The sequence below is a fragment of the Somniosus microcephalus genome, chromosome 3, assembly GCF_052327205.1.
Source record: "Somniosus microcephalus isolate GS21.2 chromosome 3, FLI_Smic_1.0, whole genome shotgun sequence".
NCBI classification, from domain to species: domain Eukaryota; kingdom Metazoa; phylum Chordata; class Chondrichthyes; order Squaliformes; family Somniosidae; genus Somniosus; species Somniosus microcephalus.
In genome coordinates this window covers 237,811,598-237,955,776 of record NC_140989.1, presented here as the reverse complement: position 1 = coordinate 237,955,776, position 144,179 = coordinate 237,811,598, and positions in this window count along the sequence as shown.

The window sequence follows — 144,179 nt, the reverse complement described above, 5'->3', positions numbered from 1 at the left end:
GGCCCAAGGGGGAGTGACTGTGTGCTGGGACAAGTGGTAGGAGCCGGATCAGGGGATTTATGTTTAGAAACATAGAAACATAGAAGATAGGAGCAGGAGTAGGCCATTCGGCCCCTCGAGCCTGCTCCGCTATTCAATGAGATCATGGCTGATCATCCAAATTCAGTATCCTGTCCCTGCCTTCTCTCCATATCCTTTGATCCCTTTAGCCTTAAGAAATATATCTAACTCCTTCTTGAATATATTGGCCCAGAAATTCAGGTCAGGGGTTTCCCGCTGGTGCAAGCCCCCAACCTGCACTTACCTTGCGCGCCGGCAGTTGAGCTGTAGGGCCCCGTGGAATTCCGATCCGGGGCCTGGCGCAGCTGCCGGCGCGCAGTGCTTGCGTGTCCCAGGGGCGCAGTTAGTTCAATGTGTCTCCTGGGATCATGTGGGCCATGGGCAGCCAATCGGAGGAGGGAAAAGCCCATTCATAAGCCTTGACAGGAAGAGCTGTCAAGACTTATAAATACTACAGCCCCAAAATAGCAGTAAACTTTCAAATAATTTTTTTTAAAATCACATTTTTTAATTAAACGATAAATTACATTAAATAACTATTTTAAACAATAATTTAAATTTTTGAAAAAAATAATTTTATTTCCTAACAGAGCTAAAAATAAACTTACCTTGCTTTAAATTATTTAAAAATAATAAACCTGTGGAAAAAATGTTTTAATTTTAATTAATTGACCACTTACCTTGTAAAAAGCAGGCCTTACGCCTGCATTTTAAATTTCTAAATCCTGCAGACTTACCCTCATGGAAATACCTGTAAAAATAACGCAGGTTCAAAGCGCACGCGCAGCCTCCCCTGTGCACGCGTTCGACCTCTGAACCCCTTCGTTCAGAGGAACGGAAGTGCCGGTTTCCCGCGCATCCGCAGTGCATGCACGAAACCGGCACTTCCATCGGGCTTACGGGTGAGTACCCAACACGTACTCACCCGTGGAGTCCCGAATTTCTGGGCCATTTAATGAATTGGCCTCAACTGCTTTCTGTGGTAGAGAATTCCATAGGTTCACCACTCTCTAGGTGAAGAAATTCCTCCTCATCTCTGTCCTAAATGGCTTACCCCTTATCTTTAGACTGTGACCCCTGGTTCTGGACTCCCCGGCCATTGGGAACATCATTCCTGCATCTAGTCTGTCTAGTCCTGTTAGAATTTTATAAGTTTCAATGAGATCCCCTCTCATTCTTCTAAACTCCAGCGAGTATAAGCCCAATCGACCCAATCTCTCCTCATACGTCATTCCTGCCACCCCAGGTATCAGCCTGGTGAATCTTCGCTGCACTCCCTCCATGGCAAGAACATCCTTCCTCAGATAAGGCAACCAAAACTGCACACAATTCTCAAGATGTGGTCTCACCAAGGCCCTGTACAACTGCAGCAAGACATCCTTGTTCCTGTACTCGAACCCTCTCGCTACAAAGGCCAACATACTATTTGCCTTCTGAAACGCCTGCTGCACCTGCATGCTTACCTTCAGCGACTGGTGCACAAGGACCAGGTCTCGTTGCACTTCCCCTTCTTCAAATCTATTGCCATTCAGATAATAATCTGCCTTCCTGTTTTTGACACCAAAGTGGATAACCTCGCATTTGTCCACGTTATATTTCATCTGCCATGCTTCTGCTCAATCTCCCAACCTGTCCAAATCATACTGGAGTTTCTCGGCATCCTCCTCACAGCACACACGCCCAGCCAGTTTTGTGTAATCTGCAAACTTGGAGATATTACATCTAGTTCCCTCGTCTAGATCATTTATATATATTGTGAATAGCTGGAGTCCTAGGACCGATCCCTGCGGTACCCCACTAGTCACTGCCTGCCACTCGGAAAAAGACCCGTTTTTTCCAACTCTTTGCTTTCTGTCTGCCAACCAGTTCTCTATCCAAGTCAATGCCTTGCCCCTAATCCCATGTGCCTTAACTTTACGTATGTGGGGGTCAGAGAAAGCCTGCCCCGCAGACATATCCATCATCTTCCACAGGCAATGTCAAGATGCTGGGGAGGGGATGGAGTGGGTTTCTAGCCTGCATGCGTGCGCGATCCCACACTCCCCGATTCCAGTCAACACCACCGAACTCATAACCCGCCCCCGGAAGCCCCTGCCCACGACCACGACATCCCGGACTATAGTACAGAGATGTCCTACCACCACCAAGGGACCAGGGAATGGGTTAGTCCTAGTGCCAACCGATAAATTACTGTACCAGGGGGTACACTATGCAGTGGCCTCAGTGATCCTGAACCTGATCGAGGTGCACTTACCTGAGTGGTGCCCTAACAGACAGAACAGTTGTACCAAGCCCTGCTGAAGGATATGTTTAGAAAATTTTATGAATTTTACTTTGCCAGTGTAGACAAAGCAAAACTGTACAGTTTAAACCCTGAGCATAAAATGGGCGCAGGGAGACAAAGAAGGGGGACCTGGAATGATATATTCACTGCCTATAGTACAGGGTCCTCAGTAATAAATAGCCTAGACGATATAGAGTTACAAACTCAGATAAATGGTTTGAAGACCCAATTAAGAAAAATCCTAACAGAGGAGAACACAGTGGTATGCTCAGAGCTACACAAGGACCAGGCTATAACGGTCCATTTAAAAGAGATAATTGCTGAGCTGGAGAGACACGCCAAAACAGTAAATGCACTCATATGGGAGGACAGGAATGTTTGGGTCAAGCTGCACAGAATGAGGTGTGCGTGCTATACGGGGCATGGTTGCTGGGCGAGGGCCGCAGAAACCTGGAGGATTTAAAACAAGGTTTAGTCCCCTCCTGGATTAGCAACAAGCAACTCACAGCCCTCCACCTGTTTAGTAATTCGCTGAGCCCGTGTCAGCTTCGCCTAGCCTCTGAAGCCTACCCTGTCCCGGTGGATTGTGGACGTTCCAATCACACTATCATGGGGATAGTAGTGAGGATGCTGGCCATGAATGGGACAGCCTGACCCTCACCGGTATACAGGGTGGAGGACATTGGGATCATTGAAGGGGGTGCACACGTCCGTTTCGCAGAGGTCCCACCTTATGTCATAAAGTGGGAGCACGCTATGACAGGTACAGACCTCTCTGGGTGCCGGAGCTGGGGAGCACACATAATACTGTGTCCCCAGCACTTGAATGCCGATTCAAGACCACAGTGCGGGTTTAAAGCTGCTGGCGCACAACCTGTGAACTGTACCATGGAGGTAATGGCACAAGGCCATGTTGCCTCACAGGTAGCATTCATAGGGAGTGGGACATTTTGTGTCACCACAAGTGCACCCCCCTACCAGCATGGACAGCACATCTGGTGTCCGGTGAGTGACAGCAGTTTCTGTTTAAAACCCAAGGCAGAAGTTCAAGTGGCCCAGGAACAGATTGCACCCATCCCTGAACCCTCAACTGTTCACCTCACTGTCAGGGAAACATTACCAACCTGCAAAATTACGTAACACATTTCGGCTATGAAATTCCCCCTCTACCTGAACATCTTACCGCCCTATTAAAAGCAGTGGTCTTCTCACAGAAACATTTCTGTACATTAGAACAGAAGACAGTCAAGATAGGGGCCAAGATCTTGGATATTGTAGTTCCACCCTGGTGGGACAGTTTTGAAAATATAGAGGTCCCTTCTTGGATCAGACTGGCTTCACATCTTTTAGTAGTCTGCCAGCTCGGTATAGTTATCTACTTATTGTGCACAAAGTGCAAGGGGAGGGACCGGATGCTCCTCTCTCAACATGAGAGAGCAGGGGACAAACCTTGACCATTACTTAAAAAATAAAGTTTACAACCAGGTATAAAACAAACCTTAACCGTTATTAAAAATAAAGTTTAATGAGTGTGTGTGTTGTTATTTTTCCTATGTGTGTGTAATTTTCCATGTGATGCAGGGGTGTTGGACCCCCTCCATGCTTAGATGTGAATGTAATCGAATTTTTCAGACCATGTATATCTGTTAAACATTGCACCTTAAGGGGAACGGGAGAGTGTTTTGTTTTTGGGCTTTAGTTTAGATAATACAGGGGAAGGTTGGCTCCCAGGGATCAGAAATTTTGCTCACCCAGGATGATACTATAGTGGATAAAGTATCACAGGGGGGTGTGTAAGGTTTGCAAAATTCTACAGATTCCCCAAAGCCAAGAAGAGAAGAGACTTTTGGACTGTTTAAAAGAATATTGGGCCAAAAGGGGCTTAAATTTAAAACCCCAGGATTTTGGCTATTTTAAAAAGGCATGTCCAGGCCTGTGGAAGGCTGTGACAAAGGAGTTGGGATGGGGCACTGTAACACAAGCAGTTTGAGTATTTGGCATAGGCCAGATTGTCTGGGAATGTTCTGGACCATCTCAGTCATTCCACATGAAGACAATAGGCCTACGGAAGGACAGCCCCCGCCAAAACTACAGAGCCATCAAGAATATGAATAATACAGTACATGCCACTAATCAACAAAAGGGAACCTGACCCCAACAGGAGAAGTCAATCGAACAACAGTTTAACCACTCAGAGAAACATCCAAAACCACTTCACACACTTAAACCAATTTCGAAGCAATCCTGAAACTAGTTAAAAATCAATGAAAAATAGATGGGACCAATTCGAAACTCGATAAAGAATTTAAAGCTATTAAAGTTAACGAGCCCACCAAAATTAACAATGGGCCAGAGAAGAATTGGTGGGCAGATAAGCAAGGCCTCAAACGGTATAATTGAGGCCTGCTTTGTCAGTTCAACAGTCATTCGGAAGAGATCATCGTTACAGTCATTGGGAACAACAACACAGTCGGAGAATCTGAGGCTTGAGGAAAGGAGAAAGAAATCGCGGCAACCAAGGGCCCCAAGAAACAAACAACCAACAATATTACCAACAACTAGGTAATATTGGGCCACCGCGACCAACAAGAAACCAACCTGGAGGAAACCGAAGATTCGCAAGTCTGTTTCCACTCTACAAGCTATCCTGACTCACCCCTGGGTAAGATTTGATGAAAAAGACTCTAAACCCTATACCTAACCAAAGGAAATTGGGTACTTACCCGATAGATCCAATACACACCTGACCGCATCAGCGGACATGCGAAGACTGAAAAACCAACGCAGTTGAAGTCTTCCACCACGTCTGGGGTACGGCAGGCCCCAACCACCACACCTAAAGAGAACCCCAAAATCGCAAACCTCTACAACTGTCAAGAAAGTCGTTTGGTGAGCATTTCGCTGGTCCTCTGGAATCCAACCTAGTTAGTGTAGTGGGATTGGGAGGGGTGAAGTATTTTGTCTATTGTCATTCTCCCTCGTATATTCCGAAGTGTTCCCCCTTTTAGAGTGATAAGATTATTGTGTTGTGTGTATTTTCCTGTCTCAAATAAAAATCCAAGTTTTTTTCACCAACTGAATTGTCTGTTGCAATTTCATTACAACCCCCAAATAAGTCCAAAGTCTAGAACCAAGGGAGTGGGAGTGATTTGAACCGCTCAGGGAGTCAGAGGCAAAGCTGACCACACACACCACCCCTTACATGCCAACGACATAAAGTAGTTGCACATGCGCAGTTCCGGTAGATTTTTGTTTGTTCTTGCCGGACTTCCCTCAGATTAGACAGAGAAAAGTGAGGGGTGGAAATTTCAGGTATTGTGAGGTCTATAATGTGACTTGAAGGTGATATTAGGATGTTTTTAGCATGTGAGGGTTTTATTGTAATCTCGCCGAGTGTGTCTTTATCACTATCAGCTCCTCTGTCGGTTGTGGTTTGAACACACAGCTGGTGAACAAAATGCAGGCGCGGGATGTGAGGATTTTATCGGGTGGGAAAAGGATCATTGCGAATGAGAGTCGAGACAGTGCTCAGAGATAGAGAGATAGAGAGCAGCGCTAGACAAAGAGACTGGGGAGGAAAGCGAGAGGGAGGACGGAAAAGGAACGCGAGAAGAGAGAGAGAGAGAAAGTGGCAGCGGTTTGATTAATTCACCAGAATGAACCACTAAAACTTCTAGTACAAGTTAACGAGAAAATGTGACCTGTGTAATGTTATCTTAATAACGTAATTACGAGTCTCCCAAGCAGTTGTAGTGGAGTGCCATTTATTCAGTCCTGACTCTGTGTCTCCTAGTACAGTACCACAAGCATGGCCAAGATGGCGTCAGATCCCGCCCCCGGATATGACGTCAGCCGTCAACCAGCTGTCAATCAAACCCCGCTGTCTTTACGACAGCAACGGTTATCTGTACATCTTCCCCCTTCAATGAAGACATAACACAGTAACAACATAACATAACTTAACACATAGAACAGTTGTTAACATCATATAGAAACAGTCAGTGTAACTACACCGTTGAACTAATTGCAAGTAGGTATAAACCTTACCCACACCCAGGAGTCCATTAACTGTTTACAGTCTTATCAATCCCTGTCTACAGGTCAAGTTAAACTACAGGCTTTCTGGTGTGCTGTGACCTGCGTGGCTGAATGGGTGTTTGCTGAACCACCCCAGTTGTGTCCCTTAAGTTCATGTCTGTACCACACAGGACCCTTGTCACATTATCACTACTGTGTCCTTCGTCACTTTGTGGCATTTCCCTCATCTCGTCTCTTTGTGGCATTTCCCTCATCTCGTCATCCTCTCTGCCCTCCTGAGGCTGAAAGGTCTCTGTGCTTTTCAGTAGGTGCCTCCTGTTTCTGCGAAACACATTGCCGTTCTCTGTCATGACACTGTATGACCTGGGGGTGACCTGTTGTAGAACGGTGGCTCTTTTAGGCCATGACTCAGGCCCTTCAATGCGAACTATATCCTTCTCCTGTAGAGGCACTAGTGTAGAGGCTGTGCGGTCATGAAGTGTTTTTTGTTTCTGTTGCAGTTTCCGAGCCTTGTCTGCCCACACCTCATCTCTGTGGTCTGATGTGACATAACTGGGAAGTCGTGTATGGATTTTCTGACCCAGTAAGAGCTCAGCTGGAGACTTGCCACTTGCTAGCGGGCCCGCCCTGTACGACATCAGGGCCAGATATGGGTCAGTGTTGCTGTGTGCTGCTTTCTTTACTAGTCTTTTCACAATCTGTACCCCCTTCTCTGCTTTTCCATTAGCCTGAGGATAGAGCGGACTGGAGGTTACATGATTAAACTCATACTCTGAAACTCATGACTGGCATAGGGAGGGCCATTATCAGAGACCAGGGTTAGAGGGATGCCCTGCCTGGCAAATATTGACTTCAGGTTAGCTATCACAGCTCTTGCTGTGGTACTGGACAAGAGAGCCATCTCCGGATAATTGGAATAGTAATCAATAACTAACAAATAGGCCTAGAAATTCAGTTGGGCGCGCCAGCCGTTAGCGCCTTAGGAGGAGTAGATCTCGAGCGCTAGGCGCTTAGCGCCCGGGCGCAGCGCGATCTGCGCCTCGCCCCAACTTCAGTACACATTTAGCGCCGGCGCAAAGTCTTAGCACGCGCCCTGCTGCGCGCGCAGATCATGACGTCATTTCGTCGTGCAACGCCCTTTGTGCGCCCCGAACCGGAACTTCACTCGCGCCGGCCCATTGTGCGCCGGGCGGCCCTAACGACTGTGAAGTGGAACGGTACACAGCCGAGGCGGGCCGCGGGGAGCGCTAATTAAAGGGCACTTACCCTGCACTATAAAGGCCAGCCATTTTGCAGCATTCACTCTTGTGCAACGGTTTTTTGGAGAGAGACCAAGGAGGAGAGCTTACTGGTTTGGACCAACACTAGGACAGGTATTTTTGGCTCAGGCCAGAGCTTAGCAATTATCTTTGCCTTCATTGAGAGCTCAGTGTTTGCCAGCATATAATGGGGGCTGCATTGGGTGCCAACGCTGACTTTCAGCCTTATGCCAGAAGGGCTTACAGACGCCGTGAGAGAGTGGCAGCCCTGGCTAGACGCAGAGGGGGCAACAGGCATCGCCAACTGAGGCCTTACCCACCCAGGGTATACCGCCAGCAGTCCTCCTATCTGACCATGTCTGCCGCGAAGTGTGTTAGGAGGCTGCGATTCAGAAGGGAGGTGGTTGCAGACATCTGCCAGCTGCTTCACAGAGATCTGCAGCCACAGCTGATGCGCAGGACGTCTCTGTCGGTGGCAGTGAAGGTGACGGTGGCTCTCAACTTCTATGCCACCGGCTCCTTCCAATCCGCTGCTGGGGACATCGCTAACATCTCCCAGTTCGCCGTGCATTGCTGCATCCGCCAGGTGACCGATGCTCTATTCAGAAGGAGACATCAATTCATCTCCTTCCCCATGACCCTGGACAAGCAGCAGCAGCGTGCAGTGGGATTTGCAAGAATAGCGGGCTTCCCCATGGTGCAGGGCGCCATTGACTGCACGCATGTGGCTTTGCGGGCACCTCTGGAGCATGCCGAGGATTACCGCAACCGGAAGGGCTACCATTCCCTCAACGTACAGCTGGTGTGTGACCACAGGCAGCGCATCCTAGCTGTCAATGCCCGCTTTCCAGGCAGCAGCCACGATGCCTTTATCCTGCGACAGACAACTGTGGCTGACATGTTCCAGGCACAGCCTCACCCAAGAGGATGGCTTATCGGAGACAAAGGCTATCCTTTGTGTACCTGGCTCATGACCCCGCTCCGCGCGCCCACGACCCCTGCTGAAGAGGCATACAACGAGAGCCATCAAGCGACTAGGAACATCATAGAACAAACAATCGGCGTCCTCAAGCAACGGTTCCGCTGTCTCGATCGCTCCGGGGGAGCCCTCCAGTATTCGCAGGAGCGAGTCTCCCAATTCGTCGTTGTTTGCTGCATGCTGCACAACCTGGCTATCCGCAGGACTCAGGCACTGCCACCTCACGTTGGACCACCACCTCAGGAGGAGGAGCAGGAGGAGCATGAGGAGGAGGAGGACGAGGAGTACCAGCCCAGGAGGGAGGCAGAAGGTCCAAGGGCCGCCCGTCGGCGGCTTATTGAACGTCACTTCCAGGCCCCCTGTCAGGGAATGGCTTGTGCCAATGAAAGAACATGATTGCAGCCGCTCCGCAAGCCCTCAGCCGGTTAAGGCAACAAACACTTCAAAGATCAAACATGGACAATGTTAATAAATAAAATGCTTTATTGTACAAACTCAGGGCCCTTCCCACATGAAAACCAAAAACAGACGAAACCCCCAAAAAACACTCCATCACATTACTCGCTCCCACAACCTGGAGAGGATTAACAAAACAGTGCAACTAAAATGGCCGTCATCCTCGGCCTTCGTAAAAAACAAACATCACATCCTCAGCCTTCAAAAAACAAACATCCAATTCTCGGCCTTCTAAAAACAAACACAACTGGCCACACATTCGACTTTTTGGCCCGCTAGGGCGATGCCTTGGCCATCTTTGTGTGGCCCCTGCCCGCCCTGCTGCTCCTCCTCAAAGTAAGGCCATTGGCTGCTGCAAGGCTGGGGGCAGGCTCCTGAGGGGCACATGTCGTGACGGCAGATGCCCTTGGGGGTCGGCCTAGTCGAGGTCTGGCCGTCGAGCGGGCGGCTGTTGAATGCTGCAGCTGTGGCTAGCCAGCATCAGTCGCTGCAGCAGCTCCTGGCAGCTCCACTGGGGGAGTGGCAGTGGCAGCTGGAGGAATGGGGGCAAGCTGGCGGATGGCAGGCGCTCGCTGGTCGCCTGAGACACTGGCACTCGCCCGGGCCAGCACTGCAGCATGCGCACCAATCTGCCGAGGGACAGACCGCTGTGCTGCTGCAGCGCGCCGGGTGCCCTGGCGATGCCTGGCTGACACAGCGAGTGTGGCAGCAGTGAGCGCCCGTGTTGCCCTGTTCAGTGACCTCATCAGAGCACCCAGTGACTGCATGGCACCACTGATCAGCTGCCCACTCGCTGCCTGAGCTGCCCCGAATGCCGCCCGACTCGCTGCCTGATCTGCCCCGAATGCCGCCCGACTCGCTGCCTGCTCTGCCTCGAATTCCGCCAAACTGATGGCCTGTGAGGCCCCGACATCGGTCACACTCCGAGAGAGGGACTCGATGGCCTCAGGCAACCGTGCCACTACCCCCATGAGCTCCGTGTGCCGGCGCTCCGAGTCCGCGGACAAGTCCTCGAGGCGTCCCATCTCCTCGGCGAAGACCATCTCCGGACTGGAGGCCGGACTCTCCCTCTGGGGAGAAGGCCGCCGAGCTGGCCGACCCTTCCTGCGTTGCTGGACGCCGCTGGGCCCAGCAATTGGACTCCCCTCCGACCCTTCCCCCCTCTGGGGAGAAGGCCGCTGAGCTTCCACCCCCCTCACGCGTTTCTGCAGGCCGCAGGTCCCATGAGCTCCCCTCCCCTCCGACACTTCCGCCACGCTCCCCTCCAGGGAAGACGTGTCCCCTACATTCGCATGGGTTGCCGCGGCTGAGGGTTCCCCTGATGGGCTGCCTTCCTCTTGCTCCTCCTCCTCCTCCTCTTCTGAGGGGCTGTCACTGGCAAGTTCAGGGACCTCCTCCTCACCATCTGAAAGCAGGAAGGCACAAGAGTAGCTTTAGAGTGAGGAGAGGGCGTCAGCGAGGGATGCATGAGTGGTGGCATTCAGCGCATTGGTCGGACAGTGGCAAAGGATGTAGACCTGATGCGCAAGTGGGATGAGAGAGGTCCAAAAGGTGATGTCCTTACCATTGGTGCCCAGAACAGGGTCGGCATCTCCACATGCAACGGGGCCAATCACCCGGCCACCCATGATGCGCTCCACGCGATGTTGCAGCTCAGTGAGCGGCTGGATCTGGGGTCGGCCTCCCCCGGTCGCAGTCCGGCTCTTCTTATTATTGGCCAGCTTGGCCTGCAAGAGAAAGGACGGCCTCTAAGTACAGTGTGTAGCCCTGATCTTGTGTGCACTGCCTCCCATGGTGGAATAGCCTGGCCAGTGTGTCGCCCTGATCTTGTGTGCACTGCCTCCCATGGTGGAATAGCCTGGCCAGTGTGTCGCCCTGATCTTGTGTGCACTGCCTCCCATGGTGGAATAGCCTGGCCAGTGTGTAGCCCTGATCTTGTGTGCACTGCCTCCCATGGTGGAATAGCTTGGCCAGTGTGTTAAGTGCAGAATGTGCAATTGATGTTCATGCCTGTCCCATAGCTGCTGCATGAGGGCTGGCCATTAGGGCTTTCAGGTCCCTTTGCCCATAATGTGAGGTGCACATGCAAGGGTGAGGAGGACACTGGAAAGGGTACTCACCCTGACAATCCGAGTGAGGTCATTAAACTTTTTGCGGCATTGGACACCGCTCCTGGGGACCTCGCTTTTGGCTGACACCTTGCTGGCGACATGCCTCCAGGCTCTCCGGTAGACGCGGCCCGGCGCCTTCCTGCCATTGTCCGGGTACAAAATATGGTGCCTCTTCTCCACAGCACCAACCAGCACACTCAGATCAAGCTCTGAGAAGCGCTGCGCTCGTTCACGGGCCTTCTGCATGGCTTCAGGCGCTATTTGGGTCCAGCAGCAGTGTTCAGGCCTAGCTGGAGGGCTCCACTATCCAGGGCGTGGCAGCAGACCAAGTCGACCCTTCCCCCTTAAGAGCTGGCCGGCGCCAGGGTGTCTGCTGTCAATCACGAGATAGCCGCACCTGCGCTGCGCCCGGCCTCGGCGCTCTCGCTCAGCACCTCCGGCTTAGCGCCTAAAGAGAGGCGTGCAGCGCCAGTTTTAGTGCTCGAGCAAACTCTTAGGGTGAAGCTAATAAATATCGGAGAAGTGGCCTCGATTTTGCGCCGGGCGCAAACGTTAGCGGCTGCCCAACTTTACCGCCCCAAAAGTGGCTACAATGAATTTCTAGGCCATAGTCTTTTCCTTCATAGTGAAATATATCAGTTCCGACCTTTTCCCAAGTTTGTGATGGGAGCTCTGTGGTAATGAGGGGCTCTTTTGTTTGCTTTAGTGATACTCCTGACATGTAGCACACTCGCCGATCAACTGGTCAATATCAGAGTTCATGTTTGGACAGTAGAGTGCCTCATGTGCTCTCCTTTTTGACTTTTCTGCACCCAGGTGCCCTTCATGTATCCTGTTGAGCATTTCTCGTCGCATAGAGGTGGGCACTACTATCCTGTCACACTTAAGCAGTAGTCCATTGAACACAGAGAGCTCAGACTTAATGTGATAATATTGTTTACATGACCCTTTCTTCCAGTCCTCTTGAAGATTTCTCATTACTTTACTCAGAACTGGGTCCTTTGACGTCTCTGTGACTATCACTGATAGTTGTTCCTGTGTGGCGGGCAATGCTGCGTAGACCATATCCACATGAAGAGCCACATCCTCTTCTGATTCACTGTTTTGTGTGGCGTAAGGCACAGCCCTGGATAGTGTGTCTGCAATGAACATTTGTGTCTCTGGCACATATGTTAGCTCAAAATCGTAATGTTGAAGTCTCATCATTAGGCATTGTATCCGTGGTGACATGTCACACAGATTCTTCTTTGCGATCCCTAGCAGTGGCTTATGGTCCGTTTCTAGGATAACCTTGGGAAGACCATAGATGTAGGTATGACATTTTTCACACCCAAGTGCCAAGCCAAGGCACTCCTTCTCGATTTGCGCGTATCGGCACTCTGTAGCCGTCATAGAGCATGATGCATACCCCACTGGTCGCCATTCTCCTTCATCTTCCTGTAGAAGGACAGCCCCTAATCCATTCTTAGAGGCATCTGTGGACACTTTTGTCCTCTTTTTAGGGCAGAAGAATTTCAGTAGGGGTTCACTTGCTAGAATGTGTAGCAGCCCCTTCCATTCTCTCTCATGTTCATGTCCCCATTGGAACTCTGTCACTTGGTGCAGCAGTTTTCTCAGATGAACAGTTTTCACTGCTAGATTTGGAATGAATTTTCCTAAGTAGTTAACCATGCCAAGGGCCCGCTGAAACCCTTTCTTGTCCTTTGGTTTCTCCATGTCATGTATAGCCTTTACCTTTGACTTGTCTGGCTGAATCCCCTCTGTAGAGATCTTGGCCTAGAAATTCGGTGGAGCCCCAAACGGGGCGCCAAGCTCACCTGGGCGCCGGAATTAACGCTGCGAACAGAGCCGTTGCGCCCGCCAGAAATTCAGTTTCAGCACCCCAAGGGGGACGCAGGGCGCTGTTCGAGGTGCCCCGCGTCCCTCTTGGGGCGCTGAAACTGAATATCGCAGCGCAACGTGCCGCAGTGCCACATGCTGCGGTACGGTGCGCTGCGGTACTGCAGACCTTCCCCCCTTCTTAAGGGGGAGGGGCCTGCACCAGCGTGATGACCGATCGCGAGTGCCGGCAAAAGAGCCCGGCACCGAGGAGAAGTGCCGGGCACTCGGGACACAGCCAGCACTGCCCGGGGTGGGGGGGGGGGATCAGGAGGCCGGGGACGGAGGTGCTGGCAGGCGGCCACCAAAAAAATCGCCGCCCCGCACCTCCACCTTCATTTGCACCACTACTGCCACATGTAGGCCCAGTGTGAACCGGGCGCAATTTGCGATCGGCGTTACAGAGGCGGGCGTGACCAAATATCGCGATCGGGGTGGTAGCAGGGCGCTGCGCACACCGATTAAGTCATCGGTGGCGGTGCAGTGCTACAGGCTAACGCCGCCATTAGCGCCCCGCTCAATATCGCGGGAGGCACGGCCAGTGGCGCTAAAACCACTGAGCGCCCTCTTTAGGCGCTAACTGGTGGCGCAGCCCACCGAATTTCTAGGCCCTTGTCTCCGAGGAATGTGATTTCATTGACACTGAACTGACATTTGTCTTTATTTAGTTTGAGTGCATACTGCTGTGTTCTCTTCAGTGTTTTCTCCAGTCTGGTGTCGTGCTCCCCCTGAGTGGAGCCCCATACTACCAGATCATCCACGTACACCCACACTCCCTCCAGTCCCTCGATTATTTGCTCCATTGCTCTGTGAAAGATTTCTGTGGCAGAGCGAAAACCAAAGGGCAGACGCTGGTAGGAGTATCGACCAAACGGGGTGTTAAAAGAGCACAGCTTAGCACTTTCTTCTTCAAGTTTCAACTGCCAGTAACCATGCGAGGCGTCCATCCTGGAGAAGACTTTTGCTTCTGTCATTTTGCTGACTATTTCCTCTCTCTTTGGAATTTGGTAGTTGTTAAGTCCGTGAATGATTGAGACACGGAATGGCAGGAGAGAAAACAAACAGAACTTTACTGGTGAAAGGCATAAACGAAACTAAACAACAGAGGCTCTCTAGCACCTTTTATACAGGGGTGGTCACTGCCGGTACTGCAGTCTGAGACCAGTTATTCTCTTAAAGGTACATACACAACAATTCCTCCCCTTTTAGATAAACAGTACATAACATTCATTTAACAACTAATGATAACGAATTACAATCACAATTACTGTTGCTAGATACATTGGTTAAGTTTAAGCAATTATAAGTTCAGTCTTTGAGGAGGCTTCCTAATTCTGCCTGGATAACGCCTCTTTGGAGTATCAGGTTCTTCTGGCAATGTTGAGTCGGAATCAATGTCGTTGTTTGGTTCATCTGCTTCCAATATTACCGGTTCTGCGGTAGCTGCAATTGGAACATCGATTTCATTACCAGGTGTATCAGATCGTGGTGTGGAGTTGACGTTTTCCAGTGACTCTAGAATCTGGTCAGCATGGCATCTTACAATGCTCGCCCCAACGTCCATGGTATACATGAGAGGTCCTTGTCGTGTACAAATCGTTCCTGGCTGCCATTTCTCAGTGCGGTAGTCCCGGGCCAAAACTGGTTGACCTATCTTAAAACTCCTGGTCGGCCTTTCATTCATATTCTGAAACTGCCTGTTCTCCACATCTCTTCGGACGTTTGGCTTAATCAAATCCAAGCGGCATCGTAGTCTTCGATTGAAGAACATCATGGCTGGAGTTTGGTTGGTAACCGCATGTGTCGCATTCCGGTAGGCAAACAAGAAGTTGTCCACCTTGTGTTGTAGGGGTATATCTTCATTACACATTGCCTTGATAGCCTTCTTGAATGTTTGGACAAACCTCTCGGCCAATCCATTAGTGGCTGGATGATATGGGGCAGATGTGTAATGCTTAACACCATTGTTCTTTAAGAACCTCCGGAACTCTTCAGACACAAACTGTGGTCCATTGTCAGAGCAAATCTGTTCAGGCAGCCCATTCCTGGCGAATATGGTTCGTAAAACTGCGATAGTTTTTTCCGTGGTGGTTGAGGACATTTTTATTACCTCTGGCCACTTTGAATGTGCATCCACCGCAATTAAAAACATCGAGTCCATGAAGGGACCAGCAAAATCAATGTGCACCCTTTGCCATGGAGATGAGGGCCACTCCCATGGATGCAGAGGAGCTTGTGGTGGGGTGTTTTGGACCTTCTGGCATCCTGCACAGCTCTTGGTCATCTCTTCGATTTCTCTATTGATTCCCGGCCGCCACACAAACGCTCTGGCTAAGCTCTTCATTTTTACCCCACCCAGATGACCCTCATGAAGCTCATTGAGCACTCTATCCGTCAACTTAGGTGGAATTACTACTCTGGATCCACACATCAAGGTTCCTCTGCTCACTGACAGCTGTTCTCTTCTTGACGAAAATGCTGGCAGCAGTGGTTCGCCATGTGCTGGCCATCCCTTCACCGTTAAATCATAGACCCGTGATAGTGTCGGGTCATTCCGTGTTTCCTTTTCTATGTTTGCATTTGTCACAGGGAGACATTCGACTATGGTCGAGTGGAATAACTCCATTGGATCCACTGCAAGGTCTTCTTCTTCCACCGTCGGCAACGGTAGACGTGACAATCCATCAGCATTTCCATGCTGTTTAGTTCCCCTGTACTCGATGTCATATTGGTGTGCCCCTAGGAAAAGGGACCATCTCTGCAGCCGTTGTGCTGTCATTATCGGTACGCCCTTCTGAGGGTTGAAAAAGGAGACAAGAGATTGATGATCGGTTAGTAGAGTAAATTTTTGACCGTGCAGCTAGTGATTGAACTTCTTCACCCCTCACACTAGGCTGAGGGCCTCTCTGTCAATCTGGGCATAGTTACGCTCGGCAGAAGTTAACGAGCGTGACGCAAAAGCTATCGGCCTCTCCAAACCATCAAGGAATTTATGTGACAGGAGCGCCCCAATGCCGTAGGGAGACGCATCACACGCCAGCCTGATTGGCAGTGCTGGGTTGTAGTGAGCCAATACTTCCTTCGAAGTGATTAAGTCCTTACTCTTCTGAAAAGCACGTTTACAATCATCGCTCCATTTCCATGCTACCCCCGTTCGTAGCAGGGCGTTCAGTGGATGCAGAATTGTCGACAAATTCGGCAAAAACTTATGATAGTAATTCACCAACCCGAGGAATGACCTCAGTTGCGACACATTTTCAGGCGCTGGGGCCTTAACAACCGCTTCAATTTTGTATGGGGACTTATGTAACCCCTCTTCATCAATCACGTGGCCACAATACGATATCTGTTTCTTAAACAATTCGCACTTGGGGCGGTTGGCTTGCAGCCCATGTTCCCGTAGTCTAGTGAGCACCTGTTCTAGGTTGCTAAGGTGTTCACTGTCATCTTCACCTGTTACAAGGATGTCGTCCAAGTAACACTAAGTCCCCGGAATCCCTTGCAGGACTTGTTCCATCGCTCTTTGCCATATCGCCGGAGCCGATGCTACTCCGAATACCAATCGATGATACTGGTAAAGACCTTTGTGAGTGTTTATCGTGAGATACTTCCTAGAGGACTCTTCAACCTCCATCTGCAAATATGCTTGTGCTAGGTCAATTTTTGTAAAACGCTTCCCTCCAGACAGTGAGGCGAAGATGTCTTCTATCCTTGGAAGAGGATATTGTACTGTGTGAAGGGCAGGGTTCACCGTCACCTTGAAATCCCCACAGATGCGAATCTTCCTTGGCTCTCCGGACTTATTGCTTAACGTTTTCTTCATGACAGGAACGATGGGTGTCGCCCACTCGCTCCAGTCGACCTTAGACAACACGCCCGCCTTCTCCAGATTCTCCAGCTCTGCCTCGACAGCTGGAGGAATTGCATATGGTACCAGTCTCGCTTTGAAAAACTTGGGAACTGCATTCTCTTCTATTTTTAACGAGGCGGTTACACCTTTAAGCGTGCCCAGTTCATGTTGAAATACCTCTTTGGCGTTAGCTAAGATTGTTGACAATCGTCCAGGAGTGACGTCTTCATCTTTTTTACCGTCCACCGTCATTGCATGAATGGAATGCCAATCTAAGTTTATCTTCCTGATCCATTCCCGTCCCAATAACGGTGGTCCACCATTTGGCAGTATGTAGAGATACAATTTCCGTATTTTCTTGCCATTGTATTCGACAGGCACCCTTATTTTTCCTCTGGGGTATACTTTTTGCCCCGTATACGTCGTCAAGACGATGGATGTCTCTCTCAAGGGTATGTGTGAAAATAGCCGCTCATAGTCTCGTCGATTCATGACGGTTAGCGCTGATCCTGTATCCAATTCCATTTTAACTTGGGACCCTGCTATCGTGAGGGTGACCCAAATGGTTCGGTGATCCTCTTTTTCGATTACATTGTGAAGTTTGAGACAGCTTAATCTCCTGTTCTTGGATTCACTATCGCTCATCTGGTCTTCGGAACTACTGTCAGTCATCTTTTGTACTTTCTTGTACGGTTCCTTAGTAGCCTTTTTGTTGTCACTGGTCTTCTTCCCAGACCTACAAACTCGTGCAATGTGTCCAATCTTCCCACATTGTCTGCATATTTGTCTTTGGACCAGCAGTCCTTCTGGTCATGGTTAGTTCTGCTGCAGCGATAACATTTTGCAAATCCCCGTGTCATTTCGTGGGTGCCGTATTCCTGTGGTTTTTGTTGAATTTCTGCAGCTCCCCTGGCTGCTGCTTCATATGATACTGCCACGCTGAAAGCCTTATCTAGCGTCAGCTCTTTTTCTGCGAGTAACTTCTTCTGTGTTCCTTCACTCAGGAGTCCACAGACAAATTTGTCCCGTAGGGTATCTGCCAGTCCTGCTCTGAACTGGCAGTTCTTTGATAGCTTGCGTAGTTCCGTAAGATACTCAGCATTGCTCTCATCTTTGTGCTGAGTTCTCCTGTGGAATTTAAATCTTTCTGCTATCAACAGCGGTGCAGGGTTTAAGTGCTCCTGTAGAACAGTAACAATTTCATTAAAACTCTTCGCCTTCAGTTTGGCTGGAGTAATCAGATCCCGCAATAGGCCGTACGTTCTAGCACCCATTACTTTTAGCAATATTGATGCCTTTTTCCCCTCCGCTATTTTGTTTGCCTCAAAATATACCTCGACTCTTTCCACATACGTGGTCCAGTCCTCTAATGTATTATCAAAAGCAGTGATACAGCCAGTCTTCGGCATGTTGCAAATCTAAAATGGCGTCTCCCGCGCTTTGCCTTCTTCCCCGATTTAACAAAATGTCTTCTTCCCCGCTGTTGTTATCGCTGCTTTCCACGGTTTCCTGCGCGTTAAATATTAATTTGTTTTCTTTTATTATCTTCCCGTCGTGGAGTGGACCCTCTGGGACACTTCCCTCCCTCTTCTGAGGTCCGAACGCTGCCCAGCTTGGAAACACCGGCCGCGCCCTGTGTGCTCCACCCTCTCTCTCTCTCCTTGCTTCCCGACTCGCTGCCCGGCCCCGTTGAAAGGCCACCCAATCGAGCTTCAGCCTGCCGCAGCCCAGGAAGGATCAGAGCACTACCTGCCACCAGCCCGATTAGGTGGGAAACCACGGACCGAGGATCCCAGCCTGGCTCTAGACAGTCTCTCCTGCAAGTTTTGAACTCGATGATTGACGGTCGATGCCCGTTTCTCGAGTTTCAATGGCCTATTTTATTTTTTTTTTCTTTCTTCTGGCTCCGACCTTCAACAACGTCGTCGGAGCTGCTGCTGAGTTGCAGCTAAGTTCGTTTCGAACTCGTCGCCAGTGTTAAGTCCGTGAATGATTGAGACACGGACTAGCAGGAGAGAAAACAAATAGAACTTTGCTGGTGAAAGGCATAAACGAAACTAAACAACAGAGGCTCTCTAGCGCCTTTTATACAGGGGTGGTCACTGCCGGTACTGCAGTCTGAGACCAGTTATTCTCTTAAAGGTACATACACAACAGTAGTGCTCTCTTTTGATATTGGCGTTAAGGTCCTTGGGATCCATGCAGACACGCAATTTATCAGTTTTCTTTGAATTGACACAGACCATGGAATTTACCCAGTCAGTCGGTTCCTCAATCTTCTTTATGACAGCTAGTCCCTCCATGCGGTCTAGCTCTTTCCTCAGTTTTTCACGGAGAGCCACTGGAACTCTTCTGGGTGAAAAATGAGGTGTCAACCTGGTGAGGCTACAACACAGGACTACTTGCATGCCAAACAACGGAAGCAACGTGCGATAGACAGAGCCAAGCAATCTCACAACCATCGGATCAAATCAAAGCTCTGCAGTCCTGCCACATCCAGTCGTGAGTGGTGGTGGACAATTAAACAGTTAACAGGAGGAGGAGGCTCCAAAAGTATCCCCATCCTCAATGATGGTGGAGCCCAGCAGGTGAGTGCAATGCAAAAAACAAGGCTGAAGCATTTGCAACTATCTTCAGCCAGAAGTGCCGAGTGGATCATCCATCTCGGCCTCCTCCTGATGTCCCCAGCATCACAGATGCCAGTCTTCAGCCCATTCAATTCACTTCACGTGATGTCAAGAAACGGCTGAAGACACAGGATACTGCAAAGGCTATGGGCCCTGACAACATTCCGGCAATAGTACTGAAGACTTGTGCTCCAGAACTAGCTGCGCCCCTAGCCAAGCTGTTCCAGTACAGCTACAACACTGGCATCTACCCGGCAATGTAGAAAATTGCCCAAGTATGTCCTGTCTACAAAAAGCAGGACAAATCCGACCCGGCCAATTACCGTCCCATCAGTCTACTCTCAATCATCAGCAATGTGATGGAAGGTGTCGTCGACATTGCTATCAAGCGGCACTTACTCAGCAATAACTTGCTAACTGATGCCCTGTTTGGGTTCCGCCAGGGCCACTCAACTCTTGACCTCATTACAGCCTTGGTCCAAACATGGACAAATAGCTGAACTCAAGAGGTGAGGTGAGAGTGACTGCCCTTGACATCAAGGCAGCATTTGATCGAGTGTGGCATCAAGGAGCCCTAGCAAAACTGAAGTCAGTGGGAATCAAGGGGAAAACTCTCCATTGGTTGGAATCATACCTAGCACAAAGGGAGTTGGCTGTGGTTGTTGGAGGTCATTCATCTCAATCACATGACATCACTGCAGGAGTTCCTCAGGGCAGTGTCCTAGGCCCAACCATCTTCAGCTGTTTCATCAATGACCTTCCCTCCATCATAAGTTCAGAAGTGGGGATGTTCGCTGATGATTGCACACTGTTCAGCACCATTCGAGACTCGTCAGATACTGACGCAGTCCGTGTCCATATGCAGCAAGACCTGGACAACATTCAGACTTGGGCTGACAAGTGGCAAGTAACATTCGCACCACACCAGTGCCAGGCAATGACCATCTCCAACAAGCGAGACTCTAACCATCTCCCCTTGACATTCAATGGCATTACCATCGCTGAATCCCCCACTATCAACATCCTGGGGGTTACCATTGATCAGAAACTGAACTGGACCAGCCATATAAATACTGTGGCTGCAAGAGCAGGCCAGAGGCTGGGAATTCTGCGGCGAGTGTCTCACCTCCTGACTCCCCAAAGCCTTTCCACCATCTACAAGACACAAGTCAGGAGTGTGATGGAATACTCTCCACTTGCCTGGATGAGTGCAGCTCCAACAACACTCAAGAAGCTCGACACCACTGAGGATAAAGCAGCCCGCTTGATTGGCACTCCATCCACCACCTTCAACATTCACTCCCTCCACCACCGGCGCACTGTGGCTGCAGTGTGTACCATCTACAAGATGCACTGCAGCAACTCGCCAAAGCTCCTTCAACAGCACCTTCCAAACCCGCGACCTCTACCACTTAGAAGGACAAGGGCAGCAGACGCATGGGAACATCACCACCTACAAGGTCCCCTCCAAGCCACACACCATCCTGACTTGGACAGTATCGCTGTTCCTTCACTGTCGCTGGGCCAAAATCCTGGTACTCCCTTCCTAACAGCATTGTGGGTGTACCTACACCATATGGACTGCAGCGGTTCAAGAAGGCGGCTCACCACCATCTTCTCAAGGTCAATTAGGAATGGGCACTAAATGCAGGCCTAGCCAGCGACGCCCACATCCCATCAATGAATAAAATTTTTTTTTTTTTAATCACAGGTTGTGCATCCTCTCTCAGTATGATGGAGTATGTAAAGGGCAGTGCTCCGAAACCCTGAAATACATCTGCATATTTGTGTACTATAGTCTCATGAGTCAGATTTGTACTATCTTGGGGGGCACTCTGCACACAGTTCAGTTCATTGATAGTATAGACTCGATTTACCAAGCCCAAATCCACACAGGCCTTATCCCCCAACAGTGACTCATGTCCTTCAGGCACTATAACAAAGGTCAAAGGGTGAATGTGATTTTTTACCTTAACTTTCAGCCTACACGTTCTTTTTGTTTCAATGCTTTGGCCATTGTATGCCTTCAAAGACACTGTCTTGTTCAGTATTTTAGGTCGCACTTTGAGATTCCGTGCATCACTCCAACTTATGAGGTTTGCCTTCGCACCTGTATCTAGCTTAAAGGGAACAATGGTGTAATTTACCAGCAAGGGAGCTATCCAAACTTCAGTCTTTGGTCCTACAGAGTGCACTTCATTAGCATTTTTGCCCTGTTTTGACTCATTTTGTACCATTCCAACAAACAAAGTCTCTGCTCCTGTCTCTTCAGTCTCAATTGCATGCACTGTCTTTTTACCTTCAGTTTTCTCTTCCCAAAAACACATCTTGGCAAAGTGATTCCTGCCTTTACATTTTGCACAGTTCTTCCCATAAGCAGGACACTGTCTGGCTACGTGTTTATTACCGCACCGTCTGCATTCATAAGGCGTCATTGTCTTGTACTCCATGGGCCCTCTTGTGTCCCTTTTGTGTACCACATCCACCGGCAGATTTTTCAGCCCCAGGTCGCTCCTGCCCGCTGCTGTGCTGCTCCCTTTCAAAGTTTTTGGGTGCATGGCTGAGAGTTCACCAGCATGAAATATTTTCACTGCTGCATCCAAATTTAGGTCATTGTCTCTAAGCATTCTCTCCCTCACCTTCTTGTCGAGTATTCCAAAAACGACTTGATCTTGTATCATCGATTTCTTCAGGTCCCTAAAGTTGCATGTTTGTGCTTTTATTTTCAAGTCCGTCAAAAAAAATCAAAGGATTCTCCTTGCTTTTGCACGCGGGAGCGAAACACGAATCTCTCATACGTTTCATTCTTTTTTGGAGTGCAGTATTCGTCGAACCGTTCTATCACCTTGTCCAGATCATTTTTGTCATCTTTGGCTGCAAACGTAAATGTATTAAACAGCTCGATTGCCTGCGAGCCAGCCACTGTTAGCAACAAAGCTACTTTACGTGTTCCAGAGCTAGTCGAAGCGTCAATCGCTGTGAGATAGAGAAGAAAGCGTTGCTTGAAGACACGCCAATTTTCATCCACATTTCCTTCTAGTTGCAGGCTAGCTGGAGGTTTTATTCCTTCCATTGTTGTAATATGTCCTTATTGTGAGTTCTATAAATCCTGGCACCATGTAATTTTATCTTAATAACGTAATTACGAGTCTCCCAAGCAGTTGTAGTGGAGTGCCATTTATTCAGTCCTGACTCTGTGTCTCCTAGTACAGTGCCTCAAGCATGGCCAAGATTGCATCAGACCCCGCCCCCGGATATGACGTCAGCCGTCAACCAGCTGTCAATCAAACCCCGCTGTCTTTATGACAGCTACGGTTATCCGTACAACCTGAAGGTGATATTAAGCTGTTGTCAGCTTGTGCGAGTTTTATTGTACTCTCAGCGAGTGTGCTTATCGCTAACGGCTCCTCTGTCTGCTCTGGTGAATGTTACTTTTCCATATTTAGAACCTGACATTTATGCGCAGAATGCTTCTGCGCAGCATCCGGTAGCTTCCGGTACGTAGGCAGCAGTCACTCCTTTTAAAAAAACAAAGCAGGCCAATTACAGAAAAAAAATGGAAACTTCCTCTCTAACCCCCTTAGGTGATCATAACTGGTTCAGGAAATCACATTGGCCCTGTTTATAGTGCAGGATTCCTACTTCTAACATGAGGTGATCTTCACCCCAGCCAGAAACAGGTACAACTCTCACTTGAGGGAATACAGATAATTAGTGCTCACTGCACGAGCCGGCAGCCTGCTCCACAGGTCCACTATTCTCTGAGAAAAGAAGATCCGCCTAATAGCCAACCAGTTTTTTGCTCTAACATAACCTATAAGTGTGAGCTCTGGTCCTCCCTAACCTATGTACAGGAAACTCTCATTTAAATTCTCTAATAACCGACAAAATTCATACTCCGAATACAACACCTCAATAACCAGAAATGTTGCAGAGTCTGAGTCCGAGTCCGAGTCTCCCACGGTGGCCAAGTTAGTCAGTGGGGGTAGTTCTCCAAACTACCACTACTCAGCTTCTTGGCGCTGTCGGAAGACTCTTCCGATCCGAACACCTCAATAACTGGAAATATTGCCGAGTCCGAGTCCATTTAACACAACATTCTGTAGGTGAGTACCCAATTACACTGCACATTCCTTGATTTTTTTATTTTTGTTTGTTAAAAATAGCCTCGGTAGATATACCTCTCTGTTATCCAGAATTTTTAATCAACCGGCACCATCCCGGTCCCGTCAGTGCCGGATACGAAAGAGTTTCCTGTAGTTGAAGTAATTGGTCCACATAAACATAATTCAGTTCCTTCATTATTTTATAAACTTCAATCAATTTATCCCTAAGCCTACCCTTCTCTAAAGTATGGAGACCCAGCTCATTGAGCCTTTCTGAGTAACTTCAGATGTTTGAAACTGTGGTCTTGTGGCCCTCCTCTGCACTCTTTCCACAGCCTCAATATCCTTCACCATGTAAGGAAACCAAAACAGTATTCCAACTGAGGACTAACCAAGGTTTTGCACAAGGACAAAATTCTGTTTTATAGTGAATTGTCCAGTGAATACACCCTCGAACCCTGTTCGCTTTAGGTAGAGCTTCACTGCATTGGTCATGGACCTTTGGAGACTGATGCACTAAAATATCCAGATATTTTTCATTCACCACTGGTTTAAGTATTTCTCCTGTAGGGTGTATGTATTTTAGCATTTGACCTACCCATGTGCATGACACAACATTTTTCAAAGTTAAACATCAATTTGCCAAACAAACTTCCAATCCCTATGATTGAAGATGCAACAATGGGAACTGAAGTGCAATACAGGGTGATAGGAAAAACCGGGAACAATTTCATTCTGAAACCTAGGTACTGAACTGAGTGAAAGCTGTGCATAGCGCTGGACTGATAACCTGTGAAGGGAGAGAGTGCAGTTCAAGGGCCAATCGTTACAGTTAGCCGGCACAACTGTTGGTTTAAGTTGTAGGAGTCAGAAATGCTGACGCTAACCAGACAACTGTATAATTGCAAGGAGTTTGATTAATACTGAGAAGAAATTGCATTGGAGAGGGCAGCTGAAGTAGAGTGTAGGTAACCAAGAATTACAAAGCCAATCTGCTGTATAATTAAATTGCCTGAATTGAAGAAGCAAAGGAGTCTGCAAGAAGTCTGACAATGACTGTAAAAGCTATTGTGCTGACAGAGAGCTGGCTGTGTGAACATAGTAGAGAGATTGTTAAATTCAGTTTCAACAGATCCCTATTGAATCTGACAGTGGAATAATATAACTCCTGCTAATGATCTCTCTGCACCTGCACACAAATCCTGCCTGCCACCTGCATTGAACTCCCCGGAGGGGCAGCTCAATCACAGGAGAACATAAGAACATAAGAAATAGGAGCAGGAGTAGGCCATTCGTCCCTTCACGCCTGCTCCGCCATTCAACGAGATCATGGCTGATCTCTGCCTCAACTCTATTCACCGGCCCTATCGCCATATCCCTTGATGCCTTTACTAGTCAGAAATCTATCGACTTCTGTTTTGAATATACCCAATGACCGAGCCTCCACAGCCCTCTGGGGTAGAGAATTCCAAAGATTCACCACCCTCTGTGTGAAGAAACTTCTTCTCATCTCAGTCCTGAATGGCTTACCCTTTATCCTGAGGCTGTGGCCCCTGGTTTTAGACTCCCCAGCCAAGGGAAACATTCTCCCAGCATCCATCCTATGAAGCCCTGAATTATGAGATCACCTCTCATTCTTCTGAATTCAAGAGAATACAGGCCTAGTTTACTCAATCTCTTCTCATACGACAGTCCCGCCATCCCAGGAATCAATCTTGTGAACTTTCGCTGCACTCCCTCTATGGCAAGTATATCCTTCCTTAGGTAAGGAGACCAAAATTGTACACAGTACTCCAGGTGTGGTCTCACCAAGGCCCTGTATAATTGGAGTAAGACTTCTTTACTCCTGTACTCAAATCCTCTTGTAATGAAGGTCAGCATACCATTTGCCTTCCTAATGGCTTGCTGCACCTGCACATTCACTTTCAGTGACTCATGTACAAGGACATCCGCATTCCCCAATCTTTCACCATTTAGGAAATACTCTGCCTTTCTGTTTTTTCTACCAAAGTGGATAACTTCATATTTATCCACATTATTTTCCATCTGCCAAATTCTCGTCCACTCACTGAGCCTGTCGAGATCCCTTTGATCCTCTTCGCAACTGACACTGCCGCCTAGTTTTGTATCATCAGCAAATTTGGAAATGTTAGATTTAGTCCCCTCATCCAAATCATTGATATAGACTGTGAATAGCTGGGGCCCAAGCACCAATCCTTGCGGTACCCGACTAGTCACAGCCTGCCATCCTGAAAAAGACCCGTTTATCCCTACTCTTTGTTTTCTGTCTGTTAACCAATTCTCAATCCATGCTAGTATATTACCCCCAATTCCATGTGCCCTAATTTTGTTCACCAACCTCTTGTGTGGGACCTTATTGAAGACCTTCTGAAAATCCAAATACACCACCTCTACTGGTTCCCCTTTGTCTACTCCACTAGTTACATCCTCAAAGAACTCCAATAGGTTTGTCAAACAGGATTTCCCTTTCAAAAATCCATGTTGACTCTGCCCAATCTTATTATTAGAAATATGTGCTGGCCTACAACTGCCTCAGAAGAGCTTTCAAATGACTCAAGGGAGCTCTGAATTGACACATCTCAAAGCGACATGGAGGAGGTTACTGCTTTTGCAGTGTGGTGAGAAGGTTGATTAGCTAGCCCATCTGCTCTGCCAATTATGCCCAGTCTAATTGTATAATATTATGCACTCTGATTGCATTGGTGTACATCTGAGTGTTCCCAGCTTCCACAGCGACATGAACATTGTCAGTGGCTTCCATAAGCAGAAGCATAGCTTCTTTGATAGAAGCACAGCTCTGTCTTATATTAAGCTATGATATTTCTTCATTATATCTTTTTGGAATGACATTGTTAGCTTGGACAATTAACTGTGAGTTCTAAATGGACATCAGCCAGTAGTATCTCCGAGGGAAGCTTATCTGTAGCTTGGGAAGTAGAGTCTGGGTTAAAATCCCAGTTCCCTTTGAACTCCAGCTAATCGAATCATGAACCTTTGAGGGGAAATGGTTATTTTATTTGTAAATTCCAAACATAGAGGTGTCAAAGAATGCAAGCGTACAGATGATTGGACTATCAAAATAGGCTTTGTTCTGTAGGGTGCAGGCCAGATGCTTTGATCCAGAAATTAATCAGGATGCAGAGGGTACGATAGCAAAATACTGCAGATGCTGGAAATCCAAAATAACAACAGAAAATGCTGGAAAAACTCAGCAGGCCAGGCAATATCCGTGGAGAGAAAATAGAGTCAACGTTTCGGGTGAAAACCCTTTGTGAAGACTAAACAAGCACAGGAACTGAAATAGATTAAGAGGCCAGGCTGGGCGAGAACAAAAAAGAAGAGACATTAAGAGGTATTCAAAACGAGACGAGATGGTGATAGGACTAGTGGAGACAAAAGACGGCTCTAGATTAGGTGTGAAATGCGCTGGCAGAATGGGAGACAGCTGCCATGTGGGAGAGAGGAGAAAATAAAGAAAGGAGGGTGGGGGAAAGGCCAAAACAAAGGTGTGGATAAAAAATATAAGTAAAAATGTAATAGGGGCCGAGGTTATGATCTGAAATTGTTGAACTCGATATTGAGTCCGGAGGGCTGTAAAGTGCCTAATCGGAAGATGAGGTGCTGTTCCTCGAGTTTACGGTGAGCTTCCGTGGAACAATGCAAGAGGCCGAGGATGGTGAGGTCCGAGTGGGAATGGGGCAGTGAATTAAAATGACAGGCGACCGGAAGCTCGGGGTCACCCTTACGGACTGAACGGAGGTGTTCTGGAACGTTGACTCTATTTTCTCTCCACGGATGTTGCCTGGCCTGCTGAGTTTTTCCATCATTTTCTGTTGTTATTTAGGATGCAGAGGGTGTTCACTTAGGGCTAATCCAATTATGCCTCATTGATGTATTATTTGGGTATGTCAGACCTGGAGATGGGAACCATTGTTTGTCAAGTGGTTCTACGTTTTAGATACTCCTTTGTGACTTTGATCTGGCTAGACTGACAGCTTCGTGCTGAAAGACCTCTTAGACTGAGATATATAGAACAACAACTTGCATTTGTACAGCTCCTTTAACGTAGTAAAACATCCCAAGGCGCTTCACAGGAGTGTTATCAAAACAAAATTTGACACCGAGCCACATAAGGAGATATTAGGACAGGGTCACGTAGGAAGGTTTTATAGAGCATCTTAAAAGGAGGAGAGGGAGTTAGAGATTTGGAGAGGTTTAGGGAGGGAATTCCAGCGCCTAGGGTCGAGGCAGCTTAAAGCATGGTAGCCAATGTAGGTTGGTCACCCATGGTTCAATTTAATTTGCATCCAAGATCAGTGGTTGGAAGGGAAAGCAGAACATTTGCCTTGGCCATTTACAAATATCACAGCAGGAGGTCGTACAGTTAATTAAATTGTGAAAGAAATATGTTCTGAAGAAATTATTTTTAAATGCTTGTGAACTGATGTAGGTCTTAGTGGGGGGGGGGGTTCTGTAGGTATGTGTGCTATGAGTTTCTTAGAATTTTTTTTGTATAATCCTAATTAACACATAAATTTGTCTTGTACTTTTAGGCAGAATAATATGGTCTGACAGCACGGTGTTTTCCTGCCTATCAGGTCAGGCGTGCACATTGGGCAACCTCTGTAATTTCTGGTGCAACGTGTCTCAGTCGTAGAGCAATTGTTTATGCTGTGGCACCCTACGCTTTTCGTGGCAAGTTAAAGTTTAATTTCCGATCATGAGGGCACAGGTCTGCTTGTGGAAGCTGCAATCAGCAGCGACCATGAAAAAAAGAAACAGGTTAAAAGGGCCAAGTTGTAACACTCTGCAAGGTGTTGGGGGTTGTTAAAGAGCAAGATTCCACCTGTTGCAGCAGATCTAGCCCTTAACCTGCGTCGGTAGACTCTCCTTCATATCTGTGGAATCACAGAGAAAGTTACCAGGAGGAGGATCTGGCACAAGGTGACAGTTTTCGGTGCCACGCAGCACTCTATTTATGGACTCTTCCCTCCCTTCAGTAGCACGGTTGTGGACGAATCCCTTCAGCAGTGGGTTCCAAGTACTCTGGCCTTTCATTACAGTCCACCATCATGATTTTGTTTTTCGTTCGTGCGATGTGGGCGTTGCTGGCAAAGTCAGCATTTATTGCCCATCCCTAATTGCCCTCGAGGAGGTGGTGGTGAGCCGCCTTCTTGAACCGCTGCAGTCCGTGTGGTGAAGGTACTCCCACAGTGCTGTTCGGGAGGGAGTTCCAGGATTTTGACCCAGCAACGATGAAGGATCGGCGATATACTTCCAAGTCAGGTTGGTGTGCGACTTGGAGGGGAAATTGGAAGTGATGGTGTTCCCATGCGCCTGCTGCCCTTGTCCTTCTAGGTGGTAGAGGGCATGGGTTTGTGAGGTGCTGTCAAAGAAGCCTTGTAAATTCCTGCAGTGCCTCTTGTAGATGGTACACACTGCAGCCACGGTACGCCAGTGGTGGAGGGAGTAAATGTTTAAAATGGTCGATGGGGTGCCAATCAAGCGGGCTGCTTTGTCTTGAATGGTGTCGAGCTTCTTAAGTGCTGTTGGAGCTGCACTCATCCAGGCAAGTGGAGAGTATTCCATCACAGTCCTGACTTGTGCTTTGTCGATGGTGGAAAGGCTGTGGGGAGTCAGGAGGTGAGACACTCGCCACAGCATTGTAGCCTGCTCTTGTAGCCACAGTATTTATGTGGCTGGTCCAGATAAGTTTCTGGTCAATGGTGACCCCCCAGGATCTGGATGGTGGGGGATTCGGCGATGGTAATGCCGTTGAATGTCAAGGGGTGGTGGTTAGATTCTCGCCTGTTGGAGATAGTCTTTGCCTGGCACTTGTGTAGCGCGAATGTTACTTGCAGCCCATGCCTGAATGCTGTCCAAGTCTTACTGCTTACGGCCATGGACTGCAAGGTGTGACTGCTAGCCACAGTTAGTACAGTAGCACATGGATGCAGTAGAGCTGAGTAAAGAGAGACAAAAAGGACATGGTGCAATTCATTGTGTGCATTGGGAATGGAGAAAGATTTCTGCAGATGCCATACAGGTCAAGTGGACCTAAGGACTATTTATACAAACCTTCTGCATTAGGTATAGAGACAAATTAATACTAGCATGCTATTTTGGGTAAATTTCATGCTGTTTTTCTAGCTACTTTTACTGCACTAGGAGGTTATTTACCAGACCCCTAGTGAATCATGTTTCACCCCTGGGGACTGGCTTTGATTTCATTTTTTCCACCCCTGTGACTGCGCTTTACTGTGGGACTTAACCTTGGTGATGCATTTTGAACCTTTCAGCGAAAAGGCCAGTCTTCCTTCTGGCTTATCCCTTTGAGCTCAATAATACATTTTCTCCAGTCCTGTGGCAATCCCCAAATTGTAAATATTTTACCGCCTTCTCTTTTGAAATACTATTGATTGCAACTGGAATAAAAAATATTTCTATTCGCAGTTAACAGCAAACCAACGATTTTATGATGCTACTTAACCCCATCATCCAAAAACGGAGTAATTCCTTTGACATGCAGTGTGAAATCAGAGGACAGCCCTCAACGGTAGGTCCTTTGTTAAGGTATGACAGCTCGGACTCAGAGACCATTCCTGGTGATCTGTTAACTGCATACGTACTTCAGGAGGCTTAAACTCAAGGGCAACACACAATGGGTAAGGACTAAGTGAACTTGTCATCAATGTATGTCTGATATGAGAGGTAAAATTCAAAGTTAATTTGCCTACCTTGGTCGAGCTATATGGCTGCCAATCAAAATGGTGGTGCTCGTGATTTTATTTCAGCTGCTTGCCTCCAACTCGAATTTAGAAACTGGCGCAACAGAAAGCTGGTGATAATGCTCGTGTTACACTTCTCAAGTAGCCAAATTGATATGCAAGCAAAATTAATGGCAATTGTTTTGTTTCTCCAACTGTGGAGCACGCAATGCGATGTGATAATGGCTCAATGGGGTTCTGTTGCATTGCTTGACCAATGCTTGGGACCTCAGCCTAACTCCCACTTGCAGATTCAATCAGATCCAACTCCTGCTCACAGCCCACAAACTCAATGAATAAACTGACAGCTGACAGCGGTGGGATATACATGGGTAATGAACTTACGAGTGTTAGATTTTTTTAATGATTATGAATGAACTAAATAAAATATTCCCACACTGAAGTGAATGAGTTTAAGGCTGACTTACTAGTTGTGTGTGCTGTTCACAATTTGATTAGAAAAAACAGTGGAGGAACTCTTTGCAAACACATTCACAATGTCACCGCATGCTGGCTGGGGTCTTTTGCTGTGCACTTACCTACCCGTGATCTTTCTCTCTATAGGATTGAATGGGGGAGAATCACAGGCTGACAAGCACATAAGCAGAAAACTCCAGTGATAGCGTCTACAGCAGATGTTAATATTTTTAAATAGCCTCAAAGAGAATGTTTTTCTTTATGTCTTTGGCGAGGTTTGGCTGTGTACGTGTAGATCTCAGGTGGGGGTTGGAGGAGCTAGGGCAGGTGGTGTCATACCTGGAGATGTTTGGAAGGATGGTATGGAGACAGATCTCTGATGAGGATTGGTGGAGTTTGGAAGATGGTACCATATCTGGAGGTTTTGGAACGGTGGTAAGGTGACAGATCTCTGATGAGGTAAGAAGTGGTTCATTTAATATCCACATGAACAAAAAGAACCATAGTACTTTATTGAGAGCTTAGCACATGACTGTTTACTTCATACTGTTTCTTGGGAGTGAACATAATGCTTGTACATTATGTCAAGCAATTTGGCACACTGTCACAGCATGGTGAAATCATCTCTTAAACAATCAGGGATTGCATTTTTTGACTGTGATGTACTCAGAGCACTCAAAAGCTTATAAATGAAGAAGGAACGTAAGCCCATCACAGCACTTTTTTTTATCTTTAACACAACATAGTGCATTTTATTTATTCCAAAGCAGGTCTGATGTCAAAGGGTGCTCAGGGCTGCTGCTTGAGTTTTTTATAATTTACTTCAGTAAAATGCTGTATTTGAGGCAGGTGTCAAAGGGGACAGAAGTTACCTCATCAGACGCTGTGGCAGCGAGTGCTGACAGCTTGCTCACAGTCAGCGTTTAACAGAACTTCTCAAGACGTCGATTGCTTTGTGATTCAGCCCACGTTCTGAGAAGGCGATGTTACAGAACACATTGAAACTGCAGAATTGCAGACACATTGGGCAATGCCAGCTCTTGGCAGCAGGCTAGTTTGATTGTACCGCTGGTGTAGGCTGGTATTTATGTGCAATGTTCCTTGTCTGCCTTTGCAATTTGTACAGTACTCCTTTCAAAAAAACAATCATTCCCTATTAAGTTTTTGTTTGTTGCAGTTTCTGGTTTTGTTTTTGATGTAGTGCTGCTTGTTCAAAATTCAAGTACCTGTGTCATATGCGCCAAGCAAGCTCATTTAAATCATTTGGGTCACAGCTCGTGAGAGATAACCATAAGTGCAGCACAGAGTGTCAGCTCTGTCATTGAGGCTTTGTCAGGATTTCCAGTGAGGTGACCAGAGGTGATTAGGGAGGATTGTAATTATAAATACTTTAAGGAATGAAAGAAAGAACTTGCATTTATATAGCGCCTTTCACAACCTCAGGGTGTCCCAAAGCACTTTACAGCCAAACATATGCTGTGATTGGGGTGTTCTCTGAAGAACCAACATGCAACTTGAATTTATATAGCAACTTTAACATAGTGAAACATCCCAAGGTGCTTCACAGGAGAGTAATCAGACAAAAATTGGCACTGAGCCAAAGACAAAGACATTAGGACAGGTGACCAAAAGCTTAGTCAAAGAGGTAGGTTTTAGGAAACATCTTAAAGGAAAAGAGATAGGTGGAGGGGAATTGCCACAGTTTAAACAAAGTGCCCAGCTTAAATTTAGACTTGATGAAATAGCTGTATTCTTTTACAGCCATTTCTCCTGTACAAACCAACAAATTCTCAGACAAATAATGGAATAATTCTTAGCTTTTATCCACTGATCCTTTTCTCGAGCTTCATGCCAACAATGCAACAATATCCTCGATGTACCAAGTGCTATTCTATTTGCTGCTATATTAGTCCAGAAACCAGATAATATTAAGTTAGCTGCTTTATCGAATAAAACCCTTGGGGGAGGGTCTAAAAGGAATCTTAACCAAATGGGTCGTGAGTCTGAATCCCAGACCTAATTGATATTAAAACTTTAGACCCCTTGAGGTCTGGCAAGTTTTGTGTCAGTTTGTCAAATGGTCTAAGGGTGAATTTACACTGCAGTTATCAATCTCAGGACAGCGGCTATGGTTGCCTTTTACCATCTATGTAACTGTTAGTCAGGCCTCCATTCCTCACTGTGCCATCAGGCCTGCTGTCACGACCTACATTCAGAGTAGGACTCTCTCGAATGCACCCATCATATGGAGTAAGGTTGCCTACAGTAACGCATGCGGGTGTAGGGGGGGTGGGGCTGACGGGCGGGCAGGCAGGTACAGAGAACCACTCGCGCAGCCTGACTTGCCTAGCATGGCCTTCCTTGGTCCTCTTCAATCCAAGCACATCAGCTGGGGGTGCAATTCCCAGTGCGAAACACTATAGCGGGGAATTTTGCCAGCCCTGGGGAGGCGGGTTTGGAGGTGGGACTGCCAGGAAAATGGCAGAATCTGAGGGTGGGTGCCCATCTCGCCCCCAACCCGCCTCCGTGCCATCTTCCCAGGAGGCGGGTACCCGACACGCGCTGGGAGCCGCCTCCCCAAGGCGGGAAGGGGGTTACAGCCACTTAACTGCCTGTTAACAGGTAGTTAACAGGCAGTTAAGAGAATTATCCCCATTTTACCCTTGCAAGTGTGGGCTTCCCAACATCGGGAAACCCCGCCAGGGTCAGCGAGGTGAGCAGTGGGTCTGCGGGGGTCGGAGGAGTCGAAAAGTGCGCTGTGGAGGTGAGTGATGGGTGCAAGTGTGGAGAGGTAAGTTTGTGAGGTGAGTGTAAATTGTTAGAAAAAGTTTACTTACCTTTGTTTCTTCCTGCAGGCTTCAATCAATAGGGATCCAGAGGCTCCGGCATCTCACCGGCAGAGGTGACAGATGGCTGCTGCATTCTCCGATGCAACAGCCATCTGATTTCTGCTCAGCAGATAGGTTTGATGAGTCTTGAATACAAGGACTCATCAAACAACAGAAATTGTCAGTGTTTGACAGCTTCACAGAGTTGTCAAATGATGACAATTCATCTGTCAAAAATTTTTGACAGATGAAACGTCATACGCTGACGTTTTCTGTCACCGGCTTCCCCTTAATTGGCCTGCTAAACCCACTGGGCAATCAAGGGAAAATAGCGTGGGTTAGCCAGAAGTCGATGGAGGCGGGACTGAAACCTGACAAGTGAGAGTCCCGCCTCCAAAAGCACCCCATTGGCAAAATCCAGCCCATTGATGCCATTATTGACATTGGAGGCATTAAAAAAACAGAAAGGTTCATGAGAGAAATAGGCCAGAAATGGCCCCCAAAGACTAGAGAACGAGTCTTTAACAGGCCTGTTAAACTTACCAATCAGCATTTAGGAATCGGGAAGAAGCTCCCTGCTCCCAGCCCTTTGTCCGACGGAATTGCCGCCCTGTGCAACAAAGGTTGTTAAACCCCATGAGCTGGCAAGTGGGCAGTAATGGCAGGCAAATTGGTAGCACTGTGCCTGAGAGAGCAAGCGAATGGAATTAAAATGCCTAGTTAAAATTAGAAGATTGCCGAAGATCTTGGGGATCAATCCAGCTCTCTCCACAGTGTTCAGCTCAACCCCTGAGACTACTTCCTCCCTTCTGCACACAATTTATTCCATTGTGCAGATCGTCTAATCCTCGGCAGTTTCTATGTGCTTTGTACGGTACCATATTTTAATTGGATTTTCATTGCTGTGCTGCGGATTGATAGCAGGTGACTCAAATACCTATTTGATATATTTTGCCCAAGCTTCCAGTCCAAAGCCTCAGGAAGCGGGGAGGTGGGTAAAAGTCCAGTGTGTTGGAGGTAGGTGTGCACGAGCAGTAATAAGAGCATTTGCACATTTTTTTGAGTGCTTTTTAAATTTCTTTGGGGTGTAATCACTTTAAGAAAAGTTAACAGACACTGAGCCAGGGTTCATCTATTTTTTGGGGGCTTGTTCAGAGGCTTAAACACCAATTTAAAGGTGAATGGGCAACTTCAGTTATGCTTGGCTCCCAGCCCACATCACAAATGAACCCAGTATAAACAGTGGCATTAAGGCAGCAGAGAGAGATGACAAACTCCATCTTGTAGACTACATAGGATTACATAGAATATGCAGCACAGAAACAGGCCCAACGAGTCCATGCCAGCATTTATGCTTCACACGAGCCTCCTCTCGTCTTTCCTCATCTAAATCTGTCAGCATAACCCTCTTTTCCCTTCTCCCTCATATGCTTGTCCAGCCTCCCCTGAAATGCATCTATACTATTTGTCTCAACTACTCCCTGTGGTGGCAAGTTCCACATTTTTACCACTCTCTGGGTAAAGAAGTTTCTTCTGAATTCCCTATTGGATTTCTTGGTTTCTATCTTATCTTGATAGCCTCTAGTTATGCTCATCCCCACAAGTGGAAACATTCTCTCTGTATCCACTCTATCAAAACCTTTCATAATTTTAAAGACCTCAATTAGGTCACTCCTCAGCCTTTTTTCAAGCGAAAAGAGGCCCAGCCTGTTCATCTTTTCCTGATAGGTATGCCCTCACATTTCTGGTATCATCCTTGTAAATTGTCTCTGCACCCTCTCCAGTGTCTCTATATCCTTTTTATAATATGGCGACCAGAATTGTACGCAGTACTCCAAGTGTGGTCTAACCAAGGTTCGATACAAATTTAGCAGAACTTGACTACTTTTAAATTATATCTCTCTAGAAATAAACCTTAGTGCCTGGTTAGCTGTTTTTATGGTCTTGTTAACCTGTGTCACTACATTTAGTGATTTGTGTATTCGTACTCCGAGATCCATTTGCTCCTGTACACCATCCAGACTCACATCCTCCAAGTAACAAGTGACCTCCCTATTCTTCCTACCAAAATATAATACCTCACATTTATCTGTGTTAAATTTCATTTGCCAATTATGTCACATCAAAGCCAGTGTTCCCACCTCTCTTGACCAACACCAGTTTGCCTATCGTGCAAACAGATCAACGGAGGATGCAATCACAACTGCTCTACACTCGGCACTAAATCACTTGGATGGTAAGGAGACCTACATCAGAATGCTGTTCATAGACTACAGCTCAGCATTCAACACTATCATCCCCAACAAGCTGGCCACCAAGCTCCAAACTCTTGGCCTGAATACTTCCCTCTGCAACTGGACCCTGGACTTCCAGTCTGTCAAATTAGGTAACCACACCTCCACTCCCCTGACCCTGAACACAGGGGCCCCACAAGGATGTGTGCTGAGCCCCCTCCTCTACTCCCTCTTCACCCACGATTGTGTGGCTGTTCATGGTTCCAACACCATCATCAAGTTTGCGGATGATACCACGGTAGTAGGCCAGATCACCAACAATGATGAGTCAGCCTACAGGGAAGAGGTCCAGCATCTCATGAAGTGGTGCGCTGATAACAACCTGGCCCTTAACATCAAGAAAACCAAAGAAATCATTGTGGACTTCAGGAAGTCTAAAGGCGGAAGTCACACCCTCATCCACATCAATGGGGCTGTGGTGGAAAGGGTGGACAGCTTTAAGTTCCTTGGAGTCCACATCACGGAAGACCTCGCCTGGTCCCTCAAGACCTCCTCTCTGGTGAAGAAGGCCCAGCAGCGCCTATATTTCCTAAGGAGGCTGAAGGGATGTAACCTGTCACCCCTGATCCTCTCTAACTTTTACCGCTGCACAATAGAGAGCATCCTGACAAACTGTATCATAGTATGGTATGGCAGCTGTAGCTACTATGACCGGAAAGCCCTGCGGCGGGTAGTCAAAACTGCCCAACGCATTACCGGCACTCGGCTACCGACCATAGAGCATATATACCAGAAACGCTGTTTACGGAAGTCACGGTCCATCATCAAAGACCCTACCCACCCCAGCCACAGTCTGTTCACCCTCCTGCCATCTGGGAGATGCTACAGATGCATTCGCACCCGTACGACCAGATTTAGGAACAGCTTCTTTCCCAGGGCTGTCATCCTACTGAACTCCACAAATAAACTCTAAAGCCTGCACATCTGCCAATGCACTTTTTATGGTTATGTTTATGTTAATGTATTACAAGCCAAATGTATGTTGAATGTTTAAATGTCTTAATCTAAATGTACACTCTCGGGAGCCGCAAGCCTACATTGCGTTGTACTGCACTTGTGCACTAACAATGACAATAAAAGTTGATTTGATTTGATTGATTTTGATTTGATGTGCCCATTCTGCAAGTTTATCAATGTCATTCTGTAAATTGTCCTCAGTATTAACTATCCCCCCAAATTTGGGGGGAGAAATGTGGTATCGGCCCGTTTGGGGCGCAATTATCGGCCGGGCGCAAAGTTTAGCGCCTGGCGTTAATTATCACCTCTGACTGCAAACTTGGCTTCTATCGCCCCTGGAGGTGATTGGATCGCTAAATCAGGCACTACACACCTCTCTTAAGGCACTAACACCGAGGAGCGAGGCGCTACCTCAGAGCGCTGGTGAAGCTCAGGTGACGACAGTTAGCAATGGAAGACAGACACACTGGCGCTGGCCAGTTCTTAAAGGGGAGGGTCGATCTTGCTCTCCATCCACATGCTGCTCATTGCAACCTTGAATCTTGGCCTGGACGGACCTGAACTTGAATTTTGCTGCAAAGAAGAATGGAGAGGCCCAGGGAACGAGCTGAGTGCTTCAGCAACCTGGCCTTGGTGGCTCTGGTAGGCGCTGTGGAGCGCCGAAGGTCAGTACTCTATGCACAGAGTGGCAGGAGTTCATTTCCACATGATTATAGAAGAGTGTGGAGGGAGGTAGCTCAGCACGTCTTCTCCAGGAGCATGGTGCTCAGGACCCAAACCCAAGGTCGGAAGAAGTTCAATGACCTCACTCGGGTGGTCAGGGTTGTGGCTGCTTTTCAATACCTCTACATCCCTCCAACTCAAATTCACTCTGTGCTCAGAGGGTTTAAAAGCCCCAAATGCCCAACACTCATCCAAGACCTATGGCCATCTCATAAAACGCACACGCACAGTCCACACCTTGTATACATTAAGGGTGATTGAACTATGGGAGGCACATCAGGCAAGCACATTGCTGCACATTCACTCAGATGCTGTCCTTTTTGGAGTGTATGTACCCTTAGGGGAGAACTACTTTTTACAGCACCTGTATACTGTAGTACTGGCAGTGACCACACCTGTATATAACCCTGAGTAGGGATCTGTACTGCTTAGTTTTTAGAGCAACCCTCATCCAGTAAACACCTGTTGATTGTTCTCTGCAGCCTCTGTCGATTATTTGAAGGACACACTACCTAAAGATATCCAGATTTAATATTGGCGACGAGTCGTTTCGAACCTACCTGCAACTCTGAAGAAGAAGGCCGATTCCACCAGTGTGGGCGTCGACCATCCAGGGAGAACTTGAGCATCGCAGAGGAGGCTGCAGAGAGCTGGGCTTGGTTCTCCAGCCGCGATGATCCAGCACAGTGGGCTGGCAGCAGGTACGGCGCAGACCCTTCCCGGAGAGCGGCGGCGGGAGCCGACCGACAGCACAGAAAAAGGCCGAGCAGCGTCGACGGGTAAGAGAGAGGGTAAAGCGCACAGGGCGCAGCTGGGGTTTGAAGACTGAGCGGCGTCAACGAGAGAGGGTAAAGCGCACAGGGCGCAGCCGGGGTTGAGGACCGAGTGGCGTAAAATGAGAGAGGCGCGCAGGAAAACGCGCAGAGCGCGGCCGGTGTTCAAGGGCTGAGCAGCGTCCGCGGGGGAAGAAAAGAAGGGGAGAGCGCGGGAAGACGCCATTTTTGAGCCGCAGTGGAGAAGAAGGGAGAGCGTGGGAAGAAAGGAAAGTGCAGGAGACGCCATTTTTAGCCAGTCTAACCACACCCAGGGATGCCGAAGAGTGGCAGTGTCACAGCGTTCGACAATGAAGTCGAAGATTAGACGACATATATAGAATGCATAGAAGTGTACTGCAAGGCGAATGAAGTGCCAGATGCCAGGAAAGCACTGGTATTGTTGAATTCCATGGGTGCAAAAACGTACGGCTTACTGCGAAACCTAGTAACCCCAGAGAAGCCAGTGGAAAAGGATTTTGAAAGCATAGTGGCAATCCTACAGGACCACTTAAATCCCACACCACTGCTGATAACAGAAAGATTTAAGTTCCACAAAAGGAACCAGCATAAAGACAAAAGTAATGCTGAGTATTTAATGGAACTGCGCAAGCTATCGAAACACTGCCAGTTTGGAACGGGACTAGCAGATATTTTAAGGGACAAGTTTGTGTGTGGGCTTCAAAGTGAAGGAACCCAGAAACGGCTTCTATCAGAAAAGGATCTTACGCTGGACAAGGCTTTCAGCATGGCAGTATCACACGAAGCAGCCGCACGGGGCGCTGCAGAGATACAACAGAGACCGCAAGAATATGGCACAAATGAAATGTCATATGGAGCAGGGAAGTGTTATCGCTGCGGCAGAACAACACACGACCATAAGGATTGTTGGTTTAAGGACCAAGTGTGCAGACAGTGTGGAGAAGTAGGACACATAGCAAGAGTCTGCAGGTCGGGAAAGAAAACCAGCAGCAAGAAATCTCCACAGGAGAACTACAAAAAGGTACATAAGGTGACGGAGAGTAGTTCAGACGAACAGAAAAGTGATACAGACGCCGGAAGCAAGGTGCTGGGTTGTCCGAAACTACATAATGTAATCAGAATGGAGGATCACCAAACTATCTGGGTCACGCTCAAGATAGACGGAGTCCAAGTGAAAATGGAATTGGACACAGGATCAGCCCTAACAGTCATAAACCGAAGGGACTACAAGCGGTGATTCTCACATATACCCTTGAGAGATACAGAGATTGTCTTGAAGATGTACAGGGGGCAAAAAGTCTACCCCAAAGGAAAAATAAGGGTGAACGTGATATACAACGGCAAGGAAACACCAAAAATGGACCTATATGTATTGCCAGATGGAGGACCACCACTACTAGGACGTGAATGGATCCGGAAGATACAGTTAGATTGGCATGTCATACAAGCACTGACGGTAGATGCCAAAAAGGATGACGATGTAACACCTGGACGACTGTCAAAAATGCTAACTGACGCACAAGAAGTGTTCCAGGAGGGACTCGGAACACTAAAAGGCATAACAGCGATGATCAAAATAGAGGAAAATGCAAGCCCAAAGTTTTTTAAGGCCAGACCGGTGCCTTATGCGATCCGCCCAGCCGTCGAAGCAGAGCTGGAAGCTTTGGAACGTTCTGGAGTACTGTCCAAAGTGGACTGGAGCGAGTGGGCTACACCCATCATTCCTGTAATGAAGAGGTCGTTGAGTAATACGCCTGGGGAACCAAAGAAGATTCGCATCTGTGGGGACTTTAAGGTGACAGTGAACCCAGTCCTTCACACGGTACAATATCCGCTTCCGCGGAGTGAAGATATTTTCGCCTCGCTATCTGGAGGAAAACGCTTCACTAAGATTGATCTGGCCCAGGCGTACCTGCAAATGGAGGTAGAAGAAGCCTTGAAACAGTACCTCACGATCAACACTCATAAAGGTCTCTACCCGGCTGGTGTTCGGGGTAGCATCAGCTCCGGCTATTGGCAAAGGGCAATGGATCAAGTCCTGCAAGGGATTCCAGGGACCCAGTGTTATTAGGACGACATCCTGGTCACGGGCGAAAATGACAGTGATCATCTCGCCAACCTGGAGCAGGTGCTCACTAGATTGAAGGAATATGGGCTCCGAGCTAATCGCCACAAATGCGAGTTTTTCCAGAAGCAGATCTCGTATTGTGGCCACGTTATTGATGAAGACGGGTTACAAAAGTCCCCTGAAAAGATTGAGGCAGTAGTCAAGGCTCCAGCACCGGAAAATGTGTCACAACTGAGGTCGTTCCTCGGGCTGTTGAACTATTACCATAAGTTCTTGCCGAATTTGTCTACAGTACTACACCCACTGAACACCCTACTGCAAACGGGGGTACCATGGAAGTGGAATGACGAATGTAAACGAGCTTTCCAGAAGTGCAAAGAATTGATCACATCAAAAGAGGTGTTGGCTCATTTCAACCCAGCACTACCAATTCGGTTGATGTGTGATGCATCACCCTATGGTATTGGAGCGGTGCTGTCGCACAAATTCCCGGACGGCTCGGAGAGGCCAGTAGCCTTTGCGTCTCGGTCACTAACCTCAGCCGAGCGTAACTACGCCCAGATTGACAGGGAGGCCCTCAGCCTAGTGTGGGGAGTGAAAAAGTTCAACCACTATCTGCACGGGCAGAAGTTCACCTTGCTGACCGACCACCAACGACTTGTCTCCATCTTTAATCCAAAGAAGGGCGTTCCGGTGATGACTGCGCAACGGCTACAAAGATGGTCCCTTTTTCTAGGGGCGAACCATTATGAAATAGAGTATAAGGGCACGAAACAGCATGGAAATGCTGATGGGCTATCACGCCTGCCACTGCCTACTGCGGAGGAAGCACCAGCAGTGGACCCTGTCAAAATATTTTATTCGACTATAATTGAATGCTTGCCAGTAACTAACGCGGATATAGAGAAGGAGACCCGAAATGACACGACACTGTCTCGGGTATATGACTTGACGGTGAAGGGATGGCCAACACATGGCGACTCACTGTTGCCAGCATTCTCATCCAGAAGAGAGCAGCTGTCAGTATGCCAGGGGACCTTGATGTGTGGATCCCGAGTGGTAATTCCACCCAAGTTAAGGGAGAGAGTGCTCAATGAGCTTCACGAAGGCCATCTGGGAGGGGTGAAAATGAAAAGCCTTGCTAGGGCTTATGTGTGGTGGCCGGGGATCGATCAGCAAATCGAGGACCTGACAAAGAGCTGCTCAGGATGCCAGAAGGTCCAAAATGCACCACCACATGCCCCTCTACACCCATGGGAGTGGCCCTCCTCTCCATGGCAACGGGTGCATATTGATTTTGCTGGTCCATTCATGGACTCAATGTTTTTAATAGCCATGGATGCGCACTCGAAATGGCCTGAGGTGATCAAAATGTCCTCCACCACCACGGAGAAAACGGTTGCAGTCCTACGGACCATATTTGCCAGGAACGGCTTGCCAGAGCAGATTTGCTCTGATAACGGACCACAGTTTGTGTCCGAAGAGTTTCGGAAATTTATGAAAAGGAATGGGGTAAGGCATTGCACATCCGCCCTGTATCATCCAGCCACAAATGGATTGGCTGAGAGGTTCATACAAACCTTTTAAAAGGCAGTAAGGGCCATGTGCGATGACGACATTCCACTGCAGCATAAGGTGGACAATTTCCTGTTCGCCTACAGTAATGCGACACATGCAGTTCCCAACCAGACCCCGGCCATGATGTTCTTTAACCGAAGGTTGAGATCTCGTCTGGATTTGCTCAGACCAAATGTACGAAGAAATGTTGAGAATAAGCAATTCCAGCACATCAATGAGAAGCCGACAAGGAGCTTCAATGTAGGGCAACCAGTCTTGGCCCGCGACTACTGAACAGAGAAATGGCAACCAGGAACTATATGCACACGGCAGGGGCCACTAATGTACACAGTGGATGTTGGGGAGAACATTGTGAGACGCCATGTCGACCAGAACCTAGCATCACAGGAACGAGTCAACCCCATGTCTCGCGTACCTGGTAATGAACCCGACATACAGGTAGCATCTACCCCAGAAACAGTAGTATCAGAAGCTGATGAACCAACCGATGACAGGGAGCCAGAATCGCCTCCACACCAAGAGCAAGACACTCAGGAAAGGCGCTATCCAGAAAGGATCAGGAAGCTGCCCCAAAGACTGAATTTATGAATGGACTATTTTCAGTTAATGTTGCATGTTAAAAGTGTTACTTGTTAAATGAATGTTATGGTACTGTTAATCTAAAAGGGGAGCAATTGTATTGTATGTACCTTTAAGGGGAGAACTACTTTTTACAGCTCCTGTATACTGTAGTACCGGCAGTGACCACACCTGTATATAACCCTGAGTAGGGATCTGTACTGCTTAGTTTTTAGAGCAACCCTCATCCAGTAAACACCTGTTGATTGTTCTCTGCAGCCTCTGTCGATTGTTTGAAGGACACACTACCTAAAGATATCCAGATTTAACACTTTTTCTTGCAGGCCAAGCTATCTCACAGCAGGCGCCAGTAGCAACAGATGGGTGGAGGGCCGGCTGAGCTGCAGACCCTCAGCGATTTGGAGGCACACGATCGTTGCCATCCAGGTGATAGGTGCCGTGGCCGCTGGAGAGGTCGGCCCCCTTGGGGACTACAATGTTAACTTCATCAGCTTTCTCTCCTCTCTCAATCCACTTGCCCCTTACAACACCAGCCTTTTACGCTTTCAATCCAACTTGCCAAATGTCTCCAGTATTATGTTCATTAATAACTAGACATTCTTATTATGAACACAGCTAGCTTCTAGCTAGTCATTTATTCAGTACACGTTCTCTAGGTACAGTATCTGCAGAGATGCTGCATGTGTGCTCCTGTGTGCAGGCTGCCATCTTGACTGTTGCCTTGTGGGTAGCCTAGTGCCTCATGGGTAATGTAGTCTTAATATATATACAGCTGGGTAGTGTAGTCTTATACATACAGCTATATACAGCTCTATGGCTCCACCTAGTCTCCACTATAGAATGACATGTTATTGATCGTTACATCCAGTTCTTGCTCCCTTACTGCTCCCCCTGTCCTGACGCTAAAGCCACTCTTGTACATCCCTGCTTTCAGATAGTGAACCACCAGCTGACCAGACTGACCCTCAACCAACCAGTGGGAGCGACGGCCCAGGCGAGGAGGATGAAGAAGCCGGAGCCTCAGCACCTGCATCTCCAGAGGGAGCCCATGGCCACGCAGGGACCAGGCCTTCCCTGGAAGGGAGCAGGGGGGTAGGGTCTGATGAGGGCGAAGCTCCGGGACCCAGCGGGCTGCAGCAACGCCATGGGGGTAGGGAAGCTCGGGGGCCAGCTCCCCGGTGGGAGAGTAAGCAAGCAAGTCCTGCTGCACAGGACTCAGATGAGGACCGCGCCATCGCGGAAATGAATAGCCAGGCCTTGAACATGCACACTGAGCTCATGGGTGCAATGGGAAAGGTGCCCGAAAGCATTGATGAACTGGCAAGGAGTGTGGAGCACTCCGCTGCAGCACAGGCCGATGCAACGCAATGGCTTAGTGCTGCAATTTAGTCTCTGGCTGTTGCGATCCAATCTCAGACTGCTCTCATGCCATCTCAGATTGATGTAACGCAAGCACTAACTGCTGCCATCGTCGCTGGTTCAGCCACATTGCCCTGGGGCTCTCACGGTGCCACAGCAGGCCAGCAATCTGTGCTCAAGCATTGCTCCAGATGCTGAGGTGCTGCCCCGTGGGAGTGCCAGTGTGTTGATCAAGCAGGAAGGGTCTGTCCACTCTCAGGATGACAGCATTCCTGCTCCCACCACTGGCACTTCCCCATTGCACTTGCCACCGCCTGCAACACAGCCAGCCCAGACTGCTGCCGCCCATGCAGAGTTGGTGCAGTCTGCAGCCGGGGCCTCCAGGCCCAGAGTTGGTCGAGGGCCTCCTTCAAGAGCATCTGTCGTCTCAGCACCTGACATTCAGCAGCCTTCCACCAGCCTTACTGCAGCTACTGGGGCCCCATTACGGAGGAGCAGTAGGGTGGGAAGGGGGGAAGTGCACAGGGGATGGAGATCACCCTCGAAGGTCTAAATAAATGGTTGGAATGTTTGTAGTAAAGGTCGCGGTTCGTCTTATAACATTTGTTACTGTTTTGCCGTTTTTCTCCAGCTTGTGAGAACCAGTTATGTAAATTCATGAATTGTTGTGTTTTTTGCTATTTGTTTGTCCTGAATAAATATCACACACAGAGTTTGTTAAATAAAAAAGTTGTTGTTCTCAAAATTTACATGTTTGGCCTTTGGAATCATTGCAGCTTTGGCCGGCTATAGGGGTTGTGGGTTGCTTTCCGTGATTTTGTTCTCCATGCCAGAAGCAATCTTCTGAGTAGAGGCCTAGAAGCGGCTCGTTATCGGCCGTTGATGGACGGCCCTTTCAGTGGCAACATTGTGGGCCTCCCTCCCACCTTGGTGCTGCTGCTGATCATCCTCCTCATTCTCTTCCTCTTCCTCTTCCTCTTCCTTTTCCTCCTCCTCCTCCTCCGGTGGCGCACCAATCCCTGGAGGCATTGGTTGGGTCCTAAGGATTGCCAGGTTGTGAAGCCTGCAGCATACAACTATGAAGAGGGAGACTCGCTCAGGAGAGTACTGCAGGGCTCCTCCTGAGTGGTCCAGGCAGTGGAACCGTTGCTTGAGCACGCCGATCGTCTGCCAATTATGTTCCTGGTGGCGATATGGCTCTCATTATACCGCAGCTCGGCAGGGGTGTTGGGGTTACGAAGCGATGTCATCAGCCAGGTGCAGAGTGGATAACCCTTGTCCCCGAGGAGCCAACCACTTGGCTGATGCGGTGCCTGGAAAAGGTCTGGCACACCAGTCTGGCGCAGGATGAAAGCATTGTGGCTGCTGCCAGGATAGCAGGGATTGACAGCGAGTATCAGCTGTCTGTGGTCACAGACCAGCTAAACATTTAAGGAGTGGAACCCCTTGCGGTTTCGCAAAACCTCTGCATTCTCATGCGGTGCCCGCAATGCCACATACGTGCAGTCAATGGTGCCCTGCACCATGGGGAAGCCCGCTATCCTTGTAAAGCCCAAGGTGCATTCATGCTGTTTGGCCCGGGTCATCGGGAAAGAGATGTACTGGCGTCTCCTTTTATAGAGGGCATTTGTCACCTCCTGGACACAGCAATGGACAGCGAACTGGGAGATATTGGCGATGTCCCCAGTCGATGCTTTAAAGGAGCCGGTGGCATACAAATTCAGAGCCACTGCCACCTTCACTGCCACAGGCAGAGGTGTCCTGGTCCTCAGTTGAGGCTGCAGATCTGGTTGCAGCAGGTGGCAGAGCTCAATGACCACCTCCTTGCTGAAGTGCACCCTGCGCAAACATTGCTCCTCAGACAAATGAGTGTAGGAGAATTGTTCCCGGAATACCCTGGGAGGGTAAGGTCTCCTGTGCAGAGGCCTGTTTGGCCCTCCTTCCTCTGGCCATGTTTGCCATCTGTGTCTCTGATGCCTCTGATTCTGCAGGTGCAGGACGACGTGCGAATCAGTGCTGACCCCATAGTCTCTTCTAAATCGATGCAAGGAAGGTCAAGTCAAAAAGAACCTGCAAAGTGCTGCTCAGTACCCAAAACTCCTTCACACAGCGTAGAATCTCTCCAGAAGTCTCTCTCTCTCTCTCAGAATCTCTCTCTCTCTCTCAGAATGCGTGGTGCAAAAATGTCTCCGACAAAAAAAGGCAGGAGGAGGCCGCCTTTAAATAGTGCTCCCCCAGCCCCTTCCCGACTGCAAAACTTTCCCCTCCATCTGTCGTTGTTAGCGGCAGGCGGAAAGGAAGGGGGCGCCACTCAATATCCGGTCCGGGGCACTACCGGGGCGTTGCACGCTCAACTGACGTCACGATCTGCGGGCGCAGGAGATTGTGGTGGTAGTGTTTAGTGCCGCTGCAAAATGGCTGGTCAATTTTGTGAGCAGCGCAAACATCACCGTGACGGGGTGCTAGTTGCTTTGCTCCCTGTTAGCGCCCTCTTAGGGCGCAAACAGGAGGTGCTAATCAACCGAATTTTTCCCCCTTGGTGTCATCTGCAAATTTAGAAATTGTGTTTTTGATTCCAACGTCTAAATCGTTAATATAAATTGTGAACAACAGTGGTCTCAGCACTGATCCTTGTGGAACACCACTAACCGCCTTCTGCCACTGTGAATAGCTACCCTTTATCACTACTCTCTGCTTTCTGTCTGGAAGCCAGCTAGTAATCCATTCTGCTACTTGTCCCCTGACTCTGCATTCTCTGACCTTATTCATTAGTCTATTATCTGGCACCTTATGGAAGGCCTTTCGAAAATGTAGATGAATTACATCTACTGCATTAACCTTGTCCATTCTCTCTGTTACGTCTTCAAAAATTTCAATGAGGCTGGTCAAGCAAGACATTCCCTTTTGAAATCCATGCTGACTATTCATTACTATGTTTTTGGCTTCTAGATGTACTTCTATTTACTCCTTTAGTAGGGATTGCATTATTTTTCCTACCACCGATGTTAAGCTGACTGGTATATAGTTCCCTGGACTTGTTCTGTCTCCCTTCTTAAATATAGATATTACGTTAGCTACTTGCCAATCCTCTGGCACTACAGCTTTTTCTAATTAATTATTAAATACGTGTATCAATACCTCTGCTATCTGTTCCCTAGGATCTTTTAATGACTGACTGACTGTCCTGGGTCTGGACCTAACAGGTTGCCTAATTTCAACATAAACATAGGGCTTACAGGTGTAAAGGTGACATTTCTAAATTTTTACATTCAAATTAATATTTCATTCCAAGGAAGAGGGTTTTAGGCAGCTAAACCTAACCACAAGAAACAATGATGGTTAATGAAAGCTAAAGATGACAGCAACTGCAAAGAAAGGGATCGACGAGAGCTTACACCTGCTGACCAGAGAGCATTACAACTGTTTCCCTTTTATATCAGGAAAATTAGCATGAGCAGTGAGCCATAGAGAGTGATAGATAGTTGGCAGTGCGTTAGACACACAGTTATAGATAGCTCAGACTGAGTTACACAGAGTGATATCAAGCTCAGAGTGAGTTGCACACAGAGTAATAGATAGATCACAGTGAGTTACACAGAGAAATAGATAGCTCACAGTGAGCTACACACAAAGTAATAGTTAGCTCACACTGAGTTACACAGAGTGATAGATAGCTCACACTGAGCTACACACAAAGTAATAGATAGCTCAGAGTGAGTTACACACAGAGTAATAGATAGCTCACAGTGAGTTACACAGAGTAATAGATAGCTCACAGTGAGCTACACACAAAGTATTAGATAGCTCACTGTGAATTGCACACAGAGTAATAGATAGATCACAGTGAGTTACACAGAGTAATAGATAGCTCAGAGTGAGTTACACACAGAGTAATAGATAGCTCAGAGTGAGTTACACAGAGTAATAGATAGCTCACAGTGAGTTACACACAGAGTAATCGATAGCTCACAGTGAGTTACACACAGAGTAATAGATAGCTCACAGTGAGTCACACAGAGTAATAGATAACTCACAGTGAGTTACACAGAGTAATAGGTAGCTCACTGAGTTACACACACGGTAATAGATAGCTCACAGTTTTATACAGAGTAATAGATAGCTCACAATGAGCTACACAGAGTAATAGATAGCTCACAGTGAGTTACACACAGAGTAATAGATGGCTCACCGTGAGTTACACAGAGTAATAGATAGCTCACAGTGAGTTACACAAAGTACTAGATAGCTCACAGTGAGTTACACAGAGTAATAGATAGCTCACAGTGAGCTATACACAAGGTAATAGATAGCTCACAGTGAGTTACACAGAGTAATAGATAGCTCACAGTGAGTTACACAGAGAAATAGATAGCTCACAGTGAGCTACACACAAAGTAATAGTTAGCTCACACTGAGTTACACAGAGTGATAGATAGCTCACACTGAGCTACACACAAAGTAATAGATAGCTCAGAGTGAGTTACACACAGAGTAATAGATAGCTCACAGTGAGTTACACAGAGTAATATATAGCTCACAGTGAGCTACACACAAAGTATTAGATAGCTCACTGTGAATTACACACAGAGTAATAGATAGATCACAGTGAGTTACACAGAGTAATAGATAGCTCAGAGTGAGTTACACACAGAGTAATAGATAGCTCAGAGTGAGTTACACAGAGTAATAGATAGCTCACAGTGAGTTACACACAGAGTAATCGATAGCTCACAGTGCGTTACACACAGAGTAATAGATAGCTCACAGTGAGTCACACAGAGTAATAGATAGCTCACAGTGAGTTACACAGAGTAATAGGTAGCTCACTGAGTTACACACACGGTAATAGATAGCTCACAGTTTTTATACAGAGTAATAGATAGCTCACAATGAGCTACACAGAGTAATAGATAGCTCACAGTGAGTTACACACAGAGTAATAGATGGCTCACCGTGAGTTACACAGAGTAATAGATAGCTCACAGTGAGTTACACAAAGTACTAGATAGCTCACAGTGAGTTACACAGAGTAATAGATAGCTGACAGTGAGCTATACACAAGGTAATAGATAGCTCACAGTGAGTTACACAGAGTAATAGATAGCTCACAGTGAGTTACACAGAGTAATAGATAGCTCACATTGAGTTACACAGAGTAATAGATAGCTCACAGTGAGCTACACACAGAGTAATAGATAGCTCACAGTGAGTTAAACAGAGTAATAAATAACACAAAGTGAGTTACACAGAGTAACAGATAGCTCAGTCAGTTACAGAGAGTAATAGATAGCTCACAGTGAGCTACACACAGAGTAATAGAAAGCACAAAGTGAGTTACACAGAGTAAAAGATAGCTCACAGCGAGTTACACAGAGTAATAGATAGCTCACAGTGAGCTACACACAAAGTAATAGATAGCTCACAGTGATTTACACAGCGTAATAGATAGCTCACAGTGAGCTACACAAAGAGTAATAGATAGCTCACAGTGAGCTGCACACAGCATAATAGATAGCGCACAGTGAGTTACACAGAGTAATAGATAGCTCACAGTGATTTATCAGAATAAAAGATAGCTTACAGGGAGTTACAGGTTAATAGATAGCTCCCAGTGAGTTACACAGGGTAATTGAGAGCTCACAGAGAGTTACACACAGAGTAAGAGATTGCTCACAGTGAGTTACACAGAGTAACAGATATCGCACAGTGAGTTACACAGAGTAATAGATTGCTCACAGTGAGATACACACAGAATAATAAATAGCACACAGTGAGTTACACAGAGTAATAGATAGCTCACATTGAGTTACACAGAGTAATAGATATCTCACAGTGAGTTTAACACATTGTAATAAATAGCTCACAATGAGTTACACAGACCAATAGATATCTCAGAGTGAGTTACACGCAGAATAATAGATAACTCACAGTGAGTTACACAAAGAGTAGTAGATAGCTCACCGTGAGTTACATAGAATAATAGATAGCTCACAGTGAGTTACACAGAGTAATAGATAACTCAAAGTGAGTTACAGAGTGTATTAGATAGCTCACAATGAGTTACAGAGAATAATAATTAGCACACAGCGAGCTAGACAGAGTAATAGATAGTTCACAGTGAGCTACAGATTAATAGCTAGCTCACAGTGAGTTACACAGAGTAATAGAAAGCACACAGTGAGTTACACAAAGTAATAGATAGCTCACAGTGAGTTACACAGAGAGTAATCGATATCTCACTGTGAGCACCACAGCGTAATAGATAGCTCACAGTGAGTTGCACAGAGTAATAGATAGCTCACAGTGAGCTACACGCAGAGTAATAGATAGCTTACAGTGAGTTACACAGAGTAATTGATAGCACAGTGAGTTACACAGAGTAATATATAGGTCACAGTGAATTACACAGAGTAATAGATAGCTCACAGTGAGCTACACACAGCATAATAGATAGCTGACAGTGAGTTACACAGAGTAATAAATAGCTCACAGTGAGCTACACACTGAGTAAGAGATAGCTCACACTGAGTTACACATAGGAATAGATAGCTCATCGTGGCTTACACAGAGTAATAGATAGCTCTCAGTGAGTTACACAGAGTAATAGATAGCTCACAGTGAGTTACACAGAGTAATAGATAACTCAAAGTGAGTTACAGAGAGTAATAGATAGCTCAGTCAGTTACACAGAGTAATAGATAGCTCACAGTCAGTTAAACACAGATTCAGCGAGGCCTGACCACAGTGGCTGGACCTGGGAGAGAGCAGCATCGAGCGTGGCGGCAGTTAAAACCGGCGGATTCAGCGAGGCCCGAACACAGCGGCTGGACCTGGGAGAGAGCAACATCGAGCGCGGCGGCAGTTAAAACCGGTGGATTCAGCGAGGCCCGACTACAGCGGGTGGACCTGGGAGAAAGCAGCATCAAGCGTGGCGGCAGTTAAAACCGGCGGGTTCAGCGAGGCCCGACCACAGCGGCTGGACCTGGGAGAGAGCAGCATCGAGCGTGGCGGCAGTTAAAACCAGTGGATTCAGCGAGGCCCGACCAATTCAGCAGCAGGGGACAGAGGTAAAAAGTATTCAAAGTGTGACGTCAGCAGGAAGCAGATAAGTGATTGGTTGGTGAGTATTTCTCTCTTTTTTAAACTTTAACTCTTGTTTATAGTTTCTAAGGTCTCTCTGCTGTAGCGTGGACTGTTGGTAAACTATTTAACTGTAGTGTAATTAGTGGGATTGGTTGATTTAATTTCAGCTCAATTAATTAAAGGGTAAGTCATAGCAGGACAGCCCGGCCCTGTGATAGGCTCCTCCTACAATATGTGGGAACTCAGGGACACTTCCTGTGTCCCTGACAACTACGTGTGCAGGAAGTGCACCCAGCTGCAGCTACTGACAGACCGCATTGCGGCGCTGGAGCTGCGATTGGATGCATACTGGAGCGTTCACGATGCTCGGGACATCGTGAATAGCACGTTTAGGGAGTTGGACACACCACAGGTAGAGTTTGGACAGGAAGAAAGGGTACGGGTGACCAACAGGTAGAGTACTAGGTGCAGGCAGGTAGTGCAGGGGTCCCTTGTGGCCATCCCCCTCTCCAACAGATGAACCACTTTGAGTACTGTTGCGGAGGATGGCTTATCAGAGGAAGGCAGCAGCAGCCAACTTCCTGGCACCAGGGGTGGCTCTGCTGCACAGAATGGGAGGAAAAAGAGTCGTAGAGCTATAGTAATAGGGGATTCTATTGTAAGGGGAATAGATAGGTGTTTTTGTGGCCGCAAACGAGACTCCAGGATGGTGTGTTGCCTCTCTGGAGCAAGGGTCAAGGATGTATCCGAGCGGCTGCAGAACATCTTGGAAGGGGAGGGTGAACAGCCAGCATATAGGCACCAATGATATAGGTAAAAAGTGGGATGAGGTCCTAAAAGCAGAATATAGGGAGTTAGGAGGTAGATTAAAAAACAGTACCTCAAAGGTAGTAATCTCAGGATTGCTACCAGTGCCACGTGCTAGTCAGAGTAGAAATAGAAGGATACTTCAGATGAATACGTGGCTAGAGGAATGGTGCCAGGGGGAGGGATTCAAGTTCCTAGGACATTGGAACTGGTTCTGTGGGAGGTGGGACCAGTTCAAACCGGACGGTCTGCACCTGGGCAGGGCTGGAACCGATGTCCTAGGGGGCGTGTTTGCTAGTGCTGTGGGGGAGGGTTTAAACTAAAATGGCAGGGGGTTGGGAACCTGAGCAGGGATACAGAGGAAAGGGAAACAAGGATAAAAGCAAAAGATAGGAAGGAGAAAAACAAAAGTGGCAGTCAGAGAAATCAAAGGTTTAAATCAAACGTGGCCACAGCAAATATTAATTCTAATAGGTCTAAATGCATTAAAAAAACAAGCCTGAAGGCTTTGGGGGGAAAATTGGGTGAGTAGCGCCACCTGTTAGCGCCTAAAGAGGCAGTCATTGGCTGTAGCGCCACTGGCTGCGCCTCTTGCGATATTCAGCAGGGGTGCTAATGGTGGCGTTAGCCATTTGCGCTGCGCCGCCACCGATGACGTCATCGGCGTGCGCAGCGCCCCAATCGCGATATTTGGTAGCGAACGCCGCAGATCGCGTTGTTGCAGGCCCCTTCCCCTTAACAATGGAGGAAGGCCTGCAGTACCACAGCGTGCCGTGCCGCAGCGTGTGGCGCTGCAGCACATTGCGCTGCGATATTCAGTTTCAGCGCCCTAAGAGGAACGCGGAGCGCCTCGAGCCTCGCCCCGTCTCCCTCGAGGGGCAATGAAACTGATTATCTGATGATCGCTAAAGCCTCGAACGCTGCGCTAAATCCTGTGCTCAGGCGACTTTGGCGCCCCAACCCAATTTCTAGGCCTTTGTGTCTTAATGTGAGGAGCATTTGTAATAAGGTGGATGAATTGGCTACACAAATAGAGGTAAACGAATATGATTTGGTTGGGATTACGGAAACGTGGCTCAAGGATGGCCAAGACTGGGAACTCAACATCCAGGGGTATTTTATATTCAGGAAAGATAGGCAAAAAGAAAAGGGAGGTGGGGTAGCATTACTGGTTAAAGAAGGGATTTACACAATTTTAATGAAGGATATTAGCTCTGATGATGTGGAATCTGCATGGGTAGAATTGAGAAATACTAAGGGGAAGAAAACATTAGCGAGAGTGGTATATAGACCTCCAAACAGTAAGGCTGAGGTTGGGAATGGCATTAAAAGGGAAATTAAAGAAGCGTGCAATAAGGGCACAGCAGTCATCATGGGTGACTTTAATCTACATATAGATTGGGCCAACCAAATTAGTAACAATAACGTGGAGGAGGAATTCCTGGAGTGTTTTGGGGTTGGTTTCCTGGACCAATATGTTGAGGAACCAACCCGAGATCAGGCCATCTTAGACTGGGTATTATGTAACGAGAAAGGATTAATCAGCAATCTTGTTGTACGAGGCCCCTTGGGTCGGAGCGATCATAATATGATCGAATTCTTCATTAAGATGGAAAATTAAGTAGTTGACTCAGAAACTAGGGTCCTCAATGTAAATAAAGGAAACTACGATGGTCTGAGGAGTGAGTTGGGTAGGATTGATTCGGGAATGGCACTCAAAGGGTTGACGGTGGTTAGGCAATGGCAAACATTCAAAGACCGAATGGACGAACTACAGAAGTTGTTCATCCCAGTTTGGCATAAAAATAAAACAAAAAAGGTGACTCAACCGTGGCTAACAAGGGAAATTAGGTATAGCATAAGATACAAGGAGAGGACATACAAATTGGCCAGAAAAAGCAGTAAACCTGAGGATTGGGAGCAGTTTAGGATTCAACAAAGGAGGACAAAGGGATTAATTATGAAAGGGAAAATAGAATATGAGAGTAAGCTTGCAAGGAACATAAAAACTGACTGTAAAAGCTTTTATAGATATGTGAAGAGAAAAAGATTGGTGAAGTCAAGCGTAGTTCCCTTGCAGTCAGAATCGGGGGAATTTATAATGGGGAACAAAGAAATGGCTGACCAACTAAATACATATTTTGGTTCTGTCTTCACAAAGGAGGACACAAATAAACTCCCAGAAATGCCGGGGAACATAGGGTCTGATGAAAGGGTGGAACTGAAAAAAATCAGAATTTGTAGGGAAATGGTGTTAGGAAAATTGATGGGACTGAAGGCAGATAAATCCCCAGGGCCTGATAATCTACATCCCAGGGTACTTAAGGAAGTGGCCCTAGAAATACTAGATGCATTGCTGGTCATCTTCCAGAACTCGATAGACTCTGGAAAAGTACCCATGGATTGGAGGGTAGCTAAAGCTAACCCACTATTCAAAAAAGGTTGCAGAGAAAAAACGGGGAATTATAAACCGGTAAGCCTGACATCGGTAGTGGGGAAAATGCTAGAGTACATTATAAAAGATGTAATAGCAGAGCACTTGGAAAGCAGTGACAGGATTGGACAAAGTCAACATGAATTTACAAAAGGTAAATCATGCTTGACTAATCTACTGGAATTTTTTGAGGATGTAACTGGTAAAATAGATAAGGGAGAACCAGTGGATGTGGTGTATTTGGACTTTCAGAAGGCTTTCGATAAGGTCCCGCATAAGAGATTAGCGTGCAAAATTAAGGCACATGGGATTTGGGGCAAGGTATTGACTTGGATAGAGAACTGGTTGGCAGACAGAAAGCAAAGAGTTGGAATAAACGGGTCATTTTCCGAGTGGCAGGCACTGACTAGTGGGGTACCGCAAGGATCGGTCCTAGGACCCCAGCTGTTCACAATATATATTAATGATCTGGACGAGGGAATTGGATGTAATATCTCCAAATTTGCAGACGACACAAAGCTGGGTGGGAGGGTATGCTGTGAGGGGGAGGTCATGAAACTACAGTATGATTTGGACAGGTTATGGGATTCGGCAGAAACATGGCAAATGCACTATTATGTGGATAAATGTGAGGTTATCCACTTTGGTGGCACAAACAGGAAAGCAGATTATTATTTGAATGGCAATATTTTGGGAGAAGGGGAAGTGCAAAGAGACCTGGGTGTTATTGTGCACCAGTCGCTGAAGGTAAGCATGCAGGTGCAGCAGGCGGTTAAGAAGGCAAATGGAATGTTGGCCTTCGTAGCAAGAGGGTTCGAGTACAGGAACAAGGATGTCTTGCTACAGTTGTACAGGGCCTTGGTGAGACCGCACCTTGAGTATTGTGTGCAGTTTTGGTCACCTTATCTGAGGAAGGACATTCTTGCCATGGAAGGAGTGCAGCGAAGATTCACCAGGCTGATACCTAGGATGGCAGGAATGACGTATGAGGAGAGATTGTGTCGATTGGGCTTATACTCACTGGAGTTTAGAAGATTGAGAGGGGATCTCATCGAAACCTCTAAAATTTTGTCAGGCCTGGACAGACTAGATGCTGGAAGGATGTTCCTGATGGTCGGGGAGTCCAGAACCAGGGGTCATCGTCTAAGGATAAGGGGTAGGCCATTTAGGACTGAAATTGTAGTGTATGTACCTTTAAGAGGAACTATGTTTTTGAAGCCCCTGTGTACTGTAGTACCAGTAGTGACCACTCGGGTATATAAGCCTGTATAGCGTCTTGTGTAGTTAGTTCACCTCCCGACTTTGTTCAGTAAACACTTGTTAAATCAACTCCTGCATTCCGTGTCTCCATTAACACACGGATCTAACAGTGGCGACGAGTTAGAAACAAACTTACCTGCAATTCGGCAGCACCTCAAGGAGATCGATTCCTCAGACGAAGGTCGAAGCCAAAAGCAAGTAAAAAAAAACAAAACTGTGGTTTCACCAGCTAAACGGGCTGGTGGCAGGTAGTGCACTGATCCTTCCTGGGCTGCGGCGGGCTGGGGCTCAATCGGGTGGCTCTGCAGTGGGGCCGGGCAGCGAGTCAGAAAGCAGAAGCAAAGAGAGTCAGAGGGTGGAACACTCAGGAGGCGGCCGGTGCTGCAAAGCAGGTCGGCGTTGGGACTGAGCAGAGGGAGGGGAAAGTCCCAGAGGGTCCGCTCCATGACGGGAATGGTTCTCCAAGTAACGGAGAAACTTTTAAAAGATATATATAAAAAAAAAGAAGAAAAATATAAATACCGCGAAAAGCTGCAGGTCGCAACGGGAACCATGCAGGACAGTGTTGGTAGCAGCGGCAGCGGCGGGAAAGTGTGGGAGGCGCCATCTTGACTTGGCGGGGAAGGAGGAAAAGCGCGGGAGGCGCCATTTTTGATTTTCAGCATGCCGAAGACTGGCAATATTATTGCTTTCGATAGTGATATAGAGGATTGGACCACATATGTGGAAAGAGTGGAGGTATATTGCAAGGCGAATGAAGTAGCGGATGATAAAAAGGCATCGGTACTTCTAAATCTGATGGGCGCAAGGACATACGGGCTGTTACGAAACTTGATCACTCCAGCCAAACCGATGGACAAGAATTTTAAGGAGATTGTTGATACCTTACAGGAGCACTTAAACCCAACAGCGCTGCTGATAGCGGAATGATTCAAATTCTTCAGGAGGAATCAGCACAAGAATGAAAGTAACGCTGATTACCTCACTGAATTATGAAAACTGTCAAAGCACTGCCAATTCGGGGCAGGACTGGCAGATTCTCTACGAGACAAATTCGTCTGCGGTCTCCTAAGCGAAGGAACACAGAAAAGACTACTTTCTGAGAAAGATTTGACACTGGACAAGGCTTTCAGTGTGGCTGTATCATACGAAGCAGCAGCAAGAGGAGCTGCAGAGATACAGCAAAAGCCACAGGACTTCGGCACCCATGAAATGACACGGGGTTTTGAGAGATGTTATCTCTGCGGCAGATCCACCCATGACCAGAAGGACTGCTGGTTCAAGGACAAATCATGCAGGCAATGCGGTAAGATGGGACACATTGCAAGTGTATGCAGATCTGGAAAACAATCCACTGACAGTAAAAAGGTCAATAAGAAAAAGTACAGAAAGGTACAAATGATGACGGACAGTAGCTCCGAAGACCAAAATAGCGATCGCGACTCCGGAAACAAGAGACTAAGCTGTCTCAAATTACATAATGTAATTGCGAAAGAAGATTACCAGACCATTTGGGTTACCCTCACGATAGCGGGGTCCCCAGTCAAAATGGAGCTAGATACAGGATCAGCTCTGACCGGCATGAGTCGACAGGATTACGAGCGGCTATTTCTGCATATACCTTTGAAAGACACATCCATTATCTTGAAGACATATACGGAGCAGAAAGTATACCCCAGAGGGAAAATAAGGGTGCCTGTTGTATACAACGGCAAGGAAATACAGAAGTTGCATTTATACGTTCTGCAAGATGCTGGTCCATCGTTGTTGGGACGTGAATGGATCAGAAAGATACGTTTAGACTGGCACTCCATTCAGGCACTGACGGTGACCAGTAAGAAAAACAATGATGATGACGTCATACCTGGACGATTAAAAGAAATCTTGGCTAACGCCAAAGAAGTGTTTCAACAGGAACTAGGAACCTTGAAAGGCGCCACCGCCTCAATAAAAGTGGAAGATGCGGCAATTCCCAAGTTTTTTAAGGCAAGGCCGGTGCCATACGCAATTTGTCCAGCCATCGAGGCAGAGCTGGAGAATTTGGAAAAAGTGTTATCCAAGGTAGATTGGAGCGAGTGGGCAACACCTATCATCCCGGTCATGAAGAAAATGTTGAATAATGATAAAACTGAAGAACAGAGAAAAATTAGCATCTGTGGGGACTTCAAGGTGACTGTAAACCCGGTTCTTCACACGGTACAGTATCCTCTTCCGAGGATAGAAGATATTTTCACCTCACTATCCGGAGGGAAACGTTTCACCAAAATTGACTTAGCACAGGCATATCTACAGATGGAGGTTGAGGAGGCCTCTAAAAAGTATCTCACGATAAACACACACAAAGGCCTGTACCAGTGCAATCGACTGGTTTTCGGAGTGGCATCAGCTCTGGCTATCTGGCAAAGAGCTATGGAGCAAGTCCTGCAAGGGATTCCGGGGACTCAATGCTACCTAGACGACATTCTTGTAACAGGAGAAAACGACAATGAGCACCTTGCCAACTTGGAGCAGGTGCTCACGAGGCTGAGAGAACGGGGCCTACGAGCAAATCGCCCCAAGTGTGAATTTTTCCAGAGAGAAATATCATATTGTGGCCATGTCATTAGCGAAGAAGGGTTGCATAATTCACCTGAAAAAATTGAAGCGGTCGTAAAAGCCCCCGCGCCTGAAAATGTCTCACAATTATGGTCGTTCCTGGGATTAATAAATTACTATCATAAATTTTTACCGAACTTGTCAACGGTTCTGCACCCTCTTAACGCACTGCTACAATCGGGAGTAGTTTGGAAATGGAGCGAAGACTAAACGTGTCTTCCATAAATGCAAAGGCTTGATCAAGTCCAGGCAAGTGTTGGCTCATTACAACCCATCACTGCCAATCAGACTGGCGTGCGATGCATCCCCTTACGGCGTGGGAGCGGTATTATCCCATAGATTCCCTGATGGCTCGGAGCGGCCGATAGCTTTTGCGTCACGCTCATTGAACTCAGCTGAGCGTAACTATGCCCAGATCGACAGGGAGGCACTCAGCCTAGTGTGGGGGGTGAAGAAATTCAACCATTACCTACACGGACAAAAATTTGCCTTGTTGACTGACCATCAACCCCTCGTCTCCATATTCAACCCTAAAAAGGGCGTTCCCATTATGACAGCGCAAAGGCTACAGAGGTGGTCCCTTTTCCTAGGGGTACACCAAAATGACATAGAATACAAAGGAACAAAACAGCATGGGAATGCTGACGGGTTATCGTGCCTACTGTTGCCTATGGTAGAAGAGGCGCCTACAGTGGACCCAGTGGAGATGTTCCACTCGACCATAGTGGAATGTCTACCGGTGACAAATTCTACCATTGAAAAGGAAACGAGAAATGACCCGACTCTCTCACGAGTCTACGATTTAACGGTGAAGGGATGGCCAGCACATGGCGAACCACTGTTGCCAGCATTCTTGCAAAGAAGAGAACAGCTGTCAGTGTGCCGAGGAACCTTGATGTGTGGATCCAGAGTGGTGATTCCACCCAAACTCAAGGATAAAGTGCTAAAGGAGCTTCACGAGGGGCATCTGGGTGGAGTGAAAATGAAGAACTTAGCCAGAGCGTTTGTGTGGTGGCCAGGTATCAATGGAGACATCGAAGAAATGACCAAGAGCTGTCTAGGATGCAAGAAGGTCCAAAACGCCCCACCACAAGCCCCTCTACATCCATGGGAGTGGCCCTCATCTCCATGGCAAAGGGGACATATCGACTTTGCTGGTCCATTTATGGACTCAATGTTCTTAATCGCAGTGGATGCACACTCCAAGTGGCCAGAGGTAATAAAGTTGTCCTCCACCACATGGAAAAAAAATCACAGTATTAAGGAACATATTCGCCAGGAATGGACTGCCTGAACAGATCTGTTCTGACAATGGACCACAATTTGTATCCGAAGAATTCACGAAGTTCTTAAAAAACAATAGGGTTAAGCACTACACGTCCGCCCCATACCATCCCGCCACCAATGGATTAGCTGAAAGGTTTGTCCAGACCTTCAAGAAGGCCATAAAGGCCATGGGTAATGAAGACATAAATCTACAACATAAGGTAGATAACTTCTTGTTTGCGTACAGGAATGCAACACATGTGGTTACAAACTAAATCCCGCCATGATGTTTTTCAATAGAATACTAAGATGCCGGCTGGATTTGGTCAAGTCAAACATCAGAAGGGACGTAGAGAACCGGCAATTTCAAAGCATGAATGAAAGGCCAACTAGAACCTTCCAGATAGGTCAACCAGTTTTGGCCCGGGACTACCGTACCGAGAAATGGCAGCCTGGAACTATTTGCACATGACTAGGACCGCTGATGTATACCGTGGACATTGGAGAAAGCATAATAAGGCGCCATGCTGACCAGATCATAGAGTCATCAAAAAAAGGACAACCTACACCACAACTCTATACGCCTAGTGATGAAGCAGAGATACCCATAGTATCTACCTCCGATCCAGTGATACTGGAACCAGATGAACCCGACACTGGCATTGAAGCCGAATCGACCTTGCCAAAAGAATCTACTACACCACCGAAACCTACTACACCACCGAGGCGTTATCCGGACCGAGTCAGGAAGCCTCCAGAGAGACTGAATTTGTAATTGATTAATTTCAGCAAATGTGTAGGTTATTGTTCTTGTAAAAATGTTATTTAGTGATTACTTAAAATGTTATGTACTATTTATCTAAAAAGGGAGGAATTTTAGTGTATGTGCCTTTAAGAGGAACTATGTTTTTGAAGCCCCTGTGTACTGTAGTACCAGTAGTGACCACTCGGGTATATAAGCCTGTATAGCGTCTTGTGTAGTTAGTTAACCTCCAGACTTTGTTCAGTAAACACTTGTTAAATCAACCCCTACATTCCGTGTCTCCATTAACACACGGATCTAACAGAAATGAGGAGGAATTTCTTCACCCAGAAAGTGGTGAACCTGTGGAATTCTCTGCCACAGAGGGCGGTGGAGGCCAGTTCATTAAATATATTCAAGAAAGAGTTGGATATATTTCTTAAGGCTAAAGGGATCAAGGGATATGGGGAGAAGGCAGGGACAAGGCACTGAATTTTGATGATCAGCCATGATCTCACTGAATGGCGGAGCAGGCTCGAAGGGCAGAATGGCCTACTCCTGCTCCTATCTTCTATGTTTCTATGTTTCTATGTAATAGATAACTCACAATGAGTTATACAGAGTAATAAGTAGCTCACAGTGAGTTAGACAAAGTAATAGATAGTTCACAGTGAGTTATAAACAGAGTAATAGATAGCTCACAGTGTGTTTAACACAGTGTAATAGATAGCTCACAATGAGTTACACAGAGTAATAGATAGCACACGGTGAGTTACACACAAAGTAAAAGATAGCTCACCGTGAGTTACACACAGAGTAATAGATAGCTCAAAGTGAGTTACACAAAGAGTAATAGATAGCTCACAGTGAGTTGCACAGAGTAATAGATAGGTCACAGTGAGTTACACAGAGTAATAGATAACTCAAAGTGAGTTACAGAGAGTAATAGAGAGCTCACAGTGAGTTAGACAAAGTAATCGATAGCTCACAGTGAGTTACACAGAGTAATAGATAACTCAAAGTGAGTTACAGAGAGTAATTGATAGCTCAGTCAGTTACACAGAGTAATAGATAGCTCACAGTCAGTTAAACACAGTGTAATAGATAGCTCACAATGACTTACTCAGAGTAATAATTAGCTCAAAGTGAGTTAGACAGAGTAATAGATAGTTCACAGTGAGCTACAAACAGAGTAATAGATAGCTCACAGTGAGTTACACAGAGTAATAGAAAGCACACAGTGAGTTACACAGAGTAATAGCTCACAGTGAGTTACACAGAGTAATATATAGTTCACAGTGAGCTATGCACAAAGTAATAGATAGCTCACAGTGAGTTACACACAGAGTAATAGATAGCTCACAGTGAGTTACACAGAGTAATAGATAGCGCACTGTGAGTTACACAGAGTAATATATAGCTCACAGTGTGTTACACAGAGAGTAATAGTTAGCTCACAGTGAGTTACACAGAGTAATAGATAGCTCACAGTGAGTTACACAGAGTAATAGATAGCTCACAGTGAGTTACACAGTGTAATAGATAGCTGTGATAAATCCATGAATTGGAACAAGAACTCAAGTGGCGATATCTTAGAATTAACACGAGTACTTTATTAACAACTGGGAAACACATACATCAGGCCTGCATCCTGGCATTCCACCTTTGCTCAAATGACAGGAAGCAAACCTCTGCCCTTAACGGGAAGCAAACCTCTGACCTTAGCAGCAGCATGGGCTACAGCACCACCTGGTGGATAACCTTAATCATAACATCCCAGATTACTATATCCCTCCTCCCTTAAGATTTCAGTATGAATTTCTTAACAAACAACCATTCCTGAGGGTCACATAAGGAGTCTCCATTCATTATGTTCCATACTTGACGAATCTAACAGTTCAGTATCAATCTCTCTGGTGGCTTGCGAGTCCTTTGTGAACGTCAACAGTAAAGTCCCTGCTTGTTTGTGGTGAAGCCACCAGCTGCTCCTGAGCCGTGCTCAGAGCATCTGACTCTGCAACGATGGTTTCCTCTTGACGGATAGGTTCCAGTGGAATTATCTCTGTCCCTGGTGGTGGCACCACAGATGCACTTGGATAACTGGGGGCAACCCTGTCTTCAGTCATTGCATCGGGAACCTTCATTTCAATTTCCCCTTGTCTGGGAAGTATCTGATCTACATGTCTGCGCACTACCCTACCATCTCCCAACATGACCTTGTATGATACTGGACCTGTCATTGAGTCTATGAAGCCAGGAATCCACTTTGGTCCATAACTGAAATTCCTGGTAAGGACCGCATCGCCTTCTCCAAAACTTCGGCTCTTTGTTCTTTTGTCATGGTTCTCTTTTTGTTTGTTTTGTCTGTTTTCCATTTTCCTTTTTAGGTCTGGGTGGACAAGGTCAAGAGTGGAGCGTAGTCTACGACCTAATAACATCTCAGCAGGAGAGAGTCCTGTGGTGGATTGAGGTGTTATTCTGTAGCTGAACAGAACCCGTGACACTTTCACTGCTAAACTCCCTTCTGCACTTTTTTTCATCATCTCCTTAAATGTTTGTATGGCTCTCTATGCAAGTCCATTAGAGGACGGATGATATGGAGCCGAGGTCACCTGCACTATGCCATTTTTTCTCAAGAACTCTTTTGTCTCTGTACTCACAAAACATTGTCACTCACCACCATCTCATGTAGCCCTTGATTACTGAAGCTCCGACGCAGGCAGTCTATAGTAGTAGTGGCGGAAGCAGAATTTACAGGATAAACATCTATCCATTTGGAATGTGCATCAATGATTATGAGGAACATCTTCCCCATGAATGGACCCGCATAATCTAAGTGCAATCTTCTCCATGGTTTATCCGGCCACTCCCAGGGGTGGAGAGGAGCCATTGCTGGTGCCTTCCGGTGTTCCTGACAAGTGCTGCATGTCTTGACTGGATTTTCTATCTTCTCATCTAGCTTTGGCCACCACAAGTAACTCCTAGCCAAGGCTTTCATACGCGAGACCCCAGGATGACACTGATGTAGTTGCTCTAGGATAGACTGTTGTGCTGGTTGTGGAATAATCACTCGTGCTCCCCACAACATGCAACCATCCTACACAGTCAGCTCTGTTTTCCTGACACTGTAGGGTGTGAAATCCGCCCCTTCCAGATGCTGTGGCCATCCCCTCACCATATATTCTCGAACTCTAGACAGTACTGGATTTTTACCTGTCCATGTTCTTACTTGCTCTGCAGTCACAAGTGCCGTGTCAGTGTCCTCCAACATCAAAACTCTGTCCTCTGGAGCTGCACGGATAGGTGTGCCTGGCAGTGGAAGATGGCTCAAGGCATCTGCGTTCCCATGGTACTTGCCCGCCTTGTAGACGATGACATACTCATATGCCCTCAACGTCACTGCCCACCTCTGGATCCGGGGTGACACCATCTGTGGAACTGCTTTCATTTCATTGAAAAGAGAGAAGGAGCTTATGATCGGTGTATATGGTGAACTTCCTGCCATATATGTACTTGTGGAACCTCTGTAACCCAAACATTACTGCTAACCCCTCTTTGTCTAACTGGGAATAGTTTTATCCGCTGGTGTTAGAGTTCAGGACATAAACCCTATTGGTCTTTCAGTTCCATCTTCCATGCAGTGTGAAAGAACTGCCCCCACCCCATAAGGTGAAGCATCACAAGAGAGAATGATGACTTTCTCTGCATTGTAGTGAACCAGCACATCCAATGACAGCATCAGTTTCTTGGACTGTTCAAATGAAACCCCCTGCTCCTCTCCCCACTGCCACTGTGTCTCCTTGCACAGTAGTTTGTGAAGAGGTGCTAACACAGTTGACAAGTTTGGTAAAAACCTGTTATAATAGTTCAGCAGTCCCAGGTAAGCTTTTAACTCTGCCACATTTGTAGGAGCAGGGGCGTCCTGCAGTGCTTGTACCTTCTCCTTGAGTGGATGGAGCCCGGTGGCATCCACTCTGTGTCCCAGGAACACTGCCTCATTCCCCAGGAAAGTGCACTTACTCCTCTTGAGCCGGAACCCTGCCCTCTCCAATCTCTGTAGTACCTCTCTCAGAGTGCTCAGATGCCCCTGTTCGGTTCTTCCCATCACCAAAATGTCATCCAGATAGATGGAAACATGTGAAATCCCTTGCAGTACACCTTCGATGTCCTCTGGAAGATAGCTGGACTAGATGAGACACCAAACGGTAAGCAGTTATATGTAAACAAGCCCTTGTGTGTATTTATGGTGACATACTTCTTTGATTCGTCATCAAGTAGGCATGACTCATATCCAACTTTGTGAATTTCTTTCCTCCAGCCAGGTTTGCAAAGAGATCCTCTGTTTTGGGAATCGGATACTGCTCTAGTTTGGACACCCGATTGACTGTCAATTTATAGTCTCCACAGTCTTACCGAATTGTCCGGTTTTAAAACGGGTACTATGGGAGCTGCCCATTCCGAACATTTCACTGGCTCCAGTATGTTCTCGCTCAGTAGACGGTCAAGCTCAGCCTCCACCTTTGGCTTCATGGCATAAGGCACAGGTCGTTGTTTAAAAAACCTTGGCGGTGCCTCCTTGTCTACATAAATCTTAGCTGTGGGGCCATTAAATGTGCCAAGTTCCTCCTTGAACACATTCTCATGTTCACTCAACACTTCTTGCAAAGTCAACTGTTTGCCCGCATCTATTTGATGTACTGCTCCCCAGTCTAATTTAAGTTCTTTTATCCAGCCCCGACCTAACAGGTTTGGTCCGGTACCCAATACTATAACTACAGGTAGCTGTTCCACTGTGTCCCTGTGTTGCACAGTTACATTAGCTGTACCTAATGTTGCTACTCGTTCACCTGTATATGTTTTAAGATGCAGGGAGCAAGGCTTTAACTCTGGAACTTTTGCACGGTTCCACAATTTTGAGTACTCTGCCTTGTTCATTATGGTCACGCCGCACCCTGTATCCACTTCAAAGTTCACCTTAGAGTCATTTACTGTCAGTTGCAATGTGATAGGAGCCACTTTTGGAATGTTCTCTAACATGCTATACATTATGAACATGTCCTCTTCTTCCTCAGCGTCTCTGCTGATGTGGTGTGCTCCATGTTTTTTTCACTCCTCTCCCTTGGTTTTGCTGTCCTCCCCATTTTGGTTTGGAGTCCTCCACAGGTGATTTCGCCCTGCAAGCTCGTTTTATGTGTTCTTGTTTCCCACACGTAGCACTTTTCCTCCAGAAACTGGCATTCACTTGCCAGGTGATCGCCCTTGCATCTATAACATGCCTTCACATGCTCATGTTGTGGTTTCTGATGCATGTTCAACTTGTGCACAACAACCTGACCTGCAACTTGCGTAGCATTAGCTCTGTCTGAACCCTGTATTTATTTTACATCTCGGTTCGTTGTCTCTATGGCTTGAGCAAGTTCCAATGCTTTTTCATATGTAAGCCCAGTCTCGGATAATAATCTACGCCGCATTCGATCGTCCATAATTCCGCAAACTAGCCTATCTCGCAGCATTTCCTTCAGGTTGTTCCCATAATTGCAATCGTGTGCTAATTTACGCAACACTGCTAAATAGTCCAGTACACTCTCTTCCTCTTTCCTGTTCCTTGAATTAAACTTGAACCGCTGTACAATCTCACTAGGCTTAGGGTTGAAATGTTTTTTAGCAAGACAACTAATTCAACAAATGATTTGCCTCCAGGCTTTTCAGGACTGAGCAGATTCCTCATCAAACTGTAGGGCTGGTTTCCCACTGAACTAAGCAGAATGGCTTTCCTTTTTCCGGCATCATTTATTTAATTTGCTTTGAAAAAATAACCCAAAATATCACAGTATTCCTCCCAAGTTTGTGCTTGAATATCAAAAGCGGAAACGATTCCTACCGTGGCAGCCATGCTCTCTTCCAACTGGTAGCTAACTGTAGCTCGTGATTTTGTAGTTTAAACATCCTGGCAGACTTCTCTTCTATATCCCCATTGCCAATTGTGATAAATCCATGAACTGGAACAAGGATTCAAGACGCGATATCTTAGAATTAACACAAGTACTTTATTAACAACTGGGAAACACATACATCAGGCCTGCATCCTGGCATTCCACCTTTGCTCACCTGACAGGAAGCAAACCTCTGACCTTAACAGGAAGCAAACCTCTGACCTTAGCAGCAGCATGGGCTACAGCACCACCTGGTGGATAACCTTAATCATAACATCCCAGATTACAATAATAACTCAAAGTGAGCTACACACAGAGTAATAGATAGCTCACAGTGAGTTACACAGTGTAATTGATAGCTCACTGTGAGCTACACACAGAGTAATAGATAGCTCACAGTGAGTTACACACAGAGTAATAGAGAGCTCACAGTGAGTTACACAGAGTAATAGATAGCACATGGTGAGTTACACAGAGTAATAGATAGCTCACAGTGAGTTACACAGAGTAATAGATAGCTCACAGTGAGTTACACAGAGTAATAGATAGCTCACAGTGAGCTACACAGAGTAATAGATAGCTCACGGTGAGTTTCACAGAATAATAGATAGCTCACAGTGAGCTACACACTGAGTAATAGACAGCTCACAGTGAATTACACAGAGTAATAGATACCTCACAGTGAATTACACACAGATTAATAAAGAGCTCACAGTGAGCTACACACAGAGTAATAGATAGCAAACAGCGATTTACACAGAGTAATAGATAGCTCACAGTTAGCTACACACTGAGCAATAGATAGCTCACAGTGAGTTAAACAGAGTAATAGATAACTCAAAGTGAATTACGCACAGTGTAATAGAGGTCACAGTGCGTTAAACACAGAGTAATAGATAGCTCACAGTCTGTTACAAACAGAGTAATAGATAGCTCACAGTTTGTTACAAACAGAGCAATAGATAGCTCACAGTGTGTTACACAGAGTAATACATTGCTCGCAATGAGTTACACAGAGTAATAGATAGCTTACAGTGAGTTACAGGTTAATAGATAGCACACAGTGAGTTACACAGTGCAATTGTTAGCACACAGATAGTTACACACAGAGTAAGAGATGGCTTACAGTGAGTTACACAGAGTAACAGATAGTGCAGATTGAGTTACACACAGAGTAATAGATAACGCACAGCGAGTTACACACAGAATAAAATAGCACACAGTGTGTTACACAGTGCAATAGATAGCTGACAGTGAGTTACACAGTTTAATAGATAGCTCACAGTGAGTTAAAAACAGTGTAATAGATAGCTCACAATGAGTGACACAGAGTAATAGATAGCTCACAGTGAGTTACACACAGAGTAATAGATAGCTCAAAGTGAGTTACACACTGAGTAATTGATAGCACACCGTGAGTTACACAGAGTAATAGATAGCTCACATTGAGTTACACAGATTAATAGATAGGTCACAGTGAGTTACACTGAGTAATAGATTACCAAAAGTGAGTTACAGAGAGTAATAGATAGCTCAGTCAGATACACAGTGTAACTGATAACTCACAGTGAGCTACACACGGAGTAATAAACAGCTCACAGTGAGTTATACAGAGTAACAGAAAGCACACAGTGAGTTACCCAGAGTAATCGATAGCTCATAGTGAGTTACACACAGAGTAATAAATAACTCACAGTGAGTTACACAGATTAATATATAGCTCACTGAGAGTTACACAGAGTAATAGATAGCTCACAGTGAGTTACACACTGAGTAATAGATAGCTCCAAGTGAGTTACACAGAGAAACACATAGCTCACAGTGAGTTACACAGAGTAATAGATAGCTCACAGTGAGTTACACACAGAGAAATAAATAACTCACAGTGAGTTACACACAGTGTAATAGAGAGCTCACAGTGAATTAAACGCAGAGTAATAGATAGCTCACAGTGTGATACAAACAAAGTAATAGATAGCTCACAGTGAGTTACACATAGTAATAGATAGCTCACAGTGTGTTACAAACAGAGTAATAGATAGCTCACACTGAGTTACAAAGAATAATACATAGCTCACAATGAGTTACAAAGAGTAATAGATAGCTTACTGTGAGTTACTGATTAACAGATAGCTCACAGTGAGTTACACAGTGTAATTGGTAGCACACAGATCGTTACACACAGAGTAAGAGATAGCTCACAGTGTGTTACACAGAGTAATAGATATCTCAGAGTGAGTTACACAGATTAATAGATAGCTCACAGTGAGTTACATGCAGAATAATAAATAGCACACAGTGAGTTACACAGTTTAATAGATAGTTCAGAGTTAGTTACAGAGAGAAAAATAGTTCACGGTGAGTTAAACACAAAGTATTAGATAGATCACAATGAGTTACACAGTGTAACAGATAGCTCAAAGTGAGTTTCATGCAGAGTAATAGATAGCTCAACATGAGTTACAGACAGAGTATTATATAGCTCACCTTGAGTTAAACAGAGTAAGAGATAGCTCACGGTGAGTTACACAGAGTAATAGAGAACTCAAAGTGAGTTACAGAGTGTAATAGATAGCTCAGTCAGTTACACAGAGTGATAGATAGCTCAGTGAGCTACACACTGAGTAATAGATAGCTCACAGTGAGTTAAACAGAATAATAGATAGCGCACAGTGAATTACACAGTGTAATAGATAGCTCACAGTGAGTTACACAGAGTAATAGATAGCTCACAGTGTGTTACAAACAGAGTAATAGATAGCTCACAGTGAGTTACACAGAGTAATAGAGAACTCAAAGTGAGTTACAGAGTGTAATAGATAGCTCAGTCAGTTACACAGAGTAATAGATAGCTGAGTGAGCTACACACTGAGTAAAAGATAGCTCACAGTGAGTTACACAGAGTAAATGATAGCACACAGTGAGTTACACAGTGTAATAAGTAGCTCAATGAGCTACACAGTGTAATAGGTAGCTCACAGTGAGTTACACAAAGTAATAGATAGCTCAGAGTGAGTTACACACAGAGTAATAGATAGCTCACAGTGAGTTACACACAGAGTAATAGATAGCTCACCGTGAGTTACACAGAATAATAGATAGCTCACAGTGAGTTACACAGAGTAATAAATAGCTCACAGTGAGTTAAACAGAGTAATACATAAATCAAAGTGAGCTCCACAGTGTAATAGATAGCTCACAGTGAGTTACACAGAGTAATAGTTAGCACACATTGAGTTTCACATAGTAACAGATAGCTCACAGTGACTTACACAGATTAATAAAAATCTCACAGTGAGCTACACAGAGTAATAGATAGCACACAGTGAGTTACAGACCGATCAATAAATAGCTCCCAGTGAGTTCACAGAGTAATAGAAAGCACACAGTGAGTTACACAGATATATAGATAGCTCACAGTGAGTTACACAGAGCAATATATAGCACACACTGAGTTACACAGCATACTATACATCTCACAGTGAGTTACACAGAGTAATAGATAGCTCACAGTGAGTTACACACAGTGTAATAGGTAGGTCATAGTGAGTTGCACAGAATAATAGATAGCTCACAGTGAGTTATACACAGAGTAATAGATAGCTAACAGTGAGTTACACAGATTAATAGATAGCTTTCAGTGTGTTATGCACAGAGTAATAGATATCTCAAACTGAGTTGCACAGAGTAATACATAGCTCACAGTGAGTTACACACAGAGTAATAGATAGCTCACAGTGTGTTACATACAGTGTAATAGATAGCTCACTGTGTGTTAAACACAGAGTAATAGATATCTCACAGTGTGACACAGACAGAGAAATAGATAGCTCACAGTTTGTTACACAGAGTAATAGATAGCTCACAGTGAGTTACACACATAGTAATATATAGCTGACAGTTTGTTACAAACATAGTAATAGATAGCTGACTGTGAGTTACGCAGAGTAATACATAGCTCACAATGAGTTACACAGAGCAATAGATAGCTTACAGTGAGATACAGATTAATAGATAGCTCACTGTGAGTTACACAGAGTAATGGAAAGCACACAGTGAGTTACAAAAAGAGTAATAGATAGCTCGTAGTAATTTACACAGAGTAACAGATATCGCACAGCGAGTTACACACAGTGTAATAGATAACTCAAAATGAGCTACACAGAGTAATAGAGAGCTCACAGTGAGTTACACACAGAGTAATAGATAGCTCAAAGTGAGTTACACACAGAGTAATAGATAGCTCACAGTGAGTTACACAGAGTAATAGATAGCTCACAGTTAGTTACACAGTGTAATAGATAGCTCACAGTGAGTTACACAGAGTAATAGATAGCTCACAGTGAGTTACACACAGAGTAACATATAGCTAAAAGTGAGATGCACAGAGTAATATATAGCTCAGAGTGTGTTACACACAGAGTAATAGATCGCTCAAAGTGAGTTACACAGAGTAATAGGTAGCTCGCAGTGAGTTACAGTGTAATATATAGCTCACAATGAGTTACACAGTGTAATAGATAGCTTACAGTGTGTTACACAGAGTAATAGATAGCTCACAGTAAGTTAAACACAGTGTAATAGATAGCAAACAATGAGTTACACCGAGTAATAGATAACTCAAAGTGAGTTACACAGAGAGTAATAGATAGATCACAGTGAGTTACACAAAGAGTAGTAGATAATCAAAGTGAATTACAGAGAGTAATAGATAGCTCAGTTGGTTACACAGAGTAATATATAGCTCAAAGTGAGCTACACACAGAGTTATAGATAGCTCACAGTGAGTTACCCAGAGTAACAGAAAGCACACAGTGAGTTACACAGATTAATATATAGCTCACTGTGAGTTACACAGTGTAATAGATAGCTCACAGTGAGCTACACACTGAGTAATAGATAGCTCACAATAGATTCACAGAGTAATAGATACCTCACAGTGAATTACACTCAGTGTAATAGAGAGGTCACGGTGCGTTAAAAACAGAGTAATAGATAGCTCACAGTGAGTTACACAGATTAATAGATAGCACACATTGAGTTACAGAGAGTAATAGGTAGCTCAATGAGTTACAGATAGTAATAGATAGCTCGCAGTTATTTATACAGAGTAATAGATAGCTCACAATGAGCTACACAGTGTAATAGGTAGCTCACAGTGAGTTACACAGAGTAATAGACAGCTCAGTGTGAGTTGCACAAAGAGTAATAGATAGCTCACAGTGAGATACACACCGAGTAATAGATAGCTCACCAGGAGTTACACAGAGTAATACATAGCTCACAGTGAGTTACACAGAGTAATAGATAGCTTATAGTGAGCTACACACAAAGTAATAGATAGCTCACAGTGAGTTACACAGAGTAATAGATAGATCACTGTTAGTTACACAGAGTAATAGATAGCTCACACTCAGTTTCACATAGATTAATAGATAGCTCACAGTGAGTTACACAGAGTAATAGTTAGCACACATTGAGTTTCACATATTAATAGATAGCTCACAGTTACTTACACAGAGTAATAAGTAGCTCACAGTGAGTTACACAGAGTAATAGATAGCACACAGAGTTACAAACCGATCAATAAATAGCTCACAGTGAGTTCACAGAGTAATAGAAAGCACACAGTGAGTTACACAGAGTAATAGATAGCTCACAGTGAGTTACACAGAGCAATAGATAGCACATAGTGAGTTGCAGACCGATCAATAAGTAGCTCACAGTGAGTTACACAGCGTACTAGACAGCTCACAGTTAGTTACACAGAGTAATAGATAGCTCACAATGAGTTACACACAGTGTAATATGTAGGTCATGGTGAGTTACACAGAATAATAGATAGCTCACATGAGTTACACACAGAGTAATAGATAGCTAACAGTGAGTTACACAGAGTAATAGATAGCTCACAGTGTGTTACACAAGAGTAACTGATAGCTCACAGTGAGTTACACACAGTGTAATAGGTCGCTCACAGTGAGTTACACAGAGTAATAGATAGATCACAGTGTGTTATGCACAGAGTAATAGATAGCTGAAACTGAGTTACACAGAGTAATAGATAGCTCACAGTGAGTTACACACATAGTAATAGATAGCTCATGGTGTGTTACAAACATTGTAATAGATATTTCAAACTGAGTTACACACAGTAATAGATAGCTCACAGTGAGTTACATACAGTGTAATAGATAGCTCACTGTGCATTAAACACAGAGTAATAGATAGCTCACAGTGTGATACAAACAGAGTATTAGATAGCTCACAGTGAGTTACACAGAGTAATAGAAAGCTCACAGTGAGTTACACACAGTAATAGTTAGCTCACAGTGTGTTACAAACATAGTAATAGATAGCTCACAGTGAGTTACACAGAGTAATACATAGCTCACAATGAGTTACACAGAGCAATAGATAGCTTACAGTGAGATACAGATTAATAGATAGCTCACAGTGAGTTACACAGAGTAATTGATAGCTCACAGAGAGTTACCCACAGAGTAATAGATAGCTCACAGTGAGATACAAACAGAGCAATATATAGCTCACAGTGAGTTACACAGAGTAATAGATAGCTTACCGTGAGTTACGCACATTGGAATAGATAGCTCACAGTGTGTCACAAACAGAGTAACAGATGGCTCGTAGAGAGTTAGACAGAGTAACAGATATCGCACAGTGAGTTACACAGAGTAATAGATAGCTCACAGTGAGTTACACACAGAATAATAAATAGCACACAGTGCGTTACACAGAGTAATAGATAGCTCAAGGTGAGTTACACAGAGTAATATATAGCTCACACTGAGTTACACAGTGTAATGGATAGCGCACAATAAGTTACACACAGAGTAATATATAGCTCATGTTGAGTTACACACAGAGTAGTAGATAGCTCACCGTGAGTTACCCAGAGTAATAGATAGCTCACAGTGAGTTACACAGAGTAATAGATAGCTCACAATAAGTTACACATAGTAATAGATAACTCAGTGATTTACAGAGAGTGATAGATAGCTCAGTCAGTTAGACCTCTCCTGGTCCCTCAATACCTCCTCTCTGGTGAAGAAGGCCCAGCAGCGCCTATATTTCCTAAGGAGGCTGAATGGATGTAACCTGTCACCCCTGATCCTCTCTAACTTTTACCGCTGCACAATAGACAGCATCCTGACGAACTGTATCACAGTATGGTATGGCAGCTGTAGCTACTATGACCGGAAAGCCCTGCAGCGGGTAGTCAAAACTGCCCAACGCATTACCGGCACCCGGCTACCGACCATACAGCACATATACCAGAAACTCTGTTTACAGAGGTCACGGACCATCATCAAAGACCCTACCCACCCCAGACAAAGTCTGTTCGCCCTCCTGCACCCGAACGACCAGATTTAGGAACAGCTTCTTTCCCAGGGCTGTCATCCTACTGAACTCCACAAATAAACTCTAAAGCCTGCACATCTGCCAATGCACTTTATTATGGTTATGTTTATGTTAATGTATTACAAGCCAAATGAATGTTGAATGTATAAATGTCTTAATCTAGATGTACACTCTCGGGAGCCGCGTGCCTAAATTTCTTTGTACTGCACTTGTGCACTAACAATGACAATAAAGTTGATTATGATTATGATTATGATTATGATTACACAGAGTAATAGATAGCTCACAGTGAGTTAAACACAGTGTAATAGATAGCTCACAATGAGTTACTCTGAGTAACTTAAAGCACACAATGAGTTACACAGAGTAACAGATAGCTCACATTGAGTTACATAGAGTAATAGATAGCTCACAGTGAGTTACACAGAGTAATAGATAGCTCACAGTGAGTTACACAGAGTAATAGATAGCTCACAGTGAGCTACACACAGAGTAATAGATAGCAAACAGTGAGTTATGCAGCATAATAGATTGCACACAGTGAGTTACACATAGTAATAGATAGCTCACAGTGACTTATTCAGAGAAATACATAGCTCACACTGTGTTACACAGAGTAAAAGATAGCTCACAGTGCGTTAAACACAGAGTAATAGTTAACTCATAGTGAGTTACAGAGAGTAATAGATAGCTCATTCAATTACACAGAGTAATAGATAGCTCACAGTGAGTTCCACATAGTAACAGATAGCTCACAGTGACTTACACAGAGTAATAGATAGATCAAAGTGAGTTACACACAGAGTAATAGATAGCTCACAGTGAGTTACACAGAGTAATACATAGATCACAATGAGTTACACAGAGTAATAGATAGCTTACAGTGAGTTACAGATTAATAGATGGCTCACAGTGAGTTACACTGAGTAACAGATAGCACACAGTGAGTTCCACATAGTAATAGATAGCTCACAGTGACTTACACAGAGTAATAGATAGCTCACAGTGAGTTACACAGAGTAACAGATATCACACAGTGAGTTACAGACTGAGCAATAAATAGCTCACAGTGAGTTACACGGAGTAATAGAATGCACACGTTGAGTTACACAGAGTACTAGATAGCTCCCAGTGAGTTACACAGTGTAATAGGTAGCTCACAGCAATTTACATGGCGTAATAGATAGCTCACAGTGAGGTACACACAGAGTAATAGATAGCTAACAGTGAGTTACACAGAGTAATACATAGCTCACAGTGTGTTACACACAGAATAATAGATAGCTCAAAGTGAGTTACACAGTGTAATAGATAGCTCACAGTGAGTTACACGCAGAATAATAGATAGCTCAAAGTGATTTACACACAGAACAATAGATAGCTAACAGTGAGTTACACAGAGTAATAGATAGATCACAGTGAGTTACACACAGATTAATGGATAGCTAACAGTGAGTTACACAGAGTAATAGATAGCTCACTGTGTGTTACACAAGAGTAATAGATAGCTCACAGTGAGTTACACACAGTGTAATAGGTCGCTCACAGTGAGTTACACAGAGTAATAGATAGCTAACAGTGAGGTACACACAGAGTAATGGATAGCTCACAGTGAGTTACACACAGTGTACTAGTTAGCTCAAAGTGTGTTAAACACAGAATAATAGACAGCTCACAGTTTGATATAAACAGTGTAATAGGTAGCTCACAGTGAGTTACAAAGAGTAATAGATAGCACACAGTGAGTTCCACATAGTACGATAGCAAAATACTGCAGATGTTGGAAATCCGAAATAACAACAGAAAATGCTGGAAAAACTCAGCAGGTCAGGCAACATCCGTGGAGAGAAATTTGAGTTGACGTTTCGGGTTTGACCCTTCTTCAAAACTGGAGAGAAAAGGAACTAGATCGAAGGCAGGGCTGCGATCGGACAAAAGAATAAAAGAACCAAAAGAAGTAAAAGAGATTAGAAGCTAGACGAGATGGTAATAGGCTGGGATTAGGTGTAAAGTGTACTGGCAGGGCAAAAGATAGCTGCCAGGTGTGAGAGAGAAACAAAAGGAAAGGGGGGGGGGAGGAAAGGAGTGGAAAAATATAAGTAAAAATGAAATAGGGGCCGAGGTTATGATCTGAAATTGTTGAACTCGATATTGAGACCGGAAGGCTGCAGAGTGCCTAATCGGAAGATGAGGTGCTGTTCCTCGAGTTTACGTTGAGCTTCCGTGGAACAGTACAAGAGGCCAAGGACGGTGAGGTCCGAGTGGGAATGGAGCGGTGAATTGAAATGACAGGCGACCGGAAGCTCGGGGTCACCCTTACGGGCTGAACGGAGGTGTTCCGCAAAGCGGTCACCCAATCTGCGTTTGGTCTCCCCAATGTAGAGGAGACCGCATCGTGAGCAGCGAATACAGTATACTAGATTGCGAGAAGTACAAGTAAATCGCTGTTTCACCTGGAAGGGGTGTTTGGGGCCCTGGACAGTGGGGAGGGGGGAGGTATAGGGGCAGGTGTTACACCTCCTCCGCTTGCACGGGAAGGTGCCAGGCGAAGGGGAAGGGCTGTTTGGGGTGATAGAGGAGTGGACTAGGGTGTCTCGGAGAGAGCGGTCCCTGCGGAATGCTGAAAGGGGAGGGGAGGGGAAGATACGTTTGGTGGTGGGATCACTTTGGAGGTAGCGGAAATGCCGGAGGATGATCCGTTGAATGTGGAGGCTGGTGGGGTGAAAGGTGAGGACAAGGGGAACCCTATCGTGGTTCCGGGAGGGAGGGGCAGGGGTGAGGGCAGAGGTGCGGGAGATAGAACTGACACGGTCGAGGGCAGTGTCCACCACGGTAGAGGGGAATCCTCGGTTGCGGAAAAAGGAAGACATGTCTGAAGCACTGGTGTGGAAGGTGGCATCGTCGGAGCAGATACGGCGGAGGCGGAGAAACTGGGAGAATGGAATAGAGTCCTTACAGGAAGCGGGGTGGGAGGAAGTGTAGTCCAGGTTCCACATAGTAATAGATAGCTCACAATGACATACACAGAGTAATAGATAGCTCACAGTGAGTTACACTGAGTAATAAATAGCACACAGTGAATTACAGACCGAGCAATTAAAAGCTCACAGTGAGTTACACTGTGCAATTGATAGCACACAGTGAGTTACACAGCATACTAGATAGCTCACAGTGTGTTACTCACAGAGTAATAGATAGCTCAAATTGAGTTACACAGATTAATAGATAGCTCACAGTGAGTTACACACATAGTAATAGATAGCTCACAGTGAGTTACAAACAGAGAAATAGATAGCTCACAGTGATTTACACAGAGTAATTCATAGCTCACAATGAGTTACGCAGAGTAAAAATAAGTTACAGTGAGTTACACAGAGTAATTGATAGCTCACAGTGAGCTACACGCAGAGTAATAGATAGCTCACAGTGAGTTACACAGAGATAAATAGATAGCACACAGTGAGTTACACATAGTAATAGATAGCTCACGGTGACTTACAACGAGTAATAGATAGCTCATCGTGTGTTACACAGAGTAAGAGTTAGCTCACAGTGCATTAAACGCAGAGTAATAGATAGCTCACAGTGAGTTACAAACAGAGTAATAGATAGCTTACAGTGAGTTACACAGGTTAATAGATAGATCACAGTGAGTTACACGCAGAGTAATAGATAGCTCACAGTGAGTTACACATAGTAATAGATAGCTCACAGTGAGTTACACACACAGTAATAGATAGCTCACAGTGAGTTACAAACAGAGAAATAGATAGCTCACAGTGAGTTACACAGAGTAATTCATAGCTCACAATGAGTTACGCAGAGTAAAAATAGGTTACAGTGAGTTACACAGAGTAATTGATAGCTCACAGAGAGTTACACACAGAGTAAGAGATAGCTCACATGAATGTTTTCTGATGCTTTGGCAACATAAGATGTATCTTGTCATGCCAATAAAGCGATTTGAATTGAATTGAATTGAATTGAGTTACACAGAGAAATAGATAGTGCACAGTGAATTACACACAGAATAATAAATAGCACAAAGTGAGTTATGCAGATAATAGATAGCTCAAAGTTAGTTACACCGAGTAATAGATAGCGCAAAGTGAGTTAAAGACAGTCTAATAGTTAGCTCACAATGAGTTACACAGAGTAATAGATAGCGCACAGTGAGTTACACACAGATAAATAGATAGCTCACAGTGAGTTACACACAGAGCAGTAGATAGCTCACCGTGAGTTACCAAGAGTAATAGATTGATCACTCTGAGTTACATAGAGTAATAGATAGTTCACAGTGAGTTACACAAATAGTAATAGATAGCTCACAGTGAGTTACAGGGAGTAATAGATAGCTCGTAGTGAGTTAAACACAGTGTAATAGAGAGCTCACAATGAGTTACACCGAGTAAAAGAAAGCACACAATGACTTACACAGAGTAATAGATAGCTCACAGTGAGTTACACACAGAGCAATACCTAGCTCATACTGAGTTCCACAATGTAATACATAGCTCATAGTGAGTTACACAGAGTAATAGATAGCTCACAGTGAGCTACACACAGAGTAATAGATAGCTCACAGTGAGTTACACAGAGTAATAGATAGCGCACAGTGAGTTACACACAGATAAATAGATAGCTCACAGTGAGTTCCACAATGTAATACATAGCTCATAGTGAGTTACACAGAGTAATAGATAGCTCACAGTGAGCTACACGCAGAGTAATAGATAGCTCACAGTGAGTTACACAGAGATAAATAGATAGCAAACAGTGAGTTATGCAGTGTAATAGATAGCACACAGTGAGTTACACATAGTAATAGATAACTCACAGTGACTTACAACGAGTAATAGATAGCTCATCGTGTGTTACACAGAGTAAGAGTTAGCTCACAGTGCATTAAACGCAGAGTAATAGATAGCTCACAGTGAGTTACAAACAGAGTAATAGATAGCTTACAGTGAGTTACACAGGTTAATAGATAGATCACAGTGAGTTACACGCAGAGTAATAGATAGCTCACAGTGAGTTACACATAGTAATAGATAGCTCACGTTAATTTACACACAGAATAATAGATAGCTATCAGTGAGTTACACAGACTAATAGATAGCTAACAGTGAGTTACACAGAGTCATAGATAGCTCACAGTGTGTTACACAAGAGTAATAGATAGCTCACAGTGAGTTACACACAGTGTACAAGTTAGCACAAAGTGCATTAAACACAAAATATTAGATTGCTCACAGTGTGATATAAACAGAATAATAGGTAGCTCACAGTGAGTTACAAAGAGCAATAGTAGCACACAGTGCGATAAACACAGAGTAATAGATAGATCACAGTGAGCTACAAACATAGCAATAGATAGCTCACAGTGAGTTACACAGAGTAATAGATAGCACACAGTGAGTTACACAGAGTAATAGCTAGCTAGCAGTGAATTACATAGAGTAATATATAGCTCACAGTGAGCTACACACAGAGAAATAGATAGCAAACAGTGAGTTATGCAGCATAATAGACAGCACACAGTGAGTTACACATAGTAATAGATAGCTCACAGTGACTTACACAGAGTAATAGATAGCTCACACTGTGTTACACAGAGTAACAGATAGCTCACAGTGCGTTAAACACAGAGTAATAGATAGCTCACAGTGTGATTCAAACAGAGTAATAGGTAGCTCACAGTGAGTTACATAGAGTAATAGATAGCTCACAGTGAGTTACACACATAGTAATAGATAGCGCACAGAGTTACAAACAGAGAAATAGATAGCTCACAGTGAGTTACACAGAGTAATTCATAGCTCACAATGAGTTATGCAGAGTAAAAATAGGTTACAGTGAGTTACACAGAATAATTGATAGCTCACAGAGAGTTACACTCAGATTAAGTGATAGCTCACAGTGAGTTACACAGAGAAATAGATAGTGCGCAGTGAATTTAACACAGAATAATAAATAGCACAATGTGAGTTACACAGATAATAGATAGCTCAAAGTTAGTTACACTGAGTAATAGATAGCTCAAAGTAAGTTAAACATAGTCTAATAGTTAGCTCACAATGAGTTACACAGAGTAATAGATAGCGCAGTGAGTTACACACAGATAAATAGATAGCTCACAGCGAGTTACACACATAGTAGATAGCTTACCGTGAGTTACCAAGATTAATAGATTGATCACTCTGAGTTACATAGAGTAATAGATAGCTCACAGTGAGTTACACAAATTGTAATAGGTAGCTCACAGTGTGTTACAAACAGAGTAACAGATAGCGCGCAGTTACTTACACAGAGAGTAATAGATAGCTCGTAGAGAGTTAGACAGAGTAACAGATATCAGACAGTGAGTTACACAGAGTAATAGATAGCTCACAGTGAGTTACACACAGAATAATAAATAGCAAACAGTGAGTTACACAGAGTAATAGTTAGCTCAAGGTGAGTTACACACAGAGTAGTAGATAGTTCACCGTGAGTTACCCAGAGTAATAGATAGCTCACAGTGAGTTACACAGATTAATAGATAGCTCACAATGAGTTCAACATAGTAATAGATAACTCATAGTGATTTACAGAGAGTAATAGATAGCTCAGTCAGTTAGACCTCTCCTGGTCCCTCAATACCTCCTCTCTGGTGAAGAGGGCCCAGCAGCACCTATATTTCCTAAGGAGGCTGAAGGGATGTAACCTGTCACCCCTGATCCTCTCTAACTTTTACCGCTGCACAATAGACAGCATCCTGACGAACTGTATCACAGTATGGTATGGCAGCTGTAGCTACTATGACCGGAAAGCCCTGCAGCGGGTCGTCAAAACTGCCCAACGCATTACCGGCACCCGGCTACCGACCATAAAGCACATATATCAGAAACGCTGTTTACGGAGGTCACGGACCATCATCAAAGACCCTACCCACCCCAGACAAAGTCTGTTCACCCTCCTGCCATCTGGGAGATGCTACAGATGCATTCGCACCCGAGCGACCAGATTTAGGAACAGTTTCTTTCCCAGGGCTGTCATCCTACTGAACTCCACAAATAAACTCTAAAGCCTGCACATCTGCCAATGCACTTTATTATGGTTATGTTTATGTTAATGTATTACAAGCCAAATGAATGTTGAATGTTTAAATGTCTTAATCTAGATGTACACTCTCGGGAGCCACAAGCCTACATTTCGTTGTACTGCACTTGTGCACTAACAATGACAATAAAGTTGATTATGATTATGATTATGATTATGATTACACAGAGTAAATGATAGCTCACAGTGAGTTAAACACAGTGTAATAGATAGCTCACAATGAGTTGCTCTGAGTAACTTAAAGCACACAATGAGTACACGGAGTAACAGATAGCTCACAGTGAGTTACACAGAGTAATAGATAGCTCACATTTAGTTACACAGAGTAATAGATAGCTCACAGTGAGTTACACACAGTATAATACATAGCTCACAGTGAGTTGCACAGTGTAATAGATAGCTCACAGTGAGTTACACGCAGAGTAATAGATAGCTTACAGTGAGTTACACATGTTAATAGATAGATCACATTGAGCTACATGCAGAGTAATAGATAGCTCACAGTGAGTTACACAGAGTAATAGATAGCTCACATTGATTTACACACAGAATAATAGATAGCGATCAGTGAGTTACACAGAGTAAGAGATAGCTCACAGTAAGTTACACATAGAGTAATAGATAGCTCACAGTGTGTTACACAAGAGTAATAGATAGCTCACAGTGAGTTACACGCAGTGTAATAGGTCGCTCACAGTGAGTTACACAGAGTAATAGATAGCTAACAGTGAGGTACACACAGAGTAATGGTTAGCTCACAGTGAGTTACACACTGTGTACTAGTTAGCACAAAGTGCGTTAAAAACAGAATAATAGATAGCTCACAGTGTGATATAATCAGAGTAATAGGTAGCTCACAGTGAGTTACAAAGAGTAATAGTAGCACACAGTGCGATAAACACAGAGTAATAGATAGATCACAGTGTGATACAAACAGAGCAATAGATAGCTCACAGTGAGTTTCACAGAGAAATAGATAGCACACAGTGAGTTCCACATAGTAATAGATAGCTTACAATGACATACACAGAGTAATAGATAGCTCACAGTGAGTTACACAGAGTAATAAATAGCACACAGTGAATTACAAACCGAGCAATAATAAGCTCAGTGAGATAGACTGCGCAATTGATAGCACACAGTGAGTTACACAGCGTACTAGATAGCTCAGTGTGTTACTCACCGAGTAATTGATAGCTCAAATTGAGTTACACAGAGTAATAGATAGCTCACAGTGAGTTACACAGAGTCTCATAGATAGTTCACAGTGTGTTACACAGAGAATAATAGATAGCTTACCGTGAGTTACCAAGAGTAATAGATAGCTCACTCTGAGTTACATAGAGTAATAGATAGCTCACAGTGAGTTACACAAATAGTAATAGATAGCTCACAGTGAGTTACAAAGAGTAATAGATAGCTCACAGTGAGTTACACAGAGTAAGTTATAACACACAGTGAGTTACAGACCGAGCAATAAATAGCTCAAAGTGAGCTACACAGAGTAATAGAAAGCACACAGTGATTTACACACAGAGTAATAGATAGCTAACAGTGAGTTACACAGTGTAATAGGTATATCACAGAGAGTTACACAGAGAGTAATATATAGCACACAGTGAGTTACACAGAGTAATAGATATTTCACAGTGAGTTACACACAGAGTAATAGATAGCTAACAGTGAGTTACACAGTGTAATAGATAGATCACAGAGAGTGACACACAGAGTAATAGATAGTTAACAGTGAGTTACACAGAGTAATAGATAGATCAAAGTGAGTTAAACACAGCAATATGTAGCTCACAGTGAGTTACACAGAGTAATAAATAGCTCACAGTGAGTTACACACAGAGTAATAGATAGCTAACAGTGAGTTACACAGAGTAATAGATAGCTCAAAGTGAGTTACACCGATTAATGGATAGCTCACAGTGAGTTACACACTGTGTAATAGATAGCTCACAGTGCATTAAAAACAGAATAATAGATAGCTCACAGTGCAACACAAACAGAGAAATAGATAGCTCACAGTGAGTTACAGAGAGTAATAGATAGCCCACGGTGAGTGACACACAAAGTAATAGATAGCTCACAGAGAGTTACACACAGTGTAATAGATAGCTAACAGTGAGTTACACAGATTAATAGATAGCTCACAGTGAGTTACACACAGAGAAATAGATAGCAAACAGTGAGTTATGCAGAGTAATAGATAGTACACAGTCAGTTACACATAGTAATATATAGCTCACAGTGACTTACACAGAGCAATAGATAGCTCACAATGAGTTGCTCTGAGTAACTTAAAGCACACAATGAGTACACGGAGTAACAGATAGCTCACAGTGAGTTACACAGAGTAATAGATAGCTCACATTTAGTTACACAGAGTAATAGATAGCTCACAGTGAGTTACACACAGTATAATACATAGCTCACAGTGAGTTGCACAGTGTAATAGATAGCTCACAGTGAGTTACACGCAGAGTAATAGATAGCTTACAGTGAGTTACACATGTTAATAGATAGATCACATTGAGCTACATGCAGAGTAATAGATAGCTCACAGTGAGTTACACAGAGTAATAGATAGCTCACATTGATTTACACACAGAATAATAGATAGCGATCAGTGAGTTACACAGAGTAAGAGATAGCTCACAGTAAGTTACACATAGAGTAATAGATAGCTCACAGTGTGTTACACAAGAGTAATAGATAGCTCACAGTGAGTTACACGCAGTGTAATAGGTCGCTCACAGTGAGTTACACAGAGTAATAGATAGCTAACAGTGAGGTACACACAGAGTAATGGTTAGCTCACAGTGAGTTACACACTGTGTACTAGTTAGCACAAAGTGCGTTAAAAACAGAATAATAGATAGCTCACAGTGTGATATAATCAGAGTAATAGGTAGCTCACAGTGAGTTACAAAGAGTAATAGTAGCACACAGTGCGATAAACACAGAGTAATAGATAGATCACAGTGTGATACAAACAGAGCAATAGATAGCTCACAGTGAGTTTCACAGAGAAATAGATAGCACACAGTGAGTTCCACATAGTAATAGATAGCTTACAATGACATACACAGAGTAATAGATAGCTCACAGTGAGTTACACAGAGTAATAAATAGCACACAGTGAATTACAAACCGAGCAATAATAAGCTCAGTGAGATAGACTGCGCAATTGATAGCACACAGTGAGTTACACAGCGTACTAGATAGCTCAGTGTGTTACTCACCGAGTAATTGATAGCTCAAATTGAGTTACACAGAGTAATAGATAGCTCACAGTGAGTTACACAGAGTCTCATAGATAGTTCACAGTGTGTTACACAGAGAATAATAGATAGCTTACCGTGAGTTACCAAGAGTAATAGATAGCTCACTCTGAGTTACATAGAGTAATAGATAGCTCACAGTGAGTTACACAAATAGTAATAGATAGCTCACAGTGAGTTACAAAGAGTAATAGATAGCTCACAGTGAGTTACACAGAGTAAGTTATAACACACAGTGAGTTACAGACCGAGCAATAAATAGCTCAAAGTGAGCTACACAGAGTAATAGAAAGCACACAGTGATTTACACACAGAGTAATAGATAGCTAACAGTGAGTTACACAGTGTAATAGGTATATCACAGAGAGTTACACAGAGAGTAATATATAGCACACAGTGAGTTACACAGAGTAATAGATATTTCACAGTGAGTTACACACAGAGTAATAGATAGCTAACAGTGAGTTACACAGTGTAATAGATAGATCACAGAGAGTGACACACAGAGTAATAGATAGTTAACAGTGAGTTACACAGAGTAATAGATAGATCAAAGTGAGTTAAACACAGCAATATGTAGCTCACAGTGAGTTACACAGAGTAATAAATAGCTCACAGTGAGTTACACACAGAGTAATAGATAGCTAACAGTGAGTTACACAGAGTAATAGATAGCTCAAAGTGAGTTACACCGATTAATGGATAGCTCACAGTGAGTTACACACTGTGTAATAGATAGCTCACAGTGCATTAAAAACAGAATAATAGATAGCTCACAGTGCAACACAAACAGAGAAATAGATAGCTCACAGTGAGTTACAGAGAGTAATAGATAGCCCACGGTGAGTGACACACAAAGTAATAGATAGCTCACAGAGAGTTACACACAGTGTAATAGATAGCTAACAGTGAGTTACACAGATTAATAGATAGCTCACAGTGAGTTACACACAGAGAAATAGATAGCAAACAGTGAGTTATGCAGAGTAATAGATAGTACACAGTCAGTTACACATAGTAATATATAGCTCACAGTGACTTACACAGAGCAATAGATAGCTCACAGTGAGTTACACAGAATAATAAAAAGCATACAGAGTGTTACAGACCATGCATTAAAAAGCTCAGTGAGTTACACAGAATAATAGAAAGCACAATGTGAGTAACACAGAGTAATACGTAGCTAACAGTGAGTTACACAGAGTAACAGATAGCACACAGTGCGTTCCACATAGTAATATATAGCACACAGTGAGTTACAGACCGCGCAATAAAAAGCTCACAGTAAGTTACACCGAGTAATAGAAAGCACACAGTGAGTTACACAGCGGAATAGATAGCTCACAGTGACTTACTCAGAATAATATATAGCTCACAATGAGTTACACAGAGCAATAAATAGCATACAGTGAGCTACAGATTAATAGATAGCTCACAGTGAGTTACACAGAATAATAGATAGCTCACAGTGATTTACATAGAGCAATAGATGGCTCACATTTAGTTACACAGAGTAATAGATAACTCACAGTGAGTTACACAGCGTAATAGATAGCCCACAGTGAGTTACTCAGAGTAATATATAGCTCACAGTGAGTTACACACAGTGTAATAATTAACTCACAGTGAGTTACAGAGTAATAGATAGCTCACAGTGAGTTACACACAGAGTAATAGATTGCCAACTGTGAGTTACAGAGAGTAATAGAAAGCTCACAGTGTGTTACACACAGAGTAATAGATAGCTCACAGTGAGTTACACAGAGTAATATATAGCTCACAATGAGTTACACAGAGCAATAGATAGCATACAGTGAGCTACAGATTAATAGATAACTCACAGTGAGTTACACAGAATAATAGATAGCTCACAGTGATTTACATAGAGCAAAAATGGCTCACATTTAGTTACACAGAGTAATACATAGCTCACAGTGAGTAACACAGTGTAATAGATAGCTCACAGTGAGTTACACAGAGTAATAGATAGCTCACAGTGAGCTGCAAACAGAGTAATAGATAGCTTCCAATGAGTTACACAGAGTAATAGATAGCACACAGTGAGTTACACAGAGTAATAGATAGCTCACTGAGAGTTACACACGGAGTAATAGTTAGCTCACAGTGAGTTACCCAAATTGTAATCGATAGCTCACAGTGTGTTACAAACAGAGTAATAGATAGATCACAGTGAGTTACACAGAGTAATTGATAGCTCACAGAGAGTTACACACAGAGTAAGAGATAGCTCACAGTGTGTTACACACGGAGTAATATATAGCTAACAGTGAATTACACAGATTAATATATAGATCACAGTTAGCTACAAACAGAGTAATAGATAGCTTACAGTGAGTTACACAGAGTAATAGATAGCTCACAGTGAGTTACAGACCAAGCAATAAATAGCTCACAGCGAGTTACACAGCGTACTAGATAGCTCACAGTGCGCTACAGAGTAATAGATAGCTCACAGTGAGTTACACACAGTGTAATAGATAGCTCACAGTGAGTTACACAGAGTAATAGATATCTCACAGTGAGTTACACACAGAGTAATAGATAGCTAACAGTGAGTTACACACGGTAATAGATAGATCACAGTGAGTTACACACAAAGTAATAGATAGCTCAAAGTGAGTTACACACAGAATAATAGATAGCTCACTGTGTGTTACACACAGAGTAATATATAGCTAACAGTGAATTACACAGATTAATATATAGATCACAGTTAGTTACAAACATAGTAATAGGTAGCTCACAGTGAGTTAGACAGAGTAATAGATAGCTCACAGTTTGTAACACACAGAGTAATAGATAGCTAAAAGTGAGTTACACAGAGTAATAGACAGCTCACAGTGAATTATACAGAGAGTTACATAGCTCACAACGAGTTACACAGAGTAATAGATAGCTTACAGTGAGTTTCAGATTAATACATAGCTCACAGTGAGTTACACCGTGTAATAGATAGCTTACAGTGTGTTACAGATTAATAGATAGCTCACAATGAGTTACACAGTGTAATAGATAGCTTACAGTGAGTTACAGATTAATAGATTGCTCACGCTGTGTTACACACTGAGTAATAGATAGCACACAGTGTGTTCCACATAGTAGTAGATAGCTCACAGTGACTTACACAGAGTAATAGATAGCTCACAAGGAGTTACACAGATTAATAGATAGATCACAGTTAGTTACAGAGAGTAATAGGTAGCTCACAGTGAGTTACACACAGAGTAATAGATAGCTAACAGAGAGTTACACAGAGTAATAGATAGCTGAAAGTGTGTTACACATAATAATAGATTGCTCAAAGTTAGTTACACAGATTAATGAATAGCTCACAGTGAGTTACACACTGTGTAATAGATAGCTCACAGTGCATTAAAAACAGAGTAATAGATAGCTCACAGTGTGATACAAACAGAGAAATAGATAGCTCACAGTGAATTACAGAGCGTAATAGATAGCTGACGGTGAGTTACATGCATAGTAATAGATAGCTCACAGAGAGTTACACACAGATTAATAGATAGCTCACAGTGAGTTACAGATAGTAATATATAGCTCACAGTGAGTTACACAGAGTAACTGGCAGCTCACAGAAAGTTACGCACAGATTAAGAGATTGCTCACAGTGAGTTACACACAGAGTAATGGATAGCTCATGGTGCATTACAAACAGTGTAATAGATAGCTCAAAGTGCGTTAAACACAGAGTAATAGATAGCTCGCAGTATCATAAAAACCAACTAATAGATAGCTCGCAATGAGTTACACAGAGTAATAGATAGCTCACAGTGAGTTACACATATAGTAATAGATAGCTCACAGTGTGTTACAAACAGAGTAATAGATAGCTCACAGTGAGTTACACAGAGTAATATATAGCTCACAATGAGTTACACAGAGCAATAGATAGCGTACAGTGAGCTACAGATTAATAGATAGCTCAGTGAGTTACACAGAATAATAGATAGCTCAGAGTGAATTACATAAAGCAATAGATGGCTCACATTTAGTTACACAGAGTAATACATAGCTCACAGTGAGTGCCACAGCGCAAAAGATAGCTAACAGTGAGTTACACAGAGCAATAGATAGCTCACAGTGAGCTGCAAACAGAGTAATAGATAGCTCCCAATGAGTTACACAGAGTAATAGATAGCACACAGTGAGTTACACAGAGTAATAGATCGCGCACAGTGAGTTACTTTCAGAGTAATAGATAGCATACTGAGAGTTACACACGAAGAAATAGATAGCTCACAGTGAGTTACCCAAATAGTAATAGATAGATCACAGTGTGTTACAAACAGAGTAATCGATATCTCACAGTGAGTTACACAGAGTAATAGATAGGTTATAGTGAGTTACAGATCAATAGATAGGTCACAGTGAGTTACACAGAGTAATTGACAGCTCACAGAGAGTTACACACAGAGTAAGAGATAGCTCACAGTTTGTTACAGAGAGTAATAGATAGCTCACAGTGAGTTACAGACCAAGCAATAAATAGCTCACAGTGAGTTACACAGCGTACTAGATAGCTCACAGTGCATTACAGAGTAATAGATAGCTCACAGTGAGTTACACACAGTATAATAGATAGCTCACAGTGAGTTACACAGAGTAATAGATGGCTCACAGTGAGTTAAACACAGAGTAATAGATATCTCACAGTGAGTTACACACAGAGTAATAGATAGCTAACAGTGAGTTACACACAGTAATAGATAGCTCACTGTGTGTTACACACAGAGTAATATATAGCTAACAGTGAGTTACACAGATTAATATATCGATCACAGTGAGTTACAATCAGAGTAATAGATAGCTCACAGCGTGTTACACACAGAGTAATAGATAGTTAACAGTGAGTTACACAGAGTAATAGATAGCTCACTGTGAGTTACACAGAGTAATAGATAGCTCACATTGAGCTACACACAGAGAAATATATAGCAAACAGTGAGTTATGCAGAGTAATTGATTGCACAATGTGCATTACACAGAGTAATATAAAGCTCACAATGACTTACGCAGAGTAATAGATAGCTCACAGTGAGTTACACAGTGTAATAGATAGCACACAGTGAGTTACAGACCGAGCATTAAATAGCTCACAGTGAGTTACACAGAGTAATAGAAAGCACACCATGAGTTACACAGAGTAATAGATAGCTTACAGTGTGTTACACAGAGTAATAGATAGCTCACAGTGAGTTACACACACAGTAATAGATAGATCATAGTGTGTAACAAACAGAGTAATAGATAGCGCACATTGAGTTATACAGAGTGTTACATAGCTCAAAATGAGTTACACAGAGTAATAGATAGCTTACAGTGAGTTACAGATTAATAGATAGCTCACTGTGAGTTACACAGAGTAATAGATAGCTTACACCGAGTTACAGATTAATAGATTGCTCACACTGTGTTACACACTGAGTAAAAAATAGCACACATTGAGTTCCACATAGTAGTAGATAGCTCACAGTGCTTGCACAGAGTAATAGATAGCTCACAGGGAGTTACACAGATTAATAGATAGATCACAGTGCGTTACACAGAGTAATGGAAAGCACACAGTGAGTTACACAAAGAGTAATAGATAGCTCGTAGTAATTTACACAGAGTAACAGATATCGCACAGCGAGTTACACATAGTGTAATACATAACTCAAAATGAGCTACACAGAGTAATAGAGAGCTCACAGTGAGTTACACACAGAGTAATAGATAGCTCAAAGTGAGTTACACAGGGAGTAATAGATAGCTCACAGTGAGTTACACAGAGTAATAGATAACTCAAAGTGAGTTACAGAGTGTAATAGATTGCTCAGTCAGTTACACAGAATAATACATCACATTGCTCACAATGAGTTACACAGAGTAATAATTAGATCAGATTGAGTTAGACAGAGTAATATATAGTTCACAGTGAGCTACAAAGAGAGTAATAGATAGCTCACAGTGAGTTACACAGAGTAATAGATAGATCACAGTTAGTTACTCAGAGTAATAGATAGCTCACAGTGAGTTACACAGAGTAATAGATAGCTCACAGTGAGTTACACACAGAGTAACATATAGCTAAATGTGAGATACACAGAGTAATATATAGCTCAGAGTGTGTTACACACAGAGTAATAGATAGCTCAAAGTGAGTTACACAGAGTAATAGGTAGCTCGCAGTGAGTTACAGTGTAATATATAGCTCACAATGAGTTACACAGTGTAATAGATAGCTTACAGTATGTTACACAGAGTAATAGATAGCTCACAGTAAGTTAAACACAGTGTAATAGATAGCAAACAATGAGTTACACCGAGTAATAAATAACTCAAAGTGAGTTACACAGAGAGTAATAGATAGATCACAGTGAGTTACACAAAGAGTAGTAGATAATCAAAGTGAGTTACAGAGAGTAATAGACAGCTCAGTTGGTTACACAGAGTAATATATATCTCAAAGTGAGCTACACACAGAGTTATAGATAGCTCACAGTGAGTTACCCAGAGTAACAGAAAGCACACAGTGAGTTACACAGATTAATATATAGCTCACTGTGAGTTACACAGTGAGTAATAGATAGCTCACAATAGATTCACAGAGTAATAGATACCTCACAGTGAATTACACTCAGTGTAATAGAGAGGTCACGGTGCGTTAAAAACAGAGTAATAGATAGCTCACAGTGAGTTACACAGATTAATAGATAGCACACATTGAGTTACAGAGAGTAATAGGTAGCTCAATGAGTTACAGATAGTAATAAATAGCTCGCAGTTATTTATACAGAGTAATAGATAGCTCACAATGAGCTACACAGTGTAATAGGTAGCTCACAGTGAGTTACACAGAGTAATAGATAGCTCAGTGTGAGTTGCACAAAGAGTAATAGATAGCTCACAGTGAGATACACACAGAGTAATAGATAGCTCACCATGAGTTACACAGAGTAATGGATAGCTCACAATGAGTTAAACAGAGTAATAGGTAACACAAAATGAGCTCCAAAGTGTAATAGATGGCTCACAGTGAGTTACACAGAGTAATAGATAGCTTATAGTGAGCTACACACAAAGTAATAGATAGCTCACAGTGAGTTACACACAGTGTAATATGTAGGTCATGGTGAGTTACACAGAATAATAGATAGCTCACATGAGTTACACACAGAGTAATAGATAGCTAACAGTGAGTTACACAGAGTAATAGATAGCTCACAGTGTGTTACACAAGAGTAATAGATAGCTCACAGTGAGTTACACACAGTGTAATCGGTCGCTCACAGTGAGTTACACAGAGTAATAGATAGATCACAGTGTGTTATGCACAGAGTAATAGATAGCTCAAACTGAGTTACACAGAGTAATAGATAGCTCACAGTGAGTTACATGCAGTGTAATAGATAGCTCACTGTGCATTAAACACAGAGTAATAGATAGCTCACAGTGTGATACAAACAGATTATTAGATAGCTCACAGTGAGTTACACAGAGTAATAGAAAGCTCACAGTGAGTTACACACAGTAATAGATAGCTCACAGTGTGTTACAAACATAGTAATAAACAGCTCACAGTGAGTTACACAGAGTAATACATAGCTCACAATGAGTTACACAGAGCAATAGATAGCTTACAGTGAGATACAGATTAATAGATAGCTCACAGTGAGTTACACAGAGTAATTGATAGCTCACAGAGAGTTACCCACAGAGTAATAGATAGCTCACAGTGAGATACAAACAGAGCAATATATAGCTCACAGTGAGTTACACAGAGTAATAGATAGCTTACCGTGAGTTACGCACATTGGAATAGATAGCTCACAGTGTGTTACAAACAGAGTAACAGATGGCTCGTAGAGAGTTAGACAGAGTAACAGATATCGCACAGTGAGTTACACAGAGTAATAGATAGCTCACAGTGAGTTACACACAGAATATTAAATAGCACACAGTGAGTTACACAGTGTAATAGATAGCGCACAATAAGTTACACACAGAGTAATATATAGCTCATGTTGAGTTACACACAGAGTAGTAGATAGCTCACCGTGAGTTACCCAGAGTAATAGATAGCTCACAGTGAGTTACACAGAGTAATAGATAGCTCACAATGAGTTACACATAGTAATAGATAACTCAGTGATTTACAGAGAGTGATAGATAGCTCAGTCAGTTAGACCTCTCCTGGTCCCTCAATACCTCCTCTCTGGTGAAGAAGGCCCAGCAGCGCCTATATTTCCTAAGGAGGCTGAATGGATATAACCTGTCACCCCTGATCCTCTCTAACATTTACCGCCGCACAATAGACAGCATCCTGACGAACTGTATCACAGTATGGTATGGCAGCTGTAGCTACTATGACCGGAAAGCCCTGCAGCGGGTAGTCAAAACTGCCCAACGCATTACCGGCACCCGTCTACCGACCATACAGCACATATACCAGAAACTCTGTTTACAGAGGTCACGGACCATCATCAAAGACCCTACCCACCCCAGACAAAGTCTGTTCGCCCTCCTGCACCCGAACGACCAGATTTAGGAACAGCTTCTTTCCCAGGGCTGTCATCCTACTGAACTCCACAAATAAACTCTAAAGCCTGCACATCTGCCATTGCACTTTATTATGGTTATGTTTATGTTAATGTATTACAAGCCAAATGAATGTTGAATGTATAAGTGTCTTAATCTAGATGTACACTCTCGGGAGCCGCATGCCTAAATTTCTTTGTACTGCACTTGTGCACTAACAATGACAATAAAGTTGATTATGATTATGATTATGATTACACAGAGTAATAGATAGCTCACAGTGAGTTAAACACAGTGTAATGGATAGCTCACAATGAGTTACTCTGAGTAACTTAAAGCACACAATGATTTACACAGAGTAACAGATAGCTCACATTGAGTTACATAGAGTAATAGATAGCTCACAGTGAGTTACACAGAGTAATAGATAGCTCACAGTGAGCTACACACAGAGTAATAGATAGCAAACAGTGAGTTATGCAGCATAATAGATTGCACACAGTGAGTTACACATAGTAATAGATAGCTCACAGTGACTTATTCAGAGAAATACATAGCTCACACTGTGTTACACAGAGTAACAGATAGCTCACAGTGCGTTAAACACAGAGTAATAGTTAACTCATAGTGAGTTACAGAGAGTAATAGATAGCTCATTCAATTACACAGAGTAATAGATAGCTTACAGTGAGTTCCACATAGTAACAGATAGCTCACAGTGACTTACACAGAGTAATAGATAGATCACAGTGAGTTACACGCAGAGTAATAGATAGCTCACAGTGAGTTACACATAGTAAAAGATAGCTCACATTGATTTACACACAGAATAATAGATAGCTATCAGTGAGTTACACAGAGTAATAGATAACTAACAGTGAGTTACACAGAGTCATAGATAGCTCACAGTGTGTTACACAAGAGTAATAGATAGCTCACAGTGAGTTACACACAGTGTAATAGGTCGCTCACAGTGAGTTACACAGAGTAATAGATAGCTAACAGTGAGGTACACACAGAGTAATGGATAGCTCACAGTGAGTTACACACAGTGTACAAGTTAGCACAAAGTGCGTTAAACACAAAATAATAGATAGCTCACAGTGTGATATAAACAGAATAATATGTAGCTCAGAGTGAGTTACAAAGAGTAATAGTAGCACACAGTGCGATAAACACAGAGTAATAGATAGATCACAGTGAGCTACAAACATAGCAATAGATAGCTCACAGTCAGTTACACAGAGTAATAGATAGCACACAGTGAGTTACACAGAGTAATAGCTAGCTAGCAGTGAATTACACAGAGTAATACATAGCTCACACTGAGCTACACACAGTGAAATAGATAGCAAACAGTGAGTTATGCAGCATAATAGACAGCACACAGTGAGTTACACATAGTAATAGATAGCTCACGGTGACTTACACAGAGTAATAGATAGCTCACACTGTGTTACACAGAGTAACAGATAGCTCACAGTGCGTTAAACACAGAGTAATAGATAGTTCACAGTGTGATTCAAACAGAGTAATAGGTAGCTCACAGTGAGTTACATAGAGTAATAGATAGCTCACAGTGAGTTACACACATAGTAATAGATAGCGCACAGTGAGTTACAAACAGAGAAATAGATAGCTCACAGTGAGTTACACAGAGTAATTCATAGCTCACAATGAGTTATGCAGAGTAAAAATAGGTTACAGTGAGTTACACAGAGTAATTGATAGCTCACAGACAGTTACACACAGATTAAGAGATAGCTCACAGTGAGTTAAACAGAGAAATAGATAGTGCACAGTGAATTTAACACAGAATAATAAACAGCACAATGTGAGTTACACAGATAATAGATAGCTCAAAGTTAGTTACACTGAGTAATAGATAGCTCAAAGTAAGTTAAACATAGTCTAATAGTTAGCTCACAATGAGTTACACAGAGTAATAGATAGCGCACAGTGAGTTACACACAGATAAATAGATAGCTCACAGCGAGTTACACACATAGTAGATAGCTTACCGTGAGTTACCAAGAGTAATAGATTGATCACTCTGAGTTACATAGAGTAATAGATAGCTCACAGTGAGTTACACAAATAGTAATAGATAGCTCACAGTGTGTTACAAACAGAGTAACAGATAGCGCGCAGTTACTTACACAGAGAGTAATAGATAACTCGTAGAGAGTTAGACAGAGTAACAGATATCAGACAGTGAGTTACACAGACTAATAGATAGCTCACAGTGAGTTACACACAGAATAATAAATAGCACACAGTGAGTTACACAGAGTAATAGATAGCTCAAGGTGAGTTACACACAGAGTAGTAGATAGATCACCGTGAGTTACCCAGAGTAATAGGTAGCTCACAGTGAGTTACACAGATTAATAGATAGCTCACAATGAGTTCAACATAGTAATAGATAACTCATAGTTATTTACAGAGAGTAATAGATAGCTCTGTCAGTTAGACCTCTCCTGGTCCCTCAATACCTCCTCTCTGGTGAAGAGGGCCCAGCAGCACCTATATTTCCTAAGGAGGCTGAAGGGATGTAACCTGTCACCCCTGATCCTCTCTAACTTTTACCGCTGCACAATAGACAGCATCCTGACGAACTGTATCACAGTATGGTATGGCAGCTGTAGCTACTATGACCGGAAAGCCCTGCAGCGGGTAGTCAAAACTGCCCAACGCATTACCGGCACCCGGTTACCGACCATAGAGCACATATATCAGAAACGCTGTTTACGGAGGTCACGGACCATCATCAAAGACCCTACCCACCCCAGACAAAGTCTGTTCACCCTCCTGCCACCTGGGAGATGCTACAGATGCATTCGCACCCGAGCGACCAGATTTAGGAACAGCTTCTTTCCCAGGGCTGTCATCCTACTGAACTCCACAAATAAACTCTAAAGCCTGCACATCTGCCAATGCACTTTATTATGGTTATGTTTATGTTAATGTATTACAAGCCAAATGAATGTTGAATGTTTAAATGTCTTAATCTAGATGTACACTCTCGGGAGCCACAAGCCTACATTTCGTTGTACTGCACTTGTGCACTAACAATGACAATAAAGTTGATTATGATTATGATTATGATTATGATTACACAGAGTAAACGATAGCTCACAGTGAGTTAAACACAGTGTAATAGATAGCTCACAATGAGTTACTCTGAGTAACTTAAAGCACACAATGAGTTACACGGAGTAACAGATAGCTCACAGTGAGTTACACAGAGTAATAGATAGCTCACAGTTAGTTACACAGAGTAATAGATAGCTCACAGTCAGTTACACACAGTGTAATACATAGCTCACAGTGAGTTACACAGTGTAATAGATAGCTCACAGTGAGTTACACAGAGTAATAGATAGCTCACAGTGAGCTACACACAGAGAAATAGATAGCAAACAGTGAGTTATGCAGCATAATAGATAGCACACAGTGAGTTACACATAGTAATAGATAGCTCACAGTGACTTACACAGAGTAATAGATAGCTCACACTGTGTTACACAGAGTAACAGATAGCTCACAGTGCATTAAACACAGAGTAATAGATAAGTCATAGTGAGTTACACAGTGTAATAGATATCTCACAGTGTGTTACACAGAGTAATACATAGATCACAATGAGTTACACAGAGTAATAGATAGCTTACAGTGAGTTACAGATTAATAGGTAGTTCACAGTGAGTTACACTGAGTAACAGATAGCACACAGTGAGTTCAACATAGTAATAGATAGCTCACAGTGACTTACACAGAATAATAGATGTCTCACAGTGAGTCACACAGAGTAATAGATATCACACAGTGAGTTACAGAGTGTAATAGGTAGCTCACAGTGAGTTACATGGAGTAATAGATAGCTCACAGTGAGGTAGACACAGAGTAATAGATAGCTAACAGTGAGTTACACAGAGTAATACATAGCTCACCGTGTGTTACACACAGAATAATAGATAGCTAACAGTGAGGTACACACAGAGTAATGGATAGCTCACAGTGTGATATAAACAGAGTAATAGGTAGCTCACAGTGAGTTACAAAGAGTAATAGTAGCACACAGTGCTATAAACACAGAGTAATAGATAGATCACAGTGTGATACAAACAGAGCAATAGATAGCTCACAGTGAGTTACACAGAGAAATAGATAGCACACAGTGAGTTCCACATAGTAATAGATAGCTCACAGTGAGTTACACAGAGTAATAAATAGCACACAGTGAATTACAAACCGAGCAATAATAAGCTCACAGTGAGATAGACTGCGCAATTGATAGCACACAGTGAGTTACACAGCGTACTAGATAGCTCAGTGTGTTACTCACCGAGTAATTGAAAGCTCAAATTGAGTTACACAGAGTAATAGATAGCTCACAGTGAGTTACACAGAGTCTCATAGATAGTTCACAGTGAGTTACACAGAGAATAGTAGATAGCTTACCGTGAGTTACCAAGAGTAATAGATAGCTCACTCTGAGTTACATAGAGTAATAGATAGCTCACAGTGAGTTACACAAATAGTAATAGATAGCTCACAGTGAGTTACAGAGAGTAATAGATAGCTCACAGTGAGTTAAACACAGTGTAATAGAGAGCTCACAATGAGTTACACCGAGTAATATAAAGAACACAATGAGTTACACAGATTAATACATAGCTCATACTGAGTTACACAGAGTAAAAGATAGATCACAGTTAGTTACACAGAGTAATAGATACCTCACAGTGAGCTACACGCAGAGTAATAGAGAGCTCAGTGAGTTACACCTTGTAATAGATAGGACAAAGTGAGATACACAGAGTAATAGGTAGCTCACAGTGAGTTACACAGAGTAATAGATAGCTCACAGTGAGCTACACACAGAAATAGATAGCAAACAGTGAGTTATGCAGAGTAATAGATAGCACACAGTGAGTTACACATAGTAACAGGTAGCTCACAGTAACTTACACCAAGTAATAGATAGCTCATCGTGTGTTACACAGAGTAACAGATAGCTCACAGTGCATTAAACACAGTGATAGATAGCTCACAGTGTGATACAAACAGAGAAATAGAGAGCTCACAGTGAGTTACACAGAGTAATACATAGCTCACAATGAGTTACACAGAGTAATTGATAGCTTATAGTGGGTTACAGAATAATAGATAGCACACAGTGAATTCCACATAGTAATAGATAGCTCACAGTGATTTATACAGAGTAATAGATAGCTCACAGTGAGTTACACAGAGTAAGATATAGCACACAGTGAGTTACAGACCGAGCAATAAATATGTCAAAGTGAGTTACACAGAGTAATAGAAAGCACACAGTGATTTACACACAGAGTAATAGATAGCTAACAGTGAGTTACACAGTGTAATAGGTATATCAGAGAGTTACACACAGAGTAATATATAGCTCACAGTGAGTTACAGAGAGTAATAGATAGTCCACGGTGAGTGACACACAAAGTAATAGATAGCTCACAGAGAGTTACACACAGTGTAATAGATAGCTAACAGTGAGTTACACAGATTAATAGATAGCTCACAGTGAGTTACACACAGAGAAATAGATAGCAAACAGTGAGTTATGCAGAGTAATAGATAGTACACAGTGAGTTACACATAGTAATATATTGCTCACAGTGACTTACACAGAGCAATAGATAGCTCAGTGAGTTACACAGAATAATAGATAGCATACAGAGTGTTACAGACCGAGCATTAAAAAGCTCACAGTGAGTTACACAGAATAATAGAAAGCACACTGTGAGTAACACAGAGTAATACATAGCTAACAATGAGTTACACAGAGTAACAGATAGCACACAGTGAGTTCCACATAGTAATATATAGCACACAGTGAGTTACAGACCGAGCAATAAAAAGCTCACAGTAAGTTACACCGAGTAATAGAAAGCACACAGTGAGTTACACAGCGTAATAGATAGCTCACAGTGAGTTACTCAGAATAATATATAGCTCACAATGAGTTACACAGAGCAATAGATAGCATACAGTGAGCTACAGATTAATAGATAGCTCACAGTGAGTTACACAGAATAATAGATAGCTCACAGTGATTTACATAGAGCAAAAATGGCTCACATTTAGTTACACAGAGTAATAGATAGCTCACAGTGAGTTACACAGCGTAATAAATAGCCCACAGTGAGTTACTCAGAGTAATATATAGCTCACAGTGAGTTACACACAGTGTAATAGTTAACTCACAGTGAGTTACACAGAGTAATAGATAGCTCACAGTGAGTTACACACAGAGTAATAGATTGCCAACTGTGAGTTACAGAGAGTAATAGATAGCTCACAGTGAGTTACACAGAGTAATATATAGCTCACAATGAGTTACACAGAGCAATAGATAGCGTACAGTGATCTACAGATTAATAGATAACTCACAGTGAGTTACACAGAATAATAGATAGCTCACAGTGATTTACATAGAGCAATAGATGGTTCACATTTAGTTACACAGAGTAATACATAGCTCACAGTGAGTAACACAGTGTAATAGATAGCTCACAGTGAGTTACACAGAGTAATAGATAGCTCACAGTGAGCTGCAAACAGAGTAATAGATAGCTCCCAATGAGTTACAGAGAGTAATAGATAGCACACAGTGTGTTACTCACAGAGTAATAGATAGCTCACTGAGAGTTACACACGGAGTAATAGTTAGCTCACAGTGAGTTACCCAAATTGTAATAGATAGCTCACAGTGTGTTACAAACAGAGTAATAGATAGATCACAGTGAGTTACACAGAGTAATTGATAGCTCACAGAGAGTTACACACAGAGTAAGAGATAGCTCACAGTGTGTTACACACAGAGTAATATATAGCTAACAGTGAATTACACAGATTAATATATAGATCACAGTTAGTTACAAACAGAGTAATAGATTGCTCACAGTGAGTTACACAGAGTAATAGATAGGTTACAGTGAGTTACAGATTAATAGATAGGTCACAGTGAGTTACACAGAGTAATTGATAGCTCACAGAGAGTTACACACAGAGTAAGAGAAAGCTCACAGTGTGTTACACGGAGTAATAGATAGCTCACAGTGAGTTACAGACCAAGCAATAAATAGCTCACAGCGAGTTACACAGCGTACTAGATAGCTCACAGCGCGTTACAGAGTAATAGATAGCTCACAGTGAGTTACACACAGTGTAATAGATAGCTCACAGTGAGTTACACAGAGTAATAGATATCTCACAGTGAGTTACACACAGAGTAATAGATAGCTAACAGTGAGTTACACACGGTAATAGATAGATCACAGTGAGTTACACACAAAGTAATAGATAGCTCAAAGTGAGTTACACACAGAGTAATAGATAGCTCACTGTGTGTTACACACGGAGTAATGTATAGCTAACAGTGAATTACACAGATTAATATATAGATCACATTTAGTTACAAACATAGTAATAGATAGCTCACAGTGAGTTAGACAGAGTAATAGATAGCTCACAGTTTGTAACACACAGAGTAATAAATAGCTAAAAGTGAGTTACACAGAGTAATAGACAGCTCACAGTGAGCTACACACAGAGAAATAGATAGCAAACAGTGAGTTATGCAGAGTAATTGATAGCACATTGTGCATTACACAGAGTAATATATAGCTCACCGTGACTTACATCGAGTAATAGATAGCTCACCGTGAGTTACACAGTGTAATAGATAGCACACAGTGAGTTAAACACCGAGCATTAAATAGCTCACAGTGAGTTACACAGAGTAATAGAATGCACACCATGAGTTACACAGTGTAATAGATAGCTCACAGTGAGTTACACACATAGTAATAGATAGCTCACAGTGTGTAACAAACAGAGTAATAGATAGCGCACAGTGAGTTATACAGAGAGTTACATAGCTCACAACGAGTTACACAGAGTAATAGATAGCTTACAGTGAGTTTCAGATTAATAGATAGCTCACAGTGAGTTACACCGTGTAATAGATAGCTTACAGTGTGTTTACAGATTAATAGATAGCTCACAATGAGTTACACAGTGTAGTAGATAGCTTACAGTGAGTTACAGATTAATAGATTGCTCACACTGTGTTACACACTGAGTAATAGATAGCACACAGTGTGTTCCACATAGTAGTAGATAGCTCACAGTGACTTACACAGAGTAATAGATAGCTCACAGGGAGTTACACAGATTAATAGATAGATCACAGTTAGTTACAGAGAGTAATAGATAGCTCACAGTGAGTTACACACAGAGTAATAGATAGCTAACAGAGAGTTACACAGAGTAATAGATAGCTGAAAGTGTGTTACACATAATAATAGATTGCTCAAAGTTAGTTACACAGATTAATGGATAGCTCACAGTGAGTTACACACTGTGTAATAGATAGCTCACAGTGCATTAAAAACAGAGTAATAGATAGCTCACAGTGTGATACAAACAGAGAAATAGATAGCTCACAGTGAGTTACAGAGCGTAATAGATAGCTGACGGTGAGTTACATACATAGTAATAGATAGCTCACAGAGAGTTACACACAGATAAATAGATAGCTCACAGTGAGTTACAGATAGTGATATATAGCTCACAGTGAGTTACACAGAGTAACTGGCAGCTCACAGAAAGTTACGCACAGAGTAAGAGATTGCTCACAGTGAGTTACACACAGAGTAATGGATAGCTCATGGTGCATTACAAACAGTGTAATAGATAGCTCAAAGTGCGTTAAACACAGAGTAATAGATAGCTCACAGTATGATAAAAACCAACCAGTAGATAGCTCGCAATGAGTTACACAGAGTAATAGATAGCTCACAATGAGTTACACATATAGTAATAGATAGCTCACAGTGTGTTACAAGCAGAGTAATATATAGCTCACAATGAGTTACACAGAGCAATAGATAGCGTACAGTGAGCTACAGATTAATAGATAGGTCACAGTGAGTTACACAGAATAATAGATAGCTCAGAGTGAATTACATAGAGCAATAGATGGCTCACATTTAGTTACACAGAGTAATACATAGCTCACAGTGAGCTACACGCAGAGTAATAGATAGCTCACAGTGAGTTACGCAGAGTAATAGATAGCACAAAGTGAGTTACACAGAGTAATAAATAGCTCACAGTGAGTTACACAGAGAGAAATAGATAGCAAACAGTGAGTTATGCAGAGTAATAGATAGCACACAGTGAGTTACACATAGTAATAGATAGCTCACAGTGACTTACAATGAGTAATAGATAGCTCATCGTGTGTTACACAGAGTAACAGTTAGCTCACAGTGCATTAAACGCAGAGTAATAGGCAGCTCACAGTGAGTTACAAACAGAGTAATAGATAGCTAACAGTGAGTTACACAGGTTAATAGATAGATCACAGTAAGTTACACACAGAGTAATAGATAGCTAACAGTGAGTTACACAGAGTCATAGATAGCTAACAGTGAGGTACACACAGAGTAATGGATAGCTCACAGTGAGTTACACACAGTGTACAATTTAGCACAAAGTGCTTTAAACACAGAATAATAGATAGCTCACAGTGTGATATAAACAGAATAATAGGTAGCTCACAGTGAGTTACAAAGAGTAATAGTAGCACACAGTGCGATAAACACAGAGCAATAGATAGATCACAGTGAGCTACAAACATAGCAATAGATAGCTCACAGTGAGTTACACAGAGTAATAGATAGCTCGCAGTGAATTACACAGAGTAATACATAGCTCACAGTGAGCTACACACAGAGAAATAGATAGCAAACAGTGAGTTATGCAGCATAATAGACAGCACACAGTGAGTTACACATAGTAATAGATAGCTCACAGTGCGTTAAACACAGAGTAATAGATAACTCATAGTGAGTTACAGAGAGTAATAGAAAGCTCATTCAATTACACAGAGTAATAAATAGCTCACAGTGACTTGCACAGAGTAATAGATAGCTCACAGTGAGTTACACACAGAGTAATAGATAGCTCACAGTGAGTTACACAGAGTAATAGATAGCTCACAGTGAGTTACACATAGTAACAAATATCACAAAGTGAGTTGCAAACTGAGCAATAAATAGCTCACAGTGAGTTACACGGAGTAATAGAATGCACACGTTGAGTTACACAGTGTACTAGATAGCTCCCAGTGAGTTACACAGTGTAATAGGTAGCTCACAGCGAGTTACATGGAGTAACAGATAGCTCACAGTGAGGTACACACAGATTCATAGATAGCTAACAGTGAGTTACACAGAATAATACATAGCTCACAGTGAGTTACACACAGAGTAATAGATAGCTAACAGTGAGTTACACAGAGTAATACATAGCTCACAGTGAGTTACACACAAAGTAATAGATAGCTCAAAGTGAGTTACACAGTGTAAAAGATAGCTCACAGTGACTTACACGCAGAATAATAGATAGCTCACAGTGAGTTACACAGGTTAATTGATAGATCACATTGATTTACACACAGAGTAATGGATAGCTCAGAGTGAGTTGCACAGAGTAATAGATAGCTCACAGCGAGTTACACACAAAGTAATAGATAGCTCACAGTGTGTTACACAACAGTATTAGATAGCTCACAGTGAGTTACACACAGTGTAATAGGTCGCTCACAGTGAGTTACATAGAGCAATAGATAGCTAACAGTGTGGTACACACAGAGTAAAGGATAGCTCACAATGAGTTACACACAGTGTAATAGTTGGCTCAAAGTGCGTTAAACACAGAATAATAGATAGCTCACAGTGTGATATAAACAGAGTAATAGGTAGCTCACAGTGAGTTACAAAGAGTAATCGATAGCACACAGTGCGATAAACACAGAGTAATAGATAGATCACAGTTTGATACAAACAGAGCAATAGATAGCTCACAGTGAGTTACACAGAGAAATAGATAGCACACAGTGAGTTCCACAAAGTAATAGATAGCTCACAATGACATGCACAGAGTAATAGATAGCTCACAGTGAGTTACACTGAGTAATAAATAGCACACAGTGAATACAGAACGAACAATAAAAAGCTCACAGTGAGTTACACTGTGCAATTGATAGCACACAGTGAGTTACACAGTGTACCAGATAGCTCACAGTGTGTTACTCACAGAGTAATAGATAGCTCAAATTGTGTTACACAGAGTAATAGATAGCTCACAGTGAGTTACACACAGAGTAATAGATAGATCGCAGTGAGTTACTCACAGTGTAATAGATAGCTCACAGTGCATTAAACACAGAGTAATAGATAGCTCATAGTGTGATTCAAACAGAGTAATAGGTAGCTCACAGTGAGTTACATAGAGTAATAGATAGCTCACAGTGAGTTACACACAAAGTAATAGATAGCGCACAGTGAGTTACAAACAGAGAAATAGATAGCTCACAGTGAGTTACACAGAGTAATTCATAGCTCACAATGAGTTATGCAGAGTTAAAATAGGTTACAGTGAGTAACACAGAGTAATTGATAGCTCACAGAGAGTTACACACAGAGTAAGAGATAGCTCACAGTGAGTTACACAGAGAAATAGATAGTGCACAGTGAATTTAACACAGAATAATAAATAGCACAAAGTGAGTTACACAGATAATAGATAGCTCAAAGTTAGTTACACCGAGTAATAGATAGCTCAAAGTAAATTAAACATAGTCTAATAGTTAGCTCACAATGAGTTACACAGAGTAATAGATAGCGCACAGTGAGTTACACACAGATAAATAGATAGCTCACAGCGAGTTACACACAGAGTAGTAGATAGCTTACCGTGAGTTACCAAGAGTAATAGATTGATCACTCTGAGTTACATAGAGTAAAAGATAGTTCACAGTGAGTTACACAAATAGTAATAGATAGCTCACAGTCTGTTACAAACAGAGTAATAGATAGCGCGCAGTTACTTACACAGAGAGTAATAGATAGCTCGTAGAGAGCTAGACAGAGTAACAGATATCGGACAGTGAGTTACACAGAGTAATAGATAGCTCACAGTGAGTTACACACAGAATAATAAATAGCACACAGTGAGCTACACAGAGTAATAGATAGCTCAAGGTGAGTTACACAGAGTAATAGATAGCTCACACTGAGTTATACAGTGTAATAGATAGCGCACAATGAGTTACACAGAGTAATAGATATCTCACGTTGAGTTACACACAGAGTAGTAGATAGTTCACCGTGAGTTACCCAAAGTAATAGATAGCTCACAGTGAGTTGCACAGCGTAATAGATAGCTCACAATGAGTTCAACATAGTAATAGATAACTCATTGTGATTTACAGAGCGTAATAGATAGCTCAGTCAGTTAGACCTCTCCTGGTCCCTCAATACCTCCTCTCTGGTGAAGAGGGCCCAGCAGCACCTATATTTCCTAAGGAGGCTGAAGGGATGTAACCTGTCACCCCTGATCCTCTCTAACTTTTATCGCTGCACAATAGACAGCATCCTGACGAACTGTATCACAGTATGGTATGGCAGCTGTAGCTACTATGACCGGAAAGCCCTGCAGCGGGTAGTCAAAACTGCCCAATGCATTACCGGCACCCGGCTACCGACCATAGAGCACATATATCAGAAACTCTGTTTACGGAGGGCACGGACCATCATCAAAGACCCTACCCACCCCAGACAAAGTCTGTTCGCCCTCCTGCCATCTGGGAGATGCTACAGATGCATTCGCACCCGAGCGGCCAGATTTAGGAACAGCTTCTTTCCCAGGGCTGTCATCCTACTGAACTCCACAAATAAACTCTAAAGCCTGCACATCTGCCAATGCACTTTATTATGGTTATGTTTATGTTAATGTATTACAAGCCAAATGAATGTTGAATGTTTAAATGTCTTAATCTAGATGTGCACTCTCGGGAGCCGCAAGTGTACATTTCGTTGTACTGCACTTGTGCACTAACAATGACAATAAAGTTGATTATGATTATGATTATGATTACACAGAGTAATAGATAGCTCACAGTGAGTTAAACACAGTGTAATAGATAGCTCACAATGAGTTACTCTGAGTAACTTAAAGCACACAATGAGTTACACGGAGTAACAGATAGCTCACAGTGAGTTACACAGAGTAATAGATAGCTCACAGATAGATACACAGAGTAATAGATAGCTCACAGTGAGTTACACACAGTGAAATACATAGCTCACAGTGACTTCCACAGTGTAATAGATAGCTCACAGTGAGTTACACAGAGTAATAGATAGCTCACAGTGAGCTACACACAGAGTAATAGATAGCTCACAGTGAGTTACACAGAGTAATAGATAGCACACAGTGAGTTACACAGAGTAATAGCTAGCTAGCAGTGAATTACACAGAGTAATACATAGCTCACAGTGAGCTACACACAGAGAAATAGATAGCAAACAGTGAGTTAAGCAGCATAATAGATAGCACACAGTGAGTTACACATAGTAATAGATAGCTCACAGTGACTTACACAGAGTAATAGATAGCTCACACTGTGTTACACAGAGTAACAGATAGCACACAGTGCGTTAAACACAAAGTAATAGATAAATCATAGTGAGTTACAGAGAGTAATAGATAGATCATTCAATTACACAGAGTAATAGATAGCTCACAGTGAGTTACACAGAGTAATAGTTATCTCACAGTGTGTTACACAGAGTAATACATAGATCACAATGAGTTACACAGAGTAATAGATAGCTTACAGTGAGTTACAGATTAATAGATAGTTCACAGTGAGTTACACTGAGTAACAGATAGCACACAGTGAGTTCCACATAGTAATAGATAGCTCACAGTGACTTACACAGAATAATAGATAGCTCACAGTGAGTTACACAGAGTAATAGATATCACACAGTGAGTTACAGACTGAGCAATAAATAGCTCACAGTGAGTTACATGGAGTAATAGTATGCACACGTTGAGTTACACAGAGTACTAGATAGCTCCCAGTGAGTTACACAGTGTAATAGGTAGCTCACAGTGAGTTACATGGAGTAATAGATAGCTCACAGTGAGGTAGACACAGAGTAATAGATAGCTAACAGTGAGTTACACAGAGTAATACATAGCTCACAGTGTGTTACACACAGAATAATAGATAGCTCAAAGTGAGTTACACAGTGTAATAGATAGCTCACAGTGAGTTACACGCAGAATAATAGATAGCTCAAAGTGAGTTACACACAGGGTATAGATAGCTCACAGTGAGTTACACACAGAGTAATAGATAGCTAACAGTGAGTTACACATGTTAATAGATAGATCACATTGAGTTACACGCAGAGTAATAGGTAGCTCACAGTGAGTTACACAGAGTAATAGATAGCTCACATTGATTTACACACAGAATAATAGATAGCTAACAGTGAGTTACAGAGAGTAATAAATAGCACACAGTGAATTACAGACCGAGCAATAAAAAGCTCACAGTGAGCTACACTGCGCAATTGATACCACACATTGTGTTACTCACAGAGTAATAGTACTAGTTAGCTCACAGTGTGTTACTCACAGAGTAATAGATAGCTCAAATTGAGTTTCACAGAGTAATAGATAGCTCACAGTGAGTTACACACAGAGTAATAGATAGATCGCAGTGAGTTACTCGCAGTGTAATAGATAGCTCACAGTGCATTAAAAACAGAGTAATAGATAGCTCACAGTGTGATTCAAACAGAGTAATAGGTAGCTCACAGTGAGTTACATAGAGTAATAGATAGCTCACAGTGAGTTACACACATAGTAATACATAGCTCACAGTGAGTTACAAACAGAGAAATAGATAGCTCACAGTGAGTCACACAGAATAATTCATAGCTCACAATGAGTTACGCAGAGCAAAAATAGGTTACAGTGAGTTACACTGAGCAATTGTTAGCTCACAGAGAGTTACACACAGAGTAAGAGATAGCTCACAGTGAGGTACACAGAGAAATAGATAGTGCACAGTGAATTACATACAGAATAATAAATAGCACAAAGTTAGTTACACAGATAATAGATAGCTCAAAGTTAGTTACACCGAGTAATAGATAGCTCAAAGTGAGTTAAACACAGTCTAATTGTTAGCTAACAATGAGTTACACAGAGTAATAGATAGAGCACAGTGAGTTACACACAGATAAATAGATAGCTCACAGTTAGTTACAAACAAAGCAGTTGATAGCTCACCGTGAGTAACCAAGAGTAATAGGTTGGTCACTCTGAGTTTCATAGAGTAATAGATAGTTCACAGTGAGTTACACAAATAGTAATAGATAGCTCACAGTGAGTTACAGAGAGTAATGGATATCTCAAAGAGAGTTAAACACAGTGTAATAGAGAGCTCACAATGAGTTACACCGAGTAATAGAAAGCACACAATGAGTTACACAGAGTAATAGATAGCTCACAGTCAGTTACACAGAGTAAAATATAACTCATACTGAGTTCCACAATGTAATACATAACTCATAGTGAGTTACACAGAGTAATAGATAGCTCACAGTGAGCTATACGCAGAGTAATAGATAGCTCACAGTGAGTTACGCAGAGTAATAGATAGCACAAAGTGAGTTACACAGAGTAATAAATAGCTCACAGTGAGTTACACAGAGTAATAGATAGCTCACAGTGACTTACAATGAGTAATAGATAGCTCATCGTGTGTTACACAGAGTAACAGTTAGCTCACAGTGCGTTAAACACAGAGTAATAGATAGCTCACAGTTAGTTACAAACAGAGTAATAGATAGCTAACACTGAGTTACACAAGTTATTGGATAGATCACAGTGAGTTACACGCAGAGTAATAGATAGCTCACAGTGAGTTACACAGAGTAATAGATAGCTCACATTGATTTACACACAGAATAATAGATAGCGATCAGTGAGTTACACAGAGTAATAGATAGACCACAGTGAGTTACACACAGAGTAATGGATAGCTCAGAGTGAGTTCCACAGAGTAATAGATAGCTCACAGTAAGTTACACATAGAGTAATAGATAGCTCACAGTGTGTTACACAAGAGTAATAGATAGCTCACAGTGACTTACACGCAGTGTAATAGGTCGCTCACAGTGAGTTACACAGAGTAATAGATAGCTAACAGTGAGGTACACGCAGAGTAATGGATAGCTCACAGTGAGTTACACACTGTGTACTAGTTAGCACAAAGTACATTAAACACAGAATAATAGATAGCTCAGAGTGTGATATAAACAGAGTAATATGTAGCTCACAGTGAGTTACAAAGAGTAATCGATAGCACACAGTGCGATAAACACAGAGTAATAGACAGATCACAGTGTGATACAAACAGAGCAATAGATAGCTCACATTGAGTTACACAGAGAAATAGATAGCACACAGTGAGTTCCACATAGTAATAGATAGCTCACAATGACATACACAGAGTAATAGATAGCTCACAGTGAGTTACAGAGTAATAAATAGCACACAGTGAATTGCAGACCGAGCAATAAGCTCACAGTGTGATAGACTGCACAATTGATAGCACACAGTGAGTTACACAGCGTACTAGATAGCTCAGTGTGTTACTCACCGAGTAATTGATAGCTCTAATTGAGTTACACAGAGTAATAGATAGCTCACAGTGAGTTACACAGAGTCTAATAGATAGTTCACAGTGAGTTACACAGAGTAGTAAATAGCTCACAATGAGTTACACACAGAGTAATAGAAAGCTAACAGTGAGTTACACATGGTAATAGATAGTTTACAGTGTGTTACTCAGAGTAATAGATAGCTCAAATTGAGTAACACAGCGTGATAGATAGCTCACAGTGAGTTACACACAGAGTAATAGATAGATCGCAGTGAGTTACTCACAGTGTAATAGATAGCTCACAGTGCGTTAAACACAGAGTGATAGATAGCTCACAGTTTAATTCAAACAGAGTAATAGGTAGCTCACAGTGAGTTACATAGAGTAATAGATAGCTCACAGTGAGTTACACACATAGTAATTGATAGCTCACAGTGAGTTACAAACAGAGAAATAGACAGCTCACAGTGAGTTACACAGAGAAATTCATAGCTCAAAGTGAGTTACACACAGAATAATAAATAGCACAAAGTGAGTTACACAGAGTAATAGATAGCTCAAAGTTAGTTACACCGAGTAATAGATAGCTCAAAGTGAGTTAAACACAGTCTAATAATTCGCTCACAATGATTTACACAGAGTAATAGATAGCGCACTGTGAGATACACACAGATAAATAGATAGCTCACAGAGAGTTACACACAGAATAGTAGATAGCTTACCGTGAGTTACCAAGAGTAATAGATAGCTCACTCTGAGTTACATAGAGTAATAGATAGCTCACAGTGAGTTACACAAATAGTAATAGATAGCTCACAGTGAGTTACAGAGAGTAATAGATAACTCACAGTGAGTTAAACACAGTGTAATAGAGAGCTCACAATGAGTTACACTGAGTAATACAAAGAACACAATGAGTTACACAGATTAATAGATAGCTCATACTGAGTTACACAGAGTAAAAGATAGCTCACAGTTAGTTACACAGAGTAATAGATACCTCACAGTGAGCTACACGCAGAGTAATAGATAGCTCAGTGAGTTACACAGAGTAATAGATAGGACAAAGTGAGGTACAGAGAGTAATAGATAGCTCACAGTGAGCTACACACAGAAATAGATAGCAAACAGTGAGTTATGCAGAGTAATAGATAGCACACAGTGAGTTACACATAGTAACAGATAGCTCACAGTAACTTACACCAAGTAATAGATAGCTCATTGTGTGTTACACAGAGTAACAGATAGCTCACAGTGCATTAAACACAGAGTAATAGATAGCTCACAGTGTGATACAAACAGAGAAATTGAGAGCTCACAGTGAGTTACACAGAGTAATACATAGCTCACAATGAGTTACAGAGTTATTGATAGCTTACAGTGGGTTACAGATTAATAGATAGCCCACATTCAGTTACACAGAGTAATAGATAGCACACAGTGACGTACACATTGTAATAGATAGCTCACATTGAGTTACACAGAGTAATATATAGCACACAGTGAGTTACAGACTGAGCAGTAAATAGCTCACAGTGAGTTACACCGAGTAATAGAAAGCACACAGTGAGTTACACAGCATACTAGATAGCTCACAGTGAGTTCCGCAGAGTAATAAATAGCTCACAGTGAGTTACACACAGTGTAATATATAGCTCACAGTGAGTTACACAGAGTAATAGATATTTCACAGTGAGTTACACACAGAGTAATAGATAGCTAACAGTGAGTTACACAGTGTAATAGATAGATCACAGAGAGTGACACACAGAGCAATAGATAGTTAACAGTGAGTTAAACAGAGTAATAGACAGAAGAAAGTGAGTTACACACATAGTAATAGATAGCTCACAGTGAGTTACACACAGCGAAATAGATAGCTTACAGTTTGTTACCCACACAGTAATAGATAGCTAACAGTGAGTTACACAGAGTAATATATATCTCTCAGTGAGTTACACAGAGTAATCGATAGCTCACAGTGAGTTACACACATTGTAATAGATAGCTCACTGTCTGTTACAAAGAGAGTAATATATAGCTCACAGTGAGTTACACAGAGTAATACATATCTCACAATGAGTTACACAGAGTAATAGATAGCTTACAGTGGGTTACAGAATAATAGATAGCACACAGTGAATTCCACATGGTAATAGATAGCTCACAGTGATTTACACAGAGTAATAGATAGCTCACAGTGAGTTACACAGAGTAAGATATAGCACACAGTGAGTTACAGACCGAGCAATAAATAGCTCAAAGTGAGTTACACAAACTAATAGAAAGCACACAGTGATTTACACACAGAGAAATAGATAGCTAACAGTGAGTTACACAGTGTAATAGGTATATCACAGAGAGTTACACACAGAGTAATATATAGCTCACAGTGAGTTACACAGAGTAATAGATAGATCACAGAGAGTGACACACAGAGCAATAGCTAGTTAACAGTGAGTTACACAGAGTAATAGATAGATCAAAGTGAGTTAAACACAGAGTAATAGATAGCTAACAGTGAGTTACACAGAGTAATAGATAGCTCAGTGTGTTGCACACAGTGTAATAGGTCGCTCACAGTGAGTTGCACACAGAGTAATAGATAGCAAACAGTGAGTTACACTGATTAATTGATAGCTCACTGTGAGTTACACAGAGTAATAGATAGGTCTCAGTGAGCTACACACAGAGAAATAGATAGCCAACAGTGAGTTACAGACCGAGCTTTAAATAGCTCACAGTGAGTTACACAGAGTAATTGAAAGCACACCGTGAGTTACACAGTGTAATACATAGCTAACAATGAGTTACACAGTGTAATATATAGCACACAGTAAGTTCCACATAGTAATAGATAGCTCACAGTGACTTACACAGAGCAATAGATAGCTCACAGTAAGTTAAACAGAGTAATATATGGCACACAGTGAGTTACAGACTGAGCAATAAATAGCTCACAGTGAGTTACACAGAATAATAGAAAGCACACAGTGAGTTACACAGCGCACTAGATAGCTCACAGTGAGTTACACACAGAGTAATAGATAGCTAACAGTGTGTTACACACAGAGTAATAGGTAGCTCACAGTGAGTTTCACGGGGTAATAGATAGCTCACTGTGAGTTACACAAAGAGTAATAGATAGCTAACAGTAAGTTACACAGAGTAATAGACAGCTCACAGTGTGTTACACACAGAGTAATAGGTAGCTTACAATGAGTTATGCAGAGTAATAGATAGCTAACTGTGAGTTACACAGAGTAATAGTTAGCTCACAGTGAGTTACAGAGTAAGAGATAGATCACAGTGAGCTACACACAGAGAAATAGATAGCAAACAATGAGTTATGCTGAGTAATAGATAGCACACAGTGAGTTACACATAGTAGAATATAGCTCACAGTGACTTACACAGAGCAATACATAGCTCACAGTGAGTTACACAGAGTAATAGAAAGCACACCGTGAGTTTTGCAGAGTAATAGATAGCTCACAGAGAGTTACACAGTGCAATAGATAGCACACAGTGAGTTACACAGTGTACTAGGTAGGTCACAGTGAGTTACACAGAGTAATAGATAGCTGACAGTGTGTTACAAAGAGTAATAGATAGCTCAAAGTGAGTTACACCGATTAATGGATAGCTCACAGTGAGTTACAGAGTGTGTAATAGATAGCTCACAGTGCGTTAAAAACAGAATAATAGGTAGCTCACAGTGCGATACAAACAGAGAAATAGATAGCTCACAGTGAGTTACAGAGAGTAATAGATAGCCCACGGTGAGTGACACACAAAGTAATTGATAGCTCACAGAGAGTTTCACACAGTGTAATAGATAGCTAACAGTGAGTTACACAGATTAATAGATAGCTCACAGTGAGTTACACAGAGCAATAGATAGCTCACAGTGCGTTACACAGAATAATAGATCGCACACAGAGTGTTACCGACCGAGCATTAAAAAGCTCACAGTGAGTTACACAGAATAATAGAAAGCACACCGTGAGTAACACAGAGTAATACATAGCTAACAATGAGTTACACAGAGTAACAGATAGCACACAGTGAGTTCCACATAGTAATATATAGCACACAGTGAGTTACAGACCGAGCAATAAAAAGCTCACAGTTAGTTACACCGAGTAATAGAAAGCACACAGTGAGTTACACAGCGTAATAGATAGCTCACAGTGAGTTACTCAGAGTAATATATAGCTCACAATGAGTTACACTGAGCAATAGATAGCATACAGTGAGCTACAGATTAATAGATAGCTCACAGTGAGTTACACAGATTAATAGATAGCTCACAGTGATTTACATAGAGCAATTGATGGCTCACATTTAGTTACACAGAGTAATACATAGCTCACAGTGAGTACCACAGCGTAACAGATAGCTCACAGTGAGTTACACAGCGTAATAGATATCTCACAGTGAGTTACAGACAGTGTAATAGATAACTCACAGTGAGTTACACAGAGTAATAGATAGCTCACAGTGAGTTACACACAGAGTAATAGATTGCCAACAGTGAGTTACAGAGAGTAATAGAAAGCTCACAGTGTGTTACACACAGAGTAATCGATAGCTCAGAGTGAGTTAAACAGAGTAATATATAGCTCACAATGAGTTACACAGAGCAATAGATAGCGTACAGTGAGCTACAGATTAATAGATAACTCACAGTGAGTTACACAGAATAATAGATAGCTCACAGTGATTTACATAGAGCAATAGATGGCTCACATTTAGTTACACAGAGTAATTCATAGCTCACAGTGAGTACCACAGCGTAATAGATAGCTTACAGTGAGTTACACAGGGTCATAGATAGCTCACAGTGAACTGCAAACAGAGTAATAGATAGCTCCCAATGAGTTACACAGAGTAATAGATAGCACACAGTGAGTTACACAGAGTAATAGAAAGCACACAATGAGTTACTCACAGAGTAATAGATAGCTCACTGAGAGTTACACACGGAGTAATAGTTAGCTCACAGTAAGTTACCGAAATAGTAATAGATAGCTCACAGTGTGTTACACACAGAGTAAGAGATAGCTCACAGTGTGTTACACCCAGAGTAATTGATAGCTAACAGTGAATTACAGAGATTAATATAAAGATCACAATTAGTTACAAACAGAGAAATAGATAGCTCACAGTGAGTTACAGAGAGTAATAGATAGGTTACAGTGAGTTACAGATTAATAGATAGGTCACATTGAGTTACACAGAGTAATTGATAGCTCACAGAGAGTTACACACAGAGTAAGAGATAGCTCACAGTGTGTTACACAGAGTAATAGATATCTCACAGTGAGTTACACACGGTAATAGATAGATCACAGTGAGTTACACACAGAGTAATAGATAGCTCAAAGTGAGTTACACAGAGTAATAGTTAGCACACAGTGAGTTACTCAGAGTAATAGATAGCTCACTGAGAGTTACACACGGAGTAATAGTTAGCTCACAGTGAGTTACCCAAATAGTAATAGATAGCTCACAGTGTGTTACACAGTGTAATAGATAGCTCACTGTGTGTTACACACAGAGTAATATATAGCTAACAGTGAATTACACAGATTAATATATAGATCACAGTTAGTTACAAACAGAGTAATAGATAGCTCACAGTGAGTTACACACAGAGTAATAGAAAGGTAAAAGTGAGTTACACAGAATAATAGACAGCTCACAGTGAGCAACACACAGAGAAATAGATAGCAAACAGTGAGTTATGCAGAGTAATTGATAGCACATTGTGCATTACACAGAGTAATATATAGCTCACAGTGACTTACATAGAGTAATAGATAGCTCACCGTGAGTTACACAGTGTAATAGATAGCACACAGTGAGTTAAAGAGCGAGTATTAAATAGCTCACAGTGAGTTACACAGATAATAGAATGCACACCATGAGTTACACAGTGTAATAGATAGCTTACAGTGAGTTACACAGAGTAATAGATAGCTCACAGTGAGTTACACACATAGTAATAGATAGCTCACAGTGTGTAACAAACAGAGTAATAGATAGCGCACAGTGAGTTATACAGAGAGTTACATAGCTCACAATGAGTTACACAGAGTAATAGATAGCTTACAGTGAGTTACAGATTAATAGACAGCTCACAGTGAGTTACACAGTGTAATAGAGAGCTTACAGTGAGTTACAGATTAATAGATTGCTCACGCTGTGTTACACACTGAGTAATAGATAGCACATAGTGAGTTCCACATAGTAGTAGATAGCTCACAGTGACTTACACAGAGTAATAGATAGCTCACAGGGAGTTACACCGGTTAATAGATAGATCACAGTTAGTTACAGAGAGTAATAGATAGCTCACAGTGAGTTACACACAGAGTAATAGATAGCTAACAGAAAGTTACACAGAGTAATAAATAGCTGAAAGTGTGTTACACATAATAATAGATTGCTCAAAGTTAGTTACACAGATTAATGGATAGCTCACAGTGAGTTACTCACTGTGTAATAGATAGCTCACAGTGCATTAAAAACAGAGTAATAGATAGCTCACAGTGTGATACAAACAGAGAAATAGATAGCTCACAGTGAGTTACAGAGCGTAATAGATAGCTGACGGTGAGTTACATACATAGTAATAGATAGCTCACAGAGAGTTACACACAGATTAATAGATAGCTCACAGTGAGTTACAGAGAGTAATATATAGCTCACAGTGAGTTACACAGAGTAACTGGTAGCTCACAGAAAGTTACACACAGAGTAAGAGATTGCTCACAGTGAGTTACACACAGAGTAATGGATAGCTCATGGTGCGTTACACACAGTGTAATAGATAGCTCACAGTGCGTTAAACACAGAGTAATAGCTAGCTCACAATATGATAAAATCCAAATAATAGATAGCTCGCAATGAGTTACACAGAGTAATAGATAGCTCACAGTGAGTTACACATATAGTAATAGATAGCTCACAGTGTGTTACAAACAGAGTAATAGATAGCTCACAGTGAGTTACACAGAGTAATATATAGCTCACAATGAGTTACACAGAGCAATAGATAGCATACAGTGAGCTACAGATTAATAGATAGCTCACAGTGAGTTCCACAGAATAATAGATAGCTCACAGTGAATTACATAGAGCAATAGATGGCTCACATTTAGTTACACAGAGTAATACATAGCTCACAGTGAGTACCACAGCGTAAAAGATAGCTCACAGTGAGTTACACAGAGGAATAGATAGCTCACAGTGAGCTGCAAACAGAGTAATAGATAGCCCCCAATGAGTTACACAGAGTAATAGATAGCGCACAGTGAGTTACTCACAGAGTAATAGATAGCTTACTGAGAGTTACACACGAAGAAATAGATAGCTCACAGTGAGTTACCCAAATAGTAATAGATAGCTCACAGTGTGTTACAGACAGAGTAATAGATATCTCACAGTGAGTTACACAGAGTAATAGATAGGTTATAGTGAGTTACAGATTAATAGATAGGTCACAGTGAGTTACACAAAGTAATTGATAGCTCACAGAGAGTTATACACAGAGTAAGAGATAGCTCACTGTGTGTTACAGAGAGTAATAGATAGCTCACAGTGAGTTACAGACCAAGCAATAAATAGTTCACAGTGAGTTACGCAGCGTACTAGATAGCTCACAGTGCGTTACAGAGTAATAGATAGCTCACAGTGAGTTACACACAGTATAATAGATAGCCCACAGTGAGTTACACAGAGTAATAGATGGCTCACAGTGAGTTAAACACAGAGTAATAAATAGCTCACAGTGAGTTACACACAGAGTAATAGATAGCTAACAGTGAGTTACACACAGTAATAGATAGATCACAGTGAGTTACACACAGAGTAATAGATCACTCAAAGTGAGTTACACACAGAGTAATAGATAGCTCACTGTGTATTACATACAGAGTAATAGATAGTTAACAGTGAGTTACACAGAGTAATAGATAGCTCACAGTGAGTTACACAGAGTAATAGATAGCTCACAGTGAGCTACGCACAGAGAAATATATAGCAAACAGTGAGTTATGCAGAGTAATTGATAGCACAATGTGCATTACACAGAGTAATATAAAGCTCACAGTGACTTACGCAGAGTAATAGATAGCTCACAGTGAGTTACACAGTGTAATAGATAGCACACAGTGAGTTACAGACCGAGCATTATATAGCTCACAGTGAGTTACACACAGTAATAGAAAGCACACCATGAGTTACACAGAGTAATAGATAGCTTACAGTGAGTTACACAGAGTAATAGATAGCTCACAGTGAGTTACACACACAGTAATAGATAGCTCACAGTGTGTAACAAACAGAGTAATAGATAGCGCACAGTGAGTTATACAGAGTGTTACATAGCTCAAAATGAGTTACACAGAGTAATAGATAGCTTTCAGTGAGTTACAGATTAATGGATAGCTCACTGTGAGTTACACAGAGTAATAGATAGCTTACAGCGAGTTACAGATTAATAGATTTCCCACACTGTTACACACGGAGTAATAAATAGCACACAGTGAGTTCCACATAGTAGTAGATAGCTCACAGTGACTTGCACAGAGTAATATATAGCTCACAGGGAGTTACACAGATTAATAGATAGATCACAGTTAGTTACACAGAGTAATAGATAGCTCACAGTGAGTTACACACAGAGTAATAGATAGCTCACAGTGAGTTACACACAGAGGAATAGGTAGCTCACAGTGTGATACAGACAGAGTAATAGATAGCTCACAGTGAGTTACACAGTGTAATAGGTAGCTCACAGTGAGCTACACACAGTGTGATAGAATGCTCACAGTGCATTAAACACAGAGTAATTGAGAGCTCACAGTGTGTTACAACCAGTGTATTAGATAGCTCACAGTGAGTTACACAGAGTAATACATAGCTCACAATGAGTTACACAGATTAATAGATAGCTTACAGTGAGTTACAGATTAATAGGTAGCTCACAGTGAGTTACACAGAGTAATTGATAGCTCACAGAGAGTTACACACAGATTAAGAGATGGCTCACAGTGAGTTACACAGAGTAACAGATAGCGCACAGTGAGTTACAGACAGAGTAATAGATAGCTCACAGTACATTAAGCACAGAGTAATAGATAGCTCACAGTGCGATACAAAAAGAGCAATAAATAGCTCACAGTGAGTTACACAGCGTAACAGATAGCTCACATTGAGTTACACACTTTGGCCCAGAAATTAGATTCGGGGCTTGCCGCGCGTGCAAGCCCCCGATGTGCACTCACCAGGCACGCCGACATCTGAAGCCTGGGCCTGCTTGGAATTCCTGTCACTGGCCCGGTTCAGATGTCGGCGCGCTCTGCTTGCCTGATCCACCAGCGTAGTTAGTGGGATATGCCGGCTGGGATCAGGTGAGCACTGTCCAGCCAAACAGGGGAGGGGAAACTTCATTCATGAGTTTGCTAGTAAGAACTGTCAAACTCATGAAAAGTACAGGCGCCCAAAAGACTAGTTTAACTTTAAATAAAATTTAAAAAAACATCCTAATAATTAAATAAACTATAAATAACTTTAAAAAACTATTTTAAACAATTAATCACTGTTTTGAAAATTTTTTTTTTTTTTTAAATCGAGTCTAAAGCTACACTAACCTTATTGTAAAGTCCTTAAAAACAATAAAGCTGTGGAAAAATTGTTATAATTTTAAGTATTAGAGCACTTACCTTAGCGAATGAAGTCTTTACGTCTCCTTTTTACATTCGTAAAAAGGAGAGGACCTTACACAACTGCAAACCTGTGGGAAAAAAGAAATTTCAGCACGCACGCGCAGACTCCTGCACGCACGCATTCGTCCTCTGAACCCCTTGGTTCAGAGGACAGGAAATGCTGGTTTCCCGCGCATGCACTGTGCATGCTGAAATCCGGCACTTCCAACGGGCCCACGCGTGAGTACCCCGTCGGTACTCACGCGTTGGGACCGGAATTATTGGCCCATTGTAATAGACAGCTCACAGTGTGTTACAAACAGAGTAACAGATAGCTCACAGTGAATTACAGAGCGTAATACATTTTAATTTTTATTTTTATTCATTGATGGGATGTGGGCATCGCTGGCTAGGCCTGCATTTTGTGCCCATCCCTAATTGTCCTTGAGAAGATGGTGGTGAGCCACCTTCTTGAACCGCTGCAGTCCATATGGTGTAGGTACACCCACAATGCTGTTAGGAAGGGAGTTCCAGGATTTTGGCCCAGCGACAGTGAAGGAACAGCGATACAGGCCCAAGTCAGGACGGTGTGTGGCTTGGAGGGGAACATGTAGGTGGTGATGTTCCCATGCGTCTGCTGCCCTTGTCCTTCTAAGTGGTAGAGGTCGCGGGTTTGGAAGGTGCTGTTGAAGGAGCTTTGGCGAGTTGCTGCAGTGCATCTTGTAGATGGTACACACTGCAGCCACAGTGCGCCGGTGGTGGAGGGAGTGAATGTTGAAGGTGGTGGATGGAGTGCCAATCAAGCGGGCTGCTTTATCCTGAATGGTGTCGAGCTTCTTGAGTGTTGTTGGAGCTGCACTCATCCAGGCAAGTGGAGAGTATTCCATCACACTCCTGACTTGTGCCTTGTAGATGGTGGAAAGGCTTTGGGGAGTCAGGAGGTGAGACACTCGCTACAGAATTCCCAGCCTCTGGCCTGCTCTTGTAGCCACAGTATTTATATGGCTGGTCCAGTTCAGTTTCTGATCAATGGCAACCCCCAGGATGTTGATAGTGGGGGATTCAGCGATGGTAATGCCATTGAATGTCAAGGGGAGATGGTTAGAGTCTCGCTTGTTGGAAATGGTCATTGCCTGGCACATGTGTGGCTGATACTTGGCACTTGTCAGCCCAAGTCTGAATGTTGTCCAGGTCTTGCTGCATATGGACACGGACTGCATCACTATCTGACGAGTCTCGAATGGTGCTGAACAGTGTGCAATCATCAGCGAACATCCCCACTTCTGACCTTATGATGGAGGGAAGGTCATTGATGAAACAGCTGAAGATGGTTGGGCCTAGGACACTGCCCTGAGGAACTCCTGCAGTGATGTCATGTGATTGAGATGAATGACCTCCAACAACCACAGCCAACTTCCTTTGTGCTAGGTATGATTCCAACCAATGGAGAGTTTTCCCCTTGATTCCCAGTGACTTCAGTTTTGCTAGGGCTCCTTGATGCCAAACTCGATCAAATGCTGCCTTGATGTCAAGGGCAGTCACTCTCACCTCACCTCTTGAGTTCAGCTCTTTTGTCCATGTTTGGACCAAGGCTGTAATGAGGTCAGGAGCTGAGTGGCCCTGGAGGAACCCAAACTGGTCGTCAGTTAGCAGGTTATTGCTGAGTAAGTGCTGCTTGATAGCACTGTCAATGACACCTTCCATCACTTTGCTGATGATTGAGAGTAGACTAATGGGACGGTAATTGGCCGGGTCGGATTTGTCCTGCTTTTTGTAGACAGGACATACTTGGGCAATTTTCCACATTGCCGGGTAGAAGCCAGTGTTGTAGCTGTACTGGAACAGCTTGGCTAGGGGCGCAGCTAGTTCTGGAGCACAAGTCTTCAGTACTATTGGCGGAATGTTGTCAGGGCCCATAGCTTTTGCAGTATCCAGTGTCTTCAGCCGTTTCTTGACATCACGTGGAGTGAATTGAATGGGCTGAAGACTGGCATCTGTGATGCTGGGGACCTCAGGAGGAGGGGAGTTGGATCATCCACTCGGCACTTCTGGCTGAAGTTAGTTGCAAATGCTTCAGACTTGTCTTTTGCACTCACATGCTGGGCTCCACCATCATTGAGGATGGGGATATTTTTGGAGCCTCCTCCTCCTGTTACCTGTTTAATTGTCCACCACCACTCACGACTGGATGTGGCAGGACTGCAGAGCTTTGATTTGATCCAATGGTTGTGAGATCGCTTAGCTCTGTCTATCGCATGTTGCTTCCATTGTTTGGCATGCAAGTAGTCCTGTGTTGTAGCCTCGCCAGGTTGACACGTCAATTTTTGGTATGCCTGGTGCTGTTCCCGGCATGCGCTCCTGCACTTTTTGTTAAACCAGGGTTGATCTCCTGGCTTGATGGTATTGGTAGAGTGAGGGATATGCCGGGCCATGAGGTTACAGATTGTGGTTGAATACAATTCTGCTGCTGCTGATGGCCCACAGCGCCTCATGGATGTCCAGTTTTGAGTTGCCAGATCTGTTCGAAATCTGTCCCATTTAGCACGGTGGTAGTGCCACACAACACGGTGGAGGGTATCCTCAACATGAAGACGGGGCTTCGCCTGCACAAGGACACACAATGAGTTACACAGAGTAATAGATAGCTTACAGTGAGTTACAGATTAATAGATAGCTCACAGTGAGTTACACAGGGTAATAGATAGCACACAATGGGTTCCACATAGTAATAGATAGCTCACAGTGACTTACACAGAGTAATAGATAGCTCACAAAGATTTACATAGAGTAATAGATAGCACACAGTGAATTACAGACCAAGCAATAAATAGCTCACAGTGAGTTACACAGAGCAATAGATAGCACACAGTGAGTTACACAGCGTACTAGATAGCTCACAGTGAGTTACACACAGTGTCATAGATAGCTCACAGTGAGTTACTCAGACTAAGAGATAGCTGACAGTGAGTTACTCACAGAGTAATAGATAGCTAACAGTGAGTTACACAGAGCAATAGATACCTCACAGTGTGTTACTCAGAGAGTAATAGATAGCTCAAATTGAGTTACACAGAGTAATAGATAGCTCACAGTGAGTTACACACAGTGTAATAGATAGCTCACAGTGCGTTAAACACAGAGTAATAGATAGCTCACAGTGTGATACAAACAGAATAATAGATAGCTCACAGTGAGTTACAAACAGAGCAATAGGTAGCTCACAGTTAGTTACACAGAGTAATACATAGCTCACATTGCATTACACAGAGTAATAGATAGCTTACAGTGAGTTACAGTTTAATAGATAGCTCACAGTGAGTTACACAGAGTAATTGATAGCTCACAGAGAGTTACACACAGTGTAAGAGATAGCTCACAGTGAGTTACACAGAGTAATAGATAGCGCCCAGTGAGGTATATACAGAGTAATAGATAGCTCGTAGAGAGTTGGACAGAGTAACAGATATCGCACAGTGAGTTACACAGAGTAATAGATAGCTCTCAGTGAGTAACACAGAATAATAAATAGCACCCAGTGAGTTACACAGAGTAATGGCTAGCTGAAAGTGAGTTATACAGCGTAATAGATAGCTCAAGGTGAGTTAAACACAGTCTAATAGATAGCTCACAGTGAGTTACACACAGTAATAGATAACTCACAGCGAGTAACAGAGAGTAATAGAAAGCTCAGTCAATTACACAGAGTAATAGATAGCTCACAGTGAGTTACACACAGTAAAAGATAGCTCATAGTGAGTTACACAGAGAAATAGATAGCTCACAGTAAATTACACAGAGTAATAGGTAGCTCACAGTGAGTTACACACAGAGTAATGGATAGCTCACAGTGAGTTACACAGAGTGATAGATAGCTCACAGTGAGTTACACAGAAAATAATAGATATCTCACAGTGAGTTACACAGAGTAATAGATAGCTCACAGCGAGTTACACACGGTGAAATGTTTAGCTCAAAGTGTGTTACACACAGATTAATAGATAGCTCACAGTGAGTTTCACACAGAGTAATAGATAGCTAACAGTGTGTTACACACAGAGTAATAGGTAGCTCACAGTGAGTTTCACGGGGTAATAGATAGCTCACTGTGAGTTACACAAAGAGTAATAGATAGCTAACAGTAAGTTACACAGAGTAATAGATAGCTCACAGTGTGTTACACACAGAGTAATAGGTAGCTTACAATGAGTTACGCAGAGTAATAGATAGCTAACTGTGAGTTACACAGAGTAATAGTTAGCTCACAGTGAGTTACAGAGTAAGAGATAGATCACAGAGAGCTACACACAGAGAAATAGATAGCAAACAATGAGTTATGCTGAGTAATAGATAGCACACAGTGAGTTACACATAGTAAAATATAGCTCACAGTGACTTACACAGAGCAATACATAGCTCACAGTGAGTTACACAGAGTAATAAAAAGCACACCGTGAGTTTTGCAGAGTAATAGATAGCTCACAGAGAGTTACACAGTGCAATAGATAGCACACAGTGAGTTACACAGTGTACTAGGTAGGTCACAGTGAGTTACACAGATTAATAGATAGCTGACAGTGTGTTACAAAGAGTAATAGATAGCTCAAAGTGAGTTACACCGATTAATGGATAGCTCACAGTGAGTTACAGACTGTGTAATAGATAGCTCACAGTGTGTTAAAAACAGAATAATAGATAGCTCACAGTGCGATACAAACAGAGAAATAGATAGCTCACAGTGAGTTACAGAGAGTAATAGATAGCCCACGGTGAGTGACACACAAAGTAATTGATAGCTCACGGAGAGTTTCACACAGTGTAATAGATAGCTAACAGTGAGTTACACAGATTAATAGATAGCTCACAGTGAGTTACACAGAGCAATAGATAGCTCACAGTGCGTTACACAGAATAATAGATCGCACACAGAGTGTTACCGACCGAGCATTAAAAAGCTCACAGTGAGTAACACAGAATAATAGAAAGCACACCGTGAGTAACACAGAGTAATACATAGCTAACAATGAGTTACACAGAGTAACAGATAGCACACAGTGAGTTCCACATAGTAATATATAGCACACAGTGAGTTACAGACCGAGCAATAAAAAGCTCACAGTAAGTTACACCGAGTAATAGAAAGCACACAGTGAGTTACACAGCGTAATAGATAGCTCACAGTGAGTTACTCAGAGTAATATATAGCTCACAATGAGTTACACTGAGCAATAGATAGCATACAGTGAGCTACAGATTAATAGATAGCTCACAGTGAGTTACACAGATTAATAGATAGCTCACAGTGATTTACATAGAGCAATTGATGGCTCACATTTAGTTACACAGAGTAATACATAGCTCACAGTGAGTACCACAGCGTAACAGATAGCTCACAGTGAGTTACACAGCGTAATAGATAGCTCACAGTGAGTTACTCAGAGTAATAGATATCTCACAGTGAGTTACAGACAGTGTAATAGATAACCCACAGTGAGTTACACAGAGTAATAGATAGCTCACAGTGAGTTACACACAGAGTAATAGATTGCCAACAGTGAGTTACAGAGAGTAATAGAAAGCTCACAGTGTGTTACACACAGAGTAATAGATAGCTCAGAGTGAGTTAAACAGAGTAATATATAGCTCACAATGAGTTACACAGAGCAATAGATAGCGTACAGTGAGCTACAGATTAATAGATAACTCACAGTGAGTTACACAGAATAATAGATAGCTCACAGTGATTTACATAGAGCAATAGATGGCTCACATTTAGTTACACAGAGTAATACATAGCTCACAGTGAGTACCACAGCGTAATAGATAGCTCACAGTGAGTTACACAGGGTCATAGATAGCTCACAGTGAACTGCAAACAGAGTAATCGATAGCTCCCAATGAGTTACACAGAGTAATAGATAGCACACAGTGAGTTACACAGAGTAATAGAAAGCACACAATGAGTTACTCACAGAGTAATAGATAGCTCACTGAGAGTTACACACGGAGTAATAGTTAGCTCACAGTGAGTTACCCAAATAGTAATAGATAGCTCACAGTGTGTTACACACAGAGTAAGAGATAGCTCACAGTGTGTTACACCTAGAGTAATTGATAGCTAACAGTGAATTACAGAGATTAATATATAGATCACAGTTCGTTACAAACAGAGAAATAGATAGCTCACAGTGAGTTACACAGAGTAATAGATAGGTTACAGTGAGTTACAGATTAATAGATAGGTCACATTGAGTTACACAGAGTAATTGATAGCTCACAGAGAGTTACACACAGAGTAAGAGATAGCTCACAGTGTGTTACACAGAGTAATAGATATCTCACAGTGAGTTACACACGGTAATAGATAGATCACAGTGAGTTACACACAGAGTAATAGATAGCTCAAAGTGAGTTACAAAGAGTAATAGTTAGCACACAGTGAGTTACTCAGAGTAATAGATAGCTCACTGAGAGTTACACACGGAGTAATAGTTAGCTCACAGTGAGTTACCCAAATAGTAATAGATAGCTCACAGTGTGTTACACATTGTAATAGATAGCTCACTGTGTGTTACACACAGAGTAATATATAGCTAACAGTGAATTACACAGATTAATATATAGATCACAGTTAGTTACAAACAGAGTAATAGATAGCTCACAGTGAGTTACACACAGAGTAATAGAAAGGTAAAAGTGAGTTACACAGAATAATAGACAGCTCACAGTGAGCTACACACAGAGAAATAGATAGCAAACAGTGAGTTATGCAGAGTAATTGATAGCACATTGGGCATTACACAGAGTAATATATAGCTCACAGTGACTTACATAGAGTAATAGATAGCTCACCGTGAGTTACACAGTGTAATAGATAGCACACAGTGGGTTAAAGACCGAGTATTAAATAGCTCACAGTGAGTTACACAGATAATAGAATGCACACCATGAGTTACACAGTGTAATAGATAGCTTACAGTGAGTTACACAGAGTAATAGATAGCTCACAGTGAGTTACACACATAGTAATAGATAGCTCACAGTGTGTAACAAACAGAGTAATAGATAGCGCACAGTGAGTTATACAGAGAGTTACATAGCTCACAATGAGTTACACAGAGTAATAGATAGCTTACAGTGAGTTACAGATTAATAGATAGCTCACAGTGAGTTACACAGTGTAATAGAGAGCTTACAGTGAGTTACAGATTAATAGATTGCTCATGCTGTGTTACACACTGAGTAATAGATAGCACACAGTGAGTTCCACATAGTAGTAGATAGCTCACAGTGACTTACACAGAGTAATAGATAGCTCACAGGGAGTTACACAGATTAATAGATAGATCACAGTTAGTTACAGAGAGTAATAGATAGCTCACAGTGAGTTACACACAGAGTAATAGATAGCTAACAGAAAGTTACACAGAGTAATAGATAGCTGAAAGTGTGTTACACATAATAATAGATTGCTCAAAGTTAGTTACACAGATTAATGGATAGCTCACAGTGAGTTACTCACTGTGTAATAGATAGCTCACAGTGCATTAAAAACAGAGTAATAGATAGCTCACAGTGTGATACAAACAGAGAAATAGATAGCTCACAGTGAGTTACAGAGCGTAATAGATAGCTGACGGTGAGTTACATACATAGTAATAGATAGCTCACAGAGAGTTACACACAGATTAATAGATAGCTCACAGTGAGTTACAGAGAGTAATATATAGCTCACAGTGAGTTACACAGAGTAACTGGTAGCTCACAGAAAGTTACACACAGAGTAAGAGATTGCTCACAGTGAGTTACACACAGAGTAATGGATAGCTCATGGTGCGTTACACACAGTGTAATAGATAGCTCACAGTGCGTTAAACACAGAGTAATAGCTAGCTCACAATATGATAAAATCCAAATAATAGATAGCTCGCAATGAGTTACACAGAGTAATAGATAGCTCACAGTGAGTTACACATATAGTAATAGATAGCTCACAGTGTGTTACAAACAGAGTAATAGATAGCTCACAGTGAGTTACACAGAGTAATATATAGCTCACAATGAGTTACACAGAGCAATAGATAGCATACAGAGAGCTACAGATTAATAGATAGCTCACAGTGAGTTCCACAGAATAATAGATAGCTCACAGTGAATTACATAGAGCAATAGATGGCTCACATTTAGTTACACAGAGTAATACATAGCTCACAGTGAGTACCACAGCGTAAAAGATAGCTCACAGTGAGTTACACAGAGGAATAGATAGCTCACAGTGAGCTGCAAACAGAGTAATAGATAGCCCCCAATGAGTTACACAGAGTAATAGATAGCGCACAGTGAGTTACTCACAGAGTAATAGATAGCTTACTGAGAGTTACACACGAAGAAATAGATAGCTCACAGTGAGTTACCCAAATATTAATAGATAGCTCACAGTGTGTTACAGACAGAGTAATAGATATCTCACAGTGAGTTACACAGAGTAATAGATAGGTTATAGTGAGTTACAGATTAATAGATAGGTCACAGTGAGTTACACAAAGTAATTGATAGCTCACAGAGAGTTATACACAGAGTAAGAGATAGCTCACTGTGTGTTACAGAGAGTAATAGATAGCTCACAGTGAGTTACAGACCAAGCAATAAATAGTTCACAGTGAGTTACGCAGCGTACTAGATAGCTCACAGTGCGTTACAGAGTAATAGATAGCTCACAGTGAGTTACACACAGTATAATAGATAGCCCACAGTGAGTTACACAGAGTAATAGATGGCTCACAGTGAGTTAAACACAGAGTAATAAATAGCTCACAGTGAGTTACACACAGAGTAATAGATAGCTAACAGTGAGTTACACACAGTAATAGATAGATCACAGTGAGTTACACACAGAGTAATAGATCACTCAAAGTGAGTTACACACAGAGTAATAGATAGCTCACTGTGTATTACATACAGAGTAATAGATAGTTAACAGTGAGTTACACAGAGTAATAGATAGCTCACAGTGAGTTACACAGAGTAATAGATAGCTCACAGTGAGCTACGCACAGAGAAATATATAGCAAACAGTGAGTTATGCAGAGTAATTGATAGCACAATGTGCATTACACAGAGTAATATAAAGCTCACAGTGACTTACGCAGAGTAATAGATAGCTCACAGTGAGTTACACAGTGTAATAGATAGCACACAGTGAGTTACAGACCGAGCATTATATAGCTCACAGTGAGTTACACACAGTAATAGAAAGCACACCATGAGTTACACAGAGTAATAGATAGCTTACAGTGAGTTACACAGAGTAATAGATAGCTCACAGTGAGTTACACACACAGTAATAGATAGCTCACAGTGTGTAACAAACAGAGTAATAGATAGCACACAGTGAGTTATACAGAGTGTTACATAGCTCAAAATGAGTTACACAGAGTAATAGATAGCTTACAGTGAGTTACACACACAGTAATAGACAGCTCACAGTGTGTTACAAACAGAGTAACAGATAGCTCACAGTGAATTACAGAGCGTAATACATTTTAATTTTTATTTTTATTCATTGATGGGATGTGGGCATCGCTGGCTAGGCCTGCATTTTGTGCCCATCCCTAATTGTCCTTGAGAAGATGGTGGTGAGCCGCCTTCTTGAACCGCTGCAGTCCATATGGTGTAGGTACACCCACAATGCTGTTAGGAAGGGAGTTCCAGGATTTTGGCCCAGCGACAGTGAAGGAACAGCGATACAGGCCCAAGTCAGGATGGTGTGTGGCTTGGAGGGGAACATGTAGGTGGTGATGTTCCCATGCGTCTGCTGCCCTTGTCCTTCTAAGTGGTAGAGGTCGCGGGTTTGGAAGGTGCTGTTGAAGGAGCTTTGGCGAGTTGCTGCAGTGCATCTTGTAGATGGTACACACTGCAGCCACAGTGCGCCGGTGGTGGAGGGAGTGAATGTTGAAGGTTGTGGATGGAGTGCCAATCAAGCGGGCTGCTTTATCCTGAATGGTGTCGAGCTTCTTGAGTGTTGTTGGAGCTGCACTCATCCAGGCAAGTGGAGAGTATTCCATCACACTCCTGACTTGTGCCTTGTAGATGGTGGAAAGGCTTTGGGGAGTCAGGAGGTGAGACACTCGCTACAGAATTCCCAGCCTCTGGCCTGCTCTTGTAGCCACAGTATTTATATGGCTGGTCCAGTTCAGTTTCTGATCAATGGCAACCCCCAGGATGTTGATAGTGGGGGATTCAGCGATGGTAATGCCATTGAATGTCAAGGGGAGATGGTTAGAGTCTCGCTTGTTGGAAATGGTCATTGCCTGGCACATGTGTGGCTGATACTTGGCACTTGTCAGCCCAAGTCTGAATGTTGTCCAGGTCTTGCTGCATATGGACACGGACTGCATCACTATCTGACGAGTCTCGAATGGTGCTGAACAGTGTGCAATCATCAGCGAACATCCCCACTTCTGACCTTATGATGGAGGGAAGGTCATTGATGAAACAGCTGAAGATGGTTGGGCCTAGGACACTGCCCTGAGGAACTCCTGCAGTGATGTCATGTGATTGAGATGAATGACCTCCAACAACCACAGCCAACTTCCTTTGTGCTAGGTATGATTCCAACCAATGGAGAGTTTTCCCCTTGATTCCCAGTGACTTCAGTTCTGCTAGGGCTCCTTGATGCCAAACTCGATCAAATGCTGCCTTGATGTCAAGGGCAGTCACTCTCACCTCACCTCTTGAGTTCAGCTCTTTTGTCCATGTTTGGACCAAGGCTGTAATGAGGTCAGGAGCTGAGTGGCCCTGGAGGAACCCAAACTGGTCGTCAGTTAGCAGGTTATTGCTGAGTAAGTGCTGCTTGATAGCACTGTCAATGACACCTTCCATCACTTTGCTGATGATTGAGAGTAGACTAATGGGACGGTAATTGGCTGGGTCGGATTTGTCCTGCTTTTTGTAGACAGGACATACTTGGGCAATTTTCCACATTGCCGGGTAGAAGCCAGTGTTGTAGCTGTACTGGAACAGCTTGGCTAGGGGCGCAGCTAGTTCTGGAGCACAAGTCTTCAGTACTATTGGCGGAATGTTGTCAGGGCCCATAGCTTTTGCAGTATCCAGTGTCTTCAGCCGTTTCTTGACATCACGTGGAGTGAATTGAATGGGCTGAAGACTGGCATCTGTGATGCTGGGGACCTCAGGAGGAGGGGAGTTGGATCATCCACTCGGCACTTCTGGCTGAAGTTAGTTGCAAATGCTTCAGACTTGTCTTTTGCACTCACGTGCTGGGCTCCACCATCATTGAGGATGGGGATATTTTTGGAGCCTCCTCCTCCTGTTAACTGTTTAATTGTCCACCACCACTCACGACTGGATGTGGCAGGACTGCAGAGCTTTGATTTGATCCAATGGTTGTGAGATCGCTTAGCTCTGTCTATCGCATGTTGCTTCCATTGTTTGGCATGCAAGTAGTCCTGTGTTGTAGCCTCGCCAGGTTGACACGTCAATTTTTGGTATGCCTGGTGCTGTTCCCGGCATGCGCTCCTGCACTTTTTGTTAAACCAGGGTTGATCTCCTGGCTTGATGGTATTGGTAGAGTGAGGGATATGCCGGGCCATGAGGTTACAGATTGTGGTTGAATACAATTCTGCTGCTGCTGATGGCCCACAGCGCCTCATGGATGTCCAGTTTTGAGTTGCCAGATCTGTTCGAAATCTGTCCCATTTAGCACGGTGGTAGTGCCACACAACACGGTGGAGGGTATCCTCAACATGAAGACGGGGCTTCGCCTGCACAAGGACACACAATGAGTTACACAGAGTAATAGATAGCTTACAGTGAGTTACAGATTAATAGATAGCTCACAGTGAGTTACACAGAGTAATAGATAGCACACAATGGGTTCCACATAGTAATAGATAGCTCACAGTGACTTACACAGAGTAATAGATAGCTCACAGAGATTTACATAGAGTAATAGATAGCACACAGTGAATTACAGACCAAGCAATAAATAGCTCACAGTGAGTTACACAGAGCAATAGATAGCACACAGTGAGTTACACAGCGTACTAGATAGCTCACAGTGAGTTACACACAGTGTCATAGATAGCTCACAGTGAGTTACTCAGACTAAGAGATAGCTGACAGTGAGTTACTCACAGAGTAATAGATAGCTAACAGTGAGTTACACAGAGCAATAGATACCTCACAGTGTGTTACTCAGAGAGTAATAGATAGCTCAAATTGAGTTACACAGAGTAATAGATAGCTCACAGTGAGTTACACACAGTGTAATAGATAGCTCACAGTGTGTTAAACACAGGGTAATAGATAGCTCACAGTGTGATACAAACAGAATAATAGATAGCTCACAGTGAGTTACAAACAGAGCAATAGGTAGCTCACAGTTAGTTACACAGAGTAATACATAGCTCACATTGCATTACACAGAGTAATAGATAGCTTACAGTGAGTTACAGTTTAATAGATAGCTCACAGTGAGTTACACAGAGTAATTGATAGCTCACAGAGAGTTACACACAGTGTAAGAGATAGCTCACAGTGAGTTACACAGAGTAATAGATAGCGCCCAGTGAGGTATATACAGAGTAATAGATAGCTCGTAGAGAGTTGGACAGAGTAACAGATATCGCACAGTGAGTTACACAGAGTAATAGATAGCTCTCAGTGAGTAACACAGAATAATAAATAGCACCCAGTGAGTTACACAGAGTAATGGCTAGCTGAAAGTGAGTTATACAGCGTAATAGATAGCTCAAGGTGAGTTAAACACAGTCTAATAGATAGCTCACAGTGAGTTACACACAGTAATAGATAACACACAGCGAGTAACAGAGAGTAATAGAAAGCTCAGTCAATTACACAGAGTAATATATAGCTCACAGTGAGTTACACACAGTAAAAGATAGCTCACAGTGAGTTACACAGAGAAATAGATAGCTCACAGTAAATTACACAGAGTAATAGGTAGCTCACAGTGAGTTACACACAGAGTAATGGATAGCTCACAGTGAGTTACACAGAGTGATAGATAGCTCACAGTGAGTTACACAGAAAATAATAGATATCTCACAGTGAGTTACACAGAGTAATAGATAGCTCACAGCGAGTTACACACGGTGAAATGTTTAGCTCAAAGTGTGTTACACACAGATTAATAGATAGCTCACAGTGAGTTACACACAGAGTAATAGATAGCTAACAGTGTGTTACACACAGAGTAATAGGTAGCTCACAGTGTGTTTCACGGGGTAATAGATAGCTCACTGTGAGTTACACAAAGAGTAATAGATAGCTAACAGTAAGTTACACAGAGTAATAGATAGCTCACAGTGTGTTACACACAGAGTAATAGGTAGCTTACAATGAGTTACGCAGAGTAATAGATAGCTAACTGTGAGTTACACAGAGTAATAGTTAGCTCACAGTGAGTTACAGAGTAAGAGATAGATCACAGTGAGCTACACACAGAGAAATAGATAGCAAACAATGAGTTATGCTGAGTAATAGATAGCACACAGTGAGTTACACATAGTAAAATATAGCTCACAGTGACTTACACAGAGCAATACATAGCTCACAGTGAGTTACACAGAGTAATAGAAAGCACACCGTGAGTTTTGCAGAGTAATAGATAGCTCACAGAGAGTTACACAGTGCAATAGATAGCACACAGTGAGTTACACAGTGTACTAGGTAGGTCACAGTGAGTTACACAGAGTAATAGATAGCTGACAGTGTGTTACAAAGAGTAATAGATAGCTCAAAGTGAGTTACACCGATTAATGGATAGCTCACAGTGAGTTACAGACTGTGTAATAGATAGCTCACAGTGCGTTAAAAACAGAATAATAGATAGCTCACAGTGCGATAAAAACAGAGAAATAGATAGCTCACAGTGAGTTACAGAGAGTAATAGATAGCACACGGTGAGTGACACACAAAGTAATTGATAGCTCACAGAGAGTTTCACACAGTGTAATAGATAGCTAACAGTGAGTTACACAGATTAATAGATAGCTCACAGTGAGTTACACAGAGCAATAGATAGCTCACAGTGCGTTACACAGAATAATAGATCGCACACAGAGTGTTACCGACCGAGCATTAAAAAGCTCACAGTGAGTTACACAGAATAATAGAAAGCACACCGTGAGTAACACAGAGTAATACATAGCTCACAGTGAGTTACACAGAGTAATATATAGCACACAGTGAGTTACAGACCGAGCAATAAAAAGCTCACAGTAAGTTACACCGAGTAATAGAAAGCACACAGTGAGTTACACAGCGTAATAGATAGCTCACAGTGAGTTACTCAGAGTAATATATAGCTCACAATGAGTTACACTGAGCAATAGATAGCATACAGTGAGCTACAGATTAATAGATAGCTCACAGTGAGTTACACAGATTAATAGATAGCTCACAGTGATTTACATAGAGCAATTGATGGCTCACATTTAGTTATACAGAGTAATACATAGCTCACAGTGAGTACCACAGCGTAACAGATAGCTCACAGTGAGTTACACAGCGTAATAGATAGCTCACAGTGAGTTACTCAGAGTAATAGATATCTCACAGTGAGTTACAGACAGTGTAATAGATAACTCACAGTGAGTTACACAGAGTAATAGATAGCTCACAGTGAGTTACACACAGAGTAATAGATTGCCAACAGTGAGTTACAGAGAGTAATAGAAAGCTCACAGTGTGTTACACACAGAGTAATAGATAGCTCAGAGTGAGTTAAACAGAGTAATATATAGCTCACAATGAGTTACACAGAGCAATAGATAGCGTACAGTGAGCTACAGATTAATAGATAACTCACAGTGAGTTACACAGAATAATAGATAGCTCACAGTGATTTACATAGAGCAATAGATGGCTCACATTTAGTTACGCAGAGTAATACATAGCTCACAGTGAGTACCACAGCGTAATAGATAGCTCACAGTGAGTTACACAGGGTCATAGATAGCTCACAGTGAACTGCAAACAGAGTAATAGATAGCTTCCAATGAGTTACACAGAGTAATAGATAGCACACAGTGAGTTACACAGAGTAATAGAAAGCACACAATGAGTTACTCACAGAGTAATAGATAGCTCACTGAGAGTTACACACGGAGTAATAGTTAGCTCACAGTGAGTTACCCAAATAGTAATAGATAGCTCACAGTGTGTTACACACAGAGTAAGAGATAGCTCACAGTGTGTTACACCCAGAGTAATTGATAGCTAACAGTGAATTACAGAGATTAATATATAGATCACAGTTAGTTACAAACAGAGAAATAGATAGCTCACAGTGAGTTACAGAGAGTAATAGATAGGTTACAGTGAGTTACAGATTAATAGATAGGTCACATTGAGTTACACAGAGTAATTGATAGCTCACAGAGAGTTACACACAGAGTAAGAGATAGCTCACAGTGTGTTACACAGAGTAATAGATATCTCACAGTGAGTTACACACGGTAATAGATAGATCACAGTGAGTTACACACAGAGTAATAGATAGCTCAAAGTGAGTTACACAGAGTAATAGTTAGCACACAGTGAGTTACTCAGAGTAATAGATAGCTCACTGAGAGTTACACACGGAGTAATAGTTAGCTCACAGTGAGTTACCCAAATAGTAATAGATAGCTCACAGTGTGTTACACAGTGTAATAGATAGCTCACTGTGTGTTACACACAGAGTAATATATAGCTAACAGTGAATTACACAGATTAATATATAGATCACAGTTAGTTACAAACAGAGTAATAGATAGCTCACAGTGAGTTACACACAGAGTAATAGAAAGGTAAAAGTGAGTTACACAGAATAATAGGCAGCTCACAGTGAGCTACACACAGAGAAATAGATAGCAAACAGTGAGTTATGCAGAGTAATTGATAGCACATTGTGCATTACACAGAGTAATATATAGCTCACAGTGACTTACATAGAGTAATAGATAGCTCACCGTGAGTTACACAGTGTAATAGATAGCACACAGTGAGTTAAAGACTGAGTATTAAATAGCTCACAGTGAGTTACACAGATAATAGAATGCACACCATGAGTTACACAGTGTAATAGATAGCTTACAGTGAGTTACACAGAGTAATAGATAGCTCACAGTGAGTTACACACATAGTAATAGATAGCTCACAGTGTGTAACAAACAGAGTAATAGATAGCGCACAGTGAGTTATACAGAGAGTTACATAGCTCACAATGAGTTACACAGAGTAATAGATAGCTTACAGTGAGTTACAGATTAATAGATAGCTCACAGTGAGTTACACAGTGTAATAGAGAGCTTACAGTGAGTTACAGATTAATAGATTGCTCACGCTGTGTTACACACTGAGTAATAGATAGCACACAGTGAGTTCCACATAGTAGTAGATAGCTCACAGTGACTTACACAGAGTAATAGATAGCTCACAGGGAGTTACACAGATTAATAGATAGATCACAGTTAGTTACAGAGAGTAATAGATAGCTCACAGTGAGTTACACACAGAGTAATAGATAGCTAACAGAAAGTTACACAGAGTAATAGATAGCTGAAAGTGTGTTACACATAATAATAGATTGCTCAAAGTTAGTTACACAGATTAATGGATAGCTCACAGTGAGTTACTCACTGTGTAATAGATAGCTCACAGTGCATTAAAAACAGAGTAATAGATAGCTCACAGTGTGATACAAACAGAGAAATAGATAGCTCACAGTGAGTTACAGAGCGTAATAGATAGCTGACGGTGAGTTGCATACATAGTAATAGATAGCTCACAGAGAGTTACACACAGATTAATAGATAGCTCACAGTGAGTTACAGAGAGTAATATATAGCTCACAGTGAGTTACACAGAGTAACTGGTAGCTCACAGAAAGTTACACACAGAGTAAGAGATTGCTCACAGTGAGTTACACACAGAGTAATGGATAGCTCATGGTGCGTTACACACAGTGTAATAGATAGCTCACAGTGCGTTAAACACAGAGTAATAGCTAGCTCACAATATGATAAAATCCAACTAATAGATAGCTCGCAATGAGTTACACAGAGTAATAGATAGCTCACAGTGAGTTACACATATAGTAATAGATAGCTCACAGTGTGTTACAAACAGAGTAATAGATAGCTCACAGTGAGTTACACAGAGTAATATATAGCTCACAATGAGTTACACAGAGCAATAGATAGCATACAGTGAGCTACAGATTAATAGATAGCTCACAGTGAGTTCCACAGAATAATAGATAGCTCACAGTGAATTACATAGAGCAATAGATGGCTCACATTTAGGTACACAGAGTAATACATAGCTCACAGTGAGTACCACAGCGTAAAAGATAGCTCACAGTGAGTTACACAGAGGAATAGATAGCTCACAGTGAGCTGCAAACAGAGTAATAGATAGCCCCCAATGAGTTACACAGGGTAATAGATAGCGCACAGTGAGTTACTCACAGAGTAATAGATAGCTTACTGAGAGTTACACACGAAGAAATAGATAGCTCACAGTGAGTTACCCAAATATTAATAGATAGCTCACAGTGTGTTACAGACAGAGTAATAGATATCTCACAGTGAGTTACACAGAGTAATAGATAGGTTATAGTGAGTTACAGATTAATAGATAGGTCACAGTGAGTTACACAAAGTAATTGATAGCTCACAGAGAGTTATACACAGAGTAAGAGATAGCTCACTGTGTGTTACAGAGAGTAATAGATAGCTCACAGTGAGTTACAGACCAAGCAATAAATAGTTCACAGTGAGTTACGCAGCGTACTAGATAGCTCACAGTGCGTTACAGAGTAATAGATAGCTCACAGTGAGTTACACAGAGTAATAGATGGCTCACAGTGAGTTAAACACAGAGTAACAGATAGCTCACAGTGAGTTACACACAGTATAATAGATAGCCCACAGTGAGTTACACAGAGTAATAGATGGCTCACAGTGAGTTAAACACAGAGTAATAAATAGCTCACAGTGAGTTACACACAGAGTAATAAATAGCTAACAGTGAGTTACACACAGTAATAGATAGATCACAGTGAGTTACACACAGAGTAATAGATCACTCAAAGTGAGTTACACACAGAGTAATAGATAGCTCACTGTGTATTACATACAGAGTAATAGGTAGTTAACAGTGAGTTACACAGAGTAATAGATAGCTCACAGTGAGTTACACAGAGTAATAGATAGCTCACAGTGAGCTACGCACAGAGAAATATATAGCAAACAGTGAGTTATGCAGAGTAATTGATAGCACAATGTGCATTACACAGAGTAATATAAAGCTCACAGTGACTTACGCAGAGTAATAGATAGCTCACAGTGAGTTACACAGTGTAATAGATAGCACACAGTGAGTTACAGACCGAGCATTATATAGCTCACAGTGAGTTACACACAGTAATAGAAAGCACACCATGAGTTACACAGAGTAATAGATAGCTTACAGTGAGTTACACAGAGTAATAGATAGCTCACAGTGAGTTACACACACAGTAATAGATAGCTCACAGTGTGTAACAAACAGAGTAATAGATAGCGCACAGTGAGTTTTTCAGAGTGTTACATAGCTCAAAATGAGTTACACAGAGTAATAGATAGCACACAGTGAGTTACAGATTAATGGATAGCTCACTGTGAGTTACACAGAGTAATAGATAGCTTACAGCGAGTTACAGATTAATAGATTTCCCACACTGTTACACACGGAGTAATAAATAGCACACAGTGAGTTCCACATAGTAGTAGATAGCTCACAGTGACTTGCACAGAGTAATATATAGCTCACAGGGAGTTACACAGATTAATAGATAGATCACAGTTAGTTACACAGAGTAATAGATAGCTCACAGTGAGTTACACACAGAGTAATAGATAGCTCACAGTGAGTTACACACAGAGGAATAGGTAGCTCACAGTGTGATACAGACAGAGTAATAGATAGCTCACAGTGAGTTACACAGTGTAATAGGTAGCTCACAGTGAGCTACACACAGTGTGATAGAATGCTCACAGTGCATTAAACACAGAGTAATTGAGAGCTCACAGTGTGTTACAACCAGTGTATTAGATAGCTCACAGTGAGTTACACACAGAGTAATAGATAGCTCACAGTGAGTTACACACAGAGTAATAGATAGCTCACAGTGAGTTACACACAGAGGAATAGGTAGCTCACAGTGTGATACAGACAGAGTAATAGATAGCTCACAGTGAGTTACACAGTGTAATAGGTAGCTCACAGTGAGCTACACACAGTGTGATAGAATGCTCACAGTGCATTAAACACAGAGTAATTGAGAGCTCACAGTGTGTTACAACCAGTGTATTAGATAGCTCACAGTGAGTTACACAGAGTAATACATAGCTCACAATGAGTTACACAGATTAATAGATAGCTTACAGTGAGTTACAGATTAATAGGTAGCTCACAGTGAGTTACACAGAGTAATTGATAGCTCACAGAGAGTTACACACAGATTAAGAGATGGCTCACAGTGAGTTACACAGAGTAACAGATAGCGCACAGTGAGTTACAGACAGAGTAATAGATAGCTCACAGTACATTAAGCACAGAGTAATAGATAGCTCACAGTGTGATACAAAAAGAGCAATAAATAGCTCACAGTGAGTTACACAGCGTAACAGATAGCTCACATTGAGTTACACACTTTGGCCCAGAAATTAGATTCGGGGCTTGCCGCGCGTGCAAGCCCCCGATGTGCACTCACCAGGCACGCCGACATCTGAAGCCTGGGCCTGCTTGGAATTCCTGTCACTGGCCCGGTTCAGATGTCGGCGCGCTCTGCTTGCCTGATCCACCAGCGTAGTTAGTGGGATATGCCGGCTGGGATCAGGTGAGCACTGTCCAGCCAAACAGGGGAGGGGAAACTTCATTCATGAGTTTGCTAGTAAGAACTGTCAAACTCATGAAAAGTACGGGCGCCCAAAAGACTAGTTTAACTTTAAATAAAATTTTAAAAAACATCCCAATAATTAAATAAACTATAAATAACTTTAAAAAACTATTTTAAACAACTAATCACTGTTTTGAAAAAATTTTTTTTTTTTTAAATCGAGTCTAAAGCTACACTAACCTTATTGTAAAGTCCTTAAAAACAATAAAGCTGTGGAAAAATTGTTATAATTTTAAGTATTAGAGCACTTACCTTAGCGAATGAAGTCTTTACGTCTCCTTTTTACATTCGTAAAAAGGAGAGGACCTTACACAACTGCAAACCTGTGGGAAAAAAGGAATTTCAGCACGCACGCGCAGACTCCTGCACGCACGCATTCGTCCTCTGAACCCCTTGGTTCAGAGGACAGGAAATGCTGGTTTCCCGCGCATGCACTGTGCATGCTGAAATCCGGCACTTCCAACGGGCCCACGCGTGAGTACCCCGTCGGTACTCACGCGTTGGGACCGGAATTATTGGCCCATTGTAATAGACAGCTCACAGTGTGTTACAAACAGAGTAACAGATAGCTCACCGTGAATTACAGAGCGTAATACATTTTAATTTTTATTTTTATTCATTGATGGAATGTGGGCATCGCTGGCTAGGCCTGCATTTTGTGCCCATCCCTAATTGTCCTTGAGAAGATGGTGGTGAGCCGCCTTCTTGAACCGCTGCAGTCCATATGGTGTAGGTACACCCACAATGCTGTTAGGAAGGGAGTTCCAGGATTTTGGCCCAGCGACAGTGAAGGAAAAGCGATACAGGCCCAAGTCAGGACGGTGTGTGGCTTGGAGGGGAACATGTAGGTGGTGATGTTCCCATGCGTCTGCTGCCCTTGTCCTTCTAAGTGGTAGAGGTCGCGGGTTTGGAAGGTGCTGTTGAAGGAGCTTTGGCGAGTTGCTGCAGTGCATCTTGTAGATGGTACACACTGCAGCCACAGTGCGCCGGTGGTGGAGGGAGTGAATGTTGAAGGTGGTGGATGGAGTGCCAATCAAGCGGGCTGCTTTATCCTGAATGGTGTCGAGCTTCTTGAGTGTTGTTGGAGCTGCACTCATCCAGGCAAGTGGAGAGTATTCCATCACACTCCTGACTTGTGCCTTGTAGATGGTGGAAAGGCTTTGGGGAGTCAGGAGGTGAGACACTCGCTACAGAATTCCCAGCCTCTGGCCTGCTCTTGTGGCCACAGTATTTATATGGCTGGTCCAGTTCAGTTTCTGATCAATGGCAACCCCCAGGATGTTGATAGTGGGGGATTCAGCGATGGTAATGCCATTGAATGTCAAGGGGAGATGGTTAGAGTCTCGCTTGTTGGAAATGGTCATTGCCTGGCACATGTGTGGCTGATACTTGGCACTTGTCAGCCCAAGTCTGAATGTTGTCCAGGTCTTGCTGCATATGGACACGGACTGCATCACTATCTGACGAGTCTCGAATGGTGCTGAACAGTGTGCAATCATCAGCGAACATCCCCACTTCTGACCTTATGATGGAGGGAAGGTCATTGATGAAACAGCTGAAGATGGTTGGGCCTAGGACACTGCCCTGAGGAACTCCTGCAGTGATGTCATGTGATTGAGATGAATGACCTCCAACAACCACAGCCAACTTCCTTTGTGCTAGGTATGATTCCAACCAATGGAGAGTTTTCCCCTTGATTCCCAGTGACTTCAGTTTTGCTAGGGCTCCTTGATGCCAAACTCGATCAAATGCTGCCTTGATGTCAAGGGCAGTCACTCTCACCTCACCTCTTGAGTTCAGCTCTTTTGTCCATGTTTGGACCAAGGCTGTAATGAGGTCAGGAGCTGAGTGGCCCTGGAGGAACCCAAACTGGTCGTCAGTTAGCAGGTTATTGCTGAGTAAGTGCTGCTTGATAGCACTGTCAATGACACCTTCCATCACTTTGCTGATGATTGAGAGTAGACTAATGGGACGGTAATTGGCTGGGTCGGATTTGTCCTGCTTTTTGTAGACAGGACATACTTGGGCAATTTTCCACATTGCCGGGTAGAAGCCAGTGTTGTAGCTGTACTGGAACAGCTTGGCTAGGGGCGCAGCTAGTTCTGGAGCACAAGTCTTCAGTACTATTGGCGGAATGTTGTCAGGGCCCATAGCTTTTGCAGTATCCAGTGTCTTCAGCCGTTTCTTGACATCACGTGGAGTGAATTGAATGGGCTGAAGACTGGCATCTGTGATGCTGGGGACCTCAGGAGGAGGGGAGTTGGATCATCCACTCGGCACTTCTGGCTGAAGTTAGTTGCAAATGCTTCAGACTTGTCTTTTGCACTCACGTGCTGGGCTCCACCATCATTGAGGATGGGGATATTTTTGGAGCCTCCTCCTCCTGTTAACTGTTTAATTGTCCACCACCACTCACGACTGGATGTGGCAGGACTGCAGAGCTTTGATTTGATCCAATGGTTGTGAGATCGCTTAGCTCTGTCTATCGCATGTTGCTTCCATTGTTTGGCATGCAAGTAGTCCTGTGTTGTAGCCTCGCCAGGTTGACACGTCAATTTTTGGTATGCCTGGTGCTGTTCCCGGCATGCGCTCCTGCACTTTTTGTTAAACCAGGGTTGATCTCCTGGCTTGATGGTATTGGTAGAGTGAGGGATATGCCGGGCCATGAGGTTACAGATTGTGGTTGAATACAATTCTGCTGCTGCTGATGGCCCACAGCGCCTCATGGATGTCCAGTTTTGAGTTGCCAGATCTGTTCGAAATCTGTCCCATTTAGCACGGTGGTAGTGCCACACAACACGGTGGAGGGTATCCTCAACATGAAGACGGGGCTTCGCCTGCACAAGGACACACAATGAGTTACACAGAGTAATAGATAGCTTACAGTGAGTTACAGATTAATAGATAGCTCACAGTGAGTTACACAGAGTAATAGATAGCACACAATGGGTTCCACATAGTAATAGATAGCTCACAGTGACTTACACAGAGTAATAGATAGCTCACAGAGATTTACATAGAGTAATAGATAGCACACAGTGAATTACAGACCAAGCAATAAATAGCTCACAGTGAGTTACACAGAGCAATAGATAGCACACAGTGAGTTACACAGCGTACTAGATAGCTCACAGTGAGTTACACACAGTGTCATAGATAGCTCACAGTGAGTTACTCAGACTAAGAGATAGCTGACAGTGAGTTACTCACAGAGTAATAGATAGCTAACAGTGAGTTACACAGAGCAATAGATACCTCACAGTGTGTTACTCAGAGAGTAATAGATAGCTCAAATTGAGTTACACAGAGTAATAGATAGCTCACAGTGAGTTACACACAGTGTAATAGATAGCTCACAGTGTGTTAAACACAGGGTAATAGATAGCTCACAGTGTGATACAAACAGAATAATAGATAGCTCACAGTGAGTTACAAACAGAGCAATAGGTAGCTCACAGTTAGTTACACAGAGTAATACATAGCTCACATTGCATTACACAGAGTAATAGATAGCTTACAGTGAGTTACAGTTTAATAGATAGCTCACAGTGAGTTACACAGAGTAATTGATAGCTCACAGAGAGTTACACACAGTGTAAGAGATAGCTCACAGTGAGTTACACAGAGTAATAGATAGCGCCCAGTGAGGTATATACAGAGTAATAGATAGCTCGTAGAGAGTTGGACAGAGTAACAGATATCGCACAGTGAGTTACACAGAGTAATAGATAGCTCTCAGTGAGTAACACAGAATAATAAATAGCACCCAGTGAGTTACACAGAGTAATGGCTAGCTGAAAGTGAGTTATACAGCGTAATAGATAGCTCAAGGTGAGTTAAACACAGTCTAATAGATAGCTCACAGTGAGTTACACACAGTAATAGATAACACACAGCGAGTAACAGAGAGTAATAGAAAGCTCAGTCAATTACACAGAGTAATAGATAGCTCACAGTGAGTTACACACAGTAAAAGATAGCTCACAGTGAGTTACACAGAGAAATAGATAGCTCACAGTAAATTACACAGAGTAATAGGTAGCTCACAGTGAGTTACACACAGAGTAATGGATAGCTCACAGTGAGTTACACAGAGTGATAGATAGCTCACAGTGAGTTACACAGAAAATAATAGATATCTCACAGTGAGTTACACAGAGTAATAGATAGCTCACAGCGAGTTACACACGGTGAAATGTTTAGCTCAAAGTGTGTTACACACAGATTAATAGATAGCTCACAGTGAGTTACACACAGAGTAATAGATAGCTAACAGTGTGTTACACACAGAGTAATAGGTAGCTCACAGTGAGTTTCACGGGGTAATAGATAGCTCACTGTGAGTTACACAAAGAGTAATAGATAGCTAACAGTAAGTTACACAGAGTAATAGATAGCTCACAGTGTGTTACACACAGAGTAATAGGTAGCTTACAATGAGTTACGCAGAGTAATAGATAGCTAACTGTTAGTTACACAGAGTAATAGTTAGCTCACAGTGAGTTACAGAGTAAGAGATAGATCACAGTGAGCTACACACAGAGAAATAGATAGCAAACAATGAGTTATGCTGAGTAATAGATAGCACACAGTGAGTTACACATAGTAAAATATAGCTCACAGTGACTTACACAGAGCAATACATAGCTCACAGTGAGTTACACAGAGTAATAGAAAGCACACCGTGAGTTTTGCAGAGTAATAGATAGCTCACAGAGAGTTACACAGTGCAATAGATAGCACACAGTGAGTTACACAGTGTACTAGGTAGGTCACAGTGAGTTACACAGAGTAATAGATAGCTGACAGTGTGTTACAAAGAGTAATAGATAGCTCAAAGTGAGTTACACCGATTAATGGATAGCTCACAGTGAGTTACAGACTGTGTAATAGATAGCTCACAGTGCGTTAAAAACAGAATAATAGATAGCTCACAGTGCGATAAAAACAGAGAAATAGATAGCTCACAGTGAGTTACAGAGAGTAATAGATAGCACACGGTGAGTGACACACAAAGTAATTGATAGCTCACAGAGAGTTTCACACAGTGTAATAGATAGCTAACAGTGAGTTACACAGATTAATAGATAGCTCACAGTGAGTTACACAGAGCAATAGATAGCTCACAGTGCGTTACACAGAATAATAGATCGCACACAAAGTGTTACCGACCGAGCATTAAAAAGCTCACAGTGAGTTACACAGAATAATAGAAAGCACACCGTGAGTAACACAGAGTAATACATAGCTAACAATGAGTTACACAGAGTAACAGATAGCACACAGTGAGTTCCACATAGTAATATATAGCACACAGTGAGTTACAGACCGAGCAATAAAAAGCTCACAGTAAGTTACACTGAGTAATAGAAAGCACACAGTGAGTGACACAGCGTAATAGATAGCTCACAGTGAGTTACTCAGAG